The sequence below is a fragment of the Elephas maximus genome, chromosome 3 (genome assembly GCF_024166365.1).
Source record: "Elephas maximus indicus isolate mEleMax1 chromosome 3, mEleMax1 primary haplotype, whole genome shotgun sequence".
In the NCBI taxonomy this organism is placed as follows: Eukaryota; Metazoa; Chordata; class Mammalia; order Proboscidea; family Elephantidae; genus Elephas; species Elephas maximus.
The window spans coordinates 133,960,220-134,104,398 of NC_064821.1; the positions used below are offsets into that span (position 1 = coordinate 133,960,220).

Genomic DNA, 144,179 nt, shown 5'->3' on the forward strand with positions numbered 1-144,179 from the left:
AATATTCTTCTCCAGCCCCACATTTCAAAGGCGTCAATTCTTCTTCGGTCTTCCTTATTCATCGTCTAGCTTTTGCATGCATATGATGCAATTGAAAATACCATGGCTTGGGTCAGGAGCACCTTAGCGTTCAAGGTGAAATCTTTGCTTTTTAACAAAAAGAGGTCCTTTGCAGCCAATCTCCCCTTTTGATTTCTTGACTGCTGCTCCCAGGGGTGTTGATTGTGGGTCCAGGTAAAATGAAACCCCTGACAACTTCAATCTTTTCTCCATTTATCATGATGTTATTTATTGGTCCAGTTGTGAGGATTTTTGTTTTCTTTACGTTGAGGTGTAATCCATACTGAAGGCTGTGGTCTTTGACTTCATCAGTAAGTGCTTCAAGTCTTCTTCATTTTCAGCAAGCAAGTTTGTGTCATTTGCATAAAGCACGTTGTTAATGAGACTTCCTTCAATTCTGATGCCCCATTAGTCTTCATATAGTCCAGCTTCTTGGATTATTTGCTCAGCATACAGATTGAATAGGTATGGTGAAAGGATACAACCCTGACACACACCTTTCCTGAATTTAAACCACTCGGTATCCCCTTGTTCTGTCTGAACAACTGCCTCTTGATCTATGTACAGGTTCCTCATGAGCACAATTAAGTGTTCTGGAATTCCCATTCTTCGCAACGTTATCCATAATTTGTTATGATCCACACAGTCAAATGCCTTTGCGTAGTCAATAAAACACAGGTAAACATCCTCTGGTATTCTCTGCTTTCAGCCAGAATTCATCTGACATCAGCAATGATATCCCTGGTTCCACATCCTCTTCTGAATCCAGCCTGAATTTCTGGCAGTTCCCAGCCGTTTTTGAATGGTCTTCAGCAAAATTTTGCTTGCATATGATATTAATGATAATGTTCGATAATTTCCAGGTTCAGTTGGATTACCTTTCTTGGCAATAGGCATAAATATGGATCTCTTCCAGTCGGTTGGCCAGGAACCTGTCTTCCATATTTCTAGGCATAGATTGGTAAGCATTTCCAGTGCTGCATCCGTTTGTTGAAACATCTCGATTGATATTCCGTCAATTCCTGGAGCCTTGTTTTTTGCCAATGCTTTCAGAGCAGCTTGGACTTCTTCCTTCAGTACCATCGGTTCCTGATCATATGCTACCTCTTGAAATGGTTGACCATCGACTAATTCTTTTTGATATAATGACTGTGTATTCCTTCCATCTTCTTTTGATGCTTCCTGTGTTGTTTAATATTTAAAATGATACTTGTTTAAATATAGTGGATCAAATAAAATATATTATTAGAATTAATTTGGCCTGTGTCTTTTTACCTTTTTAAATGTGGCTAGTAGAAAATGTAAACTTCCATATGTGGACAGTACTGCATGTACTGTCTACGTGGTCAGGTCCCAGACAAGTCACAGGCAGAGTCACGGGACATTGTGACCCAGCTGTTCATTGGCAAGTCACCCACCCTGCTTGAAGAGCTGAATCAGACCAACAAGAAGGGTTAGTTCAAAACAAATGAAGCAGCAGTTAACCACTCAACATTGTAGCCTAATTTTTTTTTAATTGTGGTAAAGCACATATAGCAAAAAAATTGCCTTGTTAACCATATTCATGTGTACATTCCAGTGCCATTAATTACATCCACGATGTTGTGCAACCCTCACCATTATGTATTTCCAAAATTTTCTATTGCCCCAAATTGCAAATCAGTAACCCTTAAACGATAAGACCCCATCTCCCTGTCACCCTACCCCTGGTAACCCCCAATAAACTTTGGTCTCTATGAACTTGCCTATTCTAGCTATTTCATATAAGTGGGATCATACAGTATTTGTTCTTTTGGGTCTGACTTATTTCACTCAGCGTAATGTTCACAATGTTCATCCACGTCACAGCATGAATCAAACTTCATTCCTATTTAGGGTTGAATAATGTGTGTGTGTGTGTGTGTTTGTGTTTGTGTGTGTGTGTGTGACATTTTGTTTATCCATTCATCGGTTGATGGACATTTAGGCTGTTTCCAAACATCTTGGCTATTGTGAATAATGGTGCTATGAACATCAATGGACAAGTTATCTGTTGAGTCCTTGCTTTCAATTATTTTGGGTATACATACCTAGGAATGAAATTGCTGGGTCAAATGGTAATTTTATGTTTAACTTATTAAGAAACTGCCAAACTGTTTTCCACAGCGGCTGCATCATTTTATATTCCCGCCAGCAGTGAAGGAGGGCTTCAATTTCTCCACATTCTTGCTAGCACTTAGTTTTTTTTTCTGCTCATAGTCATCCTACTGTACATGAAGTAGTATCTTACTGTTGTTTTGATCTGCATTTCCCTAATGACTAATGGGAGCCCTGGTGGCTCAGTGTTCAAGAGCTTGGCTGCAAAACAAAAGATGGGCAGTTCGAATCCACCAGCTGCTTCATCGAAACCCTATGGGGCAGTTCTACTCTGTGCTATAGGGTCGCTTTGAGTCGGAATGAACTCCATGGCAACAGGTTTTTGGAGCCCTGGTGACGCAGTGGTTAAGAGCTTAGCTGCTGACCAAAAGGTGGGTGGTTTGAATCCACCAGCTTCTCCTTGGAAACCCTACGGGGCAGTCCTACTCTGTCCTATAGGGTCACTGTGAGTAGGAATCGACTCAAATGGCAACAGGTTTGGTTTTTTTGGTTTAATGACTAATGACGTTGAGCATCTTTTCATGGGCTTATTGATCGTTTGTGTATTTTCTTTAATGAAATATCTATTCAAGTTCATTGCCCATTTTTTAACTGGGTTGTTTATCTTTTTGTTGTTCAGTTGTAGTTATTTACATATTCTGAATATTAAATCCTTATCAGATATTTTGATAACTCTTATCAAATATTTTCTCCCATTCTGTAAATTTTTTGTTCACTTTCTTGATTATGTTCTTTGATGCACAAAAATTTTTAATTTTGATGAAATCCAATTTATCTATTTTTTTTTTTTTTGTTGCTCATGCTTTTGGTGTCATATCTAACAATCCATTGCCAAAAACAAGACCCTGAAGCTTTACCCCTATGTGTTCTTCTAAAAGTTTTATGACTTTAGTTCTTATATTTAGGTCATTGATCCATTTTGAGTTAATTTTTGTATATGGCATGAAGTATGGGTCCAACTTCATTCTGTTGCATGTGGAGAACCCGTTGTCCCAACGCCATTTGTTGAAGAGACTATTCTTTTTCCATTGAATGGACTTGACACCCTTGTTGAAAATTAATTGACCATAGATGTACAGGTTTATTTCCGGACTCTCAGTTCTATCCCATTAGTCTACATGTCTGTCAGTACCACATTGTTTTGATTACTGTAGCTTTATAGTAGATTTCAAAATTGGGAAGTTTGAGCCCTCCTACTTTGTTATGCTTTTTCAAGATTATTTTGGCTATTCAGGACCCTTACAATTCTATATGAATTTGAGGATTGGTTTTTCCATTTCTGAAAAAAGACTGTTGGAATTTTGATAGGAATTATGTTTGTCTAATCCTAAATTTTTATTTCTCATCCTTACGTGTATTCTACTATGATCTAGGTGGAAATCATAATTCTGAACTTTTTGGGATGCACCAAATAACAATCGGAATTTTAAATAACGATTTTGCTCTATCATTCTAATGAAATATACTTTAACCTATCAGATTAAGATTTTGGATAAGAATACGTATGCTTACATTGTTTCGACAAGTCACAGAGTTTGTTGAGCTTTTAACATATATGCCTACTGTCATTGAGTCAATTCCAACTAATAGTGATCCCATAGGGTTTCCAAGGCTGTGAATCTTTAAGGAAGCAGATTACCACATCTTTCTCCCGGACAGCGGCTGGTGGTTTTGAACCTCTGACCTATCAGTTAGCAGTTGATCACTTTACCCACTGCACCACCAACACATGAGTAAAATCTATTTTATTTTTCTCTTCATTTTAGGAAGCTCCAGATTATTTTTCTGCAAGGTCGCTGGGTGGTGCAAACAATTTGTACTTGACTACTAACCTAAAGGTTGGTAGTTTGAACCCATCCAGCCAGTGAAAAGAAAGAAAGGCCTGGCAATCTGCTTTCATGAAGACTACAGCCAAGAAAATTCAATGTAGCAGTTCTACTCTGTCACACATGGGGTTGCCATGAGTCAGAATTGACTTGACTGCAGCAGGCTTGGTTTTGGTTTTAGTTATTTTTCTATAGTTTTAATAAAAAAAAAAAAGAAAAAGGTACAGAGAAACTTAAATTTGAAGACCTAATTCAGATTTGATTTCATGCAGAAAGCCCTTCTAGACTAGCATAACCTAACTGGGAGATACTATACACAAACTATTCTGACTTCTTAAGAATTGAGTCAATGGCAACGCATTTTGTTTGGTTCCAGGTTAAGGACTAAATGTCAAATCCAACTGTGGACTCTTGCTGCCAGTAGAAACTTGGCCTAGATATGACTACTACCCTGCATTGCCAATTATGAGCTACCTCTGTCAGAGTGTAGCGTTATACATCTGGGTGCTGCTGGCATGCTCTCTCCTGGCTTGCCACAGGAAGCCCAAGGATTTCCCCATAGGCTCATATCCACCTGGAATGCTGCCTGGGCTGCTGAGAGACACCACCAATGGTAGCCGTGCAGACCCATCAAGGGGGTTTGCCAGAAGTCAGGTCTTGGTTATTGCTCACAGAATAATTTACCCATTACTAAAATTAATTTCCATGGGAGATACCTGGTTAATGCTAATGCCATGTCCATTTATTGATATTAATAATATTAATAGGGATGAATAAAAATCCAGACCAATTCATTAAAGAAATTATTTCTTCCAAAAGTTCAGACTCAGTTATATGCATGACAGTAAAAGACTTGATTTTTAATAGAGCAGTGTATTGAGTCCTAGAATGTTTCTCAACTCTGAAAATAATTTTCAATAGAGTCTCCTTTTCAGTTTCCTGAAAAATTAGCATAAGTCAGAACATCCCAGACTAGAAAAAGAGATTTTCCCGAATGGTCCATTGTAAGCCAAGTGCTCAGCCTGGAAAGAAGAAATTTATAAAAGTATGAATATCCTTACTCAGGTAGCACTACATTCTGTTGTGCATGGGGTCGCCATGAGTCAAGGGCCAACTCAGTCACAGTTAACAGCAGCAAGCTTTTCTCCGGGACCTGTGGTGCATTTAAGGAGACAAGTAAACCCATACAGTAATTATAAAAGTAGTAATTATAAAAAAAAAAAAAAAAAAGTAATTATACGTAACATAATTTCACACCCACACACCCAGTCCCGAGGATTACTGCTTTGGTCTCCTGCAGCCCTTCCTGCCTGGCTCCGTCTACCTTAGGTCATTCACCTCAGAACAGCCAGGGTGATTTATTATTTAAAGTGTGATTCTCACTGTTTTCTTTGTGTTTCACCCTTCAGTGCCTCCAGGATATGCCTTCGGGATAATGTCCAAGCTCCCGTTCAGGAATCAGACTCCAGGCTTTCTTGCCAGCCTCATCTCTGGTTCCTCTTGCTTTGCCCTTTATGCTACCCACCAACTGCTTATGGTGCCTTACACGCACCAGCCTGGAATGCCCTTCCCCACCCCTACATTTTTCACTGCTACTCAGCCTGTAAGACTTAGCTCAGGGCACACAACCACCACTCCCATTCTCAAAAGTGCGTGAGGTGTTCCCCTGTATTCTGTCATTGTAGATATCCTCTTAAGGAAAAATCAATAATCTGGATGTCTCCTTAGTATACTGAACTCTTGGGGGCTCAGCACACAGTAGGTGCACAAGAAATATTGATTAGATCAACTGAGGAAATGCAGAGGGATCCTGCTTAAAGTTACGGATGCCCTCGATATTGCCAGTGTTTTTCTGTCCTTATCTCAGTTGTCATTGTAACATTTGAACTCCTTGAAATTCTCCCCATTCAAAGATGGCTGATGAAAACTTCTTGATGTTTCCTCTCAACTTTATGTCTATTCACTCCATAGAGTCCATGCTTCACCTGCCTTTTAAATGCCAGATCTCCAAAGCTCTACCTCTGCTTCTAATTCTATTCACTCTTCTCAGTGACCTTGTCTATGCCCGTAGCTTCAGCTGTCACATGTTGACTCTCAGATCTCAATATCTAGCCCAGTTCTCTGTTGAGCTCCAGATCCGTATATCCTGTTGACTACTGAATACATGAACTTGGATGTCTCCCATATAACCCACTGCCGTTGAGTTGATTCTGACTCATAGCGACCCTATAGGACAGAGTAGAACTGCCCCATAGTTTCCGAGGAGCTCCTGGTGGATTTGAACTGCCAACCTTTTTGGTTAGCAGCCATAGCTCTTAACCACTATGCTACCAGGGTTTCCTTGGATGTCTCAGAGATCCTAATTTGAACATGTCCAGAACAACTCATCATCCCGGTGTCAGGTCCCTAAGACTTCCCTTAGGCTCAATCATTCCCTGTGACTCACAGGACTCAAAAAAGCTGTTAGACTCACAGTTACAATTTGTTAAAGTGAAGGAATACAGATTAAAACCAGTAAAGGTGTTGGGGGAACTGTCTGCTTCTATGCCTCCTATCTGGGGCACCTAAGTAAAGGCCTTCAGCCCAGAACATTCTCTGATAAGGAGGCTGGGAATCAGATCTCTCTCTCTCCCCCAGTTCTTTTTCCATATTGGAAAGGCCTTCCCCATTCTGGGCACACACTAATTGTCTTTTGCACATGCCCGAGCACCATATGGCACCTGGCCAACCCCACTTCTATATCTGATATCTGTTCCTGGTGGGGAGGGAATGGGGTTTCTTGACTATGGCACAAGAAGGGTGAATGTAGAACATCTACCCTGCACCAGCCACACAGGGACCCACTGGCCGTGGGAGACCACTAGGAAAGCTCATCTCTCTCTGACACTTCTCCATGTGAGTAAAGCGTTCATGCATGCACTAGTAGAGTGTGGTATATGTCTTTTGTTGGCAGCCTCACACCCTGGTACGACAAAAGAGGAAAGGGATATAAGGCGATGTCCAGGAGAAACCAGGCGCAAGCTTCAAAGTGTTCCTTCTCGGTATAGTCGCGCAGGGATGCACTAAAGTGTTGCCAAACATGGAATCTCACTCAAGCCTTGGTGTCCCGGACTCTTATTGGGGTCAGTCACCTAGGCATGCAGGCTCATATAACTGACCTCAACTACTTAGACTCTAGCCCTCCAAGGGCAAAAACAGGTATCACCACATTGTTAGGATAAACTTATCTGGTCACAACTGGTACAGCATGGTTGAAGGCCTCAGGCATACAAAAACACTCCTGTCAGGCAGAATATTCCAAGGGCTCAAAGGTTATCTTCCAGGAGCTGGCCAAGAGCCATTTCTGAAGACAGGCTCTTCTTGGAATGTGCAACTTTAAGCAACCCAGACTTGCTGAGTTAACCTTTTCCTACACAATCCTCTGAAGCTATTCTTCCTTATATCTTATCATCCACCATTGCCATAGCCAAAAATCACCCTAGATTATTTCACTTAACCCCAACATCTAGCTAGATTTCACCACTAAATCCATCCCCTCCTCTCAGTCACTTTTTACTTGGATTACTGCAACCAACTCTCATTTCCTTTTTGCTTTCCTTCCAGAAATTCTCCATATTGCTTCCACCTGCAAATTAGAACTGTGACAACTGCTATGACAGAAGTACGCACAATTGAGGCATTTGTAATAAATGCTTCAATAGAGAAATGCTCATGGTGCTATAATGAGAGGGAAAGGTCTTCTTGTGTCATATTTGTCCTTAAATTATTCAGTAGCATCACTAAGCTTTCAGAATAAATTGAAAATCTTATGTAGCTAAAACCCGTTTAGCCTGGCCCCTGCCTGCCCCTCCAACTAGTCTCCCACACCCTTCAATTCAGCCATAAACGAAACCAAACCAAATCCATTGCCATCAAGTTGACTGGACTCATAGCGACCCTGTAAGGCAGTGTAGAACTGCCCCATAAGGTTTCAGGAGTTATAATTTCAGAGGTTGAAGATTACAACCTCTGTAATCTTCACAGAGGACACCCTGTGGCATAGTGGTTAAGAGCTACTACAGCTGATAACCAAAAGGTGGGCAGTTTGAATCCGCCAGGCACTCCTTGGAAACTCTATGGGGCAGTTCTGCTCTGTCCTAGAGGGTCACTGTGAGTCAGAATCGACTCCATGGCAACGGTTTTGGTTAATCTTTACAGAAGCAGACTGCTGTGGCTGGTGGATTTGAACCACTGACCTTTCAGTTAGCAGCAGAGTGTTTAACCACTGCAGCACCAGGGGTCCTTCGCTCCAGCCATACATGACTGTTTTAGCTTCCCCAGAGCCCATGTGGTTTCATATCTCTGGCCTGTACTGTTCCCTCTACCTGCAGTAACTACACTTCAAAATTTAGCTCAAGCGTCCTCTCTGATGCCCCACTCCCCAGTCTAAAATGGTGTTCCTTCTTCTCTGCTCTTCTGAGCACTCTGATACTTCTACCATAAACTTTCCCAATTTCCTTAAATTGTTCAGTTATTTTTTTTCCCTACTAGATTGTTAATTTCTTGAAGACAACAACCAAGTCACATTCAATGTTACAGCCCTAGCACCTAGCATACTAGTCCTAATGGGTGCTCAATAAGCATTTCATGAATGGGATAAAAGGAAGCACACTTCTAAGGGTACAGAGAAGTAAATTCCTGCCTGCGCAATCAGGGAAGGCTTTATAGAGGTGGTGTTCTTGCTGTTGTGTGCCATGGAGTCAATTCTGACTCATAGTAACCCCATAGGACACACTAGAACTGCCCCATAGGGTTCTCTAGGCTGTGTTCTTCATGGGAGGAGATAGCCAGGTCTTCTCTTCCATGGAGTGGTTTTGAACCACTGACCTTTCGGTAAGCAGCCAAGCGCTTTCATCACTGTGCCACCAAGGCTCCTTTTTATAGAGGTAAGAATATTTACGTTGATATTAAAGGAAAATAGAAGTTTTCATCAAGTTAAGGAGAGAATGTCATAATTTAAATATGAATCCTTGGCCCATTTTTATGCAATATTGTATTCTAATAGCTCCACCATGGAAAGTAAGCCCCAAAAGTCAACCCCCCGCAATGTGTCATCCTGTATTCAGATAGCACTAGGTAGTTTAGCAGAGTGGTTGTGTTGAAGAGGTCCTAGAGTCAGAATGCCCTGATTCAAATGCCAGGTCCACCACGTTAGCTGTGTGATGTTGGGCAAGTTATTTTACCTTTTTGTGCTGTGGTTTCCTTTTCCATAAATTGAGCCTAACAATAGCTCCTACCTATAGAGTTGTTATGCCTTTGCAATGACATCCCTGGTTCCATGTCACCATGGTATTTTCAATCACATCATATGCATGTGAAAGCTGGACAATTTATAAGGAAGACCAAAGAATTGACATCTTTGAATTTTGGTGTCGGCGAAGAATATTGGATATACCATGGACTGCCAAAAGAACGAGCAAATCTGTCTTACAAGAAGTACAACCTGAATGCTCTTTAGAAGCAAGGATGCTGAGGCTGCATCTTACAGACTTTGGACATGTTGTCAGGAGGGATCAGTCCCTGGAGAAGGAGTACAGGGTCAGCGGAAAAGAGGAAGACCCTCAACAAGGTGGACTGCAACAATGAGCTCAAGCATAACAATGGTTGTAAGGATGGCTCAGGACCGGGTGGTGTTTCGTTCCATTGTGCATAGGGTCGCTATGAGTCGGAACCGACTTGACGGCACCTAACAACAACATAGAGTTGTTGGGAGAAGTAAAAGAAATTGCTTAGTACAGTACCTGGCATGCAACAGGGCCTCAATGTATTTTAGATAGCCACTTGAAACTTGAAAAATTTCTGCCCCAAAATAAGTTTGATTGTGAGGTAGATGTGCAGGTTAAGCTGGCATAGAGTTTTGAGGCAATCCAGCAGTCAGAGTATTATAAATGGGGAGATAAAAGGCTGCTCTAGATCTGCTATCACGTGACATACGCATTTCTAAAAATCATGTTATGCAAAATTGCACGTGCACAAAACACCCCAAAGGGCTTATGGGAAAAATGGGATCAGGAGCACACCACTTGCTAATGACTCAAAAAAAGACAGAAACTTAATAAAAATGGGGGTAGCAGTTTTATATGTTAAGTGGTTAACCAAAACCTGTTGCCTTCGAGTTGATTCCAAATCACAGCAACCTTATAGGACAGAGTAGAACTGCTCCATAGGGTTTCCAAGGGGCGGCTGGCAGATTCAAACTGTCAACCTTTTGGTTAGCAGCCAAGCTCTTAATCACTGTGCCACTAGGGCTCCGTTAAGTGGTTAAGAAATATGTAACTACTATAAAGAGCCCTGGTGGTATGCAGTAGCTAAGTGCATGGCTGCTAACTGAAAGGTCAGTGGTTGGAACCCACCAGCCAAGATCTGGTGATCTGCTATTATGGATTAACCCATTGCCATCGAGTCCAACTCAAGGCTGTAAATCTTGATGGAAGCAGACTGCCAACATCTTTCTCCTGGGGCGTGGCTGGTGGGTTCGAACCACCAACCTCTTGGAGTCAGCAGTGAAGAGCTTAACCACTGCGCCACCAGAGGTCCTTCTGTAAAGATTACAGGCTAGGAAACCCTACAGAGCAGCTCTACTGTTCTATAGAGTCGCTGAGTCAGAATCAACTCGATGGTAAAAAAAAAAAAAAAAAAAACTATGCCACTTGACCTTGAAAGAGACATTAAATTTGCTTGTGGAAGGTTTGCAGCTTGTTACTGTGAAGTAGTGGAAGGAGCATTACGTGAAATTGCAAAGAAAGTTGTAATGCCAGATGTCAGTGAGTGTTGCTAATAAGACGTGGTAAACTGACATTACCTGGTAGATGTTTGAGGTGCGTGCATGTGTATGTTTTGTGTATTAATACTTAGCTCAGGTTTTCTGCATTCGCTTCTCACAGAAATCATGCATAAGCAAATGAAAAATTCACATTAACTCAAATTGTTCCTAAATATACCAATTGCACTGGAGCAAATTTTCATTTTTGTGCTACATTTATAAAACAAACATTTTAGCAGAACTGACTAGATATTTGGATAGACCAAAAGTTGATTCCATCTTTTAGAAACTGTATCTAGAGATACAAATAGAGGAATGTAGTTTTGGGTGGATTAAAGTTCAACAATCAAAACCCAAGTGAGAGTGGATCACTTGGAGCAGACCTTCAGCCATACACAGGTGACCATTCATCCCAGTTTACACCTGTAGTACAGGCCTAATTGTGAATAGCTTCCCCTTTCACTATCAAAAGTGTCTCAGTTTGGAGAATATATTAGTCACTGTAGTTATAATTACTGAATCCCAGTTAAGGAGTGTTTTGGGGTCTGCAAAACAGGAGGTCCCCAAGTCCAGAAAAACAGATCAACAGGAATGTGCCTCCAGGTTTTTCACGGAAGCCAGGCCATGAGTAACTGTCTCCGGGAACATACACCCCTTTCTAATATCTCGCTGCCAAGGCCAGGGTCTTCCTCTGTGACTAACCAGTCTTTGTTTCTTATAAAAGAATTTAAAGCACTTACAAGTAGTTTCCTCAGATCTTTGCCCTTGATAAAAAATAAGCAATAGTGCTTCAGAAGGATGAAGGCTGAATTTTCAAATTCCAGTTAAAACTCTCTATTTCTTTAAGATCTTTAGAATGAAGATATGTGCCAAGGCTTTGTGTGGCTAGTTGTTGGATTTCTATTTTTCTTTGGAGCATTAAACTTAGAATCTAGAGAACTGTATTTACATGTTTGGAAAAGTTTGGTATCGCTGAGATAAAATAATCTATAATATTCTATTATTTAACACTTCTTTGCTTAGAAGGAATAAATTAACAAAAAAGCCCAACATGAATTAGTGAAGAAAAGGCTAAAAGAGGCTAAGTAACATACTGTAATGATTGTATTCCACACAGGCATTACAGCCTGGGTGACAAAATAAATGCGTATGATTGACCCTCTTCACTTATCAAAAATTAGGACAAAAGGTTATTCTGAGGAGTCAGTTCTGGGCTGAGAATTGCACAAGAAAAAAGCTCAAGATATGCAGTGCAATTTGTCAATCAGTTACCGTGGAGTTGATTCCAACTGATAGCAACCTCATGTGTGTCAGAGTAGAACTGCACTCCAGAGGGTTTTCAAGGCTGTGACCTTTTGGAAGCAGACCACCAGGCCTTTCTTCTGAGGTGCCTCTGGGCAGGTTCAAACTGCCTAGCTTTCAGTTAGTAGTCAAGTGCTTAACCATTTGCGCCACTCAGGGGCTCCCTTTACAACATTATAATCAAGTAATAACTAGGGTTAACAGACGACTAGTTGGCTTAACAGAAGACAGGCTGTTACGGCTAAGAACTAGCAGAGTCTGAACCTAGGGATACCAACTAGTCCTCAGTTTAGTATCACACATAATAGAATCTGATACAAAGGGCTGGTTCTAGGATATCAGTCTAAGGGTTTTAGGGAATATGCAAAAGGTTCTTTTTCTAACCAAGGTGCTGGGCTGGAGTATGGTTTGCTTTAAGCAGCACTGTAACCAGGAATGAAACTGCCTAGGTCAGAAACAAGGAAACTGAGTATCTAAAGGCAGATGCAGCAGGGGAACTAGAAAACTTCTGCCTTGCAAGTAACTATTCTTTCTCTAGTCGTGTAATGGTATATACATTATTCAAACCACCTCTTCATTCCTCATAATGAAATATTTGCAAAAAGAAACTGGACCTTTGGACAAAACAATACTTCCAGTCGCTGTGAATGGTGCAGAGGGACATGGCACACACTAACGTAGCCAAGAGTAAAAAGGCAGCAGTGCAGTCTGTACGTGCAGGGAGGAAAAGCAGGCTGTTCAGGTGGGAGGGAGGAGGTGGCGGTCTGCTTGGAATTACTCAATGGTCTTGTTAATTTGCTAATGAATTAGCTATTCCAATTAGATCCTTAATACCTTAATCTTAAAAAGGTGGAGGTCCAGCCCTGAATAGGATTACCAGGGCCAACCATTCACAAAAGTGTGAGCCTTGCACACAGACCAAATAAATGATCAATACCTTTGGTATAGATTGTAAGGTGGTAGTTAGTGGGCTAAGAATTGAACAATTTCACTTACGTCATACCAGAAGGAAGTGTAGCAGTACGGAGTTGGGAATTTAGGCAGATCTTGGTTTTTTTTGGGGGGGGGGGCGGGTTTAAGACCCAGTTTTATGGCTTCTTAGCTATGTGACCTTGGGCTTGTCACTTAACATCTGAGTCCATTACCAACTCTTTACTGCGAAGAGTAATACTCTCTCGCAGGGTTATTAAAAAAAAGTGGGCATTCTGTACACTGTGATATATTTTAATAACTACATGTGTAAAACTATCATTTGAACATTTTGAAACTTATTATGAAAAGGTTAGGCTTGTAAGAGAAGCTTTAAATACATTCCTTCCAAGAACAGAAGCTTTAATCATCAACGATAAATTCCTTGCACACAGTGATAAGTTTTACTACTTTTTAAAATAACTGACAGGACAAAATATCAAGCGTCAATGACACCATGTGGCAGGCTGACTGGCAGTGTTCAGCAAGCAGCTCCAGGTTCTCTCCCTCCTAGCCTTGTCTGCAGTTGGGGGGGGGCCATGGGCCTAGGCTCTGGCCAGAGCCATGTAGGTGGGGAGGAATGTCTCTTCCAGGTCTGCACCATCCACTAGCCTGCTCTCCCCCCAATTTCGCAACATTAGGGCCATGTGTTCCAGAAGCCATAGCTAAAGATGGAGGCAGAATGCCTAATCCACCCACACTGGACATTTCATAAGCAAGTATTAAACTTTTGTTTTCAGCCATTGTGATTGTTTGTTACTTACTCTATCCAAACACTCTGTGCAAAGAACCAAGCTGGTAGGGTTAGCAATGCAAAACCAAAACCCCCAACAGTCATAAAATACAGTTCCTATTCTTGAAAAAGCTTAAGGATTCTAACCTAAAATTTATAGTTTATTCACACTAATGAAGAAATGTGCTAAGTTTCATAGTATTTTATATTTCTGATTAACAAATATGATGTACTTACAATGTGTTAGGCATTACGCTAGGTACTATTTCTGAATCTTAAATATGAATATTGAGGTGAATCTTTACTAGGGTCGTATGTGTTACTAGCATTACAGTCCCTCATGAAGCCTCTGAAATCAGTTACTTGTAAACAAATGTTTAACAAATTTTTGTTTTTAAATCTCAACCAGTCAAGGTTTCCTATGAATAATTTAATCCATATCCACTCCACTTTAATTTGCATACACCTGAAAAGACACTGTATTTAGAAAAAGGACTAAAATAACCTCTCATTATCCTCACCTACATTTTCACAGATGGTTTTTTTAAATGTTCTCGTGGGAGAGGAAATCCTATACCGCTTTGGAGGTCAAGGATATTTTGACTGTACAACACAAAAAAACAGCAAAATAAACTGGTAACATTACCATACAGTACATCCCACAGAAAACGATGCCAAGACTTTTAACTGGAAGCCTAGCCACATCACTGTTACGAAATGGATATGTGGTCCTGGAGCAGAACCATCACTCCAAGTTTTATTAACAGACTGAATGTTGGAATAGCATTCACCGTAGTTTATTACAATTTAGGTTTTATAGCCGCTCTTCCACTTGACCTGGACGTTCTCAATGGCAGGGAATGTGCTTTTTTGTCTTCCATCCTCAGTAACTAGAATGTTGTTACCCCTGACACAGAGTAGGCCCTTTAAAAATGACCAAAAGGTTGAAACAAAGTTCAGAAAAACACATGAAGAGGTGTATTTACTAAATTTCCATGACCCATACTTTAAATCCATTTTAGAAATAAGAACATGATTAACATTAACCAGGCAACGTTCTTTGAAGATTTTTACAACAGAGCAATCACATAAGGACTTTGCTAACTCACAAGCGTTTGGAGCACACACACACACTGCAAAGCTTCTGTCTCCCCTCCCCTGGGGGTGCCGGGGCTTTCAAACACCTTACCAGAGAGGGTGGTCAAGACTGGGTCCCAGGGTGCTCTCCTTCTCATCATGTACCAGGAAATGTTTTTTCCCCCAAAAACCCATGTTACCACAAACCTATGAAACATGCAGGTAAGCTAAGGTATGAAATACAGACCTCTTTCTGAGCTATAGTATCTCAATTATACCATGAGGTAAACAATTTGCTGTGGACTGTCTTATAAATCTAATCACTTAATATGCTGTTTCTATAAGAAAATAAAACTTATTTGTAAACTTAAATTTTAGTCATGACTTTCTGGTATCATTGATTCTTCTATTAAGTTTCTCATCATAATATATTACAGATACAAAACTTAAAAGTAGGAAAAAATTTTATCTCAAGTTTTGTCATTTTTAGGCTTTGAAAATTCAAAATGGATGTCATGTAAAAACGAACCTGCAGGTACAAAATATCAGATTTACATATTGATAAACAAGAAAACATCTGTGTCAGATTATTAGAACGACTTTCGCGCTGAAGTACATTATGGCACCACCATCTAGTCATGGCTAAGCAGGACTGCAGCACAGTTCTATTGATAAGAACATTGCAAATACCCTGAAACGGAAGGAAACAAAACCCTAGGAGTTTTAAGTGTGGAGTCAGGTGTTTTCCAGCGTGAAAACCATTCCAACATTCTGGGAGGCTTAGGGATGTTTGGGGATCTTTTTGGAGTTGGAATGTACAGCAAAACAAAAGTGAAGCTGTTAGGTATAACATGTAACTTCTAGCAGACTAACAACAGCATTGAAAGTACAATGACCCCGACTGCTGTTTTACTTCTTTCGTACCTTAGATTTTAAAGTAAATCTCAAGGAATTTTCCTTTCCAATATGAGAATCCAGCTAGCTTTAAAATGGGAACAAAAAATAGATGCTGCTTTCTAGAAATATAATATTCCCCAAAGTAGAAGATTTAAAAATTAGAATGCTTAATTCTGGCAAAGGGCATCATGGAAAATCCTCAGAAAAAGATTGATCTTGACAGATGTATCTTTTTTTTTTTTTTTTTAATTTCTGATTGCCTTTACTTTTTTTGTTCAGTAGCAAAGGAAGAACTATACCCCAGGTGTTCCTTCCTTTGGAATGTAGTAATATCTATGAAATTTTGTAACATTTCTAATATTTTAAACAGTAAACAAGGGATCATGCATCAAGCTGAAGGCAGTGAGTGACTAACTTTTTGTTCAAGAGCCTGCTCTTTGAGACAACAAATGTGGTCACTGTTCGAAGAGTGTCATTAATGCCATATGAGATACTCTTAATGATGTCCTATCAGTCCTGCTGCTGCTACCCGACTCCAAAGAGTGATAGATAGTGAATGGATGATGAAAATAGGCTTTTTCCCTCCTAATATGATGGATTTAAATGGAATAGCCACAAGAGGGTGAGTGTATGTAAGTGGCTGAACTGCACATCGGCCTGAACTACAATATCAAGCAAGGACTGGGTCTGTGTAGGTGTCTATGTACAGGGACAAGTAGGGTTAGGCACTTAAAAACTTCGTGATGAGAATGCTGGAAAAAAGCCTGCACCTATATTTATTATTTTTACTGTTAATAGCAACAACATACTTTTCACGAAGAAACATGCAATCAGAAACATTCAAGAGACAAGAGCTTAAGACTGCTCTGAGAATGAACTGACACAAGTTTTTCCAGAGTATCATAATATCTGGATTATAAAATCAGATGCTTTTACATTATCCTATTTCCACTACCACTAGTGGTAAACACCTTGGAAAAATTATTAAAAAATTATTGGTCACTATACAAAGCCCTAGCTGGTACATATGTTACTGTACTGGTACCCATCTGATAAAGAAAATATGACCATCCAAATATCTTAAGTATCTTCATATCTTCTATCATCCAAATATCTTAAACCAATATTCCTAAATTGTTTCCCCAAAAGTTCTTTTGTTATTATGCCCCTATTACTTTATAATCATAATCCTTTTTAAAATTATAATACCCTACATCTATCAAATAAAAATCTAATGCTGTAAAAAATGTCTAAAATATAATGTTATAATGTTATCTAAAGTACTTGGCTTCATGGAATAATTTCTGAACATTTATTGCCCAGGTGCGTTCAAAAAATTCTTAAATGTAATATGGCAACGGCCCTAATACATCTGTAAACAGAATATCACTAAAAAAATTTTATTTGCATGAAATACTATAATTATGGATATGCAAAATTTTTAAATCTTAAAATCTCTTAACATAATCGTGTATATCTATATACTAAAAATACATAAATTTCACTTTATTTAAAACATATGAAAGAGGTAATTTCAAATCACACTAAACATAATAAATATAGAACTTGCTTTGTTAAAAATCTACAGTATACATTCAAGAAAGGGCTAAACTTCCAATGCCAACTATATTTGAGACAAAAATTAAACATTTACAATAATCAGTTTCCTAAAAGTGCTATTTTTAATACCTGTAAGAGGAAACTCATTCTAGTGCTTTTGTTTTCATCCAAACATCTATACATTCCTTTATTCACAGAACCAGATGCTGCTTCTGTTACTAAAAATACATATCCAAAGCTTTTATATCCTTTTAAATAGATTTAACATTTAAGCTCTTTGGGGGAGGACAGGGAAGTCCAAACAAACAACTCAGACCAGCTTTCTTAAATTATTAGAGATGACTGACTTTATGACACACCCTGTTTCAGCTTAGATGTAAGAGTTTATGAACATATGAATGAAGAAAATTCCGGTCCACATGCCTAAGGTAAGTCATCTTTATCCACATGAGAATTTGTGCAGGCCAAGGAGCATCCACCGCAGCCACCCTCCTGTGACCCAGGTCTGGACGCCACGCTCCACGTCTGATTTAGACATTCTCTTCCAACCTGATGTGGTTTAGTTTCTGCAGGAGTTATATTCAGTACATTGCTTAAACTGTTGGGAAAAGAAAAGTAGATCTTATTATCTCCTCTTAATTTTATACTTCGGATCTGTCTAAATGTCTAAAGTCTGATCAGTTTTTTGACTTGTACTAAGTAAATTTTCATGACACACCAGTCAAGGATATTAAAGAGAAGTGTTTCAAATTCTACCCATCAATCAATCCATTTAACTCTTTAACTCTTTAGCCTACTCTGAAGCATGCTGTCCAACTAAAGTCTAAGGTAGATATAGGACATGTGGGTTTTGAAAACTAATATTCCCCAGATTCCCACCTTTCTACCACTACTTTCCAATCTCTTCATGGTTTCCTTCTTTACTTGTCCATTTGTTCATGCATGTTTTTATCTATCCATCCATTCATCCATACAGATATTTAATGAGTGACTACAAAAGTGGTTGACAGCCCAGACTCTGAAGCCAGATAGCTTATGTTCATATCCAGCCTGAACGCTTATTCAGTTACTTTTGGCAAGTTAAACCTTTCTGTTCTTCAGCTTCCTCCGCTGTAAAATAGACTACTACTACTACCTATCTCATAGGGTTGTGGTGGGAATTACATGAGTTAATACATATTAAGCATTTACAACAGCGCTCAATTTAACTAAGTGCCAGGAACCCTGGTGGTGCAGTGGTTAAGAGTTCAGCTGGTAACCAAAAGGTAGGCAGTTCGATTCCATTCCTTGGAAACCCCATGGGGCAGTTCTACTCTGTTCTATAGGGTAACTATGAGTTGGAATTGACTCGATAGCAAAGGGTTTGGGTTTGGGTTTTAGGCAGTAACACACTTAACATCTGAGCACAGACACAGCTCCCATCTTCAGGGACACAATCTGATAAGCATGCTCTGCAGCCAGCTTCAAAGCAAAGAAATCTGCTTAAAAGATTATCTTGGAATCTATGGAGTTGAGTCACTGAATAATACATTTTTAGCAACTGAATATCTTATGTAATTTTCTTCACAAAAACATTTTTTCTGAATGTATCTTCTTTGTGATTTTGGTTCACTAACTCGACCTCACAATGTGGCAATCCTAAAAAAAAAAAAAAAAAAAAGGTTGCTTTTAATTCTAAAAATCTGGCAATCCTAGGGGGAAAAAAAGTTGCTTTTAATTTTAAAAGTCAAAACCCAAACCTAACTAACAAATTTGCTTACACTTATGAACTAATACTTACTGAAAACAACCTGCTTCTAACTCAGCCCTCAGAAGTCCTGTACCTCAGCGCCACCTCAGATGGCGGCAATCATCAGCTAAGTCCTGCTGAGCAATTCAGTATCCAAGTTACCCTGCGTGGAACCCAAGGCACGGTCTTCAAATAGAATCCCATTGTATAAAGAGCAATGAGGATACGGTTTTAGAAAAAAAGCTATAAAATACTCCTAATTATTCTGCTACAATCTGATTATCCAGGTGCACCAGGAGCAAGGAATCCAAATACACCAAATAATTAAAAATTTCAAGTAACCATGTCAAGCTGCCCAGCTTCTTTACTGATAACTAGTTACAGTTACGTAACTGTTTGCTCTCTCGTCAGAGGCCAGTAACTGTGTATAGCTTAACAGTGTTTAAAGCTCCAAAATTCTGTTTCAATGCCACTGATGTTGTTTAATATAGCCCTCATAATACACGAAACAGAAAAGCATTTCATAGTCTATTTATGTTTGCATATATTTTTAATTTTAGTCTGTACCAAATATTTACAATGGACCAGGTACTGTTTTAAGTCCTTTACATGTATTAAGTTGATCCTCATGGTACCCTATGATGTAGGCACTATACATTGTTACAGATTTTTTATCTTTATTAAATCCATAATAATGTGTTCAAAGAATATTTATGCCAAATATTTCATAACTAAAAATAATTACATAAAAAAGTAAAAATTTAAAATACATAAAAGTAATTGGGGCAACTATGTTATGCTCTATCTTAGATATAGAATGCATTATTTATAAATGGTGACTAGAATTTGTACCTATATTTATACAGAAAGTTCTGATTGGTCAAATTTGGGAGATTTCAATAACATTCTATATAATACTCTGAGTTTACATTATCTTTTGACTGTAAAGTAAGCTAACTTTTACTTCCCACATTTAATCCATCAGCCAATCTACTGGCTCTAAGTTCAAAACTATCCCAAATCCAGACATTTCTCTTCATGTTATAACTCTAGTTCTAATGACCATCATCTCTTACCTCAACTCCAATACTATCTCCTAACTGGATCTCTGGCTTATATTACTGGCCCCCTAACAATCTGTTTTCCACAAAATAAACAGAGTAATCTTTTGAAAATTTGTGATTTTTTTTCACTCTTCTGCTTAAAACCCCTTGATGGTTTTCCATTACCCTTAGAACAGTATTTGACCTACAGATATAGACTAAAATATTCTATGAATGAAATGATTTCCGCAGTTTGTGTCAAAATGAGGAAGAGATTACCACCAACCACACTTTCTAACTTACCCTTTGCTCTTTTCTACTGCTCTGTTTCACTGGGAATGTTCTGCTTCTGCTTAGTTCAAAATTAATCTTGGATAGATTCTGAAGTATAGACATTTTTTATCTTAAAAAATGATTTAACAACTTGTCTTGGGGGACATATAGGTCAATTGCTATAACATAGTTCATAAAGATAATGTCTTACATCCTACTGAGTAGCATCTGGGGTTTTAAAAGCTTGTGAGCAGCCATCTATGATACAACTATTGATCTCTTCCTGTCCGGAGCAAAGGAGAGTGAAGAAAACCAAAGACTCACGGAAGGAATCAGTCCCAAAGGACTAATGGTCCACGTGAACCACAACCTCTACTAGACTGAGACCAGAAGAACTAGATGGTGCCCGGCTATGACGACTGACAGCTCTGACCAGGAACACAATAGAAGGTCCCACTTAGAGTGGGAGAAAAACATAGAACGAAATTCAAATTCATAAAAAAGACTACACTTACTGGTCTGATAGAGACGAGAATAACTGAGACTAAAGCCCTAAGACACCCTTCTAATGTGGAACTGAAGCCAATTCTGGAGATCACCTTTCAGCCAAATAACAGGCTATAAGATTTCATTTTACTTGGATTTACAATCAATGCCCATGGAAGCAGCAGTCAAGAAATCACACGCTGCATTGCATTGGGCAAATCTGCTGCAAAAGACCTCTTTAAAGTGTTAAAAAGCAAAGATGTTGCTTTAAGGACTAAGGTGCACTTGACCCAAGCCACAGTGTTTTCAATTGCCTCATGTGCATGTGTGAGCTGGACATTGAGCAAGGAAGACCAAAGAAGAACTGACACCTTTGAATTATGGTGCTGGTGAAGAATACTGAATATACCATGGATTGCCAGAAGAATAAACCTGTCTTGGAAGTACAGCCAGAATCCTCCTTAGAAGCAAGGATGGTGAGACTTTGTCTCACATACTTTGGACATGTTCTCAGGAGGGACGAGTCCCTGGGGAAGGACACCATGCTTGGTACAGGGTCAGCGAAAAAGAGGAAGACCCTCAATAAGATGGAATTACACAGTGGCTGCAACAGTGGGCTCAAGCATAACAACAATTATGAGGATGGCACAGGCCTGGGCAGTGCTTTGTACTGTTGTACACAGACACCTACCAACAACAACAACATAAAATAAACAATAACACTTGTGAGGAAGTTACTCTGTAGAATAATCAACTACATGAGACCCAAACGGCAGCATTAGCCCAAAAGCAAAGATGAAAAGGCAGGTAGGGGCAGGGAAACCGGAAAAATGGAAATGGAGAACCCAGGGTGGAAGTGCGGGGTGTACTGACATATTGTGGGGGATTACAACCAATGTCACAGAACAATCTGTGTATGAATTACTGAACTAAAATCTAATATACTACATAAACTTTCATGTAAAGCACGATAAAATGTTCTCCCATCAAAAAATGATTTAACAACTTGAGACAGAAGACCAAAATGCAACAGTTCATAGTAATTTATGGGCCTCCTGGGGGCAAGGAGCAACTTTTTTTTTACACTGTCATCCTTGGGCAGATTCTTCTTTACTGTAAGCTCAGGATGAGGAAGCTTGCTCTCAGTTCTTTGCCCTTCAGCCTCAAATAAAAGGGGCAGATCAGAAGAAATTTTAAAGTGTGTACTTTACATAATATTAAAACAGTATCTTTCTATTGAATATAATTAAAGTACTTAAAATATTTCGTAAATCCTGTAAATAAGACTTAATTTTAAGTTGTAAAAATGAAAGTATGAAACACAAGCACACACATTATATAATTTAGCCCAAGGCAGCAGGGACCACATCTATCTTCTTCACTACTGTATTCCTAGTACCTAGTATAACGCCGGGAGCCCTGGTGGTACAGTGGTTAAGTGTTAGGCTACTAACCAAAAGGACGGCAGTTCGAATCCACCAGCAGCTCCTTGGAAACTGTATGGGGCAGTTCTACTCTGTCCTATATGGCCTCTATGAGTCGGAAATGACTCAATGGCAACGGGCTTTTTTTTTTTTTTAAGTATGATTCCTATAATGGATACCCAATAAATATTTGTAGAATGAATGGATCAATCTACTAGATTCTTCTCCAAAGTCTCTACCATTGCTAATACTATAAACATGCCAGTTTTTCCTTAGCAGTGCAACTCTAGCAATTTTTAAAGATACATGAAAAGATCACCTATCGATCAATACCTATGTTCGGATACACAGGAACGTGTCTGGCAAAAGTCTGAAGTAGAAGGAGAAGCGGGAAGAGATTTAGTAAGTTTAGATGTGCAAACTTGAGACCCGTTAGATACACTGTGAGGCTTCTTTTGCCGTGGCCTTGAGTGTACTGTAAGATTGTCCCGATCAGAACCTGCTGGAAAAAATGGAAGAAGGAAAATGCAGTACACTTAGTGAAGTATTAAATATAATAAAGATAACTAACTAGAATGGCTCATTTACAGTTCTGAGTCAAGTTAGCTTGACTAGCCATTCCAGCCCTATAATTTTAGTCCAAAAAAAAAAATCTTTTTTTTATTTTATTTAATGTTGCAATCTCTGTCATGCATATTCCATAAACATTTAGAAGGATCTAATTTTAAAAATATTTTAGATTTTGAGTTATAAAAAATACTTTATATACTTACATTCACAATAAAAGCTCTTTCTGGCATGCATCACCCCCCATCATGCCCACTTTGATTATAATAAAATAAAATATTAAGGTTGATTTTAAATTCCAGTTGAAGAGTGCTTATTAGTGACCTCCAAAGTTTTATATTAACAATTTCTAGTATTTTATCTGTGTACATGTTCAGATAAAAGAGTTTTTGAAGTACTCACTTCCTGAGAAGGCACTGAAAAGTTTCACATTTTCTGAATTCTGGTGGTCAAAGGTAGTCATATTTAAAAACTGTTGCTTTAACCAACTGGCTCTTTCTTCTTCAAATGCCTTTCTCTACCATAACAAGCAAACCAAGAAATACTGATCAGTGTCTTAACATTCACATAACATGCCAGTTCACATGTTTTTTTTAGTTATCTATGTTTGCTCTCTGGCTATCCAGTTATATTTCTCAAACAATCTAGTAAAATTTCATTTGAGGAAATTGTATACATGTGAATATAAATATAAAATTCACTCGTTTTATCTAATAAAACTCATCACTATTTTCACATCAATTTTGAATAAATGTAAAAAAGGAACAGAATATTAATATAATTTTTAAACATATAGAACATTATAAATATAAAATAATAAACAAGAGAGAAGTCACCTACATCATCAAGGACCCTCTCAGTCTCTGGCCATCTAGGAGTACTAGTGGTCCCACCACTAAACCACACGAGGGCGTATGTACATTATACCACATCTCTCCCTTCTGGGCTGCTGATGGTTCTAACCTAAATATTCCCCCACCCGTCAGGTCTCTCATCCTCCCTTCTCACCCCTCACTGACCCTGGTGGCCAGGGGCAGATAGAGCTTCATGCAGGGAGGGGCACCAGAAAACTGGAAGTGATATCAAAGCACCAAGGGTATCTCCTGGAGCAGTGGGGGAAACGAGTTCAGAAGCTGTGTTCCCATCAGGTGGGAGACAACAGTAGTGTCAATTGTTTCTGTTTCCTTAGGAAGACAGTTACTGATGAAATAGACTTTCCTAACTGTGAAGGAAACAATATGTAAGTACCTAAAATAACCAACATTTCATTCATGAATATTAATACAGACTCATCAATCACTAAACATTTGAAAGAAACCAACAGCATAACAGAAAGAGGTTGAGATAGAGAACTGACCATGAATAACAGAAATAATTCAAGAGATGGAAGAAATCTTTTAAAAGCTTTGTAACATGTTATCAGACAGAGTTATGAGCATCTGTAAGATAATACAATGCTCTTCAAAAAAAGCAAAGAATATGGACATTATTGGAAATTTAAAAAGAAGAATTCTGAAATAAAAACTTAAGCGGATGAATAATAAAACTGATCTCGCTGAAGACCAGGCCACTGATCCACAAGCCACAGTTGAGAAAATACTCCAGAATTTAGACAAGCTACAGACAGATTCAGGTAGCCAAACTTTTGTCTAACAGCAGCTCAAGAATACAAGAGAGGGGTCAAAGAAAGAAAAAACAAAGAATAGAACGAAATATCCCTAAACTGACAAAACACAGCATCTTCAGGCTAAAGGGAGCTATCTTCATATTTTAGATGTATTCTGGTAAAATTTTAGAACTTTAAGAACAACAACAAAAAAACTCCCAGAGCTTTCCGAGAGACGGAAAAAACAAAACACAGGGTATCTACGAAGTAATGTAGGTTTTATATCAATCAGGCTTCTTATTAGCAAAATCAAACGTTAGGAAAAAAAAAAAGTAATTCTTTCAAAGTACTGAGGGAAAAGTCTCAATCTTAATACTACATCTAGCCAAACCAATCAAGTGTGAATATATTTTTGCATAGTCCAGAATTCTGAATATTTAACACTCATGCATTATTTATTTAAAAAAAAAAAAAAAGCTACTCAAGACGGTAATATAGCACAATAAAAACAAAACCTAAGAAAGAGGATAACATGAGATGTAAGAAAGATGGCAGATGAATATGATTCAGTTACTCATAAAGGAAGCTACAAAGAAAGTACAGTCCACAAGATATTGATACATGGAAGATTTTTTCCAGGTGGAAAGTCCAAATAATACAGAGTATTTTCTCTTCTATGTATCCAAATAAACATACTTGGTTACAGGACAAATAATGTTTACATAACCATGATGTTATCAATGTTGTTTCCTGGTTTTCAATTTTTAAGTCTCGACCTTAGACAAAGTACTTATACCCAGATTACAGACATTACAGAATATAAATGTGGTAACTTTTAAAAATGAAAAATAATAGCAAAAACAAAAACTGGAAAGTAAAAGGGCAAGAGAAGTGGAACAAAGAGTTCCAGTTCAAGTATTTTCTCATCTTTCATTGCAGGAATAAACTGATACTGCCTGAGAAGTTGAACAAACATGAAATGGAACCATTAAGCATGTTATTCATCTAAAGTACAAATGGCTACAAGAGCAAAAGTAACAATATTATTAAGAAATCAGGAGATGTGGAAAGGAAGGGGGTAGGTGGGAAGAACTATAAGGATGCTAAATTCCTTATCTTTCTTAGTGGAGAATCAACAGATATATCAAGAGAAAAAGCTTGAATATACTTAAGTTAAAACAGTGCATGCCAGAAGAATTACAAACTTAACAACTTTAACAGTGGTTACCTCTGGGGAATGAATCTGAGGATGGGGGGAAGGAGATTTTCTCACTTTATAGCTTTTTACATGGAATTAAAAAAAAATCTTATTCAGGCATTACTCCTATAATTTTTGAAGGAGAAATATGTATGGAATGCACTGCTGAGTAAAAAAAGGCAAGCTGCAGAAGTGAATATACAACAACCCCAACCGTTAACTGTCAACTGTCAATGCGTACAACCCTGGAAAGAGACTGAAGATGGAGAGGCAGCTATATTTTTTACTGTATTTCCTTGACTGTTTTATTTCTAACCACAAACATACTTTTGGTTACATTGTCTTCTGGAGCCTTGGTAGCGCAGTGGTTAAGCACTTGGCTGCTAACGCAAAGGCTGGCAGTCCGAATCCACCAGCTGCTTCTGGAAACCCTATGGGACAATTTTACTCTATCCGACAGGGTTGCTTTGAGCTGGAATTGACTCAACGGCAATGCATTTGGTTTTTTTGGTTTGGTCTTCTGACATGACACCTATTGACAGCGGATAAAGAGATGCCCAAAAGAGATCTCTTTTGCAAAGCTGAATACTTACCAGTTGAAATCCAATCTGAAAAGCGTAATAAAACGTTTATAGTTTTTTAAAGAAAAAATTTCATTTTTCCTAAATCTGAGAAAAGCGAAAAGACATCCTTCTGTAATAGCTCATGTTCTTTCTCAGTCTCCCTTCCATTGCAAGTTATTTTTGACATCATTGGTAAAACTACTACAGAAAAAAAAAATTAGATAGTAAACAATGAAAAGCAAAACTGAGAAGCATTCTACTGAAGCATACACAGAATTTTCAAAAGCTCTGAAAAGAAATTTTATGCTTAAAATACCTCCAATCCCAGGCGAATAGCGGCTTCTGTAAAGCTTCGTCTTTCTCTCTCAAAATTCTTTTTCTGCTCTTTAAATAAAGACCACTCTTCTTTGAGGCGTTCCTTTTCTTCCAACAAATAACAGTCTCGTAGCAGAGAAGTGGTATCATCATCACATGCAGTGGCAAGCTGCTGCTATTAAATTTAAAAACATCGTAAGTTCTAAAGGGCTGCTGCAACAGCCCAACAAATTGAAATAAAAACATGCAAAGGCAGGGTCAAACTTTAGGGAAAGGACAGAAATCATGAAGAATCAGAAAGTTAACTGAGGCTCCTCATTTCCCAAATGCTACCGCCCCAATTGACAAAGCACCCACTATTCAAGGAATGGCATGTGGTGTTAGCATGAAGGGAAGGATTTAGTTTAGATGGGGGAAAAAATACCCAAAACTATATATAAAAAAAAAAAAACTATAGATCTTATAAATAAATAAATAAAAAGATCTTATAAAATAGAGAACTAAAAATCTAGTAAGATACAGAAAAATCTGGCCTTTCATAGAGGAGAACAGCTTTAAAAGGTAACTCAACTCACATTTACCTGTAAAAGTTGCTGCTGAGTTTTAATCATTTCTTTACACTGTTGAATTTCTAATTCGAGTTTTTCAGTTTCTTGTTCGTGGTCTTGTCGTGAAATTACATCTTCATCGTGAAAACCTTCTAAGTGTACCTTTGAAACTACCACAAACCCAGTAATTAGACACAGATTTACAGCCACCATTTAGTTTATGGTGCTTCTAAACATATTATTTAAAAATCAAGGCTCTTAGAATTTTCTTTTTCTGGAATTGCAAAGGTTTTGTAAAAAGTAATTATTTCCTTTGGTCTTTTAAAATTTCATAAGCTACAATAAAATTAAATTTACATTATCTTACCACTGGAAATTTTAAAGCAAATCAACTATAAAGCATCCTCTACAACTATAAATTCATACTGTTCTGGAACTAAACGATATTCTTACTAAAAGAACTATATCACCAACATTTAATCTGTAATCTACATTTAATCAAGATGACGTCCTAATTAAAAATGGACAACCTGGCTATATTCACAGAAGACAAAAATAATCCGCAAATTCATAAACTACATTATTGTTGACGCTTTATCAAAGACCAGTGCCGTGCTATTAGTTTTGCTCCCTGGTATTAAATTCAACAAACAAGAACTCCAAACATACTTGCTATTTAGTAATAGACGGTAACGACTGTAGTTAACAAAATCTCATATAAATTAATTTTGGTAGTATAATAATTCTGCTGATTGTTCTCTTACTACTAAAGACAATTAACACTGCATTTGTGATTTTGGTAATTTAGAATAAGTTTTCTTCAAATCGGCTTTATTTACTGAGTAGAAATCTTAATTTTCCTGATCTAAAAGCATACAAACTTTATGTAACAAATATAAAATATTACGGATATATTCATCAATTTTGATCTATCTATAATGACAGGGAATTGTAGCTACAATAATACACTGTTAAGTGAAAAAAGTATACTATGAAAAATACATCTATATACTTAATTTTTATTTTTATGTATTTTAATAAATATTTGCATATGCATAAAGTCTAGAAGAATATATGCCAAACTGTTCTGTATAGAAAATGGAGGCCTGAATGTTCAATTTTATATTCTCCTTTGAATTGGTATTTTGCGATGAACACCTATTATTTTGAAAATAATTTATAAATGAATTAACTGTTGGGAACCTAAGAAAATATGGAAGTATCTAGGAATATGAGTAAAAGGTAGTAAAAAAAAGTAAAAAGTATTTTTTTAAGGTAAAATAAACTGATCAATATTTCTTTTTTTCCCCAAGCTTGATTTTTTTTTTTTCCATTGTACTTTAGATGCAGGTTTACAGAGCAAATTAATTTCTCATTAAACAGTACACATACTGTTTTGTGACACTGGTTGCCAACCCCATGACATGTTAACTCTCTCCCCTTCTCGACCTTGGGTTCCCCATTACCAGCTTTCCTATCCCTTCCTGCCTTCTGATCCTTGCCCCTGGGCTGGTGTGCCCATTTAGTCTTGTTTTGTTTTATTGGCCTATCTTTGGCTGAAGGGTGAACCTCAGGAGTGACCTCAGTACTCAGTTAAAAAGGTGTCTGGGGGCCATACTCTCGGGGTTTCTCCAGTCTCTGTCAGACCAGTAAGTCTGATCTTTTTTTGTGAGTTAGAATTTTGTTCTACATTTTTCTCCGGTTCTGTCTGGGGCTCTCTATTGTGATCCCTGTCAGAGAAGTCAGTGGTGGTAGCTGGGCACCATCTAGTTATGCTGGACCTAGTCTGGTGGAGAATGTGGTTCATTAATATTTCTTTAAAGATTTAAGAAAAGAGAATCATTTCACTTTTATTCAATTGTATATGCACTCAGAGCAGATGGATACAGGGTGTCGTCTTTTCAAAAAAAGAGTCGCTTTGAAAGCAAAGTGCATTTTTCTCAGTGAGGCTCAAACCTCATGTTAAACTTCAGTGAGATTCAAATCTCAAAGAAAATCTTGCTTTTCAAACCACCAAACCAAGCTAAAGTACTTCAGGTCTGACCCAAAATGTGGCTTTTCTTTCTTTTTTTGGTAATTTTTATTGTGCTTTAAGTGAAAGTTTACAAATCAAGTCAGTCTCTCACATAAAAACTTATATACACCTTGCTATATACTCCCAATTACTCTCCCCTCAATGAGACAGCCCGTTCCCCCTCCTTCCACTCTCTCTTTTTGTGTCCATTTTGCCAGCTTCTAAGCCCCTCTACTCTCCCATCTGCCCTCCAGGCAGGAGGTGCCAACATAGTCTCAAGTGTCCACCTGATGTAAGTAGCTCACTCCTCGCCAGCATCCTTCTCCTACCCATTGTTCAGTCCAATGCATATCCGGCAAGTTGGCTTCTGGAATGGCTCCTGTCCTGGGCCAACAGAAGGTCTGGGGGCCATGACCACTGGGGTCCTTTTAGTCTCAGTCAGACCATTAAGTTTGGTCTTTTTATGAGAATTTGGGGTCTGCATCCCACTGTTCCCCTGTTCCCTCAGGGGTCCTCTGCTGCGTTCCCTGTCTGGGAAGTCATCGGTTGTGGCCAGGCACCATCTAGATCTTCTGGTCTCAGGTTCATGAGCCCTTTCTGTCTCCTGGGCTCTTTATTACCTTGGGCCCTTGGTGTTCTTCATTCTCCTTTGATTCAGGTGGGCTGAGGCTTATTGATCCATCTTAGACGGCTGCTTGCTAGCATTTAAGACCCCAGACGCCACTCTTCAAGGTACGATGCAGAATGTTTTAATAGATTTTATTAAGCCAATTGACTTAGATATCCCCTGAAACCATGGTTCCCAAACCCTACCCCTGCTTCGCTAACCTTCGAAGCATTCAGTTTATTCAGGAAACTTCTCTGCTTTTGGTTTAGTCCAGTTGTGCTGACCTCCACTGTATTCAGTGTTGTCCTTCCCTTCACCTAAAGTAGTTCTTACCTACTATCTAATTAGTAAATAACCCTCTCCCCCGTCCCTCCCTCCCCCTTCTCATAACCACAAAAGAACGTGCTCTTCTCAGTTTAAACTATTTCTCAAGATCTTATAATAGTAGTCTTATACAATATTCGTCCTTTTGCAACTGACTAATTTCACTCAGCATAATGTCTTCCAGGTTCCTCCACGTTATGAAATGTTTCACAAATTCATCACCGTTCTTTATTGATGCGTGGTATTCCATTGTGTGAATATACCATAATTTATCCATTCATCCTTTGATGGGCACCTTGGTTGCTTCCATCTTTTTGTGATTGTAAACAGTGCTGCAATAAATATGGGTGTGCATATATCTGTTCGTGTAAAGGCTCTTACTTCTCTAGGATATATTCCGAGGAGTGGGATAGCTGGGTCGTATGGTAGTTCTATTTCTACCTTTTTAAGCTAGCACCAAATCGATTTCCAAAGTGGTTGTACCATTTTACATTCCCACCAGCAGTGTAAAAGTGTTCCAATCTCTCCACAGCCTCTCCAACATTTATTGTTTTGTGTTTTTTTGGATTAATGCCAGCCTTGTTGGAGTGCGATGGAACCTCATTGTAGTTCTGATTTGCATTTCTCTAATGGCTAATGATCGAGAACATTTCCTCATGTATCTGTTAGCCACCTGAATGTCTTCTTTAGTGAAGTGTCTGCCCATATCCTCTGCCCATTTTTTATTTGAGTTGTTTGTCTTTTTGTGGTTGAGTTTTAGCAGAATCATGTAGATTTTAGAGATCAGGTGCTGGTCGGAGATGTTGTAGCTGAAAAATTTTTCCCAGTCTGTAGGTGGTCTTTTTACTCTTTTGGTGAAGTCTTTGGATGAGCGTAAGTGTTTGATTTTTAGGAGCTCCAGTTATCTGGTTCTTCTTTGGCATTTTTAGTAATGTTTTGTATTCTGTTTATGCTATGTATTAGGGCTCCTAATGCTGTCCCTATTTTCTCTTCCATGATCTTTATTGTTTTAGGCTTTATGTTCTGGTCTTTGATCCATTTGCGGAGTTAGTTTTTGTGCATGGTGTGAGGTGTGAGTCCTGTTTCATTTTTTTGCAGATGGATATCCAGTTATGCCGGCACCATTTGTTAAAGAGACTATCTTTTCCCCCAATTAACTGACACTGGGCCTTTGTCAAATATCACCAAAATGTGGCTTTTCAAGTGACTGGGAAGTAACTTATTAAGTGTCACAATTCACATTAAATGCATTTAAGCAGTAGTTACCTTGGTTATCAAGTTTTTCTACATGACTTTTCAAAATTCTCCACTGTTTTCTGATGCTGTTTGTAAGCTGCTCTCTCACAGTTTCACAGGAAAGGTCCCAAATACTCTCTCTATTCAGTTCCCCAGCATCATCTTCAACATCAGAAATACCCTACAAGTGGTGGGAAATGAAAAGACCAGTATCTTAAAATGGCTTTAGATATAAAATATAATAAAAAATGGGAAATGAAAAGACCAGTATCTTAAAATGGCTTTAGATATAAAATATAATAGGCCGCAGTAAATCAGATCACTTGCCAGAGACTTATCAAAATCATTCCTGTGCTTTATCTTAAGCATTTATGACCCCGTACCTAACATAAATATCTCGGGAAAAAAAAACAATTGCTAGTGAAGACAGAAATTCCCTAATCCAGGTTCTCTTCAAGCCTGAATCTGAATCTAAATACAGTTAGTGACAAGAGTCATGGAGCTGTCTGAGGAAGAGATATTCACAGTCTGTGTAATGCTGTGTTAGATGAGTTCACATGCTATCTAATCCTCAGAATCATGTTACAAAGTGGGGAAACTGATGTTCAGAGAAGTAGAGTAACTTGCCCAAGGTCACACAGCCAAAAAGCAGAACTGAGATTTGAAGTTAGATCAACCTTTCTCCAATTCTAGGCTGCTTAAACAAATAAGATTGTGGAATAATCTCCAAAGTAAAGGCAACTGTTAATCCTCTTTTCCTGATAAAATTTTTCTTATACAACCAGAGATATTTTTGTGTTCAACTAAAGCATGAAATCATAGGAAATATAGCAAGCTTGACTAACATATAATCATACAGAATCCAAGCAACATAAGAAAATAATACAAAATGTGTATCTGTCATAATAACCTGCATCTATATAACATGGTCTTAATCTGGAATAACCTTCAGGAAGATGGATAGATAGACTTCACTAATTTGAACATTCTGTTGGTAAAAAAAAATTAACAATGACTACTGCACATTTCCTAGATTGAAAGCTCTAAAATCACAAAAATGAAAAAGAGAAAAAAAAAAAAAAGTTTATTTAACCTAAATTTTGGGTATATATTTTGACTATAAGTAAGAAAAAAGTAAGCATGCAAATAAACAAAACCTGGATGCTACCCACACATCCCAAGGTTACACTGTATTCCTTGTTATAATGCTCCAAATATTTCTTTAAAAGAATGGAATGGTTGAATTACTTAAAATTTTAGAAGAAAAAGGAGCTAGAAAAATATGTTTAAGAAATTACTGCTTCTCCAAATTTAAACATCTGAGTTATAAGGAATCACACAGGAAACTACCCAGTGGCTAAGTAACAGGAAAACCAAAAACCAAACCTGTTGCCGTCGAGTCAATTCCAACTCACAGCGACCCTATAGGACAGAGTAGAACTGCCCCATAGTTTCCGAGGAGCACCTGGTGGATTCGAACTGCCAACCTTTTGGCTAGCAGGAATAGCTCTTAACTACTACAGCATCAGGGTTTCCAAGGAAAAAAAATTAATCACCTGATAAAGATCTTTTTTTGCTGACTGAAAGCTGGTAATGAGAGGTTGGTAAGAATTGGGTGAAGAAACTAAAGCAGCCACAGGAGTTAACAGAAACTATTCTAACCTTGGAGAGGTAACAGTGAAATCTTAAGAACTGACTAGAAGGGGCAGACTTTGAGAGAAAAGAATAATATGAGAGGTAAAGCAGGCCCCAAATTGGAGAGTTTAAAAGAACACTCAGATAACGTTTTTCTTAACTTTGTCAAGAAGTAAAAAGCAAAAGATAGAAAGATGGTAGGGGGTAGGATGTGCTTATTGGTTTGGGCTGATTTGTGACACCACAAAATAAATAATCCTCAAATACAGGTTGAACAAACAAGCTCGGGTGACTGGTTGGTAGCTACCATTTTTCATAAACTCTGTTATTTTGATTTTAATCACTAATGTGAATTTGCTTGAACACAGAATTTAAGCTTACACGTAAGGCAATTAGGTAGAACTTTCCTCCACTTTGTTTTTCAGACCTCTGTACACATTACTCCCTCTATACTGAATGCTTTCTACCTTGAAAACACCTACTTATTTTAAAGAGCCAACTCAAATGTCACTTTGTCTGAGATGCCTTCCTTGATTCCCATAATTGTTTTAACACATTATATCACCCTATTATAACACTTTTGGAGCCCTGGTGGCACAGTGGTTAAGAGCTATGGTGAGCTACTGCTGCTAACTATAAAGGTCTGCACCGGAATCCACCAGCCTACGGTGCTGTTCTACTCTGTCCTATCAGGATGCTGAGTCAGGATCGACTCAACAGCAACGGGTTTTTTTTTTTTTTTATCATAACATTTAACACGTTATAATTATTTCTCTATATACCTGCTTCCCCTAAAAAGAGCTTCTTGAGGGAAAAAGTAAAAACCTTTTTAGCTTTTTCTTTCCAGGCACTAAAACATAATAAACATTAAACAAATATATGGACTGAATGATTATTTGGTTGCCAAAGATAACAAAGTTTCACTCATTGAAAAGTGCAGCCTACACTTAAGTATACCACACTGTGAACTATTTAGAAGCTATTCAGCACAATGGTTAAGAACATGAGCTGGAAACATACAGGGACTTTTTTTGGTTATCACAACGACTAGTGGTAGCAAAGCAGTGAGTATCCTGTTCAAAATACCCATAGTGCCCCACTGAGAATACCTAACCAGTGCTTTAATTATTCTAAGTTAGCAATCTGAAGACTGTATTAGATAGAAAATAGCCACTTACAGCTCCTGTACTATCATCAGCTCTTTCTCTAGGTTTCTGCTTTTGGGGAGAAAGAAGAGAAATCATTTCCTTTTTCATTTGCTGAAGAACCTTCTTAAGTTCAGCATTTTCCATCAGGATTTGCTTCTGACGATATTCATAATCATTCAAGAGAATTTTATACATCTCATCTTCATTCCTGAGAAAGAAACTGTCAGTATGAAAATGCAGTACAGAAGAAAAAGTCTAGTTAAATTTATCAATTGAATTTAATCAGACTTTACCTGGCTTCAGTTTTACCAGTTCTCCAGGAGCCTCTCTTTCCATCAGCTCTTCCCACATAATTTAAAATATCCATAGCTACAAACAAGGACACAAAAAATACACGTTTAAATGTTTAAAACCTTAATATACTCTAAACATTAAGGACACAAGCCAACCTGGTATACAGGTTAGGATTTGGACTTGATTAGCCCTGATTTCAAGTTTCAGCTCCACCACTTGTAAGCCCTGAGATATTGGCAAGTTATTTAACGGCTAAGCCTTTTTCTTCATTGATACCATGGAAGTAACAAAAGCATCTACCCAACAGTTGGGAAGATTAAAAGAATAATGAATAACCAAGCACTTAACACAGTACCTGGCACACAATAAGTACTTAATAAATGTTAACTTTATTATTATAAATTATTATTTATAATATTACTTCTTATTAAAATTAATCATTATTAATTTTACTGTCATTGTTGTTAAAAAAACTAAACCTGTTGTTGTCAAGGTGATTCTGACCCATAGCAGCCCTACAGGACAGAGTAGAACTGTCCCATAGGATTTCCAAGGAGTGGCTAGTGCATTTGAACTGCCTACCTGTTGTTTAGCAGTGGTATCACTTAACCACTGTGCCACCACGGGGCTGAGGTTATCAATTAGGCTCCAACTCACAGCGACCTCACGTATAACAGAATGAAATGTTGCCCTGACCTACACCATCCTCACAATCACTCCTATGTTTGAGCCCATTGTTGCAGCCATTGTGTCATTCCATCTCACTGAGGGTCTTCCTTTTTTGCTGACCCTCCACCTTACCAAGCATGACATCTTTCTTCAGGGATTGTTCCCTCTGGATGACATGTCCAAAGTAAGCGAGATGAAGTCTCATCATCTTTGCGTCTAAGGAGCATTCTAGCTGTACTTCCTCCAAGACAGTTTTGTTCTTTCTTCTGGCAGTCCATGATATATTCAGTATTCTTTGGCAACACCATAATTCAAATCCATCTGTTCCTCTTCGGTCATTCTTTTTCATTGTCCAGCTTTCACAGGCATATAAGGCAACTGAAGATATCATGGCATGGGTCAGGTGCACCTTAGTCCTGAAAGTGATGTCTTTGCTTTTTAACACTTTAAAGAGGTTTCTGGCAGAAGATTTCCCCAATGGAATATGTCATTTGATTTCTTGACCGCTATTTCCATGGGCACTGATTGGCAAACAATGGCCTGTGGGCTGGCCGTCTGAATTTTACAAAGTTTTACTGGAACACAGCCACACCCATTTGTTTACATACTGTCTCTGGCTGCTTTTGTGCAACAATGGCAGAGATGAGGCTGTAGAACCTACAAAGCTGAAAATATCTACTATTTGGGCCTTTACAGAAAAAGTTTGCCAGGCTGTTATCATCATCAAAGGAGTCAAGGCCATGGACAGTAATAACATTCCTACTATCCCTACTATACGGTCGCTATGAGTTCGAATCGACTCGATGGCACTGGGTTACTATCCCAGGTGGAGATGAAAACAGTTGACATGAAAACGAAATAAGATGAGCCGAAGTTGTCTTTTGGAAACCCTGGTGGTGCAGTAGTTAAGCGCTACAGCTGCTAACCAAAAGGTCAGCAGTTCGAATCTGCCAGGCACCTCTTGGAAACTCTACGGGGCAATTCTACTCTGTCCTATAGGGTTGTTATGAGTTGGAATTGACTCAACGGCAGTGGGTTTGGTTTTGGGTTTTTAAGTTGTCATTTAGAGCTGATAAAAACATTAGCAACTGTCACTTTCAGTTGGGTTTGGATCAGGAAATACCGAGACCCATGGAACAAGGGCTCCACTGCCAGAGTTAAATTGTTAATAAATTCCTCTAACTAGGTATTGTGTTTTATACTTCCAGCATTTCCCCTGCTCTTTAATTTCATTCTTTCCTTCAATAATGAAGGAATAATCTAAAAAGCCAATGAGTGTCCAAGTTAAATTTAAGATTTATTACCTCAGAATGCAGACTTCTAAATTTTGTCTTAATTGCTTATTATTACACCTTCTTTTTTTTTTTTTGCACTACTATTTCTAAAGTTTTCCAAACAGAAGTCTGTACCTGTCAAGCAGTAATTCCCCATTCCTCCTTCCCTGCAGCCCATGGTAACCACTCATCTACTTTCTGTCTCTGTTTTCTGGAATATTTGCCTACTCTACTATTTATCCTTTTATGTCTGGGTTTTTCACTTAGCATATTTTCAGTGTTGATCCATGTTTTTAGCATACATAAAAACTTCATTTTTCTTTAAGGCTGAATAATATTCCACTGTTGTCCTTGCTTATTCATTCGTTTGCTGATGGACATTTGGGTAGTTTCCACCTTTTGGCTATTGTGAATAGTGCTGCAACGAACAATATTATTTAAGCATCCGTTTGGGTTCCTGCTTTAAGTCATTTTGGGTACACATACCTAGAAGTAGAATTATTGGGTCATATGGAACTCTATGTTTAAAATTTGAGGAACCATCAAACTGTTTTCCACAGTGGCCACATCATTTTACATTCTCACCGGTAAAAGATGAGGGTTTAAATTCCTCCACCCGCTTCCCAATACTTTTTTTTTATCCTAGTGGGTATGAAATCGTATCTCATTGTGGTTTTGATTCGCATTTCCCTAATGACTACTGATGTTGAGCATCTTTTCCTGTGCTTATTGGGCCATTTGTAAATCTTCTTTGGTGAAATGCTGCCACGGATTGAATTATGTGCCACCAAAAATGCGTGTATCAACTTGGTTAGGCCATGATTCCCAGTACTGTGTGGTTGTCCTCCATTTTGTGACTGTTGTTTTATGTTAAGAGGATTAGGGTGGGATTGTAACACCACCCTTATTCAGGTCACCTCCCTGATCCAATGTGGAGAGAATTTCCCTGGGGTGTGGCCTCCACCACCTTTTAGAGATAAAAGGAAAGGGAAGCAAGCAGCAGAAAGTTGGCGACATCATACCACCAAGAGAGCGGCACCAGGAGCAGAGTGTATTCTTTGGACACAGGGCCCCTGCACCTTGAGAAGCTCCTTGACCAGGGGAAGATTGAGGACAAAGACCTTCCTCCAGAGCCGACAAAGAAAGCCTTCCCCTGGAGCCAATGCCCTGAATTTGGACTTACAACCTACCAGACTGTGAGAGAATAAACTTCTCTTTGTTAAAGCCATCCACTTGTATTTCTGTTACAGCAGCACAAGATAACTAAGACAAATGTCTATTTCAAGTTCTTTGCCCATTTTTTTAATTGCTGCTGAGCTGTAGAATTTCTTTATATATTCTGAATATTAAACCCTTATCAGATATGACTTCCAAATATGTTCTCCTATTCTCCAGGCTGTCTTTTCACTTTCTTAATAATGTCCTTTAATACACAAAAATTTTTAATTCTGACACAGTCCAACTTATCTATTATTTCCTTTGTTGTTCATGCTTTTGGTGCCATATCTAAGCATCCCCTGTAAAATACAAGGTCCTGAAGATTTACCCCTATGTTTTCTTCTTAGAGTTTTACAGCTTTAGTGCTTATATTTAGGTCCTTGATCCATTCTGAGTTGATTTTCATATACAGAGTTAGGTAGATATCTGGCTTTATTCTTTTGCATGTGGAAATCCAGTTGTCCAAGCCCCATTTCTTGAAGAGTCTATTCTTTTCTCATTGAATGAACTTGGCACCCTGTTGAAAATCAATTGGCTAGAGATACATGGGTTTGTTTCTGGACTCTTAATTCTATTCCATTGGTCTTTATGTCTATCCTTATACTGATACAACACTGTTTTGTTATCTGTAGCTTTGCAGTACATTTTGAAATTTGAAGTCCTCCTACTTTGATCCTTTCCAAAATGTTTTGGTCATTGCGGTCCCTTGCAATTCGATATGAATTTGAGGATCGGCTTTTCCGTTTCTGCCCCAAAAGGCTGCTGGGATTTTCATAGGGATTGCACTGAATCTGTATATTGCTTTAAGTAGTACTGACACCTTAATAATATTAAGTCTTCCTTGAGTCCTCATTAATTTCTTTCAGTAATGTTTTATAGTTTTCAGTATACAAGTTTTTTATCTCATTCTTTAAATTAATACCCATTTTAAGAAGAGCTGGTGTTAATTCTTTAAATGTTCGGCAGAATTCACCAATGAAGTCACCTGGCCCTGGACTTTACTGTGTTGGAAGGTTGCATCTTCATTTTTCTACTTTTTGATAATTTTAAAAATATTCAAATAACTGCAACATCTCCGGTGTGCAGAATGATGATGATGCAGTTGACACTGTACTCCTGGTGGCAGCTCAAAACATGTGCTCATTAGCTGTTGTATGAAAGTCCAAATTCAGTTCAGGAAAGAGTTCTGGGGTATCACTTTATGCTGTACATTAGAGAAGAGCCTATAATCTACTTGGAGACAACCCTTCAATAAATAAATACAGTCTTCCTTCCCTGCCTTTTACCAGGCCAGCAAAGCTGTATTTATGTAGTTGTTTCAAATATTCACAGCTAAACAGATTTAAAGAAAGTCAAACTGACATCAATGATTTGATCTGACAGATAATTTTAAGAAGTTAACGCTGTAAAATTATGCTTCTCCTGATTTTTAATATTAATTTTATCGGATCTTTGCTATGGAAGATTAATATGTTTTCTGGCTTAGTCTTCCTCTATGGATTAATCCTACACCTGTTACGCTGAAAAAATATGCAATGTGAAACTTAATCCTTCTATGCAACTGATGAAGCAAAGCAAAACTGCTTGTTTTTCATTAGCCAGTTCTCTCAATTTCTACTTTATATGGGCACATACCACCTAAAATTTGTATAAAGAATGAAAATGACACTTCATGATTATTATGCTCAATTTTTTAGCATACCATTAGCTTATTTATCCCCGTACCTTGGCCAACCACTTCTTACCTATTTTTTTATCCTTCTTGTTCATAACAAGTTGATGTAGACGTTCCTTTAGTTTATTATATTCACGTTCTTTTCTCTTCATATCATGATTATATTGAGTAGCTCGACTTGCAATGATATTTTGTAATTTTTGTACCTGAAAAAAGCATTTTCTATTAAATGGGTCCCTTTGGGGTTAATAAACCCACTTTGAAGTTTGCAGATTCAAAAAGTAAAGACGTTCTAGTATTTACCTCCCCATATATTAGGTTTGGAAACCCTGGTGGCATAGTAGTTAAGAGCTACGGCTGCTAATCAAAAGGTCTGTAGTTTAATCCACCAGGCGCTCCTTGGAAACTCTATGGGGCAGTTCTACTCTGTTCTATAGGGTCGTTATGAGTTGGAATTGACTCAACAGCAGTGGGTTTGTTTTTTTTTGTTTTACATATTAGGTTTAAAATTTCTAGGGTTATTCTTTCTTCTCATGAGCACTAGAAGTCACTTAAAAAAAAAAACACTAAAGGAATCACAAAGTTTGTATTTAATTCTGAAATTTATAGAGATGCTAACTTTCTAAAATATCTTCTATATGCTCTTTATCCTACATATAAACTTTGACAATTTAGAGACCATAAACTCTTACAGAGTTAATACAGAGGTACTGCAGTGGTTAAAGCTTCATATGAAACAAAGACAATTCACCAGATCAGTATTAGTGACATCCTTATACTACTGACTAGCAATCACTTTGTTTCTCTCAGTCTGGATCAAGGTGAATTAGCTAGTGGCACATGGCAGGAGGTCAAAAGGCTCATTTTTCTCTGATCAAAAACAGCTCTCAACTTCGAGTAAGTCCAAACAGCAAAAAGAAGCCAGTTAAAACATTTGCTGTTTGCCTCTATGTACCAGGCGCTGTAGTTCAATGTTTATATCTACTATAGCTTCTTAGGCATTCTAGTCTACATAGACTTTCTTAAGCTCTGCCAAAGATTAACATGATTAACTTAATCTCTGCCAAAGAGAACTGTATTCAATCACTTAAATACAGAGGGTCAGCAAAAAAGGGAAAGACCCTAAACAAGGTAGGCTGACACAGTGGCTGCAATAATGGGCTGAAAATAGCAACGATTGTGAGGATGGCACAGCTTCGGGCAGCGTTTTGTTCTGTTGTACATGGGGTTGCTATGAGTCGGAACCAACTCAACAGCACCTAACAAGTATATTTGATAGGCTGGGTCAAAATTTTCTGTGAAATAACTCAAAGAAATAATCTATGTAACTTTGTTAAGAAACTTAATTTATCCACTTACTAAATATATTACAAATAATCAAATACAGTAAAACAATCTAAATTATTAAAAGCATCCTTAAAGAGATATGCTACCCTAAAAGTCTTTAATTAGAGTAAAAGCAACTTATGTAACACTAAAGCACTATATTTTTACAGTTATCACAGGGTCAAAGATCATACTTCAGAGCAAAAAAAATAATCATAGTTTCCTCTTACATAAACTAATTTAAGATAAATTAGAGCAAAAGAGAAAGAAACCAAAGGCTCAAACTAGTCTATAGGATTAATAGCCCACATGAACTATGGCCTCATCTATCCTGACACCAGAAGAACTAGATGGTGCCCAGCTATCACTACCCACCGTTCTGACCAGAGGCAAAATAGATGGTCCTGAATCTAAGATACTCCATTGGTCTCACCCCTTCAGGAGCAAAGAAGAATGAAGAAAACTAAAGATACAAGGGAAGGATTAGCCCAAAGGACTAATAGACCATAACTACTACAGCCTCCACCTGACTGAGTCCAGCACAACTAAATGGTGCCCAGCTAGCACCACTGGCTGCTCTGACAGGGATCACAATAGAGGGTCCGGGACAGAGCTGGAGAATAATGCAGAACAAAATACTTACAAAAAAAGACCAGACTTACTGGCCTGACAGAGACTGGAGAAACCCTAAGAGTATGGCCCCAACACCCTTTTAGCTCAGTAATGAAGTCACTCCCAAGGTTGAGTCTTCAGCCAAACATTAGACAGGAGCCCACAAAACAAAATGAGACTAAAGGTGCACACTAGCCCAGGGGCAAGGACTAGAAGGCAGGAGGGGACAGGAAAGCTGGTAATAGGGAACCCAAGGTCGAGAAGGGAGAGTGCTGACATGTCGAGGTGTTTTTAACCAATGTCATAAAACAATATGCGTACTAGCTGTTAATGAGAAACTAGTTTGTTCTGTAAACCTTCATCTACAGTACAATAAAAAAAAGCCTTAAAAAAAAAAAAGACGATCCTGGACAAAATAGGAGAAAATGTAGAACAAAACTCCAATTCCTAAAGAAGGCCAGACTTACTGGACTGATGGAGACTAGAGGAACCCCCAAGACTATTTCCCTGTGAGATATCATTTAAACCTGGAACAAAAACCACTCCTGGAGGTCACCTTTCAGCCAAATAACAGATTGGCTCATAAATAATATCACCCATGAGTACTGTGCTCTTTAAATAATCCTCTGTATGAGACCAAACAGTCAACATATACCCTAAAGCAAAGATGAGAAGGTAAGGAGGGCAGGGAAGCTAGATTAATGAAAAAAGAACAAGCAGAATGGAAATAATGAGAATGCTGACACACTGGAAAATGTAACCAATGTCACTGAAAAATCTGTATAGAAATTGTTAAATGGGAATCTAATTTGCTGTGTAAACTTTTACCAAAAACATAATAAAAAATAAATTTAAATAATTTAAAATGTTATCAACTCTCTAGGCCTGTATACTAAGTAACCAACAAAGCAGAAATTAGAATTATGACATCTTTCACCCTGGAAATGAAATTTTTAATGTGCTTTTAGAAAAACAACTCATTTAGTCAAGTAACTGATTGACTGGATAAACAATGTCAATATTTAAAATAGTGCAAGAAGGGTCAGGCCAGGTGTTACGTACATGTATGGCAGAGAATAGAAGATCTACATTTAAATCAACCTGTACCCGAGAAAAAGTGGCAGGGAATGAGAGTCTAGAATGGAAGGTACAGGACACTGGTTGTTAAAAGCTACGAACTAATATACTAAGCTGAACGGTTCCACCTGGGATAAGGGGTGGGACTAGGAGGATTTCTAACCTCTTAGTTATATATGATACAATATTGTAGATAGAGACAGGCGCTTACCATACCCATTCAATGGAGGATGAATAAATGGTTCTGTCTTGTTTTCAAGTGAAGTGGCTCTTACGGTTTCCTCAGATTAAAAACAAAACGCACTTAAACTTGACCTACAATAACTGACAACTCACCTCATCCTTCTCATTTTTAAGGAGCTGATGCAAATTCCTGTTCTTGCACTGTAACTGTCTGTCTCTTTCCTGAAGTCCAATCATTTCCCTCCTGGAGGTTTCCAGCTGTTCCTAAAACATTCATACACAATCTTGATTAAAATTAACATAGGAGTCCAAGCAAATGAATTCTTGAAACATCAGTAAAAAGAAGTTATATATGTTAGCGTTATCTAAAAATGTTTATATTATTAATTGCCGACTAGTTGATTCTGACTTGAGGCAATCCCGTGTGCGCAGGGTAAAACCGCTCCACAGGGTTTTCAAGACTGTGATCTTTCAGAAGCAGATTGCCAGGCCTGCCTCTAGGTGGGTTTGAACCACCAACATTTCGGATAGTAGTTGAGCACTTAGCCATCTGCCCCGCCCAGGGGACTCTAAAAATAAGTTTTAGCTTCATACAAAATGTTTATTTAAAGCAATTATTATGAAGCTCAATACTAAACAGTTATAAAATTTATTTAAATTTAAATACCAAATTGTTGATTATATTACCACTTGAATAATACACAATGATAATATAAGTCCCTAGTATAATTTTGAAGGTCGCTCTCTCTCCTTCTCAAGTAAATACATAGTAATAATAAGAAAAGGAAAACAGAAAGTAGAAAAATAAGAAAGAAAGCATAGCAGAAGCCATCAACAAGTGTTCTGTATTTGAAGGTAGCCTAGCTGGTCAATGGCTCTATTTCTTCTGTTCAGAGAAACGAGCAAGTTTACTATAGCATTCTTCTGGTCATGGTCTCCTCTGGAGCCCCAGGACTTGTAAAAGTTATCCCAAATACTTTCATTATTGAGCTTGAGCTCCTTTGGCATCGATGACCTTAAGAATATATTTTTTTGGGAACTGACTGATGCAACCTCTCACAATAAGACTGTTTTAACTTAAGTATCTACTTTATTAAGATTGGGTGGGGTGGGGAAATTCTTATTCCTAATCTAACCTTCTACAGGTTCAGCAAGTCACTAAATAGTTCATAAAATCAATGTCTTCAATATAGATATCAGGAAGCAGGAAGTATGACTGATCTGTACAAATTAACCTAAGGTGACTTTGATTTACCAGTTGGAAAAACCCTGAAACTTAAGAAAATTACCCCTAAAGTTTGTTTGATAAAGTCACTGAAAATTTACAGAATCAAATTACTTAATGGCGCTCAAATGCAGACCAATGCACAATTTCTACCTTAAGTTTTGCATAGCAGCTCTGTAGATGGTCCATATCACTTCCCAGTTTCAGATTCTGTGTTTCTACATTTTCCTGAGCTAGAAGGTTCTTCCGTTGAAGTACAAGTAGTTCATTCATACAATTTAAAACAGCAACTATATTTAACTCTCTCTTTTCCTCTTTACCTTCGGATTCTTCATATAATGAAGGAAAACCAAAAGTAGTCAATTCCTGGTAGGAGAAAATGTTTTTCTAAAGTTGATTACTGAACAAAAAATAAAAACTATTAAGATAATTAAGAAAATAATAAATATCCCAAAGAACAAAGAGTTAAGCAAACTGGGCTCTTTTCGTCTCTTTCTGCAATCACCTGTGACCAGGATGGAGCAAAGCACTTAGGTTTCTGCATCAATAAGATGAGGGCTGGACTCTCAGTGAAGGAGCTGCTGGGGTGGGAGAGGCCAAGTAGCTCCAAACAAAAAAGTTGCCTTTCTAACTAGACTAGATCACCACCAAGTTTTTCTTCAAATCTAATAAAAGTCCCAGGCCAATATATCACAATATACTTGTGCTTAACAACTGTTTTTACATAACTATGATATATTCTATTATATAACATGATTTACTCTACTCCTTCTCACCAAAAAAAGTTACCTGATCAAGATATGAAATGCTTTGCTCAATATTCTCTTCTGTGCAGAAGGCACTAAAAAAACTGTGCACATTTTTTGATAAAGGTATTGAAGAACATAGCACTTGATGTGAGTATAAACTTGATGGAGACATCTTCGTTTCTGAGGTATATTGAGAGAGATTTTTGCTTTCTGAAAGAATCAGTAAAAGACATTTATATACATAATTTATAAAAATGCACACAAAGCCAGCATAATCCACATTACCAAAGACTTTGAATTATATATATATACACAAGTATTTTAAAATAAGGACAAAGATATTTTTATATGAAAATTATATACTTTCTTCCGAAAAGATATAACTATAAAGTGGTGTTCTTAGTAGCATGTTGTTATAAAATACTACCTCAACTTTCTTTCCAACAGTACTTTAGGTTTATAAGAATAAAAGACAAAAGCTAATCATCTATGCCACTTAAAGTTTGAGATTAAAGAAATCGGAGAAATGTATCAAAGTAGCCACTGAATGTATTTCAAATGCATTCAAATTCTCTCAAAAATAATACCATCAAATAACCTATTATTTTATTAATTATGGCACAATTTCTTAGCTATTATTGACAATAGCTGAAGATGAAAATCAGATATTTTACAACAATGTCTCTCTAGTAACATTTTTGGTATTTGTAATTATTTTATAGTTTAATTGGAAATTCATCTTCACATGACTGCTTTACTTTACAAGTATTTTAGATTCAGTTACCTGAAGACAGACCTGGATCTGTAACAGTCATCCAATCTCCCATAGCAAGGATACCTGAGGAACTAGTTCAGCAGTGAAGCATTTGGTTCAGCTGCTGTCACTCTTCTATGTAGGCATCTCCTTAAAAAGCAAATTATAGAATAATAGCATCTAACATAATTAAAAATATGAAAGCAAATATAGAACCAACGTGTGAAGTTAGCTGTATGTGCTTCCAAACTGAAAGATTTTAAAATATTTACCCTTATGCACAGATACAGAGATACAAGAGACCTCAATAATAGACACACACACAGATGATATCGAGATTAAACGCTTCCCAAGTTTTACTGAGGTATTCACATTACTTTATATACAAGGCACACTGTTTGACTCAATCAATATAAATCTAAGGTACAGCACTGTACTAAGTAATAAATATTTCTATAGTATATCCTTTAAAATAAAGTGCTATTCTTATTTATGTAGATGAGAAGATGAAAAGCCTCATCTTGGCTACCATTTCCATTTTTGTTTGTTTTTACTAACCATATTTGCAAAAAAATTTCCTTCAAATTACAATTCCTACCATTGGCATAGATGTAGGGAATTGTACTACCAGCAATTTGGCAATATATATCAAAAGCCTTAAAAATGAAATTCGTAAGTTTCCACTTCCAAAATTTTATCCTAATAAATTAATGATGTGTACAAAGATTCATCTACAAGTTGCTCCTTAAAACAGCAAAAAAGTGGACGTAACTTGTAAGTTCCACAGTAGGGGATTGGTTAAATAAATGATACATTTATACAGGAGAATACTGTGCAATCTTTAAACACAATTGTGCGAACTTGGGTGGCTAACAGGTACCTAAGAGGCCAAAATATAAACGAATGAAGTGGACTAAGACCTTTTTGGTCTATCATTTGTGTTTTCACTTTTCTAGAGACATACTAGAAGAGAGAAATATTTCTTCTACTTAAGAAAAACAATTCAAATGAAATTATAAATGGCAACTGGCAATTGATTTCAAGGTCAGGGAAAGGAGGAGGAGGGGTGAAGACTGCAGGCAAACCGGGAACACATGCCAACACATGGGACAGCTGCTTCTCGGCTGCAATAAACTGTAGCCAGAAGAGAAAGCAGGTCTGTGTTACAAGACTTTTTAACTTTTTAAGAGATGTTAGAATTCTGTGTTTTTATGTGAAGTCCCCCCATTTTTAAATGTCAGAAGCCAATGAAAAAAAATTTTTTAACATAAACTATGCAAGTTATCCTAGGGAGGGGAAGTGACTGAGGGTGATACAAGAGAGCCTTGTGGAGTGCTAGGAATGTTCTGGGACATGGGCATTCACCTAAGCACAATTCATCCAGTTGTGCACCTAAGATCTCCGGCTCTTGACTGTATGTAAATTATACCTCAAACAACAATAAATAAAATGTGTCTTTAGGCTAGATCTGGACTGTGGATCAAGAGTTCACAATCCCCGTTCTGGAGTATTTAAAATTGAGGGAAAATATTCACAATAGAATGTTAAAGTCAGATGAAAATTTTCACTCATTCAATTTTAACTGTGTTCCTACTATGTGCCAGGCACACTTTTCTAGGCACAAGGAAGGCGCCGCTCTCAAGAAAATCCTATTCTGGTGGGGGTAGAAACAGAAAACAAAGAAGTACGCAATAAATTAAGTTTAATTTACATAGTAAATAAAACATTTCGAGAGTGATGAAAGCTATAAAGAAAATAAAAAATCTGGGAGTGCTGGGTGGAGTGTCTATGTTAGTCAGAGAAGGCTACTGAGCTGAGACCTGAATGATAGTCAGCCACAAGGTGATCAAGGGACTAGAGTAGCCCAGGGAGAGACAACAAGTCCAAAGACCCAAAAATGGAAATGAACTTGGTTAAGTTTAAAAAACATAAAGAAGGCAGTGTGTCTGAAGTACAGCGAGCAAGGCTAGAGAGCAGGCATTTGGAATTTTCTCTAAATCGCAAGGAAAGGCTACTGAAGAATTTCAGCAAGAAAGCAACCTTCTCTCCGTTTCGCTTTTAAAAAGATCACTCTGGTTACTCTGTGAACAGACTGCAGGTGGGCAATAGCGGAGGCTGCAAGAAATCAGGCAGACGCTGCAGTGTCCAGGCAAGACGATCAGGCTTATACCACAGCCCTTGCAGTGCAAGCAGAGATAGGTGGATGAATTCTAGATTTATTCTGGGGACAGAAACTTTAGGATTCGCAGATGGATTGGAATGTGGGCCAAAGAGAAATTAAGAATGATTCACTGGTCATATAACAGCATACAATATAGAGTAATGTAGGTTATGTTATGCGTTGTATTACATGGTATGATGTTACACACATACACTTGACTATTTGGCATAAATGACAGAATCCTAAAATCTACAACAAAATGCACTGTCACTCTGAATAGCCTTTATACAGTGGACATGATTACCCATGACAAGTCATAGAAGGACAAACCTGATTTCACCAGCACTGTTTTGTTATTATAGCTCCATTAGAAGATGGAAGCAGAAAAAAAGCTAACAGTGATCACGGTTTGGTTCAAATAATGTGTAAAGCTCAAAACTGTTTCTCTATATAAAATTCTCCATATTGGTTAGGGCAGTAGTCCAAATTCCAAGATAGGTCAAATTCATGAATGAGTTTTATGAGCAAAACTTGAAGAATAAATAATTTAACACCTTGTAGAAGCCATTTCATTCATCTAAGATTACTGGGGAACAATCTTGAAATAAAGAAGGAAAAAAACCTGTAATATATAAATAAGAATTTTCTTTCTCCTTTTCTTAACATCATAGCGACGTCATTTTGTTTCCCCCAGTGGATAACATCTACATAGCCATCAAATAAGCGTCCTTGTTCCAAATATTTCCCAATGTAGATTCCAATCAATGAGTCTTTATAACAGAAATTCTAGTTGTGGTAAAATTACAATAATTTCAGTAAAAATGTTATCTTACTATTTTTAAAGAAATGCCTTGTCATCAATTTTATGCTGCTGAAGTATCAATGCCATATATTTCAGGCATAGTATGGGCAAGGGTACTCTGGTCTTGTGTAGATAAAATGATTATGTAAAGCTTGAGAATCATCTAGTAGTGTTTTCTAGGTTAGAATCTGGACAGAAAGTAGTGAGACACTTGAACTTAGTATACTTTCTGAAAGAAAACAAAGATCCTAAGTTTCATAAATCCATCATTCTTCACGTAAAAGCATTTTTTTCATACTTTTTTTTTTTTTCTATACAGGAAGGTAGGGCTTAGGAAGGTCAACCAGATTACTCAAGATCACAATCTGAATTGGTTGTCAAGTTGGAACACAAACCTCATGTCTTCAAAACACTGTGCTCTTTTCACCACATCATCATCTGCCTTTCAAAATTTTACACTCAAATTTGTATTTACAGCAGTTAAAAAACAGAATATTTAAAAAAAAAAAAAAGATTTTCATCAAGTTTCCTTTAAAGATTGAGTTTCCACAATTCACTTTAAATGATTCCATTAAGAATATGCAATTCTTAGTAGCCCCAATACATGGCATAAACAGTACACAAAACATTACTAACAATGCACAAACACGAGAAGAGAAACTAGGTAACTGGGAGCTCCTAAAAATCAAACACCTATGCTCATCCAAAGACTTCACCAAAAGAGTAAGAACATTACCTACAGACTGGGAAAAAGTTTTTAGCTATGACATTTCCAATGATCACCTGATCTCTAAAATCTACATGATGCTGCAAAAACTCAACTACACAAAGACAAACAACCCAATCAAAAAATGGGCAATGGATATGAACAGGCACTTCACTAAATAAGACATTCGGGTAGCTAACAGATACATGAGGAAATGCTCACAATCATTAGCCATTAGAGAAATCCAGGTCAAAACTACAATGAGATTCCATCTCACTCCAACAAGGCTGGCATTAATTCAAAAAAACAGAAAATAATAAATCTGGAGAGGCTGTGCAGAGACTAGAATACTTATACACTGCTGGTGGGAATGTAAAATGGTACACCACTTTGGAAATCGATTTGGCGCTTCCTTAAAAAGCTAGAAATAGAACTACCATATGATCCAGCAATCCCACTACTTGGAATATATCCTTGAGAAGTAAGAGCCTTTATATGAACAGATATATATACACCCAAGTTCGCTGTAATACCGTTTACAATGGCAAAAAGATGGAAGCAACCAAGGTGCACATCAAAGCATGAATGCATAAATTATGGTATATTCATACGATGGAATGCTACGAATCGATAAAGAACAATGATGAATCTGTGAAACATTTCATAACATGGAGGAATCTGGAAGGCATTATGCTGAGTGAAATTACTCAGTTGCAAAAGGACAAATATTGTATGGGACCATTATTATAAGAACTCAAGAAATAGTTTAAACAGAGAAGAAAATATTCTTTGATGGTTACGAGTGGAGAAGGAAGGACGGAGAGGGGTATTCACTATTTAGACAGCAGACAAGAACTATTTTTAGGTGAAGGGGAAAAACAACAAACAATACAGGAGAGGTCTGAAGTTCCCTGAATAAACTGAACACTTCAAAGGCCAGCATAGCAGGGGCAGGGGTTTGGGGACCATGGTTTCAGGGGACATCTAGGTCAATTCGCATAATAAAATCTATTAAGAAAACATTTTGCATCCCACTTTGGTGAGTGGCATCTGGGGTCTTAAACGCTACCAAGCGGCCAACTAAGACGCATCAATTGGTCTCAATCCACCTAGAACAGAGGAGAATGAAGAACTCCAGACACAAGGTAATTATGATCCCAAGAGAAAGAAATGGCCACACTAATCAGGGGCTATTATCAGCCTGAGACCAGAAGAATTAGATGGTGCCCAGCTACAACCGCTGACTGACCTGACAGGGAACACAACACAGAATCCCTGATACAGCAGGAGAGCAGTGGGATGCAGACCTCAAATTCTCATAAAAAGACCAGACTTAATGGTCTGACTGAGACTAGAAGGACCCTGGAGATCATGGTCTGGACCTTCTGTTAGCTGAATACTGGAACCATTCTCAAAGCCAACTCTTTAGACAGGGATTGGACTCAACAACAAGACAGAAAATGATACGGGTGAGGAGAGGGCTTCTTGGCTCAAGCAGACACATGAGAGACTATGTGGGCAGCTCTGGAGGCAAGAAGAGAAAGCAGAGGGGAAAAGAAGCTGGCTGAATGGACACAGGGAATACATGGTGGAGAGAAGGCGTGTGTTGTCTCATCAGGGGGTGAGCAACTACTAGTATATAGCAAGGTGTATATAAATTTTTGTATGACAAACTGACTTGATTTGTAAACTCTCACTTAAAGCATAATAAAAAAAGAATACGCAATTCTTAAAGGCACTTATCTCCTACTCAAATTAAGACACACCTGTAAAATTCTTCTTTGCTAGGCCACAAACAATAGCCTGTTTCTCATATATAAACGCTTTGCTTTCGAAAGGCATAAAAATTATTTATGAGATCAGTTCACAGCAAGTTTAATAAAGATAACCCATTTTACTATTTTCTATTCTAAATATTATTTAAGACAATTTAGACATTTTGCAAAAACATATGTGATTCAGGTTAATTACACCTGTTTTTTTATTTAAAAATTCTCTGGTGGACATCTAAGTCAATTGGCATAGTAAAATCTATCAAGAAAACATTCTGCATCCTACTTTGGAGAGTGGCATCTGGGGTCTTAAACGCTAGCAAGAAGCCATCTAAGAAGCATCAATTGATCTCAACGCACCTGGAGCAAAGGAGAATGAAGAACACCAAAGACACAAAGTAATTATGAGCCCAAAAGACAGAAAGGACCACATAAACCAGAGACTACATCAGCCTGAGACCAGAAGAACTAAATGGTGCCCAGCCACAACCGATGACTGCCCTGACAAGGAACACAACAGAGAACCCCTGAGGGAGCAGGAGAGCAGTGGGATGCAGGTCCCAAATTCTAGTAAAAAGACCAGACTTAATGGTCAGACCAGGAGTAGGATGACCCCGGAGGCCATGGTCCCCAGGCCTTCTGTTAGCCCAAGACAGGAACTATGCCCAAAGCCAACTGTTCAGACAGGGATTTGACTGGAATTTGGGATGGAAAATGATACTTGTGAAGAACGAGCTTCTTGGATCAAGTAGACATGAGACTACGTTGCCATCTCCTGTCTGGAGGGGAGATAAGAGGGCAGACGGGCCCAGAGGCTGCCCGAATGTATACGAGAAGATAATGTGGAGGGAAGGAGGTGTGCTGTCTCATTAGGGGGAGAGCAACTAGGAGCACAGAGCAAAGTATACATAAATTTTTGTATGAGAGACTGACTTGATTTGTAAACTTTCACTTAAAGCACAATAAAGATTAATTAAAAAAAAAAAAGTTCCCTGGCTAGTATATCTTCTTCCTTCAACCCCAAGGACTCAGGGGTTCTCAATATACATCAACCATATGTACAGCTTTGGAGTAACAGTCTCTAAGATGGCCTCCAATTATTCCCGCCTCCTGGTGTATGACAGAATACAGCAGAAGTGATGAGATTTCACTTCCAAAATTCTGTTATAAAAAGGCTGTGGCTTCTATCTTAGGGCTGTAATCTCTCACTCGCGTTCTTTCTCAGATCTCTTACACTGGCGAAAGCAATCTGCCATGTTGTGTGAAGCCCTATGAGAGGCCAATGCAGCAAGCAACTATTTCTGACCAACAGTCAGCGAGGACCTTACACCTGCCAAGAGTCATATGAGAGAGTCTGAAAGTTGATCATCCCCCAGTCAAGACTTGATATGACTGTAGCCCTAGCCAACACTTTGATGGCAGCCTTGTGAGAGACTGTGAGCCAGAGGCATCCAGATTCCTGACCCACAAAAATTGTAAGATAATAAATACTTGTCGTTTTGACATGATCTTATACACAGAAAACCCTAAGGAATCTTCAAGAAAATTACTGAAACTAATAGAAGAGTTCAGCAGAGTATTGGGATACAAGATAAACATACAAAAATCAGTTGGATTCCTCTACACCAACAAAAAGAACATCGAAGAGGAAATCAAAAAATCAATACCATTTACAGTAGCCCCCAAGAAGATAAAAAACTTAGGAATAAATCTTACCAGAGATGTAAAGGACTTATACAAAGAAAACTACAAAACACTTCTGCAAGAAACCAAAAGAGACCTACATAAGTGGAAAAACATACCTTGCTCATGGATAGGAAGACTTAACATTATAAAAATGTCTATTCTACCAAAAGCGATCTATACATTTAACGCATTTCCAATCTAAATTCCAAGGACATTCTTTAATGAGATGGAGAAACAAATCACCAATTTCATACGGAAGGGAAAGAGGCCTCGGATAAGTAAAGCATTACTGAAAAAGAAGAACAAAGTGGGAGGCCTTACTTTACCTGATTTTAGAACCATTTATAACACCACAGTACTCAAAAAAGCCTGGTACTAGTACAACAACAGATACATGGACCAATGGAACAGAATTGAGAATCCAGACATAAATCCATCCACATATAAGCAGTTGATATTTGACAAAGGCCCCAAAACAGTTAAATGGGGAAAAGACGGCCTTTTTAACAAATGGTGCTGGCATAACTGGATATCCATCTGCAAAAAAATGAAACAAGACCCATACCTCACTCCATGCACAAAAACTAGCTCAAAATGGATCAAAGACCTAAATATAAAATCTAAAATGATAAAGATCGTGGAAGAAAAAATAGGGACAATGTTAGGAGCCCTAATACATGGCATATACAGTATACAAAACATTACTAACAATGCAGAAGAAAAACTAGATAACTGGGAGCTCCTAAAAATCAAATACCTATGCTCATCCAAAGACTTCGCCAAAAGAGCAAAAACATTACTGGGAAAAAGTTTTCAGCTATGACATTTCTGATCAGCACCTAATCTCTAAAATCTACATGATAGTACAAAAATTCAACTGCAAAAGACAAATAACCCAATTAAAAAATGGGCAAAACATATGAATAGATACTTCACTAAAGAAGACATTCAGGTAGCTAACAGATACATGAGGAAGTGCTCACAATCATTAGCCATTAGAGAAATCCAGGTCAAAACTACAATGAGATTTCATCTCACTTCAACAAGGCTGGCATTAATCCAAAAAACACAAAACAATAAATGCTGGAGAGGCTGTGGAGAGACTGGAACACTTATACACTGCTGGTGGGAATGTAAAATGGTACAACCACTTTGGAAATTGATTTGCCGCTTCCTTAAAAAGCTAGAAATAGAACTACCATACAATCCAGCAATCCCACTCCTTAGAACACGTCCTAGAGAAATAAGAGCCTTTACATGAACAGATATATGCACACCCATATGCATATAGCACTGTTTACAATTGCAAAAAGATGGAAGCAACCAAACTGCCTATCAACGGATGAATGGATAAATAAATTATGGTATATTCACACAATGGAATACTACACAGCAATAAAGAACGGTGATGAAATCTGTGAAACATTTCATAACATGGAGGAACCTGGAAGGCATTATGCTGACTGAAATTAGTCAGATGCAAAAGGACAAATATTGTGTAAGACCACGATTATAAGAACTTGAGAAATAGTTTAAACTGAGAAGAAAATATTCTTTGATGGTTACCAGAGGGGGAAGGGAGGGAGGGTAGGAGAGGAGTATTCACTAATTAGACAGTAGATAAGAACTACTTTAGGTAACAAGAAAGACAACACACAATACAGGGGAGGTCAGCACAATTGGACTAAACCAAAAGCAAAGAAGTTTCCAGAAGAAACTGAATGCTTCGAAGGCCAGCATAGCAGGGGCGGAGCTTTGGGGACCATGGTTTCAGGGGACATCTAAGTCAACTGGCATAATAAAATCTATTAAGAAAACATACTGCATCCCACCTTGGAATGAGGCATCTGGGGTCTTAAACGGTAGCAAGCAGCCACCTAAGATGCATCAATTGCTCTCAACCCACCTGGATCAAAGGAGAATGAAGAACACCAAGGACACAAGGTAATTATGAGCCCAAGAGACAGAAAGGGCCACATAAACCAGAAACTACATCAGCCTGAGACCAGAAGAGCTAGATGGTACCCAGCTACAATCAGTGACTACCCTGACAGGGAACAAAACAGAGAACCCCTGATGGAGCAGGAGAGTAGTGGGATGCAGACCCCAAATTCTTATAAAAAGACCAGGCTTAACGGTCTAAGACTAGAAGGACCCTGGTGGTCATGGCCCCCAGACCTTCTGTTGGCCCAGGACAGGAACCATTCCCAAAACCAACTCTTCAGACAGGGATTGGACTGGACAATGGGTTGGAGAGGGATGCTGGTGAGGAGTGAGCTTCTTGGATCAGGTGGACACTTGAGACTATGTGGGCATCTCCTCCCTGGAGGGGAGATGAGAGGGCAGAGGGGGTTAGAAGCTGGCGAAATGGACACGAAAAGAGAAAGAGGAGGGAGGGATCAGGCTGTCTCGGGGGAGAGCAATTGGGAGTATGTAGCAAGGTGTATATGGGCTTTTGTGTGAGAGACTGACTTGATTTGTAAACTTTCACTTAAAGCACAATAAAAATAAAAAAAACAAATACTTGTTTTAAGCTGCTAAATTTGGGGGTAATCTGTTGTGTGGCAACAGATAAAGAAGTGTTTATATATATACACATCATACACATACATACGTGTGTGTATACATATAGATACGAATGTATATAAAAATCTGAGTCCCTTCTAAAACTTCCTGACTCCATAATTTACATGCGTCCTGCTGAAACACAGCTAAAAGTGATACCATACCCTATAAATGCAACTAATCAGATTTATCACAACGATACCATTCAGTACTACAATAAATCACTACGTGTTATTACAGGTGGATGCCTTCCCCACTAGTCTATGAACTCCCAGAGGATAGGGAACATATTTATCTTTGTAATTCAAATGTTCCTGAAACACAGCATGTACTCAGTAAATGTTTATAAAATAAACTGAGTCCCACATATGGCACACTCACTTCAGTCTCTGTGCTGTCTTCTTTCATCTACCTCAAAACACCGTCGCAAAGTACAGCTCAACTACCATCATCCCCTCCACCAAAAACCAAACCAACCCCACTGCTGTCGAGTCGATTCCAACTCATAGTGACTCTAGAGGACAGAGAAAAACTGCCCCATAGCATTTCCAAGGAGCGCCTGGTGGATTTGAACTGCCGACCTCTTGGTTAGCAGCTGTAGTACTTGAGGACTACGCCACCAGGGTTTCCCCCCTCCACAAAGCCTTCTTCAAATACTCCTGCCCACGATACTCTGTTCTCTTAAGCTCTCCATATACTTACTAGTTTGTTTCATCTTCCCCAGCTAGACTCTTAAGTACCAGGCATCTTACATTTCCGTATTCCCTCCATTAAGAGGATAATCAATGAGTGCTCAGAAAATTGATGATATATTCATTCAAGCAGCAATGGAAAAAGATGTAAAGGACATGAGTCATTCCTTCAGACACGTTATTACTAGATTCTTGACTCTCTTATCCTCTTCATCCCCCCTCCCCCGCCCCAGATCTTTCCTCACACATCTACCAAGTGAAGAGCTCAGGAGAAACATAAGTAAGATCTTGATTACAAGAGTTCCTTCACACAGTACAAGTAGTCCTTGGCTTACAATGTGAAGTATTTGAGTTATGACGAGTTGCACTTATGACTATCTGTTTTTTTTGTTTTTTCATCATATCATTAGTAATACATGCTACATACAATGTTGCAGTGTATAATCTGTTGATTCATCACTCTCACGTGAACACCCAAAGACAAAGACTGGATTTATAAAGACACTGATAACAAAAGGCAATAATAATGGGGGAAAAAAGAGGTATTCTACTCACATCAGAACTGACTTTTATGACTGAGTCGTAGGAACGGTACCCCATCGTAAGTCGGAGACTACCTGTACACAAGTTTAAGTGTTCTTTTAAAGTTCACTTGAAATCCAAACTTGAGAAAGCAATTGCCTACCTAATCAGAATTCTAAAATAAACTTCAATCAAGTGTCAGAAAACAATACCTTTTCATTATACAGGAACTTAGTAGCATCATACCATCTGGGCTTCTAAATATTGCACAGGATTTTCAACAAATAGCTAACTAAACTATCTGCTATAATTTCAGAAAGTCAGTTACAAAACTGTTGGGTTAAAAAATCAAAATTGTTAAAACCAAGTCCTAAACATTAGCCCTATCTTATACAGATTTAGTTATAAAACTTAAGAGCTCAATTATTAGCATACTTTAAACAGACGTTATTACTCACAAAATCTAAACATATTATGATTATTTAAAACATTAACACAATTTACCGTAATTTTGTTCCAAAGGAGGCTACAGCTTTGAATTCCATTACAAATACTTCTGTTACCCTAAATAAAACAGTGTGAAAATGAGTACGAAAACACTAAAATCAACCTCTAAGAAAATCTACTTTTTATGAATTTAAAATATAAATGAAGAGACAGAGCAAGATGGAGAAGTAAGCAGACGCTCCTATCTACTCCCCCAGCAACTAACTCACTGAACAACAGATAAACACAGACAGAGATCTAGGAATTCCAGACAGCAGCTGAAGAACTGCAGAATCAGGGTAAGCCCAGAAGTGGGGAAGAGGAAGAACACAGTCAGCACAGAAACAGAGATCCTACCCACTAACGCTGAACCACTCACTCAGAGCAGCCATTTTGGGACGGGACTGGGTAATATCCCAAACAGGGAAAACAGAAAAGGAGTTTATCTGATGACGCTCTAGCTGGATTTTTTTTAAGGCAATTCAAATTGGTCGTGGGAGTTCATGGGCTCTGCCAAGTGGGAGGTGTTCAAAGAAGACTGTAATGCTATATTAGAGTACTGCTGAACCTTGCTGAGGCCCGAAATGAATGGCACTAGCACCAGAAAGAGCTGCAAGAGCAGCAGGGTAAGGGTAACAATCCAGACTGACAAGCACACTGGAAACTGACCCCAGCGGGTCAGTGCTGGTGGAGGGTGTACTTGAATAGGGATGCCAGTGAGGGAAAGACAAAAAGAGGCCTTCACCGTTGCCATATTTAAGTCATTTCCCATAACTCACATCGGCGAACCCAATGCATCCAGCAAACCCCACATCCCGTGCATGTGTATTGAATTCCAGAGATCAAGCATCCAGGTCTCCTGAAACACCACCAGGAAAAAAAAAAAAAAAACTAAGGATAAGACAGTTAGCTAGTGGTTCTCAGTAGATAATAACAAATCTGCTGCCAGTAAGTCATTCTAATAGCTATCCTGTGGGACTGAGATGAGTTTCCTCATGGAGTTTCCGGACCTGTGACTTTTGGAGGGGACGGTCTGCCGCATCTTTCTCCCATGGAGTCGCTGGTGGGTATGGGCCCTGGCCCTTCGGCTTGCAGTAGGACCACCAAGGCATGCAAGCAGAAAATTTTCCCACAATAAACAGAATAGAAATTTTAAAGAAAAGATAACAAAACGGCTCTAGTTCAGCAAAAGCTAGTAAAACATACCAATCACAAGAGAAGAAGGAACAATCAAAAGGAAAGCATGAAGGAGAGGCAATCTCTCCTATGGAGGCCAATATAATGCAAAAAATTGGTACTTGTCAGACTATGGTGCTAAATATGTTTAAAGAAAGCAAAAAACACAGAAAACTAGTGGAGTTCAGGAAGGAAATGGAGGAACAAAATGAGAGAATTAACAAGGAAACTGAAAACAAACAAAAAACCCACAGAGAACTACTAAACCTGAAGAATACAACATCTGAATTAGAAAATGAGAAACACTCAACAACAGAGTCAGAGAGAAGATAGAATAAGTGAACTAGAAGATAAAATAACTAAATTTATCAAGTCTCAAGAGAAACAAGAGAAAAGAACAAAGAAAAGCAAACAAACCCAAAAGGAATTGTGGGATTCAATTTAGAAATCTAACATGAGAATTATCGGAATCACAGAGCACCATGACAACAATAGAGGCACAGAAAGAATTTTCCAAGAGATAATCAGAGAGAATTTCCCAGACCTCACGAGAGAATCAAGCCTGAAATTCAAGCAGCTACATGAACCCCAATCAGAAGAGACACAAAAAGATTAAGTCAGCAACATATCCTAATAAAATTCCTGAATATCAAAGGAGAGAATTCTGAAAGCAGCCAGAAAAAAACGTAATTTAACATACTGCAGATCTTTCATAAGACTCAGTGTGGATTTCTCCCTAGAAACTCTTGAGGCCAGAAGACAATGGAGCAACATATATAAAATACTGAACCAAAACAATTGCCAACCAAGAATACTTTATTACCCAGCAAAGATGTCATTCAAAAATGAGGGTATAATCAAGACATTTCCAAACAAACAGAAGCTCTGGGAATTTGCTGCTACCAGACCAGCTTTGCAAGTATTAGTCAAGGGAGTACTCCAAATGGTAAGGGAAGAGCATTAAGAATTAAGTACAAACTAAACCTCTCGAATATAGGTTGTTTACTGATATTAATGGAGACACACCATCAGAACTGAGGGTAGAGACGAATGTGTCAGGAATAGATGTATTAAGTTAAAGCTGTATGTTAACAGCTATTCTTATGCTACATGTTCTAGTGATTTAAAATCATGTAATGTAACATAAGTGGTATAAGAACTCACCAAGAAGAAACATTCAGAAGAAAAGAAAGTTAACAACGCTCATCACAAGAAAGTACCCAAATACAAACAGAAACATCAATTTGATATAAACAAGTATAATAACAAGCATTTATCAGTAACAAAGAAGACATGAAATACTCAAAAAACAAAGAACAAAACGAGTGAGGCAGACACTTTTTGGTAATAACCTTAAATGTAAATGGTCTAAATGATCTATCCTTTTGCTGTCTACAAGAAATATACCTTAGACAAAAGGACACACACAGACTGAAATAAAAGGAGAAGAATATTCCATGCAACCAGTAAACAAAACTGAGCAGTGGTGGCCACACTGATATAAGATAAAATAGACTCTAAATCAAAATCAGTTACAAGAGATAAAGACATCACATAATAATAAAAGGGTCAATTCAACAAGACATAACAATTATAAATATATATGCACCTAACAGCAATGCACCGAAATACATGAAATAAATGCTAACTAACATGAAAGGAGAAATAGATAACTCCACAATATTAGTAAGGGACTTCAACACACCACTTTCTATTACAGACAGAACATCTAAAAAGAAAATCACAAAAGATTGAGAATTTAATAAAACCAGAAGCCAATCAGACCCAACAGACACATATAGAACACTCCACCCAACAGCAGAACGATACACATTCTTCTCCCCCATACATGATCATTTTCCAGAAGAGACCATACGCTAGGTCACAACACAAGTCTCAACAAATTAAGAAAGACTGAAATCATACAGAGCATCTTCTCAGGCCATTAACAGTAGAAATCAACAACAGGTTAAATAAGGAAAAAATAAACACATGGAAACTAAATAAATAAATAATACACTACTTAAAATCTATTGGGTCATAGAAGAAATCAAAGATGAAATTAAAAAATTTCTAGAATTAAACAAAAATGAAAACAACATATTAAAACCTATGAGACAAAGCAAAAGCAGTACTCAGAGGGAAATTTTTAGCAATCAATAACTACATTAAAAGAGAAGATCCAAAATCATTACCTTAAACCAACAACTTGAACAAATAGAAAAGGAAGAAACCAAAAAGCAACAAGAAAAAAAAGAAATAATACAGATCAGGGCAGAAACAAATGAAACTGAAAATAGAAAAACAGACTAAGAAAGACCTACAAAAATGGAAAAACATCCTGTACTCATGGATTGGAAGGCTTAATATAGGGAAAATGTCCATTCTACCTAATATGATCTACAGATATGATGCAATCCCAATACAAATCACATTATTTATTGAAATGGAAAAACTAGTGACCAATCTCATACAGGAGGGAAAGAAACCTCGAACAGCCAAAGCGATATGAAGAAAAAGAACAAAGTAAGAGGCCTCACACTTCCTGACATCAAAACATACTATACAGCCACTGTAACTGAAACAACCTGGAACTGGTTCATCGACAGACACACACACCAATGGAATACAACTGAGAACTCAGAACTCAAACATCTACGGACAACTGATTTTCGACAAAGGGTCAAAGTCCATTCAGTGGGGCAGAGGCAGTGTCTTTAAATGGTGCTGGCGAAACTGGGTATCCACCCGCAGAAAACTGAAACGGGACCCATACGTCACACCAATCAAAAAAAGTAACTCAAAATTTATCAAAGACCTAAACTTTAAACCTAAAACCATAAAATTCCCGGGAGAAAACTATGGGACCTAATCTTTTATAAAAATAGGATAACAAATATTACAACAAATACATGAATAGAAGAAGACAAAATAGATAAATGGAACCTCATAAAAATTAAAAACTTCTGCTCATCAAAAGACATTATTAAAAGTCTAAAAAGAGAACCTACAGACTGGGAAATAATTTTCAGAAATGACATAACAGATAAGGGTCTAAGCACCAAAATTTATAGAAAACTTCAACAACAACAAAAAGACAACCCAATTGTAAAATTGGCAAACGATATGAACAGAAGCTTCACCACTGATTCCCAAGCATCCAACAAACACAACAACAAAAAGACAATCCATTTGTAAAATGGGCAAACAATATGAACAGAAGCTTCACCACTGATCCCCAAGCATCCAACAAACACATGAAAAGATGCTCATGATCATTAGCCATTACAGAGATACAAATCAAAACTACAATAAAATGGTAACTTTGGTGAAGGGTAAGACAGTACACAGTGCTGGGGAAACCAGCACAATTTGACCAAGGCGAGATCATGGAAGCTCTACAGACACATCCAAACTCCCTAAGGGACTGAATTACTGGGCTGAGGGCTAGAGACCATGGTCTTGGGGAACATGTAGCTGAATTGGTATAACATAGTTTATAAAGAAAATGTTCTATATCCTACTTTGGTGAGTAGTGTCTGGGGCCTTAAAACCTTCTGAGTGGCCGTCTAAGACACTCCACTAGTCTTATCCCATCTGGAGCAAGGGAGAATGAAAAAAACCAAAGACACAAGCAAAAGATTAGTCCAAAGGACTAATGGACCACAAGTACCACAGCCTCCACCAGACTGAGTCCAGTACAACTACATGGTGCCTGGCTACCATCACTGACTGCTCTGACAGGGATCACAATAGAAGGTTCTGGAAAGAGCTGGAGAAAAATGTAGAACAAAATTCTAACTCAGAAAGAAAGACCAGACTTACTGCCCTAACAGAGACTGGTGAAACCCTGAGAGTATGGTCCCTGGACACCCTTTCGGCTCAGTAATGAAGTCACTCCTGAGGTTCACCCTTCAGCCAAAGATTAGACAGGCCCGTAAAACAAAATGAGACTAAATGGGCACACCAGCCCAGGCGCAAGGATGAAAAGGCAGGAGGGGATGGGAAAGCTGGTAATGGGGAACACAAGGTCGAAACAGGGAGAGTGTTGACATGTCATGGGGGCGGCAACCAATGTCCAAAACCAATATATATGCATTGTTTAATAAGAACTAATTTCCTCTCTAAACCTTCATCTACAGTACTATTAAAAAATACTACGAGATACCATCTCACTCCTACTAAAATGGCATTGATTAAAAAAACAGAAAACAAATGTTTGCAAGGATATGGGGACACTGGAGCCGTTATCCACTGCTGGTGGGACTGTAAAATGGTACAACCACAATGGAAAGTGGGAAGACATTTCCTCAAAAACCTAGAAATAGAACTGTGTTCTGATCCAGCAATCCCACTCCTAGGGACATACCATACCCTAGAGACTTAAAAGTACTAACAGGAACAGGTAAATGCATTCCTATGTTCATTGCAGTTTTATTCATGATAGCAAAACAATGGAAACAACTGAAGTACCCATCAATGGAAGAATGGATAAGCAAACTGTGGTACATACATACAATGCAATACTAACCAAAAAACCAAACCTGTTGCTGTCCAGTCAATTCCAACTCACAGTGATCCTACAGGGCAGAGTAGAACTGCTCCATAGGGTTTCCAAGGCTGTACATCTTTACAGAAGCAAGACTGCCACATCTTTCTTCTGCGGAGCGACTCGTAGGTTTGAACCGCTGACTTTTCGACTAGCAGCCAAGCACTTACCCACTGCGCCACCAGGGCTTTTAATCGAATACTATGCAACTATAAAGAACAACAATGAGCCTGCTAAACATATTATAACATAGATGGACCTGGAGGGCATAATGCTAAGTGAAATAAGTCAAGCATATAAGGCAAATATTGTATGACCCTTCTTTCATAAGAAAACAACGGCAGATATAGAGAAACCAGTGCTCACTGGTGGTTACCAGAGAGAAGGGGTGGGGAGGGAATACGCTTTACAACTTAGAGACTTGTTACCGTTGGTGATGGGAAAATGGCCCCGAGTGGGAACTAGTGAACACAGGACAACCACAGTAAAGACTAGTGTTTGAGCACAAATAGAAGGGTATGACACAATTAAAGGGAATGCTGACAAACTGTGATAAATATAACTAATGTCAATGAACAATTTGTGTGGAAACTGTCAAAATTCATTGGAGGATTTACGGTCTTACAACAACAGCAATAACAACTACAAAATGTGTATGGTTACAGAGATATGTAAGAATACATATGTACAGGAAGGCATATGAATATATGGAAGTACATGTACGCGTGTAGCTGTAGGCATATGTGTATACATGTTTACGTATGCTGCATATAGCTTCAAATATAAAATAAAGCACCTGGGGGCACAGTTATGCATGGCTTACTTGACAAAACCAAACACCTCAGAGAATTGGTTTACTGGCTTTGAAGGCTTAGAACCATAGTCTTGTGGGGCAACTCCATCAATGGGCAAAATACAGTCTATTAAGACAATGTTCTATATCCCAGCTTGGTGAGCAGCGTCTAGGGTCTTAAAAGCTGTGAGCTGCCATCTAAGATAAAACTACTAGTCTCTACTCATCCAGAGCAAAAGAGAAAGAAGAAAATCAAAGACTCGAAGAAACTAGTCACCAGAACTTACAGTCTACACAATGGCCTCATGTATTTTGAGACCAGAAGAACCAGATGATGCCCTGCTACCTCTACCTGCTGTTTTGGCCAGAGACTCAATAAATGGTCCAGATAGAATGGGAGAAAAACGTAGAACAAAACTCAAGTTCCTGAAAAAAAAGGCCAGATTCACTGACCGATGAGCCCCCATAGGGACTAGACGAATCCCTGAGATTATCACCCTGAGGTACCCTTTAAACTTGGAACTTAAACCAATGCCAGAGGTCACATTTCAGGGTGGTGACAGATAAGACCATAAAATAAATAATATCACCTGTGAGTACTGGGCCCCTCTAAATAGTCTTCTGGATGAAACAACTGGTAAACATTTTCCCTAGACCAAACACAAGAAGGTAAGTGGGGTCAAGGAAGTTAGATTAAGGGAAACAGAGCAACCAGAATGGAAATGAGAATGCTGATACATTGTGAAAACTGTGATCAACATCCTGACACTATGTACAGAAATTGTTAAATGAGAACCTAATTTGTTGTGTAAGTTTTCACCAAAAATGCAAAATATTAAAAACTAATACCATGTAGTAAGTGGTTTAACAATATAGGTATTTTTCACCTAAATTTTTCTTCATAAATTAAGTTTTAATATATACCTGGATGGCTGAAACTCAAAATTTAGTATTACCCTAACAATACTCTAATAATTTGCCTTCTTCTTTTTGAATTTGTGGCTATTAGGAGGATTTATAGGTGGGGAGAACAGTGGAAATAACGCAAGCCTTAGAGGCGTGGGACAGACAGATTAATTCTGTTATCACAGGGTCATCTCTACAAGCTGGTTCCCTTATCAGTAAAACAAGGATGATAATACCTACCTCTTACAGTTGCAGAAATCCCGGTGGTGTGGTGGTTAAGTGCTATGGCTGCTGACCAAGAGATCAGCAGTTCGAATCCACCAGGGTCTCCTTGGAAACTCTATAGGGCAGTTCTACCCTGTCCTATAGGGTGGCTATGAGTCGGAATCCACTCAACGGCACTGGGTTTGGCTTTTTTGGTTTTTCTTAGGGTTGCTGTATTTAATGAGATAACAGGTGAATAACTAAGCTGAGTATGCCTAGGACACAGAAGATTTTTTAACGAACACGTCAGGTGATGTTCTAAATGCTTTATATCTATTATTAAATCAATCCTGACAACCCTATATATTATAATATTATTATTTCTCCTTTACAATCGAGGCACAGACAAGTAATTTGCCCAGTCATAGAGCTAATAATAAGCAGCAGAGTCAGGATTCCAACCACCCCCACCTTCCTTCACCCCCCATAATCGGCAAACCTTGAACTCCAGAGCCTATTCTTTTTTTTTTTATTTTTATTGTGCTTTAAGTGAAAGTTTACAAATCAAGTCATTCTCACACAAAAACCCAAATACACCTTGCTACACACTCCCAATTACTCTCCCCCAATGAGAAAGCCCACTCTCTCCCTCCACTCTTTTCTCGTGTCCATTTCGCCATCTTCTAACCCCCTCCACCCTCTCATCGCCCCTCCAGACAGGAGATGCCAACATAGTCTCAAGTGTTCACCTGATCCAAGAAGCTCATTCCTCACCAGCATCCCTCTCTAACCCGTTGTCCAGTCCAATCCCTGTCTGAAGAGTTGGCTTCGGGAATGGTCCCTGTCCTGGGCCAACAGAAGGTCTGGGGGCCATGACCACTGGGGTCCTTCTAGTCTCAGTCAGACCATTAAGTCTGGGTCTTATGAGAATTTGGGGTCTGCATCCCACTACTCTCTTGCTCCATCAGGGGTTCCTTCTTGTTTTCCATGTCAGGGCAGTCATTGGTTGTATCTGGGCACCATCTAGTTCTTCTTGTCTCAGGATGATGTAGTCTCTGGTTCATGTGGCCCTTTCTGTCTCTTGGGCTCGTAATCACCCTGTGTCCTTGGTGTTCTTCATTCTCCTTTGATCCAGGTGGGTTGAGACCTATTGATGCACCTTAGGTGGCTGCTTGCTAGCATTTAAGACCCCAGACGCCACTCTTCAAAGTGGGATGCAGAATGTTTTCTTAATAGATTTTATTATGCCAGTTGACTTAGATGTTCCCTGAAGCCATGGTCCCCAGATCCCTGCCCCTGCTACGCTGACCTTCGAAGTAGTTTATTCAGGAAACGTCTTTGCTTTTGGTTTAGTCCAATTGTGCTGACCTCCCCTGTACTGTGTGCTGTCTTTCCCTTCACCTAAAGTAGTTCTTATCTACTATCTAATTAGGGAGTGCCCCCTCCAACCCCCTCTCCCGTAACCACAAAAGAATGTTTTCTTCTCAGTTTAAACTATTTCTCAAGTTCTTATAATAGTGGTCTTATACAATATTTGTCCTTTTGCAACTGACTAATTTCACTCAGCATAACACCTTCCAGGTTCCTCCATGTTATGAAATGTTTCACAGATTCCTCACTGTTCTTTATCAATGCATAGTATTCCATTGTGTGAATATACCATAATTTATTTATCCACTCATCCACTGATGGGCACCTTGGTTGCTTCCATCTGTTTGCTATTGTAAACAGTACTGCAGTAAACATGGATGTGCATGTATCTGTTCGTGTAAAGGCTCTTATTTCTCTAGGATATATTCCAAGGTGTGGGATTCCTGGATCATATGGTAGTTCTATTTCTAGCTTTTTAAGGAAGCGCCAAATCTATTTCCAAAGTGGTTGTACCATTTGACATTCCCACCAGCAGTGTAGAAGTGTTCCAGTCTCTCCACAGCCTCTCCAACATTTATTATTTTGTGTTTTTTGGATTAATGCCAGCCTTGTTGGAGTGAGATGAAATCTCATTGTAGTTTTGATCTGCATTTCTCTAATGGCTAATGATGATGAACATTTCCTCATATATCTGTTAGCTACCTGAATGTCTTCTTTAGTGCAGTGTCTATTCATATGTTTTGCCCATTTTTTAATTGGGTTATGATACTGAGTTTCTGCAGTATCATATAGATTTTAGGGATCAGGCGCCGATTAGAAATGTCATAGCTAAAAACTTTTTCCCAGTCTGTAGGTAGTCTTTTTACTCTTTTGGCAAAGTCTTTGGATGAGCATAGGTATTTGATTTTTAGGAGCTCCCAGTTATCTAGTTTTTCTTCTGCATTGTTAGTAATGTTTTGTATACTGTATATGCCATGTATTAGGGCTCCTAACATTGTCCCTATTTTTTCTTCCACGATCTTTATTATTTTAGATTTTATATTTAGGTCTTTGATCCATTTTGAGCTAGTTTTTGTGCATGGAGTGAGGTATGGGTCTTGTTTCTTTTTTTTGCAGATGGATATCCAGTTATGCCAGCACCATTTGTTAAAAAGGCTGTCTTTTCCCCATTTAACTGTTTTGGGGCCTTTGTCAAATATCAACTGCTCATATGTGGATGGATTTATGTCTGGATTCTCAATTCGGTTCCATTGGTCCATGTATCTGTTGTTGTACCAGTACCAGGCTGTTTTGACTACTGTGGTGGTATAAATGGTTCTAAAATCAGGTAAAGTAAGGCCTCCCACTTTGTTCTTCTTTTTCAGTAATGCCTTATTTATCCAGGGCCTCTTTCCCTTCCACATGAAATTGGTGATTTGTTTCTCCATCTCATTAAAGAATGTCCTTGGGATTTGGATTGGAATTGCATTAAATATATAGATCGCTTTTGGTAGAATAGACATTTTTATAATGTTAAATCTTCCTATCCATGAGCAAGGTATGTTCTTCCACTTATGTAAGTCTCTTTTGGTTTCTTGCATAAGTGTACTGTAGTTTTCTTTGTATGTCTTTTACATCTCTGGTAAGATTTATTCCTAAGTATTTTACCTTCTTGGGGGCTACTGTAAATGCAATCGATTTGGTGATTTCCTCTTCGATGTCCTTTTTGTTGGTGTAGAGGAATCCAACTGATTTTTGTATATCTTGTATCCCAATACTCTGCTCAACTCCTCTATTAGTTTCAGTAGTTTTCTGGAGAATTCCTTAGGGTTTTCTGTGTATAAGATCATGTCATCTGCAAATAGAGATACTTTTACTTCTTCCTTGCCGATCTGGATGCCCTTTATTTCTTTATCTAGCCTAACTGCTCTAGCTAGGACTTCCAGAACAATGCTGAATAAGAGTGGTGATAAAGGGCATCCTTGTCTGGTTCCCAATCACAATGGGAATGTTTTCAGGCTCTCTCCATTTAGGGTGATGTTGGCTGTTGGCTTTGTATAAATGCCCTTTATTACGCTGAGGAATTTTCCTTCTATTCCTATTTTGCTGAGAGCTTTTATCCTGAATGAGTGTTGAACATTGTCAAATGCCTTTTCTGCATCGATAAAATCATGTGATTCTTGTCTTTTGTTTTATTTATGTGGTGGATTACATTAATTGTTTTTCTAACGTGGAACCACCCCTGCATAACTGGTATGAATCCCACTTGGTCATGGTGAATTATTTTTTTCATATGTTGCTGAATTCTATTGGCTAGAATTTTGTTGAGGATTTTTGCATCTACATTCATGAGGCATATAGGTCTATAGTTTTCTTTTCTTGTGGTGTCTTTACCTGGTTTTGGTATCAGGGATATGGTGGCTTCATAGAATGAGTGTGGTAGTATTTCATCCTTTTCTATGCTCTGAAATAACTTTAGTCACAGTGGTGTTAACTCTTCTCTGAAAGTTTTGTAGAACTCTGCAGTGAAGCCATCCGGACCAGGGCTTTTTTTTTTGTTGGGAGTTTTTTGATTACCTTTTCAATCTCTTCTTTTGTTATGGGTCTACTTAGTTGTTCTACCTCTGTTTGTGTTAGTTTAGGTAGGTAGTGTGTTTCTAGGAATTCATCCATTTCTTTTAGGTTTTCAAATTTGCTTGAGTATAGTTTTTCATAGTAATCTGATATGATTCTTTTAATTTCAGTTGGGTCTGTTGTAATATCACCCCTCTCATTTCTTATTCGGGTTATTTGCTTCCTCTCCTGTTTTTCTTTTGTCAGTTTGGCCAGTAGTTTATCAATTTTGTTGATTTTTTCAAAAAGCCAGCTTTTGGTCTTGTTAATTCTTTCAATTGTTTTTCTGTTTTCTTTTTCATTTAGTTCAGCTCTAATTTTTATTATTTGTTTTCTTCTGGTGCCTATGGGTTTCCTGTGTTGCTCTCTTTCTATTTGTTCAAGTTGTAAGGATAATTCTTTGATTTTGGCCCTTTCTTCTTTTTGGATGTGTGCACTGATTGATATAAATTGGCCTCTAAGCACTGCTTTTGCTGTGTCCCAAAGGTTCTGATAGGAAGTGTTTTCTTTCTCATTGGATTCTCTGAATTTCTTTATTCCATCCTTAATGTCTTCTATAATCCAGTCTTTTTTGAGCAGGGTATTGTTCAGTTTCCAAGTGTTTGATTTCTTTTCCCTGCTTTTTCTGTTACTGATTTCCACTTTTATGGCCTTATGGTCAGAGAAGATGCTTTGTAATATTTCGATGTTTTGGATTCTGCTAAGGCTTGCTTTATGACCTAATGTGTGGTCTATTCTAGAGAATGTTCCATGTGCACTCGAAAAGAAAGTATACTTGGTTGCCGTTGGGTGGAGTGTTCTGTATATGTCTACGAGGTCAGAGCCTATTCTCTTAACCGTCACACGTCTCTGCGTCAGTGGACGAAGAGTCTTAGCAAACAGTATCTCCTACCACCACTCCTATAAAGACAGGATTTTTAATTCTATCTCCCAGTTGGACAAAGACTCATAAAATAGTGTGAAGATACAAATTATAGTAAAATATTTCATCTGCATCTCTTTGGGTTGAGGAATACAAATCTCAGTAAAGCTCCTGGTCAAAGCTTGCCATTAGAAAGCTACCTTCTTAGTAACTCGGTGCTACATGCTGTGCTTTAAGTCTCCAGGATTCTGCAAATTCCTCATATATTCTTGAACCAATTGCTGCTGCAGTATGAAAAACAGTATGGTATAATGGTTAGAAGCACACAATCCAAGGTCTGAGTACCTGGGTTCAAACCCCAGCTCCATCACCTACAAACTAAGTGACCCTGAACGTAAATCTTCTCTGTACCTCATTTTTCTTATCTGTAAAAGGGAAATGTAGGATTATTATATGTTTAAACACGTTTATGCATGTAAAGCGCTTAAAACAGGGTCTTGGGTACACAGTAAACGCTCAACAAATGCTGGCTACTGTTACTGTTTCACTGTCTAGGAAAGATTTCCATACCATTTTATTTAGAAACAAAAAGTCACAGAGTAATTGTCTAACATGATGTCATTTGGTTTTAAAAAAGAAAAACTAATGTGAGTATACACCTACATATAGGTAAAATTCTGCTCTATAAAGACAGAAGTTTGTATAAAAAACAGAAAAACTCTGAAGGAAAGACCAACCTGGGAATAGGAAGAGGAGGCAGGGGCAGGACTTTCACTCCTTTCTTTATGTTCTTTCAACCTCCTCCTCCCAAAAAAGAAAAAGATATTACGGGTAGTAATTACTTTTTTTTTTTTTTTTTTTTTTGGGTCACCTAAATTTTCTATAGTGAATATGTTTTCCATATATTCAGAAAAGAAATCCATGTTTTTAAAAGACAATTATGCTCATCAGCAGAGGCAATGGGAGTGAATAGCAACACTCTCAAACACCAGAACTAATGGTAAAATGGCATGAGTGATGAAAAATACAAAATATATATTTCTAGATTAACCAATTAATTTACAATACCTTAATGTACCAAGGCAAGCAGCCCTGCTGGACAAAAACTGGTTGGAAAATATACAAACATGCTAGAGTTACTTAGGTAATCGATTACGTAAAGGAAACAGAACTTTACTGGAGGTCAGTAGTTTGTAGTTTTGGAGGGCAATTTAGCACTATACAAAAATTTGAAATGCTTAAATTTTTCCTCTAATCAGTTAAACTTCTAAACATCCATTATCACACATTCCATCATACACATGACCAAGCATAACATAAAAGGACACTGTAGATTGCAGCATTATTTGTAATGGCAAGAAACTGAAAACAACGTAAATATTCATCAATAAGGAAACAGTTAAAAACCAATACACCTGGTATAGCCAGAAGAGCGACTCTGGACTTATTAAAGCAAGAAGTATATCTGCATGTATACGTTAAAAAACATGTCACCAATTAGTAAGAATGGTATGATCATCATTTTTTGTTGCTGTTGTTGTTAAATAAAACTATATACATTTAGAAGAAAGGTCTGGAAAAGTTACAAACTCTTGCCAATGACATCCCTGGGGAATGAGATGACTGGGGATAGGGAGGGATGGAAGATCAGGGCTTTCACTTCTTGCATAATACACACACCTCTATATAGCTTGAATGTTTTAGGAGCATGCATTCTCTTGTAAAATATTTAGAAGCAATGGATTTACGAAAAGGTAAATGAGATGTGTGTGAAAGCACTTTTTATCTCAATCCCAGACAGTGGTTCCCCCACCCTACAATGAAACCTCAACTTGGACAAATGACAAACTTTTTCCACCAATCAATTATACTTCTCATACCTAACCCATGTAAGATAGGGCCAGTCTTAACAACTATTTCAATATCAAAACCAAACCCAAGTCGATTCTGACGCATAGCGACCCCAAAGGGCGTCCAAGGCTGTCAATCTCTAGAGAAGCAGACTGCCGCATCTTTCTCCCACAGGGCCGCTGGTGGTTTCGAACCATCAACCTTTCGGTTAGCAGCTGATCGCTTTAACCACTGTGCCCAGGGCTCCTCAGTCTTCATACCAATGCCCTACATATCAGAGCTCATCTGTGGGAATGTCTATGGGAATCTAGTCCATCTGGGATCAGAAATACAGAAGACAGACTTTTCCCCTCACTGTTGTGAAAAGCAAAGACAGACTATTGGCAGACCTAGCAAATGGGGACTCTCCCTCTGGCTCAATTAACAATCCAGACTCGGTAGGAACTAAGAAGAAAGAAGAATCACTTTTATTTGTAACTATTAAGATTGTTTTATATGCTGAGTGAAATAAGTCAATCACAAAAAGGACAAACACTGTACGATACCACTATTATAAAAAGTTAAGAAAAGGTTTACACACAGAAAGAAACATTCTCTGATGGTTACCAGAGATGAGAGGAGGAGGGTAGGAAAATCACTAACTAGACAGTGGACACGTATTAATTTGGGTGAAGGGAAAGGCAATAGACAGTAAGAGGAATGTCAGCACAACATGACCAAGGTAAAGGAAGACACTTGGGGCTACGCAAGAGTAAAAGGCAACAACAGCAAATATTATTATTTACACAACCCTGCAATAACAGTAATAATAATTTACAAGTGGATACACAGGTAGGTAGATATGTAAGCTGAACAGACATGGGATGGCTTATGGGGGTATACATAGGGTTGGCAGGGGATATAGCTACATACGTATTTGTACGGGCTGCAAATACACCCATGTATATATAGTAGAGCACACAGCTGGGCAAAGTTATGAATACTCCTTAGCTACAACCAAACCCTCTGAGGGACCGAATCACTGGGCTTGAGGGCTTAGGATCATAATCTCAAGGGACATCTAAATCAACTGCATAACACAGTCCATAAAGACAACGTTCTACATCCTACTTTGGGGAGTAGCAACCTGGGTCCTAAAAGCTTGCAAGTGGCCATCTATATACAACTATTGGTCTCTTCCCTTCTGGAGCAAAGAGTGAAGAAAATCAAAGACTCAAGGAAGCAATTAGTTCAAAGGGCTAATGGGCCACGTGAACCACAACCTCCACTAGCCTGAGACCAGAAGAACTAAATGGTGCCTGGCTACCACTACCTACTACTCTGATCGGGATCACAACAGAAGGTCCTGGCAGAGTGGGAAAAAAATTTAGAACAAAATTCAAATCATAAAAAAGACCAGACTTACTATGTCTGATAGACACTAGTGGAACCTTAGACACCCTTCAAACCTGGAACTGAGCCCACTAATGGCAATCACCTTTCAGCCAAACAACAGACAGGCCTATACAGTAAATAATAACACCCATGAGGGATGTGCTCCTCAGAACAATCAACCATGAGACCAAAACGGCAACATTTGCCTCGAAACAAATTTCCAAGTACAGGAAGAGGCAGAAAAGATGGGCAAATGGAAATGGGGAACCCAGGGAGGAAATGGGTAGAGTGCTGTCACACTGAGGAGACTGCAACTAATGTCACAAAACAAAATGTGCATAAATTGTTGAAGGGGAAGCTAATTTGCTTTGTAAACTTTCATCCGAACCACAATAAAATGTTGAAAAATACATAAGAAAAAAATATTTTTAAAAAAGAACGTCCTTACTATATTATATTAACCTTCTATGAATCAAGCAACTAATAAGGTACATTTCTCTGATTCCAGGCCACAGCTCATGAAGTTATATAAGGCATGTACTTAGAGTCTATGCCACACCATCTAATATTTGACTATACATTGACTTTTTACGGCTAATGTTGTCATCTGTTTTGGTCTTGATTCTCCAATTACACTGTTAGTTTTTTCAGGCCACCGTCATGTCAGAGGAGCTGCACAGGGTATTGGAAGAACACCAGATTGAGAGCTGGCGCTATGGGTCTCAGAACTAGTCCATCATTTACTGAATGACTTTGAACCAATGATAATTTTTTCAGGTTTCAGTTTATACATGTGTAAAATTAGGAGGTCAAACTAAGTGACCTTTAAAGATTTTTCAGTTCTATTACCTACGATATGTACATTTCTCATGGGACCTAATACAGAACTGAGTACAGCTCTGTATATCAAATTTATTTCTTCCCATTTTTATAGCAGAATATGCACAGTCTTCAACCAAATGCTCAGCAAATGAGACTATCAAATTTTAATAGAATAGAATAAAAACAAAGGTAAGCATATACCTTTTACTTGGAACAATTTTAAGCACTTTAGATATAGTAACTCTTTCAATCTCTCAGCAACTAAATAAAACAATTGTTTTTCCCCTATGATATATGACGAAACCGAGGCCCAAGAGAGTTTTCTTGCCCAAGGTCACACAGTCAGAATGTGACAAAGCCAAGATGCAAAGCCTGGTAGTCCGGCATGTTTAACCATGCCACCCTACTGCCTTTATTGTGATAGAGGAGGGAATACACGAGGGGAGAGACACTGTTACCAACTGAACACACATGAATTCCAAGAATAATGCAGAAGTGTTACCAAGTAGTAAATAAATGTTGAAAAATGGAAATCAAACAAAATAAATAGTCCTAGGGAATGCATGGCTAAGCAAACTTACTAAACCTTGGAGGGGAACTTTTGAAAAAAACAAGCAGTATGGCAGTTGAGGAGCCCTGGTAGCACAGTGGTTAACAGCTTGGCTGGTAACCAGAAGGTGGGCAGTTCGAATCCCCCAGTCGTTCCTTGGAAACCTTATAGGGCAGGTCTACTCTGTCCTATAAGGTCGCTATGATTCAGAATCAGCTTGATGCCAACGGGTTTGGTTTAGGGCAGCTGAACATTTATACTTATATCCTATTCATATATTCTACAACTCAGCCAAGTCCACTCTTAGATATAAACTCAAGAGTAACTCTTAAGTATGTACATCAGGAGATGCGTATACAAACACAAGCACTCTTCCCAACAGAAAATTAGCACAAGAACAAGAAAATTAGCACAAGCAACCCAAACACTCATCAACAGAATAGGTAAACTGTCGCATATTCACAAAACGGAATATTATGCAGCAATCAGAAAACTTCAGTGACACAATATGGATGAAATCTCAGTAATATAGTATTAAGTGGATGAATCTCAGCATTATAAATGAAAAAGGTTAAATCCTGGAAGACAGAGCAGGTAATGTACAGTTTTTAATTGTAGGTATGGAAAACTTAAAGATGCAGTAAGATCCTTTCAGTAAGCTCTACACTGAACTCATTATCATCACACTTAACCACAACCAGCTTTATTAACCTTATTCCTCTGCTCTCTTTATCTAAATGACACTATTATCTATCTAGTTCCCCCAAAAAAGACAGCAAGGAAATGAATACAAGTTTCAGTAAACAGTTACCTCAAGGTAAGGGAAGTGGAATGGGATGCAGAGACCAATACGGTTATACAGAGGTTGCTGTCAAGGTCCTAGCTTTATATTACGGCACCCTGGTGGCACCAAAGTTAAGCACTTGGCTACTAACTGAAGGGATGGCCGTTGTAACTCACCTGGTCGCTCTGCAGGAGAAAAGCTGTTATCATTTAATCCTTACCAATGGCCTTTTTTAATTTAATGGCCTTAGGAGGGAGTAGATATAACACTATATTGTGGATGCAAGAAAATGAGGCTCACAAAGGTTAACTTGCCTACAGTTACAAACCTGGAAGGTAGAAATAAAAACCCAGCAATTTAACCTGTAAGCTAAGAATAAAGATCAGCTATTTATGATTCCAAAGCCTCAAAGCCCCTGGCCTCCTCTTGACAAGTACTCTGAGCAAATGATGTAAATTCTAAGCCCATTTCCTCAATATAAAATAAAAAGAATGATAATGGCTATATTTATTGATAACCGCACTTCTTGACGATTTCTGAGACTACTTCTTGCTTTTACATTCTAGATTCTACATGGAATGATATTCCTAAACTTGGGTACAGAATAGCAAGAATACTGTTGAGAGTGCCATCTTTTAGCTAGAAAAGCATGGACATCCTGATTATGATTATTTGCCCAAAACCAGACAAACTCAAGACTCAGCTTCATAACCTAGACTACTGACCCTCAGGTAAAAATCTTTTTGGTACCTAACACCAACATCGGAGCCTTGGTGGTACAGTGGTTAGAGCTTGGCTGCTAACCAAAAGGTCAGCAGTTCAAATCCCCCAGCTGCTCCTTGGATACCCTATAGGTCAGTTTTACTCTTCCTACAGGGTCGCTATGAGTTGGAATCAACTCGACGGCAATGGGTTTGGTTTGGTTTGTTTAACACCAATATCAGCTGGTACCAATCCTGGATTATAGATATCTGTACTGGCCACTCACTGGACTATATATATGATTTTAAAATCTTATTGGGTGCTAAAATTCTTTTAAACAATATTCTTCTAACAATTTCCTCCAAACAATGTTTCCAAGATAAGCTCCATTTTCAATAGCCCTGGCACGTATATTTTTTCAGTGCTCGCTGTATGACAGGAATTATACCAAGTGATTTCTTAAAAATTATTTTTGCTTTTTATTTCCCAGTATTTTTTGTACAAAAAGCATATATTACTTTTATAATCTGAAAAAAATGCTTCAAGAAAGATATAGCAAACTAGGTAATTAACGGTCAGGGGCTGGCTAACTTAGGCAGTGACAACTAGGATCGTGAAGGGCAGATGAGAAATATTTCAGAAGTGGGACTGACAGACAAGGTGACTAGTATACATAAGGTAGGCATTTAGTCTTTTACATCAAAACCTGTCTCTGGTACTAGATAGATAATAGTGTCATCATTTAGACAAAGAGAGCAGAGGAGTAAGGTTAATAAAGCTGGATTTGGCTAAGTGTGTGGTGATAATGAACTCAGTGTAGAACTTACTTGGTTCAGAAGTGCCTTTATGAGACAAATGGGAATAAACTCTAGGGCCTGGAGATCAAAAGCCATCAGGGCAGATTTAGGAGTCATCAGTGTACACATAGTAGTTGAATTCATATAGGAAAAAAATCCCAGAAAGAGCTCTGGAGAGCATCAACATGTAACAGGTAAACAAAGGAGACCAAAATGGAGAAGCTGAAGACAGAAACAGGTGGGGGTGAGGGGCCCTAGAAAAAACAAAACTTTAAAGAGGAGGTGATGAACAGCAGCAAATGCCGCAGAACAGTCAATTTGGATAGATACATGTTCGATTTGATGAGTAGTGACTTTACTGACAAAGCTGAGGGGTAAAAATGAAAATCAGATGGCAGAAAGGTGACCAGCAAATAACAGAAGATAAAAAAAAAAAAAAAATTTTTTTTTTTAATAAACAAAGATCACTTGTTCTCCAAGCTTCGTCTAACAATGTAGGTAGTGTCTCTGAATGTAAGTTTATTAGATGCACATGGATGGATCTGCCAGTGATTAAAAAAAACTGTATATCAGTTCTTTCAGTTACAGCATTTTTATATCAAATAGAAATAATAATAAGTACTCAATAAACGGAACTATTTTTCCAGGCACTGTTCTGGGTACATATCTTCTCATTTAATCACTGCAATCCTATGAAGTAGGTGTTATCACCCCTAATTTACAAAAGAGCCCTGGTGGTGCAACAGTTACGCACTCAGCTGCTAACTGAAAGGCTGGCAGTTTGAACCCACCCAGTGACTCTGTGAGAGAAAAACTTGGCTATCTGCTTCCGTAAAATTACAGTCAAGGAAACCCTATGGGGCACTTCTTCTCTGTCACATTGGGGTTGCTATGAATCGGAATCATCTCATAGGCACACAGCAACAATTTACAAATGAAACGACTAAGGCACACATAGGTAACTTGCCCTATGGGTGTCAGATCCAAAACTTTACTCCAGAGAATAAGAGGGAGGGAGGGAAATGTTTGAAGCAAGAGTTAATGGAGGAAAACTGTAGATTATTATTATAGTCAAGTATGTTCTGTTTAACTGGTTGCAAGCTTAATTTCTATTTAAGAACTTATTTGAAAGACATTTTATGTCTTCTCTCATCTCAGAATTCTACATTGTTAAGAGTTTGACATTTTTATGCATTCAATGATACTTAAGATTCTGCGTTGCATTATAACTGTGTTATTTCTCCTACTGAATTGCAGGTTGCTTGAAAATGGAGCTGTAGCTTATGGCTCCTCCTTCAGTTTTAAAAGTAGAAGATACTCAATAAAGTTTGTCATATGAATAATTATTTCTGCTCTCCCGAAATCTGTGGGGGCTACAATAAAATATTTAAGTCTTTAATTCCTGTGTAGGGCTGCTGTCTCTCAGATATTACTTGGATTCTCTACATTCGGGGCTCTTTTGGATCACTCAATTACTAATTTTGATGGAAATATTCACCTAAAGTAAAACTAGAAAAACTATCAACAAACCCATTGCCACCCAGCTGGCTCCAACTCATGACAATCCTCTAAGTGTCAGAGGAGAACTGTGCTCCATAGGGTTTTCAATAGCTATGAACTTTTGGAAGTAGACTGCCAGGCCTTTCCTACAGGGTGCCTCTGGGTGGATTCATCTTGCCAACCTTTCAGTTGGTAACCGAGTGCAAATCATTTGCACTACCCAGAGACTCCTACCTAAAATAAAAATCAATTATTATTCCCCCGAATAAAACCTTTCCACGGTTCCCTATCACTTCCCAGTCAAAGTTCACAGTCCTGTTCTCCAACCTTATCACTAGCCCATCGAACTCTGCTCCAACTCTACCACCAAACCACCTGTAATGCTCCAACTGTAAATGCTCTAAGAACTCCCCCTCCTCCCTGTCAAGACATGGATGCCATATGGGAAGGCTTTAGAAAAAGAAAGAGAATTTGAACTATTTTTCATGTTTGCTCTCTCCCTTATTATGCTGTAAATTTCCTAAATTTACAAGATAACATTCATCTTTTTATCCTCAGATCTAGCAAGCAGCAGCTTAATTACATGTTCAGCAAATGTTCACTGAGAATAACTCAGTAAAGTGTAATTTAATAAATCTGGTATTATATAAAATAGTAATACTGGCCCACTATCAAAATAAAATTTTAGATTGTTTTCCATTAGCTGTAATGAATGGTTCACTTCTCTAAATTCTATCTTATTCCATAAGTTCCTGAATTCAAGGTAACTTGCACCTTCATTACCAGCAAATCATGATCTCCAAAGCCACAGAACATATTCAAAGAGTATAAAAAACTTTTTGTGCCACGAGCAAACAATCTAACCAATATTTTGGAAACCCTACTGGCACAGTGGAAACCCTGGTGGTGTAGTGGTTAAGAACTACGGCTGCTAACCAAAAGGTCGGCAGTTCGAATCCACAAGGCGCTCCGTGGAAACTCTATGGAGCAGTTCTGCTCTGTCCTATGGGCTCGCTACGAGTTGTAATCGACTCGACCGCAACGGGTTTATAGGCAAATTTACAACTATTGTGAAAGATACAGAAAAAAATCACAAAAAGCTTTGGAACTGCTCCACTTTAAGTATGTGAAATGAATTCCAACCACGCTATTCTGGGACAATGTCTTTTTCATCCTTTTACCCCTAGATGCATACTACATAGAAGGTACTCAACTCTCTACTTTTATAAAACCCATGTCATACTAGTTTTGGCCAAAGAGCAGGCTCTGTCAGGTTTTAGGAAGGCGCAGTATATAATCCTGACTTTGTGCTGGCCTTGAGGCCTTTGGCAAATCACCTGAACAGTTAACATTCTATTTTTCTAATATACACCCTCAGCATGTTTGGAACATAACGTGCTTTAACAAGTCTTGTCACAAGGTGCAACCGTGTTACAAAGAGATCTTCATAGTTCGTCCCGGAATATCTAAGTCTCTGCAGTTACCTTCAAGCAGCTTTACTCATGTTACTTAATCCCAGGTTTTATTATCTTCATTGTACAGATGGGGAAAGAAAAGGGAAGGAAGGGTATAAAATGACTTGGCTCAAGATGCCCAGCAAGTCACTGAAGAGCCTTCATTTTAACTACCAGTTTCTAACTTTCTTCTCAAAGAACTATTTTGTTTGAGAAACTTATAGACAACAGGAAGAAGAGTGTCAAATTAGTTACCAGCTTTTCTTATTTTAGTTTGAATGAATAACCTAAGCTTCCTAGGATGTACATTATGTCTGCTCTAGCACAAGAGATTTGATGGACTGTTTTGTTGGCTGAATCCAAGTTCATAAATCTACCTCTTAACTTCTTCTGCAGCCCTGGTGGCACAGTGGTTAAAGCACTCCACTGCTAACCAAAAGGTCAGTGGTTTCAATCCACCAGCTGCTCCATGGTAGAAAGATGCGGCAGTCTGCTTCTCCAAAGATTTACAGCCTTGGAAACCCTATGGGGCAGCTCTACTCCGTCCTATAGGGTAGCTGTGAGTTGGAATCCACTGACAGCAGCGGGTTTGATGGGTTTGGGTTGGCCTAAGCTAACTCTATAGGGTCACTATGAGTCAGAACTGACTCAACGGCAGCCGGATTGGTTTTTGGTTTTGGTAAGCAAACTCTAAAGGCATTTGTTTTTTTTCTCTCCAGATCTCTAATTCTTCTCAAATTTTATTCAGTTTCCTAAATGTGTCAAGTCATACCTTCCTTTCCAGATCGGAATCAAATTATAAAGCTGCCAAAATTTTCTTCTATCTATCTCAACAGTATACCAATCCCTCTTGAACCATGAAGGGCTCCACTGCATGCATCATTCACGGCCAACTCCAGGCCTAGACCCTAATCGAAATTGTTTGGGAAGCCCCCACCCTTGCACTTCTAAACCACCCTTTGAGGAACGATTCTTCTCATCCTGAACCCGTTATGGGGTCCAAAAAAGGGAAACCTCAATTTTCCCAGATTTAACAAGAACTGTATTATCACTCTTAGAAATTACACCTTAGCATTCACAATCCTTAAAACGTAGTAATCTAAAGATGCCCTTATTACACACACTGAGACAAAATCATGTAGCAGATTCCATTTCTTGGGCCCAAGTGACTTGCATAACCGAGCGATAAGCTAGGCTCAAAAAGGTGCAGAGAGCTTACAATCCGGTTTACTGTACTTTACTACAAAATTCTACATCAAAATGTTTTCCCCCATGCCTGCAGACAGATGATGTAAGTTCTTCCCCCAGACTTTTAAGTAGACCATTATCAGGGTTCGGGGTTCTCTTCCCCTGCAATAGCCACGGACCATCCAGTAACTCACTTTAACGACTGCCTACTGCGGCTCCCATTAACAAATCCCTAGCCCCGCATTGCCCACAGCCTCTAGTAAGCAGGCACTGTAGCCCCAAATCAACCATCCCCTCCTCCCCCCACGTCTCCGCGCCGTTCGTCATCCCACTCCAGGCGCCACCCTTTTTCCATCTCGGAGAGGGTTTTGGACTCCCTGGCCGCGCCCCGGGCCGGAGCCCTCCTGAGAGCGCAGCGCTGCGATCACCAGCGGGAGCCGCTACCTACCTCCCACCTCCTCCGCCAGGCGCGGCTGGGCAACGCTCACTCGCACCCTCCAACGGCACCAACGGCCGCACGGAGCCTCTCGCGGAGCCGCGGGGCGCCGAGCCAGGTGCCGGCTCTCACCTCCGCGCCGCACCCGCCCGCCCCCCGCCCCGCCGGCGCCGCCCGCCCCTTTTCGGGCCGGCGCGTCACAATCCCCGCCGCGGAGCAGAGGCCATAGGCTGCTCACCGTCACGGCCCCCGGGAGCGGCGGGGAGTCGCCGCTCGGCGTCCTAGGCCGGCTCCCACAGCCCCGAGGGCCAGAACAGCCGCCTCGGGACGCACCGCCTTGGGCTGGCGCCCCTCCTCCGCCTCGGGCTCCCGCCTTCCCCGCCCCTGGGCCGCTCCGCTCCGCCCCTCGCGGCCGCCTCCCGGCCTCGGCAGGTTTGCAAGGTTCCCACCCCGCCCCCTTGCCGCCGTCGCCGCAGGCCGAGCTGCCTCCCATTGGCTCCGCCAGTTGCTAGGCGATGAACAACCGCGGCTTGCATTGGTCCGGTGGGGGCCTCCGGAGTCTCCTCCCCACCTCCAAAAAAACCCAGAGAAAAAGAAAACCTTATCCCTAGAGCCGGCGCAGGATGCGGGCGCAGCTGCGGCTGCGGCACCTGTTACGCCCTGGGATTCACCCGGCCGTCCCTGTTCCCCGCCCCCAGCTCGGGGCCAGGGGCTCTGTGGGGGAAGAGGCCGTGGCTGCTTGAAAGCACGCTTTCGGAGCCCGAGTGAACCCCAGCACCCATCCTAGAAGCAAAAATGCAAGCTTCCAGAAGCGCCACGTGAGTTTGCAAAAGTGAAAAACTAAACCAAACAACAGCCGGCACCCAAAATTAGGTCCGGCCCAAGGGAAGGAAGGTTTAAGCGTCGGGAATCATGGATGCAAACAACCTAAAAGCGAGAAAGTTATGTGTAAAATTAGGCCCAAGAAATTGACCAAAGCGGAAGACAGCGCGCAAAGAGAAGAATGTAAGAAATGGCACTCTTGAACTAGAAGTTTATGCAAAACGTCCCACCCACTCAGCAAAATATGTGCAAAGAAAATATATGACTGCTGCGCTCGTTGGCAGAGTCGAGTCGGCCCCTCCTCCGTTCCATAAAAAAAAACCAAACCCACTGCCGTCGAGTCGATGGAGCCTAAAATTCTCCAGGGAAGGAAAAAGGCAGGAGAAAGAAGAGATCACATGGGGAAATCGCAGGCATAAGAGGTTGAGTAAAAAATACAAAGATACACTTCTATGGATTTTTTTTTTTTTTAGTGAAACCAAAAGGTTTTTATCTAGAGGGGAAAAAATAGGTTTTGTATTTTAAGGAGGCTCTTGAGAGCACTTTGAAACCAAAATAGTATAAGACAAGAACAAGAAACACGAAAGAACTGAGGCTAGAAGAGGGTATCTGCATATCCCTAATCCTGGAGGAAAGGGCAAGGCAAGAGACGAGCACACCTCGGTGACAACTTCAAGGCCCAAAGAAATCCTCTTTGCCTTTGACCTAAGCGATCAGGCAGCTAGGGTAGATGATGTTGAGCGTTGTGAATGATAGCAGATTAGCCGGTGGAGAGTTCATTACTCTTAAGGACGGTTTACACAGAGCTTGTGGGGAGGGCGAGCGGAGAGAAAATTATTACCTTGCTCCTTAACCTAGAGCACTGATGGGAGGGAGGGGTTACCTCTGCTCCCAAGAAGAGTTTTGCAATTTCAACTGTCCACCCCAGAAGAACCCACCCCTTTCCCATCTTTGAAATAGCACTTAAGGTTTCATTTTGACCATTTCACCTCCCAGGGGCTTCAGTCAAGATCTCCCTAGCTAGAAGAATTGAGATCTATTAATTCAATAAGCAGCATCTGACACACACACCTGCTTTGTGACTTACCCACTAACAGAGTCAGATTTTAAGAAGGTTTGGGGCAGTTCAGGTGAACCCCAGAAAGATTAGCTTCCTCCCAGCCCTAGGGATGAAGATCTGTCTGAATAAACCAGGGGTTCTCAAACTTTTGGTTTCAGTATCCCTTAAAATTATTGAGGACCTCCGAAGAACTTTTGCTTATGTGGGATATAGCTACTGAAATTACAACTGAGAAATTTTACAATATTTAAAATAACGAGAGTAACAAACTTACTAACAAATAGCAAATTTTATTAAAAATAACTTTTCCAAAAAAATTAGTAATGAGAGTAGTATTTAAATATTTGCAAATATCTTTAATGCCTGGCTAAATAGAACGCATCTGGATTCTCATCTGCTCCCACATGCACTCCATGGCATTATTTCAGGTAGCCTCTGGAAAACTCTGCTGTACACTCCGGAGAGAATGAGAATAAGAACGGCAAATAATGTCTTAGTGTATTCATAAATACTCAGCTGCCAACCAAAAGGTTAATGGTTTGAGTCCACCCAGGGGCACCTGGGAAGAAAGGCCTCGTGATCTACTTCCAAAAAATGAGCCATTGAAAACCTTCTGGAGCACAGGTCTAGTCCAACACACAGGAAGTTGCCGTGAGTCGGAATCGACTCCATGGCAACTTTTTTTTTTTTTGGTATTGTAAGAAAACTAGTTTTGACCTCACAGACTCCCTGAAAATGTTTTGGGGACCCCCCATGGTTCCTTAAACCACGCTTTGAGAACCACTAATCTAAACCTGTCTTGATACTTTGTCTCTCTCTATTTGAAAAAAAATTTTTTTTGGTTTAGGTTTAGGAGCTGAGCATGTGACTCAGTTGTGGTCAGTACATAATGGGGAGTGAGAAGTGAGGGTGGGGAGATTCAGGAAAAGGGTATTATCCCTGAGAGCCATAAAGTGAAGTCTTTCACTTAGTTCTTGGCCTTGCCTAGTCTCCATTGAGCAGGAGGTTTGGAGCTATGAAGGCATCCTGCAAGGATGAGAGGAAAACAGGAAAAACAAAAGGCAACCAAGACCCCAGACATCACTGGATGGCTGAATAAAGTACCCTTGTCTGCATACCTCCAGACTGCTCATTATGTGAGAGAGTAAATGATCTATTGCTTAAGCCGCTTTGGGTCATACAGTTACTTGCAGCCACGAAGATCCTGACTGATAGAGTGGATTTTATTATAATACCAAAGGATAAGAAATAATTTTGCTGTGGCCTGAAAATAGTCAAAAGACGCTTTGGACTAAAAGAAACTCGACTTGATAGAACTTTGCTGTGGTAAGGAAAGATAAAGGGGCAAGATACAATCTAGAAACAAATGCCTTCTTTTGCTGCTTTCCTCACTTTTAGCAAAAGTAGGAAGGTGTGGCTATGAAGTGTTGTTTTTTTCAAAACACATGAAAACTTCCAGCCTTGCTCCTCTAAAGTCTATTCTCATCATATCACAGTGTGCAACGTAACTCTTAGTTATGTAGCGTGCCTGTAACAAATACCATAAATAGGTGGCTTTAACAAACAGAAATTTAGTTTCTCACAATTTAGGAGGCTAGAAGTCTGAATTCAGAATGCCAGCTCTAGGGGAAGCCTTTGTGTCTCTCTGGGCTCTGGAGGAAGGTCTTTGTCTCTTTGAACTTCTGCTCCTGGGTGATCTACGTGTGGCTTGACATCCCTTTTTCCCCCATCTCTCTTTCCTTGATCTTAATCCTTTTATGTTTTTAAGAGATTGGCACAAAACATACCCTACACTAATCCTGCCTCATTAACGTAACAAAGACAACCAGTTCTCAAATGGGATTATAACCACTGGTATAGAGGTGTTTTTTGTTTTTTTTTTATAGAGGTTAGGATTTACCACACGTATTTTTGAGGGGACACAATTTAATCCATAACAGTAATTTTATATTATTTTTATTTTTTTTTATTGTACTTTAAATGAAGTTTTACAGGACAAACTAGCTTCTCATTAAACAATTAGTACACATATGTGACATTGGTTAGCAACCTCACAGCATCTCAACACTCTCCCCTTCTCGAACTTGGGTCCCTTATTAGCTTTCCTGTCCCCTCCTGCCTCCTAGTCCTTGCCCCTGGGCTGTTATGTCCCTTTAGACTCATTTTGTTTTATGGGCCTGTCTAATCTTTGGCTGAAGGGTGAACATCAGGAGTGACTTCAGTGCTGAGCTAAAAGAGTGTCCGGGGGCCATGCTCTCAGGGTTTCTTCAGTCTCATACCAGTAAGTCTGATCTTTTTGTGTGTGTGTGTGAGTTAGAATTTTGTTCTACATTTTTCTGCAGCTCTCCCCAGGATCCTCTATTGTGATCCCTGTCAGAGCAGTCAATGGTGGTAGCCAGGCACCACCTAGTTGTGCTGGACTCAGTCTGATGGAGCCTGTGGTACTTGTGGTCCATCAATCATTTGGACTAATCTTTCCCTTATGTCTTTGGTTTTCTTCATTCTCCTCTGCTCTGGACAGGCTGGGACCCGTGGAGTATTTTAGATGGCTGCTCACAAGCTTTAAGACCCCAGACGCTACTCTCTAAAGTGGAATGTAAGAACATTTTCTTTACAAACTATGCTATGCCACTTTAGCTAGATGTTCCTCGAGACCATGGTCCCCACAGCCCTCAGCCCAGTAATCTGATCACTCAGGGAGTTTGAATGTATCTATGGAGCTTCCTGGAAACCCTGGTGGTGTAGTGGTTAAGAGCTATGGCTGCTAACCAAAAGGTCGGCAGTTGGAATCCACCAGGCGCTCCTTGGAAACCCTGTGGGGCAGTTCTACTCTGTCTTATAGGGTTGCTATGAGTCAGAATCGATGGCAATGGTTTTTTGTTTTTTTTTTTTAATGGAGCTTCCATGACCTTGCCTTGGACAGGTTGTGTTGGCTTCCCCAGTATTGTGTACTGTCTTGTCCTTCACCAGAGTTACCAGTTATCTATTGTCTATTTAGTGTTTTTCCATCCCCATCCCCTCCCTTGTACCCATCAAAGATTTGTTTCTTTCTGTGTGTAAGCCTTTTCATGAGTTTTTATAATAGTGGTTATAATAGTGGTCTTATACAGTATTTGTCCTTTTGTGACCAACTTATTTCACTTAACATAATGCCCTCCCAGTTCATCCATGTTGTGAGATGCTTCGCAGCAGATTCATCATTGTTCTTTATCATTGCATAGTATTCCATTACATAACAGTAATTTTAAAACAAATCAGATCATATCACTTCTCTGCTTTGGCTTCCCTCACTCACGGTTAAAGCCCAAATTCTTACCATGGCTACATGGTTTTTATGATCTGCCCTCAACCTCCTTACCTCTTTGACCTCATGTTCTACTACTTTCTCCCTTACTGACTTGACTAACAACTAGCCATCTCACTGTTCCTCTCTTTTGCCAGGCACATTCCTGCCTCAGGGCCTTTGCACTGGCTGTTTCTTCTGTTTGAAGTTCTCCTCCTTAAGATCTATATTACTTTACTCTCCCCTTTCAGGTAAACGATAGCAGTTTAAATGTCACCTTTTTCATTAGGCCCAATCTGACATTATTTAAAATTGAAACCCCCCCCCTCCAGCTTTCCAAATCTCTCTTACCTTGCTCCTATATCATCTTCAACCATAATATATAAATTACTTTTTTATTGTTTTGTTTTTCTCTTTCCCTCCAAATGGAATGTAAGCCCAGCAGGAACAGAGATTTTTGTTTGCATTGTTCACTGATACATCCCTAGTGCCTAAAACAGTGCCTAGTACTTGTTAGTTGGTGCTCAATAATTATTTGGTGAGTAAATGAATTTGTAACTTCACATGAATGTATTTCATTTCAAAGTAATTGCCTTGTCAGGTTCTATGTATTTTCCAACGATGCTGTTCAAAAGGCATATTGATAGGCACTGAATTTGTTGAAAATAACTCTTTCTTTGAGAACAAACCTGCTTTTTGGAACAATGCAAAAGTCATTTAGAGCCAAATCTGATCAACAGATTCTACAGCCATTAAGTTACTGCATTTGAGCAGGGAGGAGGATGTCAAAAAACAAGATGTGTTTGATTTTCTAGCATGGACAGACAGTAAACCGAACATAATTTCAAAGAGGAATTCTAAAAGCATACCCCAGTAACAAGGTGAGAAATAGGTACTATATGTCACCATTTTTGTAAATTATGTATGTATTCACACACACACACAGAAAATTTTAAACTCTGTGTGAATGAATCTCTTCTGACCTGTCTCCCACCATCCATTCTTGCCTCGGTATCGTATCTTCTCCACACAGATGTCAGAATTATCTTTCAGAAATAAAAATTAGACCCTCCCTTCCCTGGGGGTGCAAGTGGTTAAGCATTTGGTTGCTCACCAAAAGGTCAGCAGTTCAAATCCACCAGCCACTCCTTGGAAACCCTATTGGGCAGTTCTACTCTGTCCTGTGGAGTGGCTATGAGTCGGAATCAATTGGACAGCAATGGGTTCCCAGTTTAAGACCCTTCAATGACCTCTCATTTCATTTAGCATAAAATTGAACTTCCTGCCAGTCCTGCATGGCATAGTCTGGCCCCCATCCACTTCTTTGAACTCTCACCTTGGCATACAAAGTGCCAGCCAAAGATGCCCTTTCAGCCTTTGTCCTTGCCCTTCAGTCTACCTGGAAGGCTCTTCCCACAAGAGTTCAAGACCCTGATTGTTTTGCATCCTTTGGATTCCACCTCCACAGATAAAGCAGCCTTTTCAGGCTTGGAAACCACCTCCCTCAGTTATCTTGTTATGCTTCCTTGCTTATGGTCTGTCTAGCTCCTCCATGCCTATATTGGAGGATTGCTTACCAAACTGTTAATAGTGAGGTTGGAAGAGAGGTGGGTAGGAGGGAAGGAATATTTACTTTTCATTTTATTAACTTCCATTATGTATGAATTTATGTATTGTGATATTAAAATATGTTCATTGTTTTCTGAAATAAATCAGCTCTGGCATTAATGTATGTATTGAGGTTAATAATCCACCCTCTATTCATATATATTTAAATTTATCTATTTATATATATTTCTCAGAAATGAGTGTTTTAAATAAATATACCAGCAAGCATTCAGGCCACACAGCTTCTACTAGCATGTATATTCAAATCTGGATAATAATGGGCCAAATTATAAGGGGTTCTGCTGTAATTCATACCATCTGGCTTATTGCAATAGCAGCAACAATTTCTGTATCAAATGGAGAACATTTCTTGTTAGGGCCTGTATGCTATAACAGATGAGGTCATGGGCTGAGTCACCTCTGCTTACTAGCTCTGTTTTCATTAGTTCTGTGTTTTGGCCAGGTCTCCCTTTCCAAGGAAGGCTGAGTGGGTAAATGAAGTCTTTTGCTGGATACTGTGCTAGGCACTTTTATATCCTTGGCCTCAATTAATTCACAAGAGCAGTTTAAGACTGTGCAATTAACTGCAAAATAGTGTGGGACAGACTCCAAGGGCCACAAGACTTCAGTGTCTTCCCCGTGGGCTGGAGGGTCAGGGAATATTCCATGGAAAGAGAGAAGTGGAGTAGGGTCTTAGAGCAGCCTTCACTCTGCAAGCCTGGCAGTTGTCCTACAAGTTTAAAAAGCCCAGAGACTAGAAGTTGCCAGCTCTGCTCCCTGACTTCTAAAAGGTGGCCCTAAACTTAGTGGGGCTGTCGGAATGAATCTCTGCATCATGCTGCATTTCCAAAGATGGTTCATTTCTAGCCAATCCCTTTGGATTTAGCCCAGTAGTAGTCCTGCTTGAAACGACAGTGCTGTGCCGCTTGCAAAGCGCTGGCTGAGTTTGCAGAAAAAATAGACCACTGCGGTTCCCTTTTCTTCCCACCTCCACCCAGGTGAAAATTCCCAGAAAAACAACTAGCTCTCGCTTTCTTGTCCCCCCACCTCCCAGCTTTCTCCCCTCCCCAGCCTTCTCTCCCCACAGCCTTCTACCCCTTCCATACAAACTTACACAAACATAGAGAATAGCAGAGAGAAACGCCTGATCAATTTCCAGGTGTTCCATTTTTAGTGCCTTAGATCTTTGTCTGATCTGCTCAATGAGTCTTCTGCCCTAGTATTTTCTTTTAGAAGGACTGTTTTTTGAACAAGAACATCTGATGAATTTTACCAAGCTCTAACACTTTAGTCTCTTGCTCTGTTTGTCCCAAAATTGATTTATTAATTCTAAAATGTGCATGCAATACTTATAAAAAGTACAACTATGTAAATCACTCAGTTCATAAGGTGCTGTCACCAAAAGGTTGTTATGTAACAACAAGGGTAGTACCCAAACCCTGTATTTCCAGGAGAAAAGCACACCTCCTTTAGTAAATGCAGTGTGCACAGATGCACACACATACACATTTGACAGGCAATCATTTTGCCCGTTCAGGAGAACTTTTCTGAATCCTGATAAAGCATTTCGATCATGTTAATTCAAGTCCTGACACAAACTCATCTTCTTTAATAACTAGTCATGAAACTGTAATATGATTTTAATAGTTTTATTGAAAATTAAAGGGTCTCATCATAGCACATAACGTTTTTTACTTTTAAAAAATCACCATCATACGTGTCTCCTCCCAGGTCTCTCCTCCAGCCACCTTGTTTTTATTCAATCCCGTTTTCCAATACACATATGCACAAGCAGTAAGCTAGCCTTGCTTACTCCAGTCGCCTCTAAACCTTTCTCGGGCAAAGCAGATTATCTCAGCATACTGAGAAGCCTGAGTGGCACAAGCAGTTTGCAATTGGCTGCTAACCTAAAGGTTGGCAGTTCAAATCCACCCAGCAGCACTGCGGAAGGAAGCCGTGGTGAAGTGCTTCTGTAAAGATTACAGCCAAGAAAACCCTATGGAGCAGCTCTACTCTGTAACACATGCGGTCGCCACGAATCAGGAGCTGACTTGATGGTGGCTCACAACAACCCTTCTCAACTTATAAATTTAAATCCGTAACCTTGCTTAGCCAACAAAGGACCTTCCAAAAAAGTGGGGGACTATAAGTGACCCAAAATGTTTTTCAGGTACACTGAAGTCTATTTAAAAACTACAGAAGAATAGATGAGTTAGATGAATAGGTGAATTAGAATAGGGGGCTACTCACCACAGGAACTCAGAATGCAGAATAACAACAGTGTGAGTATTGTAGGATAGAAGTAGAGTGCAGTGGCCAAATGTACCAGAGGCTCTTGAGTCAGACTGCCTGGGCTGAAATTCTGGTTCAGCCTCCTGGGTCCATGTTGGCATCACTGAGCTGCCAAACCAATCTAAAACCTCCTTCATTTGGGCATTCTATTAAGCAAACAATAAATGCTTTGTGGTCTGTCATGGATTAAATTATGTCCCCCCAAAAATGTGTGTATTAACTTGGTTAGGCCATGATTCCCAGTATTCAATGGTTGTCCTCCATTTTTTTTATTGTAATTTTATGTTAAAGAGGATTAGAGCGGGGATGGTAACACCCTTACCAAGTCACATCTCTGATCCAATGTAAAGGGAGTTTCCCTAGGGTGTGGCCTGCACCACCTTTTATCTTTCAAGAGATAAAAGGAAAGGGAAGCTAGCAGTGAGTTGGGAACTTCATACCAGCAAGAAAGCAGTGCCAGGAGCAGAGTGCGTCCTTTGGACCTGAGGTTCCTGCGCTGAGGTGCCCTCAGACAAAGGGAAGACTGAGGACAAGGACCTTCCTCCAGAAATGACAGAGACAGAAAGCCTTCCCCTGGAGGTGGCGCCCTGAATTCGGACTTGTAGCCTACTGGACTGTGAGAAGGAAACCCTGGTGACGTAGTGGTTAAGTGCTACAGCTGCTAACCCAGGGGTCAGCAGTTCGAATCCACCAGGCGCTCCTTGGAAACTCTACGGGGCAGTTCTACTCTGTCCTATAGGGTCGCTATGAGTGACGGCGCTGGGGGTACTGGGGAGGGGACTGTGAGAAAATAAACTTTTTAAAGCCATCCACTTGTGGTATTTCTGTTATAGCAACACTAGATGACTAAGATATGGTCTAAGTTACTATCAGTTAGGTTGTTACTTGCAGCCCAAAGTATCTTATCTGATAATACACTATAAGTGGAACTCTTATGAAGTGACAGAAGGTTGCAATATTTCATTTTATTGGTACAAATATACTCAAGTGCTACAAGTAGAGATAGCCAAACGAACAAAAAAGTTATTAAGAAATGAAATACAGGAGTTATTACAAAGCACTGATCCAACAGAAAAATTAATGGGAAGCAGGAAAATGTGGGACTGTATTATAAATATGTATCTGTAATGCTGACATTTTTCTGAATTATATTTTCTGTTTTATTAATTTAGGTGTGAAAAAATGAAAGCATATTGATAAATACAACTTTTCACAAAATGATTTATTGCTACTCTATTCAGGCCTGAGCATTATGTTTTCTTGCTAGGACTTGCTTTATGTAAAAGATATTTTCAGGAAAAAAAAAACCCAAAAAACAAACCCGTTGCCGTTGAGTCGATTCCAACTCATAGCGACCCTATAGGACAGAGTAGAACTGCCCCATGGTTTCCAAGTAACACCTGGTGCATTCGAACTGCTGACCTTTTGGTTAGCAGCCGTAGCACTTAACTACTACGTCACCAGGGTTTCCTTTTCAGTAAAAGTCATGTGTAAATAATGTGTTTATACATCAAATCATATTCTAGGTATACTATTACCCCAACCCACCACCCACCATCAAATCGGCTCTGACTCTGACTCAGAGCGACCCTATAGGACAGAGTAGAACTGCCCCATAGGATTTCCAAGGGTTTCTTTATAGGAGCAGACTGCCACATCTTTCTCCCGGGGATTGGCTGGTGGGTTTGAACTACTGACCTTTTGGTTAGCAGCCGAGTGCTTAACCACTGCACCACCAGGGCTTCTTCTAAATATACTAGTGAAGCTATGTGTTTAAAAGAAAACTATGATAAATCTTTTTGAATGATGACTGATGCCTCTGTAGAAAAAATAATCTCTATCATTTATCCATTCCATAAGATCATATTTTAATATGCTGGACTTCCTTCTTTGAGGGAGTTTTACCTATCAACATTTAAAATAGACTTCAGTGCAACCATTTTAATGAACATTTTTCTGTAATATGAATCATACTATAGGAGGCTCAGGTGTTGCAATCAACAATGTTAACAGTTAATAGGTTTTTATTCTGCAATTGGCAAATCATTTTTATCTTATTTACGTATTTCCATTTAGTTTCTTTCTTATATTTCATTAGACCTAGTTTCTCTTTCTGCATTCTCAGTGAAGAAGAAATCTGGAGGCTTGGTTCCTGAAAGATTTTATTTGATGCTTTGTAAACCCCAAGCAGTGATATCATCAAATAATTGCTCGAATTTAAGTATAGTGGAAGAAAATCCTCTATGTGCTCAGGGGAAACCCTGGTGGTGTATTGATTAAGAGCTATGGCTGCTAACCAAAAGGTCTGCAGTTCGAATGCACCAGGCACTCTTTGGAAAACCATGGGACAGTTCTACTCTGTCCTATAGGGTTGCTATGAGTTAGAATCAGCTCAATGGCAACGAATGGGTTTGGTTTGGTTTTTGGTCTTATGCACTGAGAAAGAGATACCCACATAAAATTTCGGATTTGAAAAACGCTGATATAAATTAAAGTACGTGATTGATTTAAAATAACAGTTTGCCTTAAAATAATATGTGCCTGTTCCTTTAAAGAGAAAAGCAATTCCATTCTGGTTGCTGGGCTGTCTTGGATTTATTTTATCTTAGCAGCTGTTCCTGAAGTTGGTGTTATTCAGATGAGAGTTTTCAGGCTCTTTTTTGTGTTTTTCAACTTATTTTATAGGCTGTCAAACATAAAACCCATATTTAGCATGCGGTGAGGGTAGGGACAATTGGAAATACTGGAGAAAAAAAATATTGGGGGCGAAAAAAACTCTGTCCAAATTTTCATTTAATAAGGATAAAACTGTTGAACACCATCTTCCTGAAGCTCCAGTAATAGCAGCAAGGTAAAATCCCCAAGCCTCTAAGCACCAGAAAGTTGGATGATATATTTAGTAGTAAGTGTTGGGGGGGCAGGGGAGAATGTCCTAAATGGAAATTTCTGTGCTTATAAAAGGTAGGGAAAGAACACATCAAATGCTTCTTACCACTCTAGAGATCAGCATATTATAAATTTTTCCTAACATGCAACCCTTCACTCTAGAAAGAACGAGTTTACAAATCATACACTTTCTATTTCATTTTTTTTTGTTTCATTTGCTTTTCAAGAGGCATGGTTGTTAAGAGTGCAAACTCTGGGCAAGAATCTTAGCTGTATCACAGACTTTCTGTGTAAACTTGTCCCTTGCGTTTCAAATTTACAAACTAAACCAGTTAGCTTCGGTATTGAGCAAAATGGACATCAAACTTTAACTTATTTTGGAGTTACTGACCTTGTTTTATGTCATGATTATTTCCTTGTATAATATTGAGGATTTACTAAGGGACTACTGCTCCTCAAGCACTGTTCTAAGAGCTGTACATGTTAATTTAATCTTCTCGACAACCCCATGAGGTAGGTATTACTACTATCTTTTTTTCCAGATGAGGAGTTAAGCACTTGCCCAAGATTACAGAGCTAGTAAAGTTCAGACCTAGGGTTTTCAGAGCTCCTCTTTTAACCACCACCTTATTCTGCTCAATAGCAATCTGTTTGCTCTTGTTGTTAGCTGCTGTCCAGATGACCCCATGCCTAGTCCTGTGCCACCCCATGATCAGTTGCAGATTGGACCATTGTGAACCAAAGGGTTTTCATGGGTTCATTTTCAGAAGTAGATAGCCGGGCCTTTCTTCCTAGTCTGTCTTAGTCTGGAAGCTCCCCTGAAATCTGCTCAGCATCATAGTCCACCTCAGCTCCCTCCCTCCTTGTTTCCAGCTCCGCAGTACTTGCAAACCTCGGCTTCTAACCACAGTTTGTTCCCAGCACTAGATCTTTGCACATGCACAAACCAAGATCTTGGTGCATGCACAAACCAAGGGAATCACGTCCTTACCTAACCCTGGATCTGAGCATCACCAGAAGGGAAGATATTCTCCAGCCCACAGTTCCAACTGAGCCCCTTTGGAAAGCAAGAAGTCCCACAGCGCTAACTTCTTATGAAGAATGATTCAGCATCCAGAAGAATGACTCAGCATCCAGATCTCCATATTTGGGCATGGGAGGGGTTGGGATGTAGAATTTCAGGCATCAATCCCTGCCCCCCTGAGGCCTTGAGGACAGAAAAGCTCTCTGATCCTCTTGGATGGGGCGTGCATGGTCTTTTGGCCACTAAGCCCTGTGTTGCTCCTTGTCTACGCAGAGGATGGAAGGTGAGAATTCTACTACTGAACAACAACTGCCCCCAGCAGTCTGTTTAGGACTTCCTAATCATTTCTCCCCAATCATTTTTATTCACATGCCTGCTGATTAGTAAATAGAAATCTTCAAACTGGGGTGAGCCCAGCCCTGGGGGTACACAAAGACTTTCTGAGTGGTACAGCACATGGATAGTTTTAAAGAACCAATTCGAGATGCTCGACTTTCATTTCTATACTTTCCTAAAACTGATCTGCCTGAAAACATGCTTGTGGTCTCTCTTTTACTTCCCTTTCACAACTGCCATTTCCCCACTTGACAAAGGAAAGTCATTCTTCTCACAGATCCCACATCTTACTATGGTACATTGTCCCCAGGTGCACAAAACTCAGACAACTAGAAGCCAATGTTGGTGTTGAGAAAGGGAATGACTGTGATGACTGATGAAAAAATTTGCCACCTGATACATCATTAGAAAGTATTTAAATGCTAGATCGCTATGTGATTTGGGGCATATAATTGAAAGGCACTGAAAAAGAATTGAATAATACTGCCATAACAAATTCCTCCCTTTCCCGTCTACTTATTTCTATCTATAAAGACAGTATCAAGCACATGAATAGAATTGGGGCAGACCTCTGTCTCATCCACAGATACACTGGAAAAGAAAAGGCTTCTACCATTTCATTAACAGATGCACTCTCCATAAAACTGTATTTTTTAATGCTGAAAAACATTTATTACTTTGTAATGTAGCTACTGCTTGATCAATTGTGTACTACTAATAATTATAGTAATAACTCCGCCCAGAAGACATTGTTTCATACCTAGAGCCTTAGGGTCACAGAAAAAATTAAATGATGTAAATGTATAATATCTGTTGTGAAGCATAATGTAATGGTCAATAAAAGATTTTCAAGCATGAAAATATGCAATAAGATGACATTCTGTGGGGGAAATGGAGTGAAAATACGAGTTCAAGAAGAAAAAGGAACCATGTAAATTTTGACTGTTAAAGAAGAGCTAGTTTATGTATATTTAATTTGAATAATGTTGGGTAACAAATATCTGTGTAATTTAGATTCTTCAGGATAAATTTTAAAGACTGAGCTAACAGCTTTTTAAAAAAATATGATTAAATACAACATGCTGGAAATTACGTTCTTTGCAAATTTATGATGAGAAAATATAGGTGGTAATGTAAAACTGTGGGAGTGACAAAAGGTTTTTCAAAATTTTCTCAGGGGGTTTGTGAACAAAAAAGTTTGAAGACCACTGGTCTTAGAAGCCACAGAAAATCTTCCTACGGTACTTAAAACCTGGTTCAGTTAATCATTAATGCAACCACTTTACGCATCAAAATATGGCTACTGCGTACAATAAAATCCCTTGGTTACTGCTCTGTATGGCCTGGGCATGCAGCAAGTGCTCCCAAGTGGGAACTGAATACCATATACCACTTAGAGTTGACTCAAGCACTTTTCCCTCTGCTATCCTTTCATCACTAAAGACACCATGTGCAGCTATGTCCACCACATTGTTTGTGTCTTAGGAAAATAATAACACAAAACACAACTTTTAAGATAAAGGAAAGTGTCACAAGATTTTCCTGTGGCTTCTTTAAGAAAAAAAAACCCAAACCCATGGCCAAGGAGCTGATTTCCGACTCATAGTGACCCTACAGGACAGAGTAGAACTACCTCACAGGGTTTCCTAGGCTGTAAGCTTTATGGGAGCAGATCGCCAGGTCTTTTCTCCCACAGAACCGCTGGTAGGTTCGAAATGCAGACCTTTCTGTTAGCAGCCAAGTGCTTAACTATCGCACCACCAGGACTCCTAAGTAGGTATAGTCTGTGTTTATATTGTTAAGGAGGCCAGGTGGAACAATGGTTAAGCCTCAGCTGTTAACCAAATGGCCTGCGTTTTGAACCTACCAGCAGTTCCGTGATGATCTACTCCCATAAAGCTTACAGCCTAGGAACCCCTATGGGGTAGTTCTACTCTGTCCTATAGGGTTGCTATGAGTTGGAATTGATTCAACAGCACCCAACAACAACATAAGCTGCATAAGATATATGTTTTTCTGGCACACATTTAAGGCCTGTGACTTGATAAGTGAAAGTTTCCTTTGATGGTTAAACTGGCAGTTAATTGGAAATTGGAAAATCCAGGCCCTGGGGTCAAAATTAGTAGATATAATCCACAACACATCTGTTATTTTTTAGAATGAAAAAAGTCTTACAGTTTACTGTAGTGCTAACATTGGACACTAGTAAGCCTGGATTCTCATTTTAACTCTGCTTTTTTACTAATTAATCGTGAAATCCTTAATAAATTACTTCTCTGGACCTCATTTTCTTCATCTGTAAAATAAGTGAGATTACATATATCTCTTTTGTTTCTCTTCTGCAGAGTTCTATTCATTAATTCAACAAAACTTTACTGAGCACCTCCTACCCACCAAGTACTGTGCGAGGTGCTGGAGATTCAAAAAGCGTGTTCAAGGGGCATATGAAGCAAAGCCCCTTCCCTCAAGGGCTTCCAGTCTAGTAGGAGATTAGGACTTTTTGCCTGTTTTCCAATGAGTGCAGTACGAAGTTGTACATTGTATAGTATGCATGTATATTGTAGAAATGCTATAATAGAGGGATGTGGAAGGTACAGTGATGGCTCAGAGGAGGGAAGGGTTAAGTCAGGGAAAAGTTCACAGGGGAAAAACACTTGAGTGCATTCTTTTTTTGCTCATTTGATGCTTTTTAAATTCCAAATTATTTATTTATTTTATTACTTTTCAAAGTGGGCAATCGTGTTTTTTCTTTCTTTCTTTCTTTTTTAATCATGTTAGTTGCCGTTGAGTTGATTTTGACTCATGGTGATCCCATGTGTACTCCATAGGGTTTTCAAGGCTGTGGCATTTCGGGAGCAGATGTCCAGTTGTGTCTTCAAAGGTGCCTCTAGGTGGTTTTGAACTGCCAACCTTTCAGCTAGTAGTTGAGTGCTTAACCATTTGCACCACCCAAGGAACCCAACTGGGTAATACATTCCTGTATAAAATTCAAAATATACAAAAGGGCATGAAATGAAAGGTTTCCCTCCTACCCCTACCAAACTACCCAATTTCCCTTCCTAGGAACAACCAGGACCTCCATTTTCTTGTGTATTCTTCCCAAGATTTGAATTATAACTTAAATGAGTGAATGCAAGGTAATCAAGTGAAAAAGAGGGAGCTAGCATTGTAGACATTGAAGGCTGATAGCAACAGGGAGTAGTTTTGTTTGCATTAATTAGAATTCTTTCTGTTGTAAGGGTCAGAAACTCAACTCAAATTTAAGCAAAAATGGGAATTTATTGGATCATGAAAATGGGGATAATAGTGGTAGATCTGGCCTCAGGCATGAATGAATCTAGGGTTTCAAACAATGTTATTCAGGCCCTCTGTGGTACTACATTTACACCCTGGCAAGTGAGGCCCCTACTCTGGTCCCTGGACCTCAGGGAGCCCTGTGCTTTGACATGTCTTCTTGAAATTTTCTAAGTCCACCTCTGTGGCTGGAACTGGCCAGGCCCAGAAGTGTTACCCAAGCCTGGACCAGAACACAGAGGGTCCCCTCCCCTGTTGAGATGATCTTCAGCCTGCTAACCTGTGTGTGGAGTCAACCAGATGCCCCAAGGAGCTCCATGCCTTGTACTTATGGGATCATCTTTAGGCTCTGAGAATAGGCCCCAATTCCAAGAGAGGGTCTGGTAAGCAGATCAATCCTCTCCTCGCCCCTCTTTTTTTCTTATGGGATGTGTGAGACTGGGCTGACAGAATGGGGCTGGGATGTGATTTTGGGTGACTCTCACTCACATTAGACATGGGATGAGTTCAGCTCTTTAGGGTATTAACAATTCCCTGCTGACACTTGGGCTTGAGCTGTATGTGTGGGCTTTGTCATTGTCATTCATGTTTCTACTGCGGTGTTGCCTTGAGGGCGGAGTGGTGGTGGCAGGCATCCTTTACTCTGTGTACCCCAACCACGGGCACCCAGGGAAGTCACCCCATCCTGCTACAGTTCTCTGAGTGTAGCCATGCCTCTTTCCTCTGAGGGCTTTTGAGATCATTGCCCTGCAAATTCATCAGGCCCATCTGATCAATGTCCTCTCTTGCTCTCAATTGATATGGCGATGTTGAACTCTTCTCGGTCTGCCTTAAGCTATGCTGTACAAAGGATGTACATTCTTTGCAAAAATGGGACTACTGTTATCCCCTCCCCACCATGGGTCCATTAGTGGAGGTACGTGGAAGGGAGGGGTCAGTCAACACAGAAACATTCTCTGAGTGGAATGATTATGGCCTAAAAAATTCAAGAGAAGGTATGGTGGGAAGGTGTGCTATTCTACATTTAAATTCCAAATGTAAATGTAGCATGAACAGAGAGCAAATGATCATTCACATTTTCCTGCGTGCTCTGGGTAAGACTTGCATTAGTGGTCATCGTCAACAAAGGGCTGTAACCGCCTCTGAGAGAGTCACTGGGAGCCAGTATTGTACTATTAAAAAAAAAAAAAGTATTTGAGTTTTTCATCTGCCTAGACAGTTTTTCTGTATCATTTATTTAGTGTAAGAGTAATTATCCCATCAATAATAAAATGTCCTCTTTTTGTCAACCATGAACAAACAAAACACACATACATACACACAGGAAAATCCACAAACTCTGCTGGAGATTTTGAAAGTCAAAAGTTTTCATAACTGCTGTTTGCATTTCTAAAATATGATGAACTATTTATACTGCCAACATTTTCAGAATTCAGCAGATTTAAATGCTGCTATCTGATTTTACAAGCCAAGGGATTTAAGCTAGAACTGCAAGCAACATAGAATAGTCAAACCCAGACCAGATGGCTCTTTAATGCTAGTGAAGTAGGCTGGTGGTAACATGGTGTTAGCTGTGGATCCAAAAAAAGCAATTCAAAAATATCTCCCCATCCAAGAGTCTTGGTGCCTGGAGCTCCACCTTTAGCAAAGGGGAACGGTAAAGGGCATATACTGCTTTTGCCTTCCCAGCGTCTATTCACACTATGGTAAGAACATTCTGATTTTCCTCAGGGAAGCAACTTTCCCCTCTCCCCAGCTCTCCTTGAAGCAGATAGGTGGGGGTGACTTCAACCCTAAATTTGGAGATAGGCATGAGACTCAGACTTGACTAATCAGGGTATTGCATACATTCACCTGGCCACAGTGATTGGCTAAGGGACAAACATATGATCAAATGAGATCAGCTGTGGGACTTTTGATGGAGAGAATGAGAAAGAAACAGCACTCCTTTCCCTGGGAAATGAGTAATTAGTTGTTGCAAGTCATTTCTAATTGTGCTCCATACTGTTTTGAATGGTTGATTTTTTGGAAATAGATCACCAGGCCTATCTTCCAAGGCACCTCTGTGTGGACTTGAACTACCAAACTCCCGGCTAGCAGCCAAGTGCTTTAACCACTTGTACCACTCAGGGTCTCCAGGAAAATGAGTAGTGAGGGTGATATAAAGGAGAATTACCTGGAGCCACTCCTTTTGTCTTCTCCCCCAGGCTTACCCTCAGACCAACCACTGTGGTGCCAGGATTGGGAAGTGTCTGCAGGCTCCTGCCCAGGGTCCACAAAGCCATCCAGCATAACTCCCCATTGACATTTTCTAGCTTGCTGAGATACTCTAGGATGATTCACTGAAGTCCCTAAAGTACTGGATTCCCTGGAGAAAGGAACATGGTACCTATGTAGACACATGGTATTAATATTACTGCTAATATACAAGGGGGTAAAAAAGGCAAGTCTCCATTTGTAAGAAATCATTTGAATTTTCGTCTTGGAAAGGAGTTAAATGAATGTTCAAGTTTTCCATGGAAATAGAATATAAGTATTGAATTTATTATGTATACAGTAAAGGAGTTCTATATATTATAAAAGTCTTAAAATGTCATAGTCCACAAAGACCTTTAAAATGGATCCGTTCTTTTCTGGCTCCTAGAATTCTTCTGCGACAACTAACAAAATGTTGACAGTGAGGAGAAAGACATGAAAAGATTATTATTTCTCTGAATGTATTTAACCTCTGGCTCATTTCCAATTTCTGGCAAGGTTCTTGAAGAAACCATCTACTGAGTCAGAAGAGGTGGTTTTGCAGTAGGGCCCATCTTATAAATGTTTAGGAGTAAATAAATTTGAGTTTGTGTATCTGTTCTGCTACTTCCGTTCTTTCTTTCTTTCTGTCAAAATCATTTACTCTCTGCCTATAGTAAGGCAGAGGGATACAATGTGGCAGACACTGTTATAGGCATTGGGGATATAGCAATGATGAACAAGATAGGTAAGATCCTCCTCTCATGGAGCTTATATTCTTATAGGGCAAGACAAAAAGAAAATCAACTAATCAATCAATAAATGAGGCAACGTCAAACAATAAGAGTATGAAGTAAGTAAAACAGGTGTGTGACGGAGAGTGCTGGGCAGGATGCAGTGGTCTTTCTAAGGTCCTGAGGCAGAGCATTGCATGCAAGGAACAGCAAGCTTAAACAACCTGAAACCAGAATAAGGTTGACACGTTTGAGGCACAGGAGAAGACCATTGTAGGAGTATGTATTCATTTCCTATTGCTGCTGTAACAAAAGACCACAAACTTAGTGTCTTAAACAACACAGATTTGTTATTTTACAGTCTGGAGGTCAAAAGTCTGAAATGGGTTTCTCTAGGCTGAAATTTCAGTGTCAGCAGGGCCGTGTTCCCTCCAGGGGACCTCAGAAGCATCAGTTTCTTTGCCCTTTTCTGCTTCTAACAGGATTCCTTGGCTCATGGCTCTTTCCTCCACCTTCAAAGCCAGCAGTGTAGCATCTTCAAATCTCTAATTGACTCTTACCCCACTGCCTCCCTCTGATAAAGACCCTTATGATTACATGAGGGGGCCCTGGTGGAGCAACCGTTAAGTGTTTGTCTGCTAAATGAAAGGCTGGTGGTTCAAACCCACTCAGTAGCCTCACTGGAGAAAGACCTGATGATTCGCTTTCATAAAGATTACATACAGTCAGGAAAACCCTATGGGGCATCCTACTCTGTCACGTGGGGTCTCTAAGAATTGGATCAACTTGAACACACCCATTGACAACAACAGTGATTACACTGGGTCCATCTGGGTAATTCTCCCACCTCAGGATCCTTAATCACATCCTCAAAGTCTGTTCTGCCATGTAAGCTTACAATTTCACAGGTTCTGGGAATTAGACCAGGCCGTTACTCTGAGTACTACAAAGTGTGAAGAAGGAAAGTTGTGGGGGAGAAGACATCAGGGCAGTGACTTGATCTAAGTTTTCACAAGGTCAGTCTAAATGTTGTGTGGAAAGTGGAGTAGTGATACAAAAGTAGAAGCAGGGAGACCAATGAGGAGGCTACTGCAGTGGTTGGGGGAGAGAAGCTGAGAACCTTGACCTTGGCAGAGCTGCTTAGCTTCTCTGGGGCTCAGGAGTCTTACCATAAAGTAAAAGTAATATAGCTGGGATGAACTAAGTTAGCAACAGTCCATTTAAAAGGCCCAGTTCAGTGCTTAACTCCTAATTGTGTTCAAGAAATGGTAGCTATTATTTTATTATGCTTTAAAGTTTAAGTTATGTTTCTAATAAAAAAAAAAAAAATAGAGGATTTAACAGGTAGAAGAAATCTAAAAGATGCAGAAAATGAAGCCTAATGAGGAGAAGCAACTTGCCCAAGGATAGCCTGTAAGTCAGCTAGTAGATATCAAGCAGTGCCTCCAAGAGAAGTAAGGAGAAAGCCATTTCCTGTCCTTACAGTAACCAGACAAGGCAACTCAGAGCTCAATGGGAAGGGTATAGGAGAGGCGATCCTGGACACATGCAGACAAAGACCATGTGGTTGGGGTAGGAGGTGGGGGCGGCATCCATATAGCATCCAAAGACCTGGTTTCAAGTCCTGTTATTTACTGACTACATGATTTGGGGTGAGTCACTTAATGTCTCCTTACCTCACTTCCTTCCTCTTTAAAATAGAGATACCACACTCCGCAAAGTTGTCATGAAGTTAAAATGAGAAAATATAACCAAAACTAGTTGCTGTTAAGTGGACTCCAACTCATGGCAACCCCATGTGTGTCAGAGTAGAACTGGGCTCTATGGAGTTTTCAATGGCTGATTTTCCAGAAGTAGATTGCCAGGCCTTTCTTCTCAGGTACCTCTGGGTGAACTTGAACAGCCAAACTTTCGGTTAGTAGCTGTTAACCATTTGCACCACCCAGGGACTCCAAGAAAATATAAGGTAGAACATTTTGTAAGCTACAAAGGCTATAAAGAAAAGTATTATTATGCTCGCTTGCCCCCATGTCTTGGTTATCTAATGCTGCTATTACAGATATAGCCCAAGTGGTTGGCCTTAACAAACCGCAATTTATTTTCTCACAGTTTAGGAGGCTAGAAGTCTGAATTCAGGGTGCCAGCTCTAGGGGAAGGCTTTCTGTCTGTTGGTTCTGGAGGAGGGTCCTTGTCTCTTTTACCTCCTGTTCTTGGGTGATCTTCGTATGGCTTGGCATCTCTATTCCCCCATCTCTGCTTCCTAGCTTGCATTTAATCTCTTTTATATCTCAAAAGAGATTAACTCAAGGTGCATCCTACACTAATCTTGTCCATTAACATAAGGGCAACCCATTCCCCAATGGGATTATAACCACAGGCATAGAGGTTAGGACTTAGAACACATATTTTAGGAGGACAAAATTCAGTGCATAACATTCTACCCTTCAGGTCCCAAAATTTCACGTCCTTGCCGTAGGCAAGACACATTCACCAGCTCATATCATCCCAAAAGTCTTAAATCAACTCCAAGTCCAAAATCTCATCTTCTAAATCAACTAAATCCAATATGGGTGAAACGTTAGGCATATTCCATCCTGGAATCCCCCTTCATCTGCAAACCTGTGAAATCTAAGCTACAAGTTATCTATCTCCAAAGTACAATGGTTGGACAGGTACATGGTATATATTTCCATTACATACTGGAAAAAATGGAGAGAAAGAACAATTTACATTAGCTGCTAAGGCTCGAAAATAATCTTCTGTTCTCTGAAACCATCTAGGCAATGTCCCTGCCCTCCAGATGCTGGCTGTTAGCCATGCTGTCTGGATTCTGGGTGGGGGTCCCTCAGGCCTGGGCTTCAGCTCCACCTTCCATGCCCAGTGGGACGGCGATTGTCCTCCCTTGGTTTTGGGTGGCCCCATCTCCTAGTTTATCTGCGTGGTAACCCCATGCCCTTGGCCCTGGGAGGCCCCATTTTTCTGCCCTTTGGGCATGGCAGTCCCACCCCATCAGCTTTGGGCAGTGGCCTCATCCTCTTGGCCAAACTGAATGGCAGCCCCACACTCCTGAACTGAAGCTGGTGAAGATATGACTCTTTGAAAATTAGGAGCCTGTAGCTCTGACCTTTGACACCCCAGAGGCTGCGGCCCCACCCTTTGAGATCCAGGCAGCTCTGCTTCCTGTGCTCCTTCCAATAGTTCTGCTGATCTCCGAGCTGCTCCCAGAATGGTTCTTTTCTTTTCTTGGAGGACAACAGATGTAGAATTCGAAAAGGCAGACAGCATTCTCCGCTTTAGTTCTTTCTCTGTCCCCTTTACTCTAAGCCGATGGGTTTTCTGCTGTGGTAATTGGTTAGATCCATTTTTTTTATTAGTCACAGACTTAATCTCCTTAACAAAAGATTGTGTAGCCACATCCTTGGTGAAAATTCTAGGACACATGTCCTTAGTTTGTACAACAGAATTTTCCAAATCTTTATGTTTTGTTTTCGTTTCGCACAGTTCATTTTTAAGTCTATCTCTTAAATCACGTGGCGCTTTTGAGATCTTGCTTAGAAATCTCCTCAGCCAGATATCCAAGTTCACTACCTACAAGTTCTACCTTCCACCAAGCAGTTGAACATAATTCAGACAAATTCTTTTCCACTGCATAAAAAGCATCACCCTTCTTCTATTGTGCAATCACACATTCATCATTTTCTTTCAAAGCCTCACCAGAAGCACACATACCATCCACATTTTTAGCAACATTCTTTTGCTGGTGCCATATGTATACTTCAGGGCTTCAAACTGGTTCGTTCTGGTTCAAACCACTACTAAGAATTTGCATTTCTAACAAGTTCTCTGCTGAGAATTTGATTTCCACCCCAGATACACCAAATCAGAATCTACATTTTAATGAAATCCCCAGGTGATTCTTATGCATAACTTTCTGGAAACTTGTTAGAAATGCAAATTCTCAGCAGAGGTTTGAACTAGAACAAACTGGTTCAAAGCCATGGTATTCTCTGAGGTGATACAGACATTCTCTGTGGCTCTCTTCACTTCCTTCTGAGCCCTCAATAGAATTGCCTTTGATGTCCATAATTCTACCAACAGTCCCTTCAAGACAATCTAGGCTTTTACTACTAAAAAAAAAAACTAGGCACCTTAAAACTCTTCCAGCCTTCACCCATTACCTAGTTCCAAAACCAGGTCCACATCGTAGGTATTTGTTAGAGAAACACTCTCACTTCTCAGTACCAAATTCTTAGTTATCTAGTGCTGCTATAACAGAAATACCACAAGTATGTGGCTTTAACAAACAGAAATTAATTTTTTCACAGTTTAGGAGGCTAGAAGTCTGAATTCAGGGTGCCAGCTCTAGGAGAAGGCTTTTTCTCTCTGTCGGCTCTGCCTTGTCTCTTTTAGCTTCTGCTCCTGGGGAATCTTCAGGTGGCTTGGCATTTCTCTTCCCCCATCCCTGCTTACTAGCTTGTGTTTACTCTCTTTTATGTCTCAGAATAGATTGACTCAATATACACACTATGCTAATCCTGCCTCATTAACATAACAAAGAAAACCCATTCCCAAACAGGATTATAACCACAAGCATGGAGGTTAGGATTTACAACATATATTTTGGGGAGATGAAATTCAATCCATAACACCCCAGTAGTTTAGTTTCCATTCTTCTCAAATCTTTAAAGACTGAGAACCTGTTTATTTTCAGTTAAAGAGCGAATCTCGTCTTTCCACATGGATTTGTGACTGAACGACAGCCTTCTGTTATCCCTGTCTTTATAATGGATCCAGTCAGGGCCAGATTAATGCATGTGGTGACCCCTCCTCTGTTTACTCACACATTCGAGTGGGATATGTGAGTTATATATATAGGTATACATATGTGTATGTGTGTGTCTTAGCTATCCATGATGTAATTTATAATATTACTGATTGAACACAAAAGTGGCATGTGCCATTTTAGCAGAATGAGATTGTGGTGCAGTGAATTACTTAATATAGTCCTTATAGCCATAGTCTTTGTGACTTCCACACAATGATTTGGTGGGACAATGTAAATAAGGTGCTTGTGCCCCATTAAGGGGATCGGACAGCTTGCTGCTAATGCAAATAACATGTATGGAATCTGTGATAGTTAAGGTTATGTATCAACTTGGCTGGACCATGATTTTCAGTGGTTTGGTAGTTATGTAATGATGTGATTTGGCAGTTACATAACAATGCAGCCATCCTCCATTTTGTGGTCTGATGTAATCGTCCTCCATTTTGTGATCTGATGTATTTACCCTCCATTTTGTGATGTTTTATCAATCCTAGCCTCTATGCCTGAGGTTATGGTCCCATTTGGGAGTGAATTATCCATTGTTAATGAGGTAGTATTAGGGTGGGATGTATCTTGAGTCACTGCCTTACTAGAGAATGTGACTCAAGTCACCACCCTTACCCCAGTTACCAACCTTACTATCCTTATTCAAGTCACACCCTTGCACTGCCTTGCTCAAGTAAGGGGAGTTTCCTTGAGGGTATGGTCTGTATGCTCTGGGAAAGTTCCCGCTCTGGCTCTGGTTGCTGCGTCTGGTTGGTCATCATCTGACCTCCAGTTCTTAGAACTTGAGCCAGGAGCCTATCTTCTGACCTGATTCACTAGCTTCTGCAGCCTTGTGAACCAGCAGCCTGTCAATTTGGATTCGTCAGCCTCTGCAACCACATGAGCCGGAAGAAGCCTCCAGCCTGACACCTGAACAATGGATTTGGGACTTGCCAGCCTCCACAACTGCTTGAGCCATTTCCTTGATGGTTTGTGAGTTCTGTGAGACGTTGTAGTGAATTACAGAACCCCAGGAGGGAGAGTACCGAAGGGAGGAGGAGTAGTTGATGTTAGAGATGATGAGGTTGTACAGCAGTTTGGAAAAGTTGAACATTTGGGACATATTAAACCTCTGCCTCGTAGGAACCAGCTTTGTGCTGATCCTTATAAAAGAAATCATTCATTCAGAGATGAACTGGATTATAAAAATTTTAGTGGGTGAGTGTAACAAGAGTTAAACTAAACAGACCACTCCTACCTCTTGATTATTGGAAAGAAATAGTATACTCCTAAGAGACCCACCAAGATAAGACATTTCAATTACACTGGATGGGATTGTACGAGACAGATGTCAACAAAGGTGTTGAAGTGATAGGGGCCTCATAGCTTAAACAACCTTGTGCGTGGGCACCCTTGTGACCCTGTGTGAACTTCATTTCCAGCCGGCACATTCTCACGCCCTGGAGCTGGTATCAATTTCATTTAGTGCCCTGCCAGTTCCCTTCCACTGCGGCACTTGCTTTTGCTTGTGTTCTATCTGCTTGGCATCTATATGTCTTTGCTTTGGACAACTGGTGCCTCTGTTTCGTTGATGCCCTAAGCATGTGCTTACTTTGTTTATTGGGTAGTAAGCCCCTGGATCCAGTGATGTTCACCAGTTTCTGCTTCTGAGTACATCTATATTCTTCTTCAAAAGTTGACTTTCAAACACAGTACATGCTTTTCCCAGTATTATGGTTCTGGGTTTTCATTTCTCTAAGTCTTTTTTCTGCTTGCAAATTCATATGTTATATACTGGAACTCAGATGCAATAAAAATAACTTTACTCTTCAAAAAAAAATAACATAAAATATATTTGAAGCTACATGCAACTGGGAATTATTTATGGCAAAGTCAGTTTTAAAATATATTCAGCTGTCTTGTATATACATATACACTAACCTTATGTAACAGAATTTGGAGAGGCTTTAAAGAGTATTGAGGATGAGAAAGTTTTGAGGCCAAATAATTGGATATAAGTCCATGCTTCTATCACCCAGAAGGCCAAATCTAAACAACAACTTTTCAGGGTTCATGCACTTGAACTACAGTATTCTGGTCTGTGGATGGTTTATCTGATTTTAAACTGCAACTACCTGCTTTGAATACAACAGAGCACCTTCCCTCCCCCACTCTTTGTCAAGAGTTCTCAGCTGTGAGTATATCAAATGCTGACTAGAATTAGTCCCACCTTCTCCCAAGGGAGACTCCACTAGTCTGTCTTTTCTTCAAGGTCTGAATGGAAATAAATCAGCCATTCAATATGTCTAATCAGATGAAAACCTATTCCCTGAGGGATGACCTCAATCCCATGGTGAATGGGAACAGATTAGCATATTGCAGACCCCAGGGCACCAGTCATTGTCTGGTAAACAAAAAGAAATTGGAAGCACAGGAGAAGGACTCAGAAGCCAAGACAAATTAATGCTTTACGTGTGTTAATGTTTATCTTTGTTTAAGATTTTTGAAAGAAGTGGTGAGTTGTCTGTAAATAAATGTCTGGTTAGACTGCAGAGTGGAGGTAGAAGGGGGGTGCTCATTCACCAGAATAATTGTGCAGGGGAAAACGTTATTGTCAGTGAAAATAAATGTGATTTTCTCCTACCACCAAAGCTTTGTAGTTGTTTTGTTTTGTTTTTAGTCAGGGCTCGATGATATTGTAGACATATGTGTAGAGGAAAGGATGGAGAAAACAGAAAAATAACGAAAATAAAGATTAGCAGTAAGTACAGAAATTATGTGAGGTGGTGGTTCAGTGGTAGAATTCTCGCCTTCGATGCAGGAGACCCAGGTTTAATTCCTAGCCTCATGCACAGCCACCACCCATCTGTCAGTGGAGGTTTCTGTATTTCTATGATGCTGAACGAGTTTCAGCAGAGTTCCCAAACTAAGACCAGGAAGAAAGGCCTGGTGACCTACAAATATCAGTCAATGAAAACCCTGTGAATCACAGTGGTTGGATCTGGGGATGGATCATAAATGGGCAGTGTTTCATTTGGTCACCATGAGTTGGAGTACTCATGAGTCCAGGGTGACTTCACGGTAGATAACAACAACACAGGCATTTTAATGGCCAGAGAAACATGTTAAGTGACACAACGAAGATCAGCGAAATCCAGAATGTGGGAAACTCTACAGGACAAATGACCTGGATTCTCCAATAAACAAAATGCAAGAAAAAAAAAAAAGAAGAAACCTATAGGATAAAATGGAGTTAAGAGACACATCAATCAAATGCAATGTACGGACCCAGTTTAGATCTTGACTTGAATACATGAGGGTAAAAAAAAAAAAAATGTATGAGATAATTAGGGAAATCTGAACACTGGATATTTGACAAAATTAAGCCTTATTTTTTTTAGAAATCTGTACTGAATATTTTTAGATGAAATTATATGATGTCTAGAATTTAATTTAAAATATGAAATGTGATTGATTATGAGTCTATAACGATTAAGGTTGGCAAATGGGTACACTGGGGTTCTTTATACTACCCTTGCTACTTTGTATGTGTTTTAAATTATTCATAATAATTACTTTTTAAAAAAAAACTAGCAGGCTCTGAATAATAAAATTTGTTCTTACTAGAAGTATACCATAGTACTTTTAGATGTTCTTAAATAGAATACTGTAAAAGTCAAAACAGAGTTCAAAAGCAGAGAAGCTCCTCTCTAAATGAGTCAATAAACATAAAACACTTAAAACAATGCCTTGTGCAGTACCGTATTTTTCGCAAAAAGCGTGCCCATGTAAATAACGCACACATGCACATATAACTTGTAGAAATGACAAAATTATGTAAAAAGTTTTGGCATAGCGCGCCCATGTACATATGGCGCATGTCTCATGGCATTTCCAGAAGTGAATTTCGGCCTCACCCTCATTCAATAGTCTGAAAATGTTACTTTTGATCATATTTGTTAATAAAGGTAAAGGCCTGGGTCACAAAATCATGGATCAAGTTTGGCAAAAAAAAAAAGTACCCTGGTAATCAGAAAATAAGCAATTGGGACTGTACATTTGTTCCTGTTAAGTTGATAATCATTTTTGAGTCATCAGTGGGATCCTTGCAACTACTGATTGGTTGTCCATAAATTACATGCTATCAACTGAAAGCATAAACAAACTGAAGCCTGCCCTGGGGTAAACGACATCGAACAGCTATCAATAGGAATCTTGATTCAATCTGCATTGACCTAATTATCACAGTCATCTTCCAGCTCTGACTTTTAATTGGAGGAGTAAACAAAGCAAAACTGTTGCTCTTGGCTCAACAGTTGAATGGGAAAACCAGATCCGATCATCTTAAGTGAAACCATTAAAAATCCATTACAGTTGAGTCGATTCTGACTCAAAGTGACGCCATAGACAGGGTAGAACTGCCCCATAGGCTTTTTAAGGAGTGGCTGGTAGATTCCAACTGCTGACCTTTTGGTTAGCAGCCATAGCTCTTCACCACTGTGCCACCAAAACCCACTACCACAGAGTTGGTTCTGACTCACAGTGTTGGGTCTTCTTATGTCTTAGAGCCCTGGTGTCACAGTGGTTAAGAGCTGGGCTGCTAACCAAAAAAAAGTCAGCAGTTCCAATTCACCAGGCAGCTTCTTGGAAACCCTGTGGGGCAGTTCTACCCTGCCCGATAGGGTGTCATGAGTTGGAATCCACTGGATGGCAATGGGTTTTGGTTTGAATTATGTCTTACTAGCACTAATGTCTTTGATCAATGATCATAAGTCAGTTTAGTCATATGTTTGCAAGCATATAAAAAGACCCTTGCTCCTTGTACATCTCACATGTAAATTTTGCAATCTCTTTACTAGTACTAGCCAGTTACCAGGTATATTGTGCACATTTTTTCAGTTTATAAATCTAAATGTTAGAACTCTTCAGGATCATGGCAGGAATTAAATGCAAGTCCCACACTACTGACTTCAAATTGAACGTTGTTTCGAGGGTGGAAGAAACAAGCAACAGAGCGGCAAGTGAGAGAGTTGAGGTTGGAGAAAGAAGAGACCTGTGTCTTGTCTCCCAGGTAGAGTCTAGATAAAGTAGGAAAACCCCAGGGAAGCAATGGCCTTGGAGAGGAGAAAGGAGAAAAAGAGCTGGAGAAAATCAATCTGTGTAGACGCATACATCGTGGGCCCAAAGTGAAATGGCCTGAGTGAAAGACTTGAAAGAGTAGATTATTTCTCAAAGGGAACAAAATCAAGCAATCTATACTGTCACAATTCAGATCAAAGTGAAGGTTCTGGCAAATGAAAGAGGAATCCCAGATTTCAAAGCGAGTTTCACCTGGATTTCTAAATTCTTGAAAAGTAATGGCCTTTGTGTGAGAATGAGAACCACTGATGATGATAGTGAATGAATAAACTAAAATGGCCTATTTTAAGATGAAAGCACGATTTTTTCTGTTGACTTTTATTTGTTGATTTGAAAGACATTGATTATCAAAAATTATGTTTAAGATTTATGAAAGCAATAAAATGTAAACAACATCTCGTTCTTGTAGTTTTAGGCCTAGGATCATTTCTTTCTTACCAATTTCTAGCTCTTCGTGCATTCATACTCTTTGGTTTCAACATGGTGTCCCGTTTCCATCACAGGTCCATCCAGTTCACCATTGGTTGCACTTGTTTTTAGGAAAATACCTACCCTAAATTTAACTTTTCCCAGTAACATTAAATTCATTGGACAGAAAAAAAAAAAAAATGAAATTGAAGTCAGCAACATGTAAAAAATATTGGCATAGCACGCTTATGAAAATAACGCGTGGGGTTTGTGCAGTTTGCAAAAAAGTATAGTGTGTGTGTTATTTGCGTAAAACTACAGTAAACAATGAGCATCCAACAGACGTTAACCATTGCTATTTTATTAAGTGTCCCGAGTCTAAAATTTAGCCTACGTGTGTATAAAGAAACAAAGACTTATTTTTCTACAACTAAACAATCTTTTTTTCAATCTCACCTTCTACGACAGTGGTAGAAAAAAAAATTCATCCAATTCTAGGATATTCCCAAATTGTTACCTGCAATTGTACCTAAGTTGCAGAAGCTTCTGTAGATCCAAAGCATTGGGGTTGGAGGATATGGGGAAGTCTATCTAATCCTCAACGTCTTCTGTTCATGCTACCATGTGCTGAGACATCCATCATCTCATATGACCCATTCACATTTGTGCTCTTTTTCTCGCCTTGAAGCCTCCTTCAAGTTGGTGGGTCTCTAATTTGCTTGGTTCTTAGGAAGCATACCACCGCTCCCACCACAGTGGGGCATCTATGAGACTCTCCAAGGCCATTGATTCCCTGGGGTTTTCCTACTTTATCTAGACTTTACCTGGGAGACGAGACACAGGTCTCTTAACTTCTTTTGAACTTCATAAACCTATATGGGGTTTTTGCTCCTTTAGCATCTCCCTTCTCTGCTCTCCAGCCTAGGCTGAGCCCAGGGTGCAGGGCGACTTTCTCTAAGATTGGCCTACAATTATTTCCCACGATATAATTTTTCCTGGATGCTGCCTTCTCTCCAAACCTTCCAGAGCTCTTGTTATACAGCTATGCTGTTGTTGTTGTTGGATGCTATCAAGTCAATTCGGACTCATAGTGACCCCGTGTGACAGAGTAGAATTGTCCCATAGGGTTTTCTATAATCCCCTGTATAATTTTACTGTGCCTCTCATAATACAAAAGTTAGGAAGAAAATCTATTTTTCTGCTTTCTCCTATCACATTTGTTCTCCTAGGCAATGACTAGAGAAAGGGTAACTCACTAAATAGGTAAAGGAACTAATAGGGGAATATGTCCATAAAAGAAGCCCTGCTGGTGCAACAGTTAAGCAATTGGCTGCTAACCTCAAGGTTGGTGGTTTAAACCTACCCCGCAGCTCCACTGAAGAAAGTCATGGAGATCTGCTTCCATAAAGATGACAGCCTAGAAAACCATAATGGGCAGCTCTGCTCTGTCTCAGGGGGTCACTATGAGTCAAAAATTGACTCGATGGCACCTATCAACCACAATCTCCATAAATATTTCCTTCTTCTGTCTGCCATTCCAACAATGCACGAATGAAAAAAAGCACACAGCTGAGTTACCTAACCTTATTCAAATTCCCATAAATTAGTTAAGACAGCCGGGCTATCTTAAGCCAGGCTGTCTTAAGTTTCAGAGCATCCAGAATGACGATAATATCAAGGGCCCACCTTCAACTCAGCCCCCAAAAGAACAGATGTAATCTCAAAAGCAGGGATAACAGGTATAAAGGAGATTCCTGATCAGATAGTTGCCAAAAAGACATGAAATTGTTTCCAGTAGAACTAAGAAAAGCTTGCTGTTCAAACTAAGAGAAATGTGATTGGCTAGTATTCACCAATTGCTGCACTTTTTATTTTACATGAAATGTTCAAGTTTTCAGGAAAGCCTTTTTAAAAACTGAAATAGAAATTAGTAAAAGTTTATTTTGTGCTTTTAGTTCTGGATCATCCCAACCCACTGCACATTTGGAAATCATGCCACCCTAGTAGTTTCACTCATTTATCCATTGATGCATTCGGTAAATATTTAGTGAGCCCCTATGTGCCAGATATAGTCCCTGGGGGATGCAAATGGTTAAGTGCTAGACTACTAACTGGTTGGTGGTTCAAACCCATTCGGGGGTGCCTCAGAAGTAAGGCCTGGCGATCTGCTTCTGAAAGGTCACAGCCTTGAAAACCCTATGGAGTGAGGTGGCCATGAGTCGGAATCAACTCTACGACAACTAACAACACCAACACGTGCCAGACACTGAGCTGGGAACTAATAGTCACACTGAGAGTGAGGCAGTTTGGTCCTTCTTAAATCTGTATTTGGGCTTTGCTCCCCAATCCAACTTGACCAGCCTGTGGGTATTAATGTGAAAAACCATTAGACCAGGGTTCTGGCCGGAAACATGAGTTATTATGGGCTAAGGAATGTGCAGTTGGGACATGGGTGACTAAAAAAAAACATTAATAGTAGCTTTCAGCTGATCAGGCAGAGAACAGAATGAAAGGCCCTTTATCCTTGTGTAACTGTATAAACGGACCACGGTGATGAGAATACACATCGCCATCTGAGTATCAGGTTAAATGCCACTGCATTATTACTGGTCTAATGAATTTTAAAAATATCATTCTAAAGCAAATCCAGTGCTCAACGAAGATAAAGAAATTTTGCTGCCACAGCTGAAAATGTCGCCCCTACCAAGGCACTTTCTAAACCAGCATACACACAGACTGGATTACACTTTGGACCGATTAGAAACTCCCTTCTCAAAACAAACATCTCTTTGAACTTGCAGTTCTTAACCCAAGTTAAAGACCAAGAGGAAAAGCAGTGACTGTAATCCAACAGTTAAGGGACTGAAAGGCCATACAATCACCGTACTTCACAGTCTCACACATTTCCAGAATTTCTCGCTCCCTGAAAGAAACTAATTAATGTTATAATTTTTTCCCTTACACATCATATATTTTCTTCACCAAAATGAAAAGTTGGAGCTTTCTTTGCTAAATTCCTACTAATTAGTGATAATTACAGGGCTCATAGCCAGTTGAATCAGGTCATTGGTTAAAAAAGATGCACTTATAGAAGTTGCTGAGAGTTGTTTTTTTTTTTTTTTGTGGTCTTCTTGTTTCAGCATAACTTTATTATCTGCAGGGTAGCTAATGGGCTAAAGCTATTTCCATATGAAGCCTAAACAAAGTGGCTATTCAGATGAACTATTTTCTGGAGTTTGTTGACTTTGAAGATTCAGTATATAAAACAGAAGAAATACCCTTTCTCAAATACTTAAACCTCAGTCACGGTAGAAGGATAATCCCTATTTTACAGAATACACTTCTATTCAAACCAAGTTTTTGTGACAAAATGTGTCTGTGCAAATCTACATAGGAAAAAGAATAAACGATAAAAGGAAAATAACACCTTCATCTAAGACCAATAAAGTATTTCCCTTGGTGTTTGGAAATGATTGGGGAGCCATGCCCTAGATTGCGTCAGGGGCAACCACAGACTGCCTGATAGAGAGGAGAGGGTTTGCTGACTCAGGGTCTTCATCTCGTTCCCATTTCAGGCACTCTGCCATAGAGTTCCAGGGCTTCATTTACAGGTCAGACTGGGTAATTTTTAGGTAACACCACACAAAGTATAGATAATAAAAGCTGCTTTAATAATAGCCCCCAATCCAGGGACTAACTTGCAATAGATTATTTTGTTTTTCATTTTTCTAATTAGCCCATTGCCCAGCTTTATTTATTTTTTAAAACAATGTGTTTTATTTTACTTTTGTGGTTGAAAATATACACTGCAAAACATACACCAATTCAACAATTTATACATGCACAATCCAGTGACACTGATTACATTCTTCAAGTCACATAACTATTCTCACCCTCCTTTTCCAAATTATTTCTCTACCATTAACATGAATTTGCTGCCCCTTAAGTTTCTTGTCTAACCTTTCAAGTTGCTATTGTCAATTCGATACCATATATGCTGTTCTTTAAAAGAGCACAATGCTCAATCAATGTCAAGATTTATTGAGTTTGGCTGTTCTTCCTCTGAAAGAACAACAACAAAAAAAACTTCGTCCAGCTTCATGCTCTTCACATTTTGACCAGTAAATATGAACTTCTAATGAGAGTGATTTTACAGTTTAAATTCATAATTGGAAAGTACTCTCTTAATATTTCCAGGCTTAATTGGAGGAGGATTAGTCTTTATGCCTTTCTTCTTTCTCTTGAATCTATTCCTAGGGCCAGAATTCTAGTTTTTCAGCATACACACTATGGACATCTTTCCTTGTCTTTCAAGTTCTTTGTAAACCAAGGGAGCACCAAAAGCCACATTCACATCACACCTGATAATGGGTATGGCCTCATCACTTGTTTTCTCTCATCACTTACAGTTCCTGGATCTTCTCAGTGTAGTTGGTTGGCAGTTTTCTAATACTGCTTTAGCATTGGTGATGTACAGGAAGTCAAGTTCCATGGCTGGAATTTAGAAATCCTGGCCACCAGAAGGTTAACACTAGGCTCTGCTCTCATCATCTGATATGGAATTTATCAGACACCCCTACTTTCCACACACTCTGGCATGCCACAGTGTGCCCTCTGGCCTGTTTTAATTAGCCAGTTTAAACAGCATGCCTTAAGAGATACTAAGTCAAGCTGATCCACTGTTGAGGACAGGATAATTGCTATCCCTCCATCCCCACATCTGCCATTGCATTAGGTCCTGCCAAAGTTCAAATGAGACTCTAAAAATGGCTTTAGATTTGTGGCAAAACAAGTTCACTAATACTCTCTCATTTTCTAAGATTTCTCCAACAAATCACTGACATAGGTATGCAACCATAATTTTATGCCACGGGGACCAAAAAAAAAAAAAAAAAAGAACCCAAACCTGTTGCAGTCAAGTTGATTCTGACTCATAGCAACCCCATAGAACAGAGTAGAACTGCCCCATAGGATTTCCAAGGAGCACGTGGTGGATTCGAACTGCCCATCTTTTGGTTGGCAGCTGTAGCTCTTAACCACTACACCACCAGGGTTTCCACAGGGACAAGCCCCTGCAATTTATAAGAAACAGGAACACTGACAGACACAGCTTCTGGAGACTGGAAAATTGGAAGAAAAGAGAAAGAAAAAGATATCAAGCCAGGCTTGCTCAGTTCCAAATTCACTGATCAGATAAGTGTCTTTCTCCTTCCCAGAGCAGAAGGGAGTGAAGGACAGAGGGAAGTAGACTGCGTTCCTTCTGCATTCTTTGGTCCTGGAGAGTGAAGTAGAAATTCCTTTCCTTCCATGGGCACATGAGCGGTGAGGACTAAGTGTTCATCCCTAAGACAGCCAGAAATGCCGGAAATGTTCAAAGAGGGGAGCAGGCACATTTGGTTGTGTTGTCCAAGCTGCCCTTGCCAAGATGGGCTTGAGTGGGCCCTGTGGGTAAGGAAAGTGGCAGATCTCTCTCCAGCCTATGGTGACTTGAAAATGACTAGATCCCTTTTCTTCTCTCCCTTTCTTCCGTGGTGGACTTATAGAACTCATGACTGCCTGGGCCAAAATGACTCTCAATGAGTAACTTCTAGCTTTAGGGAGTAGTGTTAACCATCTCAGTGCTTATTCCCACGGTTCAAAAAGCCTAGCCAAGGATGTCAGGAGCAGACCCTGCATGCCTGGCCCAAGCCTGATGGATGGGTCTTTACCAAGATGTCAGGCCAGGGTCAGGCCCTGTCCTGGCTCTGCTCCTTATTGATATTGCTGTATTTTAAATTTTTATCTATACCACATTAGAAGAAAACTTTATAGTCAATGGAATTTTCACGATTCTTTAGCAGTTATAGGAATCCGTAGGTGGTGCAAATAGATAATAAGTTTGGCTGCTAACAAAAAGGCAGAAAGTTCAAGTCCACCCAGGGATATTTTGGAAGAAAGTTCTGGCAGTCTACTTCCAAAAGATCAGCCACTGACGTACGTGTGGTCACATGAGTTGGAGCTGATTCTCTAGCAACTGGTGGTTAGCAACCGTATTAGTTTCCTAGGGCTGCCGTAATCTGTAATAAATACCACAAACTGGGCAGCTTATCAGAACAGAAATTTACTGTCTCACAGTTCTGGAGGATAGTAGTCTAAATTCGCGGTGTTGTCAGGGCTAGGTTTTCTCCCAAAGCTCCAGGGAGGGATCCTTTCTTGTCTCTGCCAACTTCTGGTAGCCCCAGGTGTTCCTTGGCTTGCAGCTGCAGCATCACTTCATTTCTGCCTCTGTCTTCACATGGCTTTTTCCCTCTATCTGTCTCCCTCTGTCTCTTCTCTTCTTTTATAAGAGCACCACTCAGATTAGATTAGCATCCATCCTACTCTAGTATGACCTCATGTTAACTGATAATATCTTCTAAGACCGTTTCAAGCAAGATCACATTCACAGGTGCAGGGGTTAGGACTCTAACATATTTTTGGGGGGAAGGCACAATTCAATCCATAACAGCAGGCTGAAAGTTTGCTGAGAGAAGCTATGAAATTTCATAGAATTAGTTTAGACTAAGGGAAATAAGGTAACTCTGGTGGCATAGTGGTTAAGTGCTACAGCTGCTAACCAAAAGGTCAGCAGTTCAAATCCACCAGGTGCTCCTTGGAAACTCTACGGGCAGTTCTACTCTGTCCTATAGGGTCGCTATGAGTCAGAATTGACTCAACGGCAGTGGGTTTGGTTTTTTGGTTTTGTTGTTGTTAGGTGCTGTCGAGTCGGTTCCGACTCATAGCGACCCTATGCACACAGAACGAAACACTGCCCGGTCCTGAGCCATCCTTACAACCGTTGTTATGCTTGAGCTCATTGTTGCAGCCATCGTGTCAATCCACCTCGTTGAGGGTCTTCCTCTTTTCCACTGACCCTGTACTCTGCCAAGCATGATGTCCTTCTCCAGGGACTGATCCCTCCTGACAACATGTCCAAAGTATGTAAGACGCAGTCTCACCACCCTTGCTTCTAAGGAGCATTCTGGTTTACTTCTTCGAAAACAGATTTGTTCTTTCTTTTGGCAGTCTGTGGTATATTCAATATTCTTCGCCAACACCACAATTCAAAGGCGTCAATTCGTCATTTCTTCTTTGGTCTTCCTTATTCATTGTCCAGCTTTCACATGCATATGATGCAATTGAAAATACCATGGCTTGGGTCAGGCGCACCTTAGTCTTCAGGGTGACAATCTTTGCTCTTCAACACTTTAAAGAGGTCCTTTGCAGCAGATTTACCCAATGCAATATGTCTTTTGATTTCTTGACTGCTGCTTCCATGTCTATTGATTGTGGATCCAAGTAAAATGAAATCCTTGACAACTTCAATCTTTTCTCCGTTTATCATGATGTTGCTCATTGGTCCAGTTGTGAGGATTTTTGTTTTCTTTATGTTGATGTGCAATCTATACCGAAGGCTGTGGTCTTTGATCTTCATTAGTAAGTGCTTCAAGTCCTCTTCACTGCCAGGTCCTTCTTCCTAGTCTGTCTTTGTCTGGAAGCTCAGCTGAAACCTGTCCTCCATGGGTGACCCTGCTGGTATCTGAATACTGGTGGCATAGCTTCCAGCATCACAGCAACACGCAAGCCCCCACAGTAGGACAAACTGACAGACACTTGGGGGTTTTGGGTTTTAAGGGAAATAAACTTCTTAGTTTAACCTATAAAGTCCTGTATTTTCACCTTCTTATCCCAATTATAAGTCAAGTCTTCTTGATATTTTTAGAAGTTATTCATCTTAAGAACAAGAGATTGTTTCTCTTTGGAGAAGAAAATAAAACTGGAGGCTGACAGGATCATATTTTCAGAGACATAAATCACACTTGTAACTTCAAGAGGTTTTATTACCTATTTATCTATAAAAAAAAAGATAGCTATATGTGTATTTGTAGCTACACATTTAATCTGCATATAGCTATTTATTCTGAATAAGACAGGCTTCTTAGAAACAGACAACAGAACTGATTCTGGCTAGTTTAAGGAGAAATACCCTTTAACAAAGGATATTAGGTGCTCAGAAGGTCAGTATTAGAGGATGATGCAGCCAGGAACAAGGCTCAAACCACACTGTAGGGGCTATTCCAGTGAAGACACCATAGCTCATGCTAAGAACGATGGAGGCTAGACGACAGGAGCTACGCCATGGCTAACCTTGAAATACAGATGTTTCCAACACCGTCCTCACTAATAGATCTATTCTTCCCTGTAACTGTACTTCATTTTCCTCACTTGTAACTAAAGAGTTTGCATGGATTTGTTTCAGGGTTCATAATGTTCCATATGATAAAGCAAATGGGAAAAAAAATGTTCCAGAGAAGAGCACTGTTTCTTAATTTCTAGTCTTCCGCAGATAAGAAATATCATCAATAATTTTTGCTGTTGTTAGTTGCCGCTGAGTCAATTCCAACTCATGGCAACCCCACGTGTGCAGAGTAGGTCTGCTCCATAGGGTTTTCAGGGCTGTAACCTTTTGGAAGAAGATCACCAGGCCTGCCTTCCAAAGTACCTCTGGGTGGGTTCAAGCTGCAAACCTTTCAGCTAGTAGTTGAGTGCTTACCCATTTGCACCACCTGGGGACTTCTTCATGGGTAATACCCTTGGCAATATCTCTACTGAAATACGTACATTTATGATTTTCACACCACCATTTATTTATTGGAAACCCTGGTGGCATAGTAGTTAATTGCTACGGCTGCTAACCAAAGGGTCGGCAGTTCGAATCCGCCAGGCACTCCTTGGAAACTCTATGGGTCAGTTCTACTCTGTCCTATAGGGTTGCTATGAGTCGGAATCAACTCGAAGGCACAGGGTTTGGTTTTTTTTGGGGGGGGGGTTATGTATTATAAATGATGGTGCAGTGGTTAAAGTGCTCAGATGCTAACTGAAAGGTCGGTGGTTTAATCCACGAGCCATTCATGGGAGAAAGATGTGGCAATCTGCTTCTGTAAAGATTTATAACCTTAGAAACCTTATGGAGCAGTTCTACCCTTTCCTATAGGGTTGCTATGAGTTGGAATGGATTCAACACCAATGGGTTTGGTTTTTCGTTCAGTTATTTATTATAAAGTATCTTAAAGTAAGCTAACTGCAAAAAGCATTCTACAAGGGAGCAAAATAGTACAGTCTTAGTATGCTACTCTCTATAGGTTAACCTAAGGGCAAAATTTGGACACCAGAGTAATGGTTTTTTGAACCATGCATCCTAGACACTGTTGAACTCCAAGGAGATGCCTCAGGGGCTGCCCTGGTTGGGGGAGAAGGGCTGAGTCTGAGGAACCCAGGCTGTTGTTATTGTCTACTACTTTTTGGGGGCGGGGGCGCTTAACAAACAGAAATTTATTTTCTCACAGCTCAGGAGGCTAGAAGTCCAAATTCTGGCCTCCAACTCTAGGGGAAGGCTTTCTATCTCTGTTGGCTCTGGAGAGAAAGTCCTCGTCTCTTTAAGCTTCTGTTCCTTGGTTCCCTGGCGATCTTCATGAGGTTTGGCTTCTATCTTCCCCCATCTCTGCTTGTTTCTCTGTGCCTAATCTACTTGTTTTATATCTCAAAGGTGATTGGCTTAAAACACACCCTGCACTGATTATGGCCTAATTAATATAACAAAGAAAACCCTATTCTCAAATGGGATTACAACCATAAGTATGGGGTTAGGGTTTACAACACGTATTTTGGGAGGACAAAATTAAATCCATAACAGCATTTTTTTCTATCGTAGCTATAATTCTACATTGTTTTATGTAATTGAAATCATACTATAAATAATGTTCTATAACCTGGTTCTTCACTTAATATACCCCATGTCATTAAATGTTCGTCTACAACATCATTTTTTTTAATATAATTTTTATTGTGCTCTGAGTGAAAGTTTACAAATCAAGTCAGTCTCTCACACAAAAACCCATATAACCCTTGCTACACACTCCCAATTACACTCCCCCTAATGAGACAGCCCGCTGTCTCCCGCCACTCTCTCTTTTCGTGTCCATTTCGTCAGCTTCCAACCCCCTCTACCCTCTCATCTCCCCTCCAGGCAGGAGATGCCAACATAGTCTCAAGTGTCCACCTGATCCAAGAAGCTCACTCCTCACCAGCATCCCTCTCCAACCCATTGTCCAGTCCAATCCACATCTGAAGAGTTGGCTTTGGGAATGGTTCCTGTCCTGGGCCAACAGAAGGTCTGGGGGCAATGACCAGTGGGGTCCTTCAAGTCTCAGTCAGACCATTAAGTCTGGTCTTATGAGAATTTGGGGTCTGCATCCCACTACTCTCCTGCTCCATCAGGGATTCTCTGTTGTGTTCCCTGTCAGGGCAGTCATTGGTTGTAGCCGGGCACCATCTAGTTCTTCTTGTCTCAGGATGATGTAGTCTTTGGTTCCTGTGCCCCTTTCTGTTTCCTGGGCTCCTAATCGCCTTGTGTCCTTGGTGTTCTTCATTCTCCTTTGATCCAGGTGGGTTGAGACCAATTGATGCATCTTAGATGGCTGCTTGCTAGCGTTTAAGACCCCAGACGCAACTCTTCAAAGTGGGATGAAGAATGTTTTCTTAACAGATTTTATTATGCCAATTGACTTAGATGTCCCCTGAAACCATGGTCCCCAGACACCTGCCCCTGCTATCCTGGTCTTTGAAGCATTCAGTTTATTCAGGAAACTTCATTGCTTTTGGTTTAGTCCAATTGTGCTGACCTCCCCTGTATTGTGTGTTGTCTTTCCTTCACCTAAAGTAGTTCTTATCTACTATCTAATTAGTGAATGCCCCTCTTCCACCCTCCCTCCCTCCCCCCTCCCGTAACCACAAAAGAGTGTTTTCTTCTCAGTTTAAACTATTTCTCAAGTTCTTCTAATAGTGGTCTTATGTAATATTTGTCCTTTTGCAACTGACCAATTTCACTCAGCATAATGCTTTTCAGGTTCCTCCATGTTATGAAATGTTTCACAGATTCCTCACTGTTCTTTATCAATGAATAGTATTCCCTTGCGTGAATATACCATAATTTATTTATCCATTCATCCATCGATGGGCACCTTGGTTGCTTCCATCTTTTTGCAATTGGAAACACTGGTGCAGTGATCATAGGTATGCATATATCTGTTCATGTAAAAGCTGTCATTTCTCTAGGATATATTCCAAGGTGTGGGATTGCTGGATTGTATGGTAGTTCTATTTCTAGCTTTTTAAGGAAGCGCCAAATCAATTTCCAAAGTGGTTGTACCATTTGACATTCCCACCAGCAGTTTAGAAGTGTTCCAGTCTCTCCACAGCCTCTCCAACATTCATTATTTGTGTTTTTTGGATGAATGCCAGCCTTGTTGGAGTAAAATGAAATCTCATTGTAGTTTTGATCTGCATTTCTCTAATGGCTAATGATCTTGAACATTTCCTCATATATCTGTTAGCTACCTGAATGTCTTCTTTAGTGGTGTGTCTATTCATCTTTTGCCCATTTTTTAAATGGGTTATTTGTCTTTTGGCAGATGAGTTTTTGCAGTATCATGTAGATTTTAGAGATCAGGTGCTGATCAGAAATGTCATAGCTAAAAACTTTTTCCCAGTCTGTAGGTAGTCTTTTTACTCTTTTGGTGAAGTCTTTGGGTGAGCATAGGTGTTTGATTTTTAGGAGCTCCCAGTTATCTAGTTTTTCTTGTCTATTTTTTTTTTATTACTTTTAATATACTGCAGAATTAAATTTGCTAATATTTTTGTTGAGAATTTTTGTTTTTATGTTTATGAGAGATCTTTACTCATATTTTCCTTTGCTTGTAATGTCTTTGGATAGAGCTGACCTTATAAAATGAGTTGGGAAGTGTTCTCTTCTATTTTCTGGAAGAGGTTGTGTAGAATCAGTATTATTTTGTCCTTAAACACTTGTTCAAATTTGCCATGGGCACTGCCTTACCTTTCTTTCTCACTTCCTCATCCAAACCTCTCCTGGGTAGACTTGCCAGATAAAATATAACATTCCCAGTTAAATTTGAATAACAGATAAACAATAAATAATTTTTGTGTAAGTTTGTCACATGGACTATTCGGGACATATTTACACTAAAAAATTATTCATTGTTTATCTGAAATTAAATTTAACTTAGGAGATTTGAAAACATGTTTCCACCCAAAAACTTACAAGTGAAGGTTCACAGTAGCATTATTCATAGTAGCCAAAAATAGAGACAACTCAAATATCCATCAACTGTTGAATGGGTAAACTAAATGTGGTAAACCCATACAGTGACACAGTATTCAACTATAAAAAGGAATGCAATACTGATTAGTACTACAACATGTATGAACCTTGAAAACATTATGCTAAGTGAAAAAGTCAGACACAAATGTCATATGTTGTGTGATTCCATTTACATGAAATGTCTAGAATAGGCAAATCCATAGGAACAGAGAACAGATTAATTGTTGTTAGCAGCTATGGAGAGGAGAAAATGGGAGCGAGAGTTAAAGGCTGTCGAGTTTCTTTTTGGGGTGATGAAAATATTCTAGAATTAGATAATGTTGGTGGTCACATGATTTTATGAATATACTAAAAACCACCGCATTGTATAATTTAAAAGAGTGAATTTTATGGTATGTGAATTATATTTCAAATATATATATATAAATGCATATATGTATTTTTTAAAAAGTTGCTGTTGACTTGATTCCAACTCACAGTGACCCTATAGGACAGAGTAGAACTGCCCCACAGAGTTTCCAAGGAGTGCCTGGTGAATTTGAACTGCCAACCTTTTGGTTAGCAGCCTTAGCTCTTAACCACTATACCACCAGGGTTTCCATATATATATATGATTTTTTTCCTTAAAAACCTAACTGGGTGTCCTGTTTTATTTACTACATCTGGCAACCCTACTCCTGGGTGAATCTGATTGGTGAAGCCTAAATTATACGCCTCTGTATTCTAGCAGCAAGAGAGTTTGAGAAATGTTGCTTTGGGACTCATAATGTGGAAAACTACCAAAATGTGCAGAGGATGTTTGAAAGATGTTGACCAGCCTCAAATGGCTCATGCTTACCACAGATCCTAGAGTCTAAAATGCCTGGATTTGAATGCCATCTCTACCACTTATGAGCTGTGTGACCTAGAGAAGGTTATTTAACTCTCTATGCTTCAGTTTTCATGTGTATAACACTTGTCAATAGTAGTATTGCAGTTGCTTTCTAACTGGTCTGCCCGTTTACTTCCATGTTCTTCTACGTTCTCCCATGTTCCATGTTCTGCAGTCTTTGTTCAACAGAGCAGCCAGGATGATCCTGTTAAAATATAAGTCACATTGTGCCACTTCTTTGCTCAAAACTCTTCAGTGGTTTCTCAGATTACTTGAAGTAGAGGGACTGGGCCCCATACTGAGGAGAAGCTTTAGGAGCAGAATCAAAATCCAGTAGGGCAGGGAAAATGAAGATAAAGGAAAGAAAAGGGACAGATAAAAGTGGAGAAAGAAAACAGAGTCAAAAAATCCCAGAAAGCATACTCCCAAACTCATTCTATGGAGTCAGCATATCCCTGAAACCAAAACCAGGTAAGGACAGCACAAAAAAAGAAAATTACAGACCTATATACCTCATGGATTTAGATGCAAAAATCCTCTACAAAATTCTAGTCAATAGAATTCAACAATATATCAAAAAAATAATTCACCATGACCAAGTGGGATTCATACCAGGTATGCAGGGATGATTCAACATTAGAAAAACAATTAATGGAATCCATCATATAAATAAAACAAAAGACAAGAACCACACGATCTTACCAATTGATGCAGAAAAGGCATTTGACAAAATTCAACACCGATTCATGATAAAAACTCTCAGCAAAACAGGAATAGAAAGAAAATTCCTCAACATAATAAAGGGCATTTATAGAAAGCCAACAGTCAGCATTATCCTAAAAGGAGAGAATCTGAAAGCGTTCCCCTTGAGATCAGAAACCAGGCAAGGATGCCCTTTATCACCACTCTTATTCAACATTGTGCTGGAGGTGCTAGCCAGAGCAATTTGGCTAGATAAAGAAATAAAGGGCATCCAGATTGGTAAGGAAGATTTAAAAGTATCTCTATTTGCGTATGACAGGATCTTATACACAGAAAACCCTAAAGAATCCTCAAGAAAACTACTGAAACTAATAGAAGAGTTCAGCAGAATATCAGGATACGAGATAAACATACAAAAATCAGTCCGATTCCTCTGTGCCAACAAAAAGAATATCAAAGAGGAAATCAACAAATCAATACCATTTACAGTAGCCCCCAAGAAGATAAAATACTTAGGAATAAATCTTATCAAAGTTGTAAAAGACCTGTACAAAGAAAACTACAAGACACTACTGCAAGAAACCAAAAAAGACCTACATAAGTTGAAAAACATACCTTGCTCATGGATAAGAAGACTTAACATTGTAAAAATGTCTATCCTACCAAACGCCATCTATAGATATAATGCAATTCTGATCTAAATTCCAATGACATTTTTTAATGAGATGGAGAAACAAATCACCAACTTCATGTGGAAGGGAAAGAGGGCCAGGATAAATAAAGCATTATTGAAAAAGAATAAAGAGGGAGGCCTCACTCAACCTGATTTTAGAACCTATTATACCGCCTAGTAGTCAAAACAGCCTGGTACTGGTACAACAACAGTTACATGAACCAGTGGAACAGAATTGAGAATCTAGACATAAATTCATCCACATATGAGCAGCTGATATTTGACAAAAGGCCCAAAGTCAGTTAAATGGGGAAAAGGTAGTCTCTTGAAGACATAGTGCTGGCATAATTGGATATCCATTTGGAAAAAAATGAAACAAGACCCATACCTCATACCATGCAAAAGAACTAACTCAAAATGGATCAAAGAATTAAATATAAAATCTAAAATGATAAAGATCATGGAAGAAAAAATAGGGACAATGCTAGTAGCCCTAATACATGGTATAAATGGTATACAAAGTATTACTAACAATGCACAAACACCAGAAGAGAAACTAGATAACTGGGAGCTCCTAAAAATCAAACACCTATGCTCATCCAAAGACTTCACCAAAAGAGGAAAAAGATTACCTACAGACTGGGAGAAAGTTTTTAGCTATGACATTTCTGATCAGCGCCTGATCTCTAAAATCTACATGATACTGCAAAAACTCAACTGCAAAAAGACAAATAACCCAATTAAAAAATGGGCAAAGGATATGAACAGGAACTTCACTAAAGATGACATTCAGGTAGCTAACAGATACATAAGGAAATGCTCATGATCATTAGCCATTAGGGAAATGCAGATCAAAACTACAACGAGATTTCATCTTACTCCAACAAGGCTGGCATTAATCCAAAAAACACAAAATAGTAAATGTTAGAGAGGTTGTGGAGAGACTGGAACACTTTTACACTGCTGGTGGGAATGTAAAATGGTACAGCTACTTTGGAAATTGATTTGGCGCTTCCTTAAAAAGCTAGAAATAGAACTACCATAAAAAAAAAAATCCCACACCTTGGAATATATCCTAGAGAAATAAGAGCCTTTACATGAACAGATATATGCACACCCGTATGCATATAGCACTGTTTCCAATTGCAAAAAATGGAAGCAACCAAGGTGCCCATCGATGGATGAATGGATAAATAAATTACGGTATATTCACACAATGGAATACTACACATTGATAAAGAACAATGATGAATCTGTGAAGCATTTCATAACATGGAGGAATCTGGAAGGCTTTATGCTGAGTGAAATTAGTCAGTTGCAAAAGGACAAATATTGTATGAGACCACTATTATAAGAACTTGAGAAATAACTTAAACAGAGAAGAAAATATTCTTTGATGGTAACGAGAGTAAGGAGGGAGGCAGAGGGGTATTCGCTAATTAGATAGTAGACAAGAACTATTTTAGGTGAAGGGAAAGACAACACACAATACAGGAGAGGTCAGCACAACTGGACTAAACCAAGAGCAAAGAAGTTTCCTGAATAAACTGAATGCTTCGAAGGCGAGGGTAGCAGGGGCGTGGGTTTGGGGACCATGGTTTCAGGAGACATCTAGGTCAACTGGCATAATAAAATCTATTAACATTCTGCAACCCATTTTGGAGAATGCCATCTGGGGTCTAAAATGCTAGCAAGCTGCCACCTAAAATGCACCAATTGGTCTCAACCCACCTGGAGCAAAGGAGAATGAAGAACACCAAAGACATGAGGTAATTTGAGCCCAAAAGGCAGAAAGGGCCACATAAACCAGAGGCTACATCAGCCTGAGACCAGAAGAACTAGATCGTGCCTGGCTACAATCAATGACTGCCCTGACAGGGAACACAACAGAAAACCCTTGAGGGAGCAGGAGAGCAGTAGGATACAGACCTCAGATCCTTGTAAAAAGACCAGACTTAATGGTCAGACTGAGACTAGAAGGATCCCGGAGGTCATAGTCCACAGACCTTCTGTTAGCCCAAGACAGGAACCATTCCCAAAGCCAACTCTTCGGACGGGGATTGGATTGGACTATGGGATAAAAATGATACTGGTGAGGAGTAAACTTCTTGGATCAAGTAGACACATGAGCCTATGTGGGCAGCTCCTGATTGGAGGGAAGATGAGAGGGCAGAGGGGTTCAGAAGCTGGCCAAAAGAACACAAAAATAGAGAGTGGAGAGGAGTGTGCTGTCTCATTAAGGGAGAGCAACTAGAAGAATACAGCAATGTGTATATATACGTTTGTATGAAAGATTAACTTCATTTGTAAACTTTCACTGAAAGCACCATAAAAATTTTTTAAAAATCCAGAAAGCAGACCATAATATTTTTTAACTCTACATATAAAAGTAAACAAAGAAGCAAGCAAACAAACAAAAAAAAACCAGAAGATGGAACTCTGTGATGTTAGAAAAGTGAACTTGAACTAATTTCAAATAAAAATGAGCAACACAAGGGAATCAAGGTCAAATCCTATACAAAGTTACAAGTAAACAGAGAATAAGGAACAGTGTTACAGCCTACAGACAAAGGAAGCTCATAAGAAAGACAGTGCCTTTGAAGTAGATCTAAACTACAACCTACTATTTCAAAAAAAGCTAAAATACATTAAGAAAATAATACAAGACAGAGATACAACATAAATTAGAATTAGTAAAACACAGAAATTAGATGACAGAACTCAAGAAAGAATTAGGAATAAAAGAAAAAATTTAGATACGATGTCTCACCTTGGAAGAATACGAGAGCAAAAAAACACAATAAAAAATGTCTTAAAATAAATAGAAGGTGAATGAGAAAAATGTGAAGGCAAGAAAGCAGAAATAATGAAGACAAGAAAAAAGATTTGTTACAATGGCCATGTAAGATACATCTATTAATTCCATCCCATTTGGAGCAAAGGAGAATGAAGAAAACCAAAGACACAAGGAAAATATTAGTCCAAAGGACTAAAGGGCCATATGAACCACAGCCTCCACCAACCTGAGCCCAGAAGAACTAGATGGTGCCCAGCTACCACTGCTGGCTGCTCTGATAGGGATAACAATAGATGGCCCTGGACAGAGCAGGGAAAAAATGTAGAACAAAATTCAAATTCACAAAAAGGCCAAACTTATTGGTCTGACAGAGACTGGAAAACCCCCGAGACTATGGCCCCCAGATATTCTGCTAACTCATAACTGAAGCTACTCCTGAAGTCCACCTTTCAGCTAAAGATTAGACAGGCCTGTAGAATAAATAATAACACGTGTGAGGTATATTCTTCTTAGATCAGTCAAGCATATGAGACTGAATGGGCAACACCTGCCAAAAAGCAACGACAAGAAGGCAGGAAGGGTCAAGAAAACTGGACAAGTGGATGTAAGGAGCCCAGGGTGGAAAGGGGGAGAGTGCTGGCACATTGTGGGGATTGCAGCAATATCACGAAGCAATTTGTGTTTTAATTTTTGAATGAGAAGCTAATTTTCTCTGTAAACTTTCACCTAAAGCACAATAAAAAAAAAGAATGTGGGAAAAGAAACATTCCCTGAAATGGAAAGTTTATTTGAAACTATATAATGAAAGAGCACACAGTTATACCTATGAATATCAACCCAAGATGACAACATGGAATGTTCTAGTGAAATTACTGAACTTAAAAAAAAAAATTATTTGGACATCTAGGAAAAAAATCAAGTGACTTATAAAGAAATGAAAATTATATTATCTTTAGACTTTGTGACAACACCACTTCATGCCGTAAGAAAAATAACATGTTTAAGATACTCAAAGAAAGGAAATGTGAGCCAAGAAATTTATATCTAGCAAAATGACTTTCAAGTATAAAAAGCACAAGCTGTTATCAACAAGCAAAAACCCAGGGACTTTTATTCCCCTGAGCCCTTCTTGAGGAATGAGAACATGCATCAGACAGCCAAAATAACTCGAGTGACACAGACGTAATGCCTGGTGGTGAGCACTGAAGATGTAGTTTCCTGTAGAATTAAGACAAAATGAGGGCTAAAAGGGAGAGAGAATTGTATGTAATGGTATATGGTCTGACAATGTACACAGAGCAGCCATAACCAAAAAAAAAAAAAGGAAGGAGAATGGGAATAAGATATAAAAAAAATTAAACTGCTTTCCATAATCATAATTGGTAATGATAATGTTAGGATTGTTATTCTGAAACTACTGTGCATGCAAGGTGAGATAAAATAAATGAGTAATTATGGGATATTCCAATCCTATCATCCCCTGTGTCCTTGAGAATCAGAATTCTCCGATTCTCAGTATGGAAGGAGTCTTGAAATTTGTAGTCTTGATAATTGAATGGAAAATGTCAGTCTGAACACATGCAATATTTTATATTTAAAAGATATAAAAATATATATATATATATATATTTTAGAAACAATGACCAATGACCAATCCAGAGACCATAAGCCTCCTCCACCCCACCCCACCCCCCACCCCCCAGTGCCCAGATTGTGGTCTTAAAATACCATTCTATACTAAAGGAAACCAAGGCTTCTTAGCAAACTGGCCAATTTCAAGTCTGGCACAGGAAATTTACGAGCAAACCTGGGATATCTTGTAATACAGATAGCAAGGAAACTGTCAAAGGCTGTAGGGTCATGTCAAGAAGACTCAAGAACCAACTTGAAGAGGCTCCCACTAGCCAAAGATGGAGCAATTAGCGCTTCAATAATGATAATAACTACAAGAGATTGAAGCACATAATATATATTTGACTCTGTGAGTTCATAATGCTTTTTTAAAAATATAACAAGAATTGGTCACCTTTGAAAGATAACAGGATACCAATTTGTCACTGTCTTGAAAACGGGTAAATAAATGAATCAAACATTTATTCTGTCTTTATTATATGAACTATACCATTGTGTAACCAAATAATAGATGAGGAAGCATCTCTCTACAAAATTATTTCAGCTAATAAATGAAAACAAAGTTCTATAATTTGAATATTGCTGATGTTTTCAACCCTTAATGAATTAATGGATCTAGCAAATGAACATCAATAGCTATTAACATCTCTTTTTTTAAGGGAGCCACATCCAGACTTTATGTGACTCCGGGTGAAAGAATACAATACCACCTGTCATGGATTGAATCATAACCCCTAAAAAATGTGTGTGTCAATTTGGTTAGGCCATGATTTCCAGTATTCTGTGGTTGTCCTCCATTTTGTGATTGTAGTTTTATGTTAAAGAGGATTAGGGTGGGATTGTAACACCCTTACCAGGTCACATCCTTGATCCAATGTAAAGGGAGCTTCCCCAGGGTGTGGCCCCTGGAGCTGATGCCCTGAATTTGAACTTCTACGAGAAAATAAATTTCTCTTTGTTAAAGCCATCCACTTATGGTATTTCTGTTACAGCAGCACTAGACGACTAAGACACTACCTATAGTCTAGACTTGCCAAAGGAATTGAACCTGAGCCTGGTCAAGCCTTTGGATCCCACAGCAACTGATCTACAGGAACACAGAGGACAGTGGAACATGCTAAATGCACCAAGAGAATGCAATCAGCAAATTTCTGACTGGAAAACTCTACAGGTCAGCGATTCTCAAAGTTTGGTCCTGACCAGCCACACATGCACCACCTGGGAACTAGCTAGAAATGCACATATTCAGGCCCCATCCTTCCTGACTTACTACATTGGAAACTCAAGGAGTGAGGTCCAGCAATCTGTATTTTAATGAGTCTTCTAGGTGATTCTGGAAACCCTGGTGGCACAGTGGTTAAGTGCTATGGCTTCTAACCAAAAGGTTGGCAGTTCTAATCCACCAGGCTCTCCTTGGAAATGCTATGGGGCAGTTCTACTGTGTCCTGTACGGTCGCTATGAGTCAGAATGGACTCGCCGGCGACACGTATGGGTCTAGGAGATTCTGATTCAGGGTGAAGATTGCAACAGCTTTTATAGGTCAAAGTTTAGGTTCTTCAGTAGAATCATAAGAAAAAGAAAGGGATGGAAGACGGAATTACAGATTAAAAGAAACATATCAAAGATTTTAAAGCAGACAAAATTAAACTATAGTGTCTGCGGATGTGTACTTGGGTGAAAAACCATTAACCCGAAGGAAGTTATTAGTAAAAAGGAAACATTGTGGTTAGTTTTGGAGAAAGGGAAGAAGCTACGACTATGGTTGAGTCTGGGTACATGCGAGTGTTGAGTCTGGAGTGGCTGGCAAAGTTCTATTTCTTGACCTGGGTGGTGATTACAAGGGTGTTTGACTGATGATAACTTACTGAGCTATATATTTGTTTTGCCTTTATTTATTTATTTATTTTGTGTTTTATGTTACAATAAAAAGTTATAAAAAAATTACTGTTGCTGGAATGACGCTATATAGCCTCTTAGGCCTTAGCTTCTTTGCCTGAACCATGAAAAACAGCTTCTTGCTCACTCTGGAATTTTACTTTACAGCCCAAATAACGTTAATCTTATAGCAGTTATTTGTCATGGTTATGGGAAATGACTTCATACATTACAATTCTCCAGGCCAGTTCTTAAATCCTGTTTGGGAGTGGAGGGAGTAGACAACACCAGCTTCACTTTGACAGTAATTTTCTCTCCACTCCCATTTCACCCTTCACAACTGCCTGAAAAATGTACTCTCTCTGTCTCTCTCTCTCTTTTTTTTTTTTTTCTCACCAGGAGCCCATCAGGGAAGAGGAGAAAGAGTAAACATGGGATCTTCTATTCTGATAAGACCTCCTTGTCTGGTTGCTTCCTTTCTCTCAGGAGGAGCTGTTGTTGATGTGGAGTCTACAGCAGAAGGGCTAACTCAGGGCAGGAGGGGGAAAGAGTCATGATAGACGGGCTTTAGCCCTGACATGAGTCGAAATCAACTTGACAGCAACGGGTTTGGTTTTGGTTGTGGTTAAAGAGCTTGACTGCTAATAATAAGGTCTGTGATTCGAGCCCGCCAGCCACTCCACGGGAGAAAGAGACAGCAGTCTGTTTCTGTAAAAATCTCAGCCTTGGAAACTCTATGGGGCAGTTCTACTCCGTCCTATAGGGTGACTATGAGTGGCAATCAACTCCATAGCAATGGTTTTTTGTTTTGTTTTGTTTTGTTTTTACCTCTGGCCACATCTCTGTGGCTGCCAGGCCACAGATCATGGGTCTTGGGGTTAGAGTATAGACAAAGGTAATTATGAGGGAGTTTGAAACTACTTACCTGGTTCGGGAACATTTACATCCTTTATTTCTTTTTCTTCTTGGAAATGAATGTTTAGTCCTCTTATAAATCAATATTTTTAATGTCTTTGCTTTTTTAATTTTTATATTCATTTATTATTATTTTATATTTCACCAAAAATATCATTCTGTGTCTGATTGGAAATTAAAAAAACAAAACAAACAAAAATGAGTCCACTACAGATAGTTTGAGAAGCGCTGACACAGACTGCATTAAAATGAAGAGATTCTATTCATGAAAAGATACCACAAAGAATGGAAAAACAAGCCACAGAGTGGGAAAAAATATTTGCAACACAAAACAGATAAAGGACTACTAGCTAAAATACATAAAGAATTCATTCAAATTAATTAGAAAAAATGGGCAAAAAAAAAAAAAATGAATAGTCACATCACGTAAAAAGAAACCCTAATGACCAATAAGCATATGAAAAGTATTCAACCTCAATAGTCATCAGGGACTATTAAAACCACAGTGTAAACCACGAAGTCAGCAGATTGGTAAAAACTTCAAGTCTCACAATTCTGAATGTTGGTGAGGCTACAGGAGCTCATGATAGTGTAAAATTGGTGAAATCACTCGAGAAAATACCCTGACGGTATTTATCAAAGCTTAATACACACAGACCCTATGAACCAGCAATTCTACTCCCAGATACACCACTAATATTTGACATGAGTAAGTCAAATGGCAGGTGTAAAAATACTCACAGCTACATTGTGTGTAAGAGTCTCACACTGAAACAACCCAGTGTACCATCATCCAAAGAATGGAGGAATTGTGGTATATTCACACTATAGAACACTGAACAACAATGAATATTAACAGTCTAGAGCTTCACATAACAACACAGTTGAATCTCACAAACATACATAATTGTCATAAGGATTCATCGTGGTTCCCCCCAAAAGCAGCATATTGTTTTAGAGGACAGATTGGTCTATAAATTCAGTTATATCTTGGTACAAAAACATTCTCATCTAGGGAGTAAGCACCACCTTGGAACCGAGGCACCATGGGGAGGAGGTAAATGTTGAAGTCACTGATGGAGTCTAGGGCCTGGGAAATGTCAGATTCTGATTTACAGTCTACAACATAAAAATCAGAGGCTGGGACTGGAGCTGGGGTCACCAGACCCTATTGCTGGGGTCCTTGCACTAGGGACCCCCAGGACAGGAAGTGGATAGAGACAAGGACTTTTCCTGCTGTGGGAATTCCCACAGGAACTTGAGACCCTGGGACATAGGATTGGCAGAGGCAGAGGCTCCAGATAATGTGTCCAGCTTCCCCAGCTCCATATCTCTGGCTAAGTCTTCCTGATGATTGCTGTTGCTGCAGCTGCAGTTGCTGCTGCTGACAGTACTAGGCCCAGTGGTTCCAGAACCACACCTGTATTTTGCCCTTGCTCAGGTTGAGTTTTTTAGCTATGCCTTCCCTTTTTTTGTAGGTTGAGTGCCTAGTTCTCTCAAAATGTTTCTCCAACTTTGCTGCCATTCCCCACTGTAAACAAAGCATCCCAGGCACTGCTTCCTCATGGGGCCCATGAGTTCCTGATGTTTTTATATCCTTCCCTTCTGCTCAGTTCCCTCCCTAGGTTCTTCTTCTTCTTAAAAAAAAAAAAAAAAAAAATTATTGTTTCATTTTGGTAAAAAAAAATATAACAAAGCATCTGTCAATTCAATATTTTCTACATGTACAATTCCGTGACATTAGTTACATTCATTGGGCTGGACAACCATCACCACTATCCATTTCCAAATTATTCTACCACCATTAATAGAAACTCAGTGTCCCCTTAGCAAAAACTTCCCTTTTCCCTCTCCCTTTCACCCATGGTAACCACTCTTGTCTTTATACATTTGCCTATTTCATATAAGTGGGATCATACGGTATTTGTCCTTTTATGACTGACCTATTTTACTCAACATGAGGTTTTCAAGGTTTACCTATGTTGTAACATGTATCATGACTTCATTTCCCTTTACGGCTGAGTAATATTGCGTTGTAGGTAGGCACCACATTTTGTTTATCCATTCATCTGCTGATGGCATTTAGGTTGTTTCTCCTCCTCAGGTTCTTGTAGAGAATTTTTGTTTATTGTAATGCTTTTTGGTATCTTGAGTAGATTCAGAGGATTAAGAAAAAATTTTTTTTCTTCCATTTTTTTATCAATCAACAGTCCTGAGTCTTGACCCCCAAATTCTCCATAATCTTGTCTGAGCTGTCATCTAACAATCTCTCCCTTGCAATGTCTACCTCTTCCTTTCTGTTGGCTCCTTCTCCTCACCCTTCTCCTGATCCTGGTGTATGAGGTTGCCACCCACCCCCACCTCTTCACTACTCATCTCTTAAGACCCAGCTCAACAGTCCTCCTGCTGGTGTCCCTACCTGACCACCACCCCAAGCTAATGCCCTCCGCATGCTGCCCTCCACCCTGTGTTACCTACTACTCCTCTGTGTGGTCACCTTACCAAGAACATCTCTATCATTGCACCAACCGCAATGCTGGAGACGCACACCGTCTTTGCTGAATGGAAGAGTAATTTAAGGACTGAAGACGGTGCTCAAAATTAGTCCATTTTGCTTCAGATGGACACAAGTTATAAAGGTATGAAATAAATTTACTTTATGAAGTTTGGAGATCTAACTATGCTCTGGCATCTCACTGTCAACGTGAATAATGATGAGTAAGCTGCAGTGTCTTAGAAGTGAAAACTTTTTATCATTCTCCGTATACAAAATTACTGCTTTCACATCCACAATGAGCAGGGTCTTCCTGCTCACTACCCATTTTACTATAAAAAGCGTGTAACACCCTCACATTCCCACAGAAAGCCTCTCCTGGTGGTCCCCAGTATATAAGACAAGCCTCAAATTTTGCTTAAAAGTATAGGCGAGGAAAGGGTTATATTCACCAATCATAGGAAACAAAATGCAAAATGTTATACTTAATTACAAGAGTGAGAATTAATTTTCAGTTGTCTCCCCTGTGTTTCTTGTGGTGTCACAGATCGCTGCTTTTTGTAGCTCATGTCTGTGAGTGACTCACTGTCGAGAATAAACATTTCTCTAGCTCAGGAACAGAATACAGATGAATAGTCTGCTGTAAATCCTATTGGCTCACAGCCTGAAAGCTTGTTTTGCACAGATGTTAATATTCATTTGTAGCTTTAAAACATTTCTTCCATTACACCATGTTCCATTCCAAAATCCCCTGTAGAGAGTTTTTGTCGGTAATATTACTCAGCTCCCTTAACACCAGTTCTCACCTGGAGGCAAGAAACAGAGTCCATCCTCTAATACGTTGAAGTTTAAGAGGATGGTGGCTTCTCTTTTGAGTTAGAAAATGGAGACTAGTAAGGGAGTGGTGAAGGAAAAATTGTATATGTCAGTATTTATAAAAGATTTTGACTATGTATCCATTAACTATATCAATAAAACTTTATTAAGGATCTGTTATGTGCAGATACTATGCTAAGGACAGGGTGCTGAGGACATGGCATTGAATAAAATGCAGTCTTTGACCTTAAAGTTCTAACATCCAGTGAGGCTTAGTACTTGACTACCATGGAGGTGTGACTTATAGACTCACTAATTTTTAAAAATTCCATATTTTTACTTAGATTCATCAGTCGCATAAGCATCAGTTTCTTTTAGATTACAAGAAGGAAAAACATCGACTTAAATTTCCTTCCTTTTGTTCCAGCCAGTGATAAAATGGAGACATTTTCTCCAGGCATGTTTGTTTAAAGAAAAGCAAATATGCGAACAGTACTGACATAGGTAATGGCACCATGTTGGTGGGTGAGTCAGCAGGTATCATTTGACCACAATGGAGGAAAAAAATTGAGATTTACAACCATAACCACGTTCTAAGGGAGCTGACTCTCGTTAAATTAGCTGTCAACTTTTCAGGTGAATCCATTTACGGGTTCTGACTTTGGAAGAACCGTCCCTGGGTGGAACAAATAATTTGAACTCAAATGCTAACCAAAAGGTTGGTGGTTCAAACCCACTCAGTGGCGCACATAGGGTCACCATGAGTCGGAGTCAACTCATTGGCAACAGGCTGTTTTGTTCTTTTACTTTGGACACAGGCGCTGGAGAAAGTTTGTTTCACATAATACAGTGAGACCCTGGTGGTGCAGTGACTAAGAGGTATGGTGTTAACTAAAAGGCCGGCAGTTTGAATCCACCAGCTGCTCCTTGGAAACCCTATGGGGCAATTCTACTCTGTCCTGTAAGGTCACTTTGAGTTGGAATTGACTAGATAGCAATGGATTTGGTTCCAATCCTTGGGTGATGAGGTGAGGAGGACAGTAGAGAGGCAAAGGAGAGAGGAGTAAGAAGAGTGAGAAGAGGGTGGTGCAAGGCTAGCATGCTCTCTGGGGTGAAATGACCAGGGAACGAGCCTTGGTGGTGAAATGGCCAAAGGATACTGTCTAAGGGTCTATTTGAAGTAGTTTGCATGATGGCAGTGAAGCATCCCTCCTCCGTTGTGATCTTCTGCAACCTTCAGTAAAGTCAGCTACTCATACACATGGCTTGTATGAGTGGGTACTGGAGTGTGTGATAGGCAGAATAATGGCCCCAAAGATGCCCATGTCTTAATCCCCAGAGTCTGGGACTATGTTAGGTTACATGTAAAAGAGATTTTACAGAGGTGATCTTGAGATGGGGAGATTACCCTGGATTGGCCCAATGTAATCACTAAAACCCATTGCTATTGAGTCCATTTCAACTCACAGCAACCCTATAGGACAAAGTAGAACTGCCCCATAGGGTTTCCAAGGAATGGTCGCTAGATTTAAACTGCTGACCTTTTGGTTAGCAGCCGAGCTCTTAACCACTGCGCCACTGCACCAATGTAATCACAAGGATCCTAAAAAATGGAAGAGTGAGGCGGAAGGAGAGAGTCAGAGGGAGATGTGATCATGGGGGAAAAGCACTTGGGAAGATGCAACATTGCTAGCTTTGAAAGTGGAGGAAGGTGGCAGACTCTAGGAGCTGGACAAGGCCTGGGAATAGATCTTCCCCCTAGAGCCTCCAGAAGGAAAAGAGACCCTGTCAACACTTAGATTTAGTGAGACCTGTGTCAGGCTTCTGACCTCCAGGGTGGTAAATTAGTAATTCTGTGTCATTTTAAGCCACTAAACATATGGTAATTTGTTACAGCAGCAATAGAATACTAATACAGCATGCATGTTAAGGAGAGTGGTTGAGTATAAAGATAAGAAATGTAAGTTAAGGAGAGAGGTTGAGTATAAAGATAAGAAATATAAGTATGATTTAGGGACAATCATTAGGTCAGCAGGTTGCTGCGGGGGGGATGTAATAGAATTTAAAGTCAGAAAAGTCAATTTGAGTCAGACTGTGAGGAGCCTTAAATGGGAGATTAATGAGTTTAGACACTATCTTTAGCCCATAGAAAGCCCTTGACATGTTCAAGAATGGAGTGATGTAATGAATAGAAATTTCAGAAGTGGAGACCATGAAAACTCCAAGGAAACTTTCAACTGTAGTCTGTAAAGATGCCCAGGGATGCCTCAGAGACTGGGTGGTCCTGGGGTACTGAACAGGCCCTGGGACTGCTATCCCCAATCTTCTAGAGCACCTCACTTTGTTACTCGTTCTATAATTTGGGCTTCCACTTAAGATTTCACTTGAAAGGGGGATTTTGTATCAAAAACAAAAACAAAAAAACCCACTGAATCAGCACAATTCTCCTCACGGAGGTGTCTCATTCCAGGTCACTCAGCTGGAAAGTGGGAGGGCAGGGGCTTGTTCCATAGGAATCCTGACTCCCAGGCCTGGACTCTTCTGGTGGAGGATGGAGGTGTTGGAATGAGGAATAAATAAGATCATCTGTTAGGTGATCAGGTATACAGCATGGACAATGGTAGCTTTGAGGATGAAAGGAGGGCCTGAATATGAAAGACAAGTCCCACGAATCAACATGTCTGGGAGACTCAGCGCACCCAAGGCACCAGTGCTTTGTCCAAAGGTCAGCAGATGTTAGTGAGAAACACCACACAGGCCCCTTCTCAAGTGTAATAATCCATGGACAGAAGGAATTGGACACTTTAGGGCTTCAGCACTAAGGAGAATCTCATTAGCAGACCCCAACGAGGGCACACCGAAGATGCAGGATGTGCTTTCATGAGGAGGGTCCAGTCTAGGGTTAACAAAGCAAGAAAATGAATGAAGTGACGGAGCGGGAAGCAGAGACCTAGACTAGGACTTCTGCCAATGATTCCAGAAGTAAATATATCCCAGTCTGTTAACCTCCTCATGACCCTGCTTCCAGGAGACTAGTAAAATCATAAACCAAAATGCTCTGTGAGGCCCATAATGAATGTTTGTTTAGGACCTTGTGGTTCCCTAAGCACGCCTTTCAATGTCAGGGTATTATTACTTCAACAGGAACATTGTAACTACTTGTGCGTTACTACAATACACAAAGTGATTTAAGCAGTAAAAAGGCTTTGATGAATTAGTAGTTATGATTCCTACAGTTTTGTTGCTGATGTTCAAAGACACCTTTAAAAAAAGTCTTCAGATTCACGGAATAACTGCTATAGCTCTTCCCCAGATTTTTCCCCCCTGACTTCAAACCTGTATATCTTACTGCTTTCTGGACCCTCCACTCAAAAGTCCCACTCTCATCCCCATCTCAGTTTGCTCAAAATTGAAACTCATGCCCTTTCATTCCTGGCTTGCTCTTCTTTCAAGTTCTGATTCTAGGTAAACGCCCTTCCACCCTCTCAGTTATCCAAGCCCCAAATCTGGGAATCATCCCCTCTTTTGTCTTGTCTCTCATCATCACCCTTTACATCCATATAATAACTTCAACCACGACCATAACAATAGTAGTAAAAACCACTTGCCACCCCGTCAATCCTGACTCATGGCGTCCCCATGTGTGTCAGAGTAGAACTGTGCTCCCAAGGGTTTTCAATGGCCAATTTTTCAGAAGTAGATCACCAGGCCTTTCTTGCAAGGTACCTTCAGGTAGACTTGAACCATCAACCTCTAGGTTAGAAGCAAAGCACTTAACTATTTGTGCCACCCAGGGACTCTAGCAACAATAGCAGCGGCTACCAGTTTTTGAGTGCCTATTATGTTCTGAAGCCCTGGTAGTGCAGTGGTTAAGAGCTTGGCTGCTAACCAAAAGGCTGGCAGTTTAAATCCACCACCCAATCCTTGGAAATCCTAGAGGGGTGGTTCTAATCTGTCCTATAGGGTCACTATGTGTCGGAATCAACTCCATGGCAACAGGCTTGGTTTTTTTGTTTTTGTTTTTATGTTCTACGAGTCCTGGTGCCACAGTGGTTATGGGTTTGGCTGCTAACCAAAAGGTCAGCAGTTTAAATCCACCAGTTGCTCATTGGAAACCCTATGGGGCAGTTCCACTCTGTCCTACAGGGTGGCTATGAGTCGGAATCAACTTGACAGCAATGGGTGTTCGGGTATTATGTTTCAGGCATGTTGGATATCAGTGCTAGCCCTCACACGCTGGAGCCCTTGTGGCGCAGTGGTTAAGAGCTCAGCTGCTAACCAAGAGGTCAACAGTTTGAATTCACCAGCCATTCCTTGGAAACCCTATGGATCAGTTCTACACCGTACTGTAGGGTTGCTAGGAGCTGGAATTGACCCAACAGCCATGGGTTTGGTTTTTTTTTTTTAGAACCCTCACAAATCCTGTAAAATTTGTATTATTACCTTCCTTTTACAGTCAAAGAGCCTGAGATTCAGAGACATTATTTCTCTGAATAGGTTCACCTGTTAGTAGGTGGCAATTGGGGCCCAGATTTGAATCCACATCTGTTTGATTCTAAGGCATATGCGTTTTCCACCATGCAGGGAGACGTCCAAAAGATCACCAACGGTTCTGCCAAATCTTCCTGCTAAAGGTCTCTAAAGCCAGCTACTTCTCTCCCTTCCCCAGGCCATTCATTACCTTACCTTATGCTCTCATTGGTCCTCACCTGGTCCAATGGCACTGTCACCTCACTGGTCTCCCTAACTCCAGTCTTGCTGTATTCTCAACAAACCTCTTTAGCGGCATATTGCTGACCTGACTGATCATAAACAAGTCCCTGTACAATCCCCCAGGAACTAAGTCAGAATCTCTAACCCTGCGTATCCGTCTTAGTACCAAACATCCCGTGTTGATCCTTAGGATTAGCTCATACTGCCAAGGAGATTTCTAAAGAGGAAATCCCTTTTTAGAATCTTCAGTACTTAAAACCTTCAGTGTCTCCTCGTCACCCACAAGATAGCTCAAACACACCTTAACCTGACATATAAACAAACAAAAAAACCATGCTCTCGAGTAGATTCCGACACACAGTGACCCTATAAGAGGGGGTAGAACTGCCCTATAGGGTTTCCAAGGAGTGGCTGGTGGATTTAAACTGCTGAACTTTTGGTTAGCAGCCTGAGCTCTTAACCACTGCACCACCAGGGCTCCAAACCTGACATATATGGGCCTTTTATGATTTGGCTATAGCTTGTGACATTTTTTTTTTGTGACATGGAAGGGAATCATCTTTGGATGAAGAACAAATAAACGATGCATAGTGTGGTGGGTAGAATAATGCTCCGCCTGCCCAAACGTCTACTTCCTGAACCCTAGAACCTGTTACCTTACCCTATGTTACCTTACATGCCAAAATGGACTTCGCAGATGTGATTGAGGTTATGGACCTTGAGATGAGGAGATTATCCTGCAGTATTCCAGTGGGACCAATGCAATCACGTGAGTTCTTGAAAGTGAAGAACATTTCCAGGCTGTGGTCAGTGGGAGATACCTTGCTGTTGTTGTTAGGTGGGATCAAGTTGGTTCTGACTCACAGCAATCCTATATACAACAAAACAAAACACTGCCTGGTCCTGTGCCATCCTCACAATCATTGCTATGTTTGGGCCCATTGTTGCAGCCACTGTGTCAATCTATCTCATTGAGGATCTTCCTTTTTTTACTGACCCTCTGCTTTACCAAGCATGACATTCTTCTCCAGGGACTTGTCCCTCCTGATAACATGTCCAGAGTACGTGGAAAGAAGTCTTGCTATCCTCGCTTCTAAGTTGCAGTCTGGCTGTACTCAGGTGTATCTTAGATGGCTGATTGGAAGCTTTTAAGACTCCAGACACTATTCACCAAACTAGGATATAGAACTTTATCTTTATGAAATATATTATGCCAATTGATCTAGATGTCCCCCGAGACTATGGCCCTTAAGCTTCAAGCCGAGTAACTCAGTCCCATGAGATGTTTGGATATATCTAAGAAGCTTCCATACCTGTGCTCCCTGTGTGTATATATATATGCAGCATATACAAATATGTATACACAAATGCCCACAACTATACGCCTGTATACTCCATACACCATCCCTTAGCTATACAGCATGCATATGTACCTATGTAACCATTCACAAGCTTTTGGTTATTACTGTCGTTACAGAATTGTACATGTTATACCATTTACTGTAGTTGTCTGTTTTTCTTGTGTACCTCTCAATGTCTTCAATTACCTTGGTCATGTTGCGCTGACTTCCCCCATTGTGTATTGCCTTTCCCTTCACCGGAATTAATACATGTCTACTATTAGTAAGTTATTCTCCATCCCTCCCCCTCCCACCCTTGGTAACTATTAAAGAATGTTGCTTTCTGTAAACCTATTCTTGACTTTTTATAAAAGTGGTATCATATAATATTTGTCCTTTTGTTATTGACTTATTTCACACGGCATATTGTCCTCCAGATTCATTCGTGTTATAGGACGTTTTGTGGACTCATCATTACTCTTTATCACTTCGTAGAATTCCATTGTATGTATGTACCACATTGTGTTTACCCATTTATATGTTCACGGACACTTAGGTTGTTTCCATCTTTTTGCTGTTGTGAATAATGCTGCTATGTCTATTCATGTCACTGCTCTTATTTCTCTAGGACGCATACCTAGGAGTGGGATTGCTGGATCACATGGCATTTCTATTTCTAGCTTTTTGAGGAAGCACTATACCATTTTCCATAGTGGTTGAACCATTTTACAGTTCTACCAGCAGTGCATAAGAGTTCCAGTCTCCCCACAGCCTCGCCATTTGTTGTTTTCCTTTTTTTTTTTCAATCAGTGCCATTTTTGCATGGGTTAAATGGTATCTCATTGTAGTTTTGATTTGCATCTCTTCATGTGTTTTTTAGCTACCTGAATATCTTCTTTGGTGAAGTGTCTGTTCATGTCCTCTGCCCATTTTTTGACCGAATTGTTAGTATTTTTGTTGTTGAGGTGTTGAAGTTTTCTATATATTTCAGAGATTAGACCCTGGTCAGATTTGTCATTGCCAAAATTTTTTTCCCAGTCTGTAGGTTCTCTTTTTATTCTTTTGCTAAAATCTTCTGATGAGCCTAAGTATGTAATTTTGGGGAGGTCGCAGTTATCTAGTTTATCTTCTGTTCGTGTATTTTTATTTATGTTTGATAGTGTATTTACGCCATAAATTAGGTCCCCTAACATTATCCCTATGGGTTCTTCTCAAAACTTCATAATGTTAGGTTTAATTTTTAGGTCTTTGATCCATTTTGAGTTAGTTTTTGTATATAGTGTGAGTTATGAATCCTGTTTCATTTTTCTGCAAATGGATATCCAGTTTTGCTAGCATCATTTGTTAAAAAGATTCTCTTCCCTATTGAATGGACTTTGAATATTTATCGAAGATCAGCTGTCCATAGCTGGATGTATTTAATTCTGGGTTCTCAGTTCTGTTCCATTGATCTATGTATCTGTCATTGTTACCAGTACCAGACTATTTTGACTACCATGGCTGTATAGTAAGTTCTGAGATCAGGAAGTGTGAGGCCTCCTACTTTGTTCTTCTTCTTCAATAATGCTTTAGCTATTTGCTAATTGGAGAAGAATGTGTACTGTGCTGCTGTTGGGTGGTGTGTTCTGACTATGTCTACTAAGTCAAGTTATACTTGGAGAGCTTCTAACAAATTTTAATGCTCTGGTTCATTGCCATGAGTTGTTATCAACTGGTCTAATTTGTAGCCAGGATTATGGTTTGCACCACACAATGGTTTTCAAATTTCATTGGGAATAAGAATCACCCATGATACCTGTTATTCCTGCAGTGTGCAGGTGCCCACTGGCCTCCCCTCAGGTCTCATTCAGCAGGTTTAGAATGGAGCCTGGGAATCTGTTAGTTTAACAAGAAACTTAAAGGAGTCTGGTACAGGTGGGTGGGAGGCCCTGAAGCCTGCTCTGGGGAGCACAGATAATGTCAGTGGCTTTCATCTGGAGGCACCAGGCCTACCCCATTTCTGAGAAGCCATGACACTGTCCTAAGAAGCAGAAACAATGAGCAGCGACAAGACTGCTGTTTCTCACAAACAACTCTTTGTCTACTACAATGCTAACATGAAGGGGATAATAAAAAGTATGAGTGTACACTTATGGCACTTATACAGAAACCCCCCCTCCTTTCCCACCAGATGATAAAAGAATATCAGAACTTTATGAATTTTTCTAGTCACCAAAACTTGAAATTTCAATGCTATCCTGGCCCTATCCTTTTCCATAGTCACTGTGTCCTACATTAACATATTAGCATCTTAAGTTTCAATAGTAGATTTTTAAAGGCTGAATTTCAAAGAAGAGTTAAATGAAAATAACACATTAACTCCTGTCACACACTGCAAACATGCAGTAGTTTTACCCCCATCTAGCTTCTATTTCTCTAGTTTTTGTTCATCTTGCTTATATTTTGTAACAAAAATGTTTGCACTCTACTGACATAAGTATCCTGGAAATTTGTCAAGGTTATAGATAAGGTTAAGCAAGTTAACTCTGCTCAGCTATCTGTGTTTTCATTTTCAGGAAATTTGTATAAGTGATCCTACTCATTCAAGGACAAGCAGGAGAACACGGGCTTCCCCCACATATCACACTCACTTTTCCCTTCCCCTTACTTTTCCCAGCTCTTGGTTAGATGCAAAATGGTGTAGAATGAGTGAGTCAGGTCACCTTATCTACTAAGACCAGTGGGCTTCTAACACACCCCACGGACATGCACCTGGAACAATCCAGATGGTGACTGTAGACAATGAC

The 144,179-nt window shown here is 39.5% G+C and overlaps 1 protein-coding gene across 10 annotated transcripts; it reads right to left on the reverse strand.

Moving 5' to 3' along the window:
* Positions 1–17,337: 17,337 nt before the first annotated feature.
* On the reverse strand, positions 17,338–80,825 carry SSX2IP (SSX family member 2 interacting protein). 10 transcript variants are annotated; one of them, XM_049879639.1, is made up of 15 exons: positions 80,676–80,825; positions 64,191–64,385; positions 45,165–45,284; positions 44,421–44,590; positions 43,785–43,997; positions 42,560–42,670; positions 39,279–39,414; positions 34,372–34,447; positions 34,109–34,298; positions 31,326–31,476; positions 27,148–27,284; positions 26,568–26,741; positions 23,287–23,401; positions 22,651–22,819; positions 17,339–17,960 (listed from the first exon to the last, which is right to left on the reverse strand). In XM_049879639.1, exons 3-15 carry the CDS (start codon positions 45,205–45,207, stop codon positions 17,786–17,788), a joined length of 1,860 nt encoding a protein of 619 aa, XP_049735596.1. In that variant the 5' UTR covers positions 45,208–45,284; positions 64,191–64,385; positions 80,676–80,825; the 3' UTR covers positions 17,339–17,785. The 10 variants fall into 10 exon arrangements, with proteins under 10 accessions (XP_049735598.1, XP_049735596.1, XP_049735601.1 ...); XM_049879641.1 differs by lacking the exon at positions 64,191–64,385 and having other exon boundaries at positions 17,338–17,960; positions 26,568–26,738; XM_049879644.1 differs by lacking the exon at positions 64,191–64,385 and having other exon boundaries at positions 45,177–45,284.
* Positions 80,826–144,179: the final 63,354 nt, after the last annotated feature.

Coding starts and splice junctions, on each gene's coding strand:
- SSX2IP (XM_049879637.1), bottom strand. CDS start 45,207: ATGGGAGATTGGATGACTGTTACAGATCCAGGTCTGTCTTCAG. Junction 34,299..34,371: donor ACTGGTAAAACTGAAGCCAG/GTAAAGTCTGAT, acceptor TCATACTGACAG/TTTCTTTCTCAGGAATGAAG. Junction 22,820..23,286: donor TTTCAGTGCCTTCTCAGGAA/GTGAGTACTTCA, acceptor CATTTTTTCCAG/CAGGTTCTGATCGGGACAAT.